Source organism: Schistocerca americana, chromosome 2 (genome assembly GCF_021461395.2).
Source record: "Schistocerca americana isolate TAMUIC-IGC-003095 chromosome 2, iqSchAmer2.1, whole genome shotgun sequence".
In the NCBI taxonomy this organism is placed as follows: Eukaryota; Metazoa; Arthropoda; class Insecta; order Orthoptera; family Acrididae; genus Schistocerca; species Schistocerca americana.
This window is the reverse complement of record NC_060120.1, coordinates 394,220,969-394,365,147: the sequence shown is the minus strand read 5'-3', so window position 1 is coordinate 394,365,147 and position 144,179 is coordinate 394,220,969.

Genomic DNA, 144,179 nt, shown 5'->3' with positions numbered 1-144,179 from the left:
GACTCGAGAACTGGCGAATGTCATGAATTGTGATAATTCCACCATCGTGCGACATTTCATGCAGCGGGGAAGGTTAAAAAATCCGGCGTATGGCTACCGCGTGCTCTAAGACAAAATCACAAAACTCAGCAGATGGCTATATGTGCAGTTCTGCTCGCTCGTCATCAATTGGCTTGTGAAAAACAAGGACTGTTCCTGTACTGTACTGTTACTTTGACGAGAAATGGTGTCTTTGTGCTAGTATAAGGAAAAGAAAGGAATAGTAGAGCCCAAATAAAGCAGCAGCTACCCGTACAAAATCTGCGCGCATCCACAGAAGGTAATGTGATGCACGCGGTGAAACAGTGTGCTGTATTACGTATTGCTTCCCCAAGGTGTAACCATCACTACCCACATCTGAGGAGTGGAAACAGAAAACGTTCTAAGAGCCATTTAACCACAAACTGAGTTTTCAGTGTTACTGTGTTCACGGTACATTGCTGCATGCCCCTAGACTCGACCCAGGTGGCAAACTATGGAGGAAGTCATCCAAACGTGCGTTAGTAGATGGGGCATGGTGTGCGTCCCTCTGGAGGTCCAAAACTTAAAATATGTAATACCCAGTTTTTGTTGACTACAGTTCCACAAATACAGAAAGTAATTCTGTATTTCTGTACTTCTGTTATCACAAATAAAACGTAGTACGTCTTCCTGCTCTTTTGTTGAAACCGTGTCTGTGTACAATATACGTAAAAGCTGATTATTCCATAGAACTAAACAGCATCCAGCCGCTGTTATGTATGTTATCATACAAATCCTGCCGTTACAGGTTTCGAACCGACAGGTTCATCTTCAGACGGATTTACACGTCTGTGTTACATTTCTTGTTGGATAAAAGAGCCAAGAGCTAATGCAAAAAATAACATATGTAATATGAAAGTGAACAGTTGTTTGAAGATGAGCCCGTCGATTCGAAACCGGTAACCGCACTACTTGTATAAATAAATGTCGTTACCAAGTGGCTGGTTGCTGGTTTCTGTCCTGCAAGAATGAACTTGTAAAAGCTTTCTTATTGTCTCTTATAAACAGATGCCTGATATGGCACTTAGAAAGTTCTTTGTGAAGTATTTATTTTTTAATTTTTTCAAATGGTTGAAATGCCTCTAAGCACTATCGGACTTAACATCTGACGTCATCAGTCGCCTAGACTTAGAACTACTTAAACCTAACAAACCTGAGAACATCACACACATCCATGCCCAAGGCAGGATTCGAACCTGCGACCGTAGGAGCGGCGCGGTTCCGGACTGAAGTACCTAGAACCACTCTGCCACAACGTCCGGCTTTCTAATTTGTCTCATCCTTTTTTCCACTGATGCGGTGAACAGCATAATTCTGCGGTATCAGAAAACCTTCTTAAATTTTTGGATACAAATAAATTGTAAACAAATAGATACATTGTTTTTTCATTATCCTGAAAATAGTAAAATTTGGCACTTGTAACATTTTCAGTTTCCACTCTTCATTTACTGTCAAGAACTGAGACGTCTTCGAGTCGCAGTCCAAGAACAGCGACAGAAAAGACTGCACGAAATGATGCTACTCCACAATAACGCACGCGCTATTCTGTTAGACGGACAAAAAACTCAATACAGGGGGTGGGTGGGAAGTCAGTCCGCGCCTACCATGTTCACTTGATCTTGCGCCCTCATATTTTCACTACTTCTGCTCTCTATTGAACAACGTTCAAGGAACTTCCTTTCCAGATGAAAATGCGCCCCGAACATGGCTCGACGAATTCTTCGCCTCAAAACCACGTGATTTCTACAGTCGCGGAATCGAGAACTTACCCAAATGTTGGCAAACTGTTGTTAATAGCGAAGGATAATTTATTATTGATAACTGAAGTCTCTGTTGTATGTATCTGTTGCATTCATTAAACTTATGCAGAAACGCTACGAACTTATTCATCAACCCAATGCAATGATACGTGTAGCGCGGGAGTAAGTTGTCCTTTAATTCTGTCTACACATAGTTCGACGCCAAATCAGTGCGACAGCAAACAACAGGTTAAAACTGTGACTGAGCCAAGGAATAGTTTATAGAATCGTCAGGCGACTGGGCAGCTTAACACTATCCAGAGGAGCTAAGCAAAAGTCTGGCATGCCGGAAGGAACTTTGGTGGAACCATAGATGTATGTGATATGCCGTAATAACTTAAAACAGTATTAGTTGTAACCATTAAATTTTCACCGATGATTCTGCTGCCTAAGAGGAAGTGTAAACTAATATCCACTCATATCTGAACAAGACATCAACCTAATGGCAAGATTCACAACTACATTAATTCCCAATACTGAGAAATGTAATGTTAAGCACTTTGCAAAAAGAAACTATATAGTAGTTTTCGACTACATGCTTAATACGTTAGAGCTGGAGTCAATAAATTAGTAGAATCATTGACCGTAGTAATACTTTGACTTCGAAATGAAAAAAAATTGGGCACAGTTTTTTAGGTAACATAATACTACATATTTAAGTATGTACCATATGAAATGGGACGACTACATGATGTAAGGATTAGGAAGGCGAATGGAAGGCTTGAACTGATAGAAGATTGCTGGGACGACGCAGTGCACCTGTAAACGAAACTGCGTACTTGTAACGCCCCAACGACCACCTTAAAGTCAATTAAGAAAGAACATGAAATAGGCAAAGTTATCTTGGCAGTTACGACATCTTTGCCGATGAGCTAACACGAAAGAGTTTTGTCAACAACTACATTGTACACCACTGAGCACATTTGTTGGCGAAAGAGAAAGAAGAAACATCGTATTTCAGCAATGGACAAATATCCATGTGACAAATGTGAAATTAATATCTCAAAAGTTAAGTCAAAAGTACTGTCATCAGAGATAACTTTTATGTGGAAGAGAGTTGTAAGCGCAACGAAGAAATTCAATGCCCCTACAATGCTCTTCCGCAGAAGAAGTCGTTTGCTAGAACTCATCCAGTGCAGTTCTGATCTGAATTATTGAGATTGCGATTCGTGACGAGATTGTTTTCGAGTTTAGAAGTGTTTGTTGCGTGACAGGATTCACGGCTTAAGAAACTGATTTTATGAACTGGGACAGGAACAGATAGACTCATGTAACCGTGCACTACGGGTTAATTGAAATCTAATAACGGAATTAGTGAACATTGGACTTGACTTTAAATTAGTTGGACCTTAAGGAGAAGTGAACATTCTATGAAAGAATACACGCAATTAGTCTTGAGTAGGACCCAAGTACACGACATCATGAAGATAAAACAATTACGCTAAATGTTGAGTTGTGGTAATTGCCAAGAAACTATAACTCAATCGGACTGACTTAACTAAACTATTCCGTGTCCGTGTGGTGCGGGACTTATAATCAACGATTACTCATGAAAGACTATTTCATTGAAGTGCAAATATTCACGTCATTAGTTGAGAAGTGGACTTTAAAATATTTTCGTATTACGACGCAATCTTACAAAGACTGAATCAAAGAGCATCTCTGGATCTCGCTGCATACCAGCACAACAATTTCATAGAACGAGACAACAGCGTAAGAAAAAACTGTTAACTAAAATATTTCCTCGCAATCAATGGTGTGTGCTATGCGAACGAGAGAAGAATTAATAACTACTGCAAATCCGGGCAATTAACAATACAATACTAATAACAAAAAGCATCAATTATACGAGTTCGCGTAAGTGGAAACGCTGCGGACTTGTACTTGAGATACAACGACTACGCGAAGAACGCCTTTTCGGAAGTTTTTCAAGTTTTTTTCTCTCGTTAATCTACGGGGACTGACGTTATGTCGCATCGTGTCTCTACTCAGCCGCGAGAGCTCTGGCAGTAGCAGCTCTTCCGCGTCGACTACATCAGCACGCGGTTGGAGTCCGGGGACACGCGCCACATACTGGACGCTAGTGCAACCACTTCTATAGTATTGTTCCAGCATTTCGGGTATTAAGCAAGTAAGCATGCCAGCAAATATGGGACGAGTCCAGAGACGCGCTGCTAGGTTTCTAACATGAGTGTACATCCCATATGAAAAATGTAACACAAATATTCAGTGAACGTACACCAGAATCCTTGAAAGAAAGAGGACGTAGTTCTCAGAAAACTCTGTTGGCTACATTTTTTCTTCATCTTCAGCCTCTAGGTGTCTACTCCTGGACGTAGGCTTCTTCCAGATATTCTTTGTTGGGTGGATTTACTTTCCTCCCGTATGTCGCTGGCTATAGTCTCTCCATCCCGGTAGTGGACGTGCACTTCTCGTTGACTCCCTCGGACGCCACTGAATCGGCGTTTTTGTCCATTTCAATTTGTTCCTGCCCAACGGCACTTCATTCTCGCTACCCGTTCTACAACGTCATAGACTCCTGTTTTTCTCTTAATCTCTTCATTCCCGATTCTGTCAAACTCGCTCCAAACACTGCTCTCTCTATTCCCCTTTGACAGACCCGGACCCGATTTGCGCTACTTCTTGTGTCAGTGTTTCGAGCCCATATGTTGCAAGTGGCAGGATGCATGTGTCACGAACTTTCCTTTTTAAATTTAAAGGGATGGGCGGTTTACGAAATTGCTGGGTGATCTCTGCTGTCTGATTATTTTATGCCCCAGATATTTATATTTATTACCCCACCAGGTTAGCCGAGAGCGCTAATGCCCTGCTTCCTGGACTCGGGTAGGCGTGCCGGCCCTGGATCGAATCCGCCTGGCGGATTAAATACGAGGACCTGTTTGCCAGCCAACCTGGATGTGGTTTTTCGGCAGTTTTCCACATCCTACTAGGTGAATACCGGGCTGGTCCCCACGTCCAGCCTCACTTACACGACGAGCAGACGTCTGAACCCGGTCACACTATTCCATGGATTATACTAGACACAGACAGCTGGTGTACACTATTTTCGTCCCGGGGGGGGGGGGGGGGGGGGGGGGGGTACGGAGTGCAGCAGGAATGGCATCTGGCCACCCCTTAACTACCAAATCCGATCCTAACCATACCGACCCTGCGTAACTGCAGGATAAGGCTCAAGCCAAAGCAAGAAAGATAAATGTATTTATTACATCCAGAATACGGTTTTCGATAGAGATTGTGATATTGACAGGGCTCATGACTTCAGTCTTTCGAAGGTTAATTTTGCTTCAGAAGCATCTTTTAGTTCTCAGATCATTGTTGACAGTTCGTTTGCGACGCTCGCTGCCGAAGGAAATGATATCATCTGGAAAGCGAAGATGGTTGAGACGTTTTACACCTTTGTTGATATCTTTATGTCCCCAGGATAGACACATGAACACATCCTCAAGAATGAAGGTCAGTAATTTAGGGGTGACTGCGTCTCCTTGTCTGGCGCTTCTTCTGACGGGAACCTTTCCAATGATACAGTCTTCCTTTATTTTCACATTTCAGTGACATTCTTGTAAATGTAGCGGATTCAGTTGTTATATCTGTAGTCAATTCGGCCTGTGCCCATCGCTTTCAATACTACCCAGATTTTAATCGTGTGTATACTGCTTGAAATACGATAAGTTGTACTGAAACCTTTTATTAATCTCGCTTCTTCGACTGGCTTGCAGATTTAGAGGACCTTTATATGAAGGAGACTGTGAGACATTTCTGCTGGCGCCATTGTATTTCTCGTGTCGAGATCTAAGGAATAAGATGTGAGTTCAGAACAAGTTCGGAGGCGCATAATCATTGTTCGCTCTCTCAGCTTAACTCTGTACTTACAAGCCACCTTTTGGCATAAGGTACTTCCTGGTACCACCGTGTCCTGCCCCCCTTTCCTGTTGCTTTCACGAGTGACACGCCCGAAATATGCCTGTCGTTAAAGCTGCATATGACATCTAGTTTAACTCATTTTTTCGACATAATCATTTCGTGAGGGCTATGTGAGAGGAAGTAATATGTTGCGCCACCATCCTTGGCACATAAGTTCTCAAACGCACAACGCCTCTTTTGTAGCGTCTTCCGCTGGAGGTTGTTGAGCATCTTCGTAACGCTATCGCGCCGAGTAAACGATCCCGTGACAACACGCGCCGTTCTTCGTTGGATCTTCTCTATCTCTTGTATAAGCAATGTTCAAATGAAAAGGCACGAAATGCCGTAACAACAAAAACGGTTGAAATTTCCATATGCGTTTGCATACTTGGCGCAGTCAAGTAGCTGCAAAAGTTTGAAAGTTGTGTCTTCAGCAGGCAAGGCGATGCTCACAGTATTTTTTGACGTGCGAGGTCCCATAGTCACAGAATTCCTCGAGCAGGGAAAACGTATTAATAGTGAAGTGCACTGTGAGACACTCCGTAGCCTAAGGAAGTCCATCAAGAGCAAACAGCCTGGGCTGCTCACGGAGGGATGATTCTGCTCCACGATGACAAGCGTCCACAAGTGTAACGGCCAAGTTCAAACGGGAGTAGCTTGAGAATCCGCCCTACAACCTGGACACGTCGCTCTGCGACTTCCGTGTGTTTGGTCTGGTCCGCACAGGAATTCTGCGAACAGGGAATCCTTTGGATCGTGAAACAGTGGGATAGTTGTGCCCAGACCTCTGGGGTCACTTCTCAAAACGACCTAATTAAACCCACGGTATTGTTTCTTGCCTTTGCTTTCGAGCATCCTTCACATTAATCCTACTTGGTAAGGGTCCCGGACTGACGAACAGTACTCAAGAATCGGTCGAACGATTGTTTCGTACACTATGTCCTTCGTGAATGGATTATATTTCCTGAAGATACTCTCCATGAGAATCTGGCATCTGAGTCTCCTACTCTTTGTTTCATGTGGTCATTCCACTTTAGGTAGCTCCGGATGGTTATTCTTGAGTATTTCACGATAGTTATTGTTTCCAGCGATTTATCACTCATAACGTTATGGAACAGTAGTTCAAAAAATGGCTCTGAGCACTATGGGACTTAACAGCTGAGGTCATCAGTCCCCTAGAACTTAGAACTACTTACACCTAACTAACCTAAGGACATCACATACATCCATGCCCGAGGCAGGATTCGAACCTGTGACCGTAGCGGTCGCGCGGTTCCAGACTGAAGCACCTAGAATCCCTCGGCCACTCCGGCCGACGGAACAGTAGTGTATCTCTTCACTTATTTAAGCGCAAAACGTTATACTTGTGCGTCGATCCTCTACAGGTCTTCCTGCGTTTCAGTGCAGTTGTAAGACGTGTATATTTCTATTGTCTATTGTCAAACCACAATTTATGAAAGCTGTTTACATTTTATTAATAAGATTGAGAAGGAATAATTAATATTTGTCATGTTGGAAATAATTATGGTAGCAGGGAATGTCTGCGCCAAGTATTGTTGGCAGGAGAGACCGCACATTGATATAATTTTAAAAAGGGCGGGAGAGACCGCGTATGGATACCTTTTAAGAAAAGAACCAGAAAGACTGCGCATTGATACATTTTGTAATGGTAGTAGGGATTGTCTGCACCAGAAAGCATTGTTGGCGGGAGAGACCGCACTTTGGCGTTCGTTGGAAGTCAGTAGTAAGCGAGAAGTGAAGCGAGTCGGTAGCAGATCTGAAGCGAGAGGTTGAGAGGAGCGGTGTGCCTGCCAGCCACCAGCTACGATTGATAAGAGATTATAAACGGATGTACAGAGACATCAGCTAACTATTATCATTGAATTATTTTCTTGAGAAACTCAAGACTACTGAAGGTATGTTTGCGCAATGCTATTTGTAAGATTATTGTAAAAAGTAAGTCCCATTTGAACGTTTGTAAAATCATTTCATTCAGAATATAATTAATTTTTGCCAGCAATATTGCATTACTCCCCCCGCCCCCATGAACCATGGACCTTGCCGTTGGTGGGGAGGCTTGCGTGCCTCAGCGATACAGATAGCCGTACCGTAGGTGCAACCACAACGGAGGGGTATCTGTTGAGAGGCCAGACAAACGTGTGGTTCCTGAAGAGGGGCAGCAGCCTTCTCAGTAGTTGCAAGGGCAACAGTCTGGATGATTGACTGATCTGGCCTTGTAACAATAACCATAACGGCCTTGCTGTGCTGGTACTGCGAACGGCTGAAAGCAAGGGGAAACTACAGCCGTAATTTTTCCCGAGGGCATGCAGCTTTACTGTATGATTACATGATGATGGCGTCCTCTTGGGTAAAATATTCCGGAGGTAAAATAGTCCCCCATTCGGATCTCCGGGCGGGGACTACTCAAGAGGATGTCCTTATCAGGAGAAAGAAAACTGGCGTTCTACGGATCGGAGCGTGGAATGTCAGATCCCTTAATCGGGCAGGTAGGTTAGAAAATTTAAAAAGGGAATTGGATAGGTTGAAGTTAGATATAGTGGGAATTAGTGAAGTTCGGTGGCAGGAGGAACAAGACTTCTGGTCAGGTGACTACAGGATTATAAACACAAAATCAAATAGGGGTAATGCAGGAGTAGGTTTAATAATGAATAGGAAAATAGGAATGCGGGTAAACTACTACAAACAGCATAGTGAACGCATTATTGTGGCCAAGATAGATACGAAGCCCACACCTACTACAGTAGTACAAGTTTATATGCCAACTAGCTCTGCAGATAACGAAGAAATTGAAGAAATGTATGATGAAATAAAAGAAATTATTCAGATTGTGAAGGGAGACGAAAATTTAATAGTCATGGTTGACTGGAATTCGAGTGTAGGAAAAGGGAGAGAAGGAAACATAGTACGTGAATATGGATTGGGGGACAGAAATGAAAGAGGAAGCCGCCTGGTAGAATTTTGCACAGAGCACAACATAATCATAACTAACACTTGGTTTAAGAATCATGAAAGAAGGTTGTATACATGGAAGAACCCTGGAGATACTAAAAGGTATCAGATAGATTATATAATGGTAAGACAGAGATTTAGGAACCAGGTTTTAAATTGTAAGACATTTCCAGGGGCAGTTGTGGACTCTGACCACAGTCTATTGGTTATGACCTGTAGATTAAAACTGAAGAAACTGCAAAAAGGTGGGAATTTAAGGAGATGGGACCTGGATAAACTAAAAGAACCAGAGGTTGTACAGAGATTCAGGGAGAGCATAAGGGAGCAATTGACAGGAATGGGGGAAATAAATACAGTAGAAGAAGAATGGGTAGCTTTGAGGGATGAAGTAGTGAAGGCAGCAGAGGATCAAGTAGGTAAAAAGACGAGGGCTAGTAGAAATCCTTGGGTAACAGAAGAAATATTGAATTTAATTGATGAAAGGAGAAAATATAAAAATGCAGTAAGTGAAGCAGGCAAAAAGGAATACAAACGTCTCAAAAATGAGATCGACAGGAAGTACAAAATGGCTAAGCAGGGATGGCTAGAGGTCAAATGTAAGGATGTAGAGGCCTATCTCACTAGGGGTAAGATAGATACCGCCTACAGGAAAATTAAAGAGACCTGTGGAGAGAAGAGAACGACTTGTATGAATATCAAGAGCTCAGATGGAAACCCAGTTCTAAGCAAAGAAGGGAAAGCAGAAAGGTGGAAGGAGTATATAGAGGGTCTATACAAGGGCGATGTACTTGAGGACAATATTATGGAAATGGAAGAGGATGTAGATGAAGATGAAATGGGAGATATGATACTGCGTGAAGAGTTTGACAGAGCACTGAAAGACCTGAGTCGAAACAAGGCCCCCGGAGTAGACAATATTCCATTGGAACTACTGACGGCCGTGGGAGAGCCAGTCGTGACAAAACTCTACCATCTGGTAAGCAAGATGTATGACACAGGCGAAATACCATCAGACTTCAAGAAGAATATAATAATTCCAATCCCAAAGAAAGCAGGTGTTGACAGATGTGAAAATTACCGAACTATCAGTTTAATAAGTCACAGCTGCAAAATACTAACACGAATTCTTTACAGACGAATGGAAAAACTAGTAGAAGCCAACCTCGGGGAAGATCAGTTTGGATTCCGTAGAAACCCTGGAACACGTGAGGCAATACTGACCTTACGACTTATCTTAGAAGAAAGATTAAGGAAAGGTAAACCTACGTTTCTAGCATTTGTAGACTTAGAGAAAGCTTTTGACAATGTTGACTGGAATACTCTCTTTCAAATTCTAAAGGTGGCAGGGGTAAAATACAGGGAGCGAAAGGCTATTTACAATTTGTACAGAAACCAGATGGCAGTTATAAGAGTCGAGGGACATGAAAGGGAAGCAGTGGTTGGGAAGGGAGTAAGACAGGGTTGTAGCCTCTCCCCGATGTTGTTCAATCTGTATATTGAGCAAGCAGTAAAGGAAACAAAAGAAAAATTCGGAGTAGGTATTAAAATTCATGGAGAAGAAATAAAAACTTTGAGGTTCGCCGATGACATTGTAGTTCTGTCAGAGACAGCAAAGGACTTGGAAGAGCAGTTGAATGGAATGGACAGTGTCTTGAAAGGAGGATATAAGATGAACATCAACAAAAGCAAAACAAGGATTATGGAATGTAGTCTAATTAAGTCGGGTGATGCTGAGGGAATTAGATTAGGAAATGAGGCACTTAAAGTAGTAAAGGAGTTTTGCTATTTGGAGAGCAAAATAACTGATGATGGTCGAAGTAGAGAGGATATAAAATGTAGGCTGGCAATGGCAAGGAAAGCGTTTCTGAAGAAGAGAAATTTGTTAACATCCAGTATTGATCTAAGTGTCAGGAAGTCATTTCTGGAAGTATTCGTATGGAGTGTAGCCATGTTTGGAAGTGAAACATGGACGATAAATAGTTTGGACAAGAAGAGAATAGAAGCTTTCGAAATGTGGTGCTACAGAAGAATGCTGAAGATTAGATGGGTAGATCACATAACTAATGAGGAAGTATTGAATAGGATTGGGGAGAAGAGAAGTTTGTGGCACAACTTGACCAGAAGAAGGGATCGGTTGGTAGAACATGTTCTGAGGCATCAAGGGATCACCAATTTAGTATTGGAGGGCAGCGTGGAGGGTAAAAATCGTAGAGGGAGACCAAGAGATGAATACACTAAGCAGATTCAGAAGGATGTAGGTTGCAGTAGGTACTGGGAGATGAAAAAGCTTGCACAGGATAGAGTAGCATGGAGAGCTGCATCAAACCAGTCTCAGGACTGAAGACCACAACAACAACATTGCATTACAGATTATAATCCATCCCAAAAATCATCAACGTAAAACTTTGCAAAATTTTATTGTTGTCAAGAAAAAGTTAAACTATGAACTACGTAACTTCAGTCAAATTAATTAAAGAATGACGTCAGCTTTGCTATTAAAGAATAACGTCAACTTTGGTAGTAAATACAGCCACTTATTATGGCAGCTAATAGAGTATAGTAAAACAGAGTAAGTAGTTCGATGTAGCAGTCAGATGGCGATCCAGTAACAGTAAAAAAGGTAAGGAACAGTTTTGGGTTATTGCAGGTAACGACTGAGGGCCACGACGACGACACATTTTATATTTCGTCGAAATAATCAGAAAATCACTTTTAATAAGCAGCATTTAAATTTGTATGCGAAGATTGAGAAATGGAATCAATTTCAAAGGGAAGATTTCATTTGTTATTATTAAGCAAGAGATACAAATCCTAAAACTAAGCTCTCCCAGAAAATAAAAGCAAGAACTGCGGACAATAAATCTCTGTAACAAACAACCATCTGAAGCAACTGTGAAGGACACAAAATCAGCAATATACAGCGCCACTTTCATACAAAATTTCCATCTTATTAAAAAATAGGAATGTCAAAATCAGTTTTCACACCAATAATAAACTGCAACAGAGAACTGTACACACACTTCCACACATTAATACCGCTTAAAAAAACTTTTGAAACAAGGTTTCAGGAACATTGATTGAATGAAGCAAATCGGCCTTTGGCACCTGTCTTGCAGAAAATAATCACGCAGTAGACAAAACAGAAAAAAACCTGCAGACCTTTTACCTTACCGTTAACCGTGGCAAAATGAAACTTCTAGAGCAGACTGAGATTCTTACACATAAGAACACTTTTCCTAATCTCATTCTGGATGAACGAACAGTCATTAAACGCCTCCTTCCTAAATTATTTCCATGAGGTCTTCTCATCGTTTAAACGAAGTAATATTCCCTAAGTTCAAGTAAGTCGAAGTATTTTAAAAGTTGTTTCATAAAAATATTTTATACCCATCTTACATGAATGCAGTATAAACGACTAATACATTTGTTGTAGAACATCACTATTTACAATGTAAAATGCAGCTGTAGATTCAGTGTTTAAACGTAGTTTTATCACTATAACAGGTAACACAACTTCTTGTAGTTACGTACTGTACACTGCGTTTGGTTTTGTTTGCAGATAATCTTTATATGGGTGATCCTAACCATTCAGCGTATTAGAAATAACTGTAAATAAGTCTACGTTTCTTTCCGATTTTTAAATTAATTCCGTTGCATTAGCAAAGACATATTTTACTAGCTCATACACTCCCACAACATCGGTAAGCTAACGTGTTTACCTTTCTAAAATCTTTGAAAATATTATTTAAGTTGATGATGTGAAGCTGGGCCACGTTATGTAAATGTTTATCTAGAGTGTCGCAATTAAACATAAAACTGAGTCGAGTCAGGAGTTTTCCAATGAACTGAACAGCTCTCACATAGTGCACGTCCACAAATGTGTTGAATTTAAGTCATATCAAAAATGCAGGGTGATTTCGTTACTCAGAATCATACAATACGAAAATTTTCACCACATTTCACGTTTTTATAACTTTAAAACTGTTTCATAATTGTTTTGGTACACGTCAAAAGATCTAAATCTCTAGTAAATTTTACCAAACAGTGATCAAAAATTTTCTTCCACCCTAGTGCAACAAACCAATAAGGAATACATAAAGAGGCCCAGCAAGGAAACAACGAACCTCGTAACAATCAACTGAAGATGGATTTGTAAGAAATAGTTACAGTATTACAGCTACGGTTCTCAAAACTTAGATTTCGACAAAACAGTGTTACATTTAACGCGTTACATTTGTAGATTTTGTTCCGTTACGAACGACCGGTCTAGTTCTAATCCGATACTCGCTAAGCCTGTATTTTGTTCGCTAAACGACAGTAAGGAAGTGTATCGAACGCCCTCTGGGTAAGTTCCAAGAAGCGTTGTACATCGAAGTCGCGGCCTGCCTCCGACCAATATATCGAAGGCACGTCTCTCGAGGGGGCAAATATGTATATTGTTTTCTGTGTAGACAACGGAATGTCGTATAACATTGTTTATAGTAATGACTGAATTTGGCGTAGTATCGACTTCGAATAGTCTCACGTGGCGGAAGTAAATTCAGTGTGGTGTAGACAGATGTTTACAGTTTTGTTGGAAATATGGGTAGTTGCCGGACAACGACCTGAGGAACTGGTCATTGGGATACGTGCGTGACACTCTCTAGAAAAGCCTCCGATGTAGACGTTACTGTTCAGCTATACTGCACGAAACGCAAGAAAACGACTTTCACCAGGAAAAACGCATGGTTTGATAGCTCCATATCGAACATCGACGATGTAGCCGCGCGGTCTATGGCGCCTTGCCACAGTTCGCGCGGCTCCCCCCCTCGGAGTTTCGAGTCCTCCCTCGGGCAAGGGTGTGTGTGTTGTCCTTAGCGTAAGTTAATTTAAGTTAGATTAAGTAGTGTGTAAGTCTAGGGACCGATTACCTCAGCAGTTTGGTCCCATAGGAACTTACAGTCGCTTCGAACATCGAGAAGAGTATCATTATATCATTTAGAGTGGGGAAAAGAATACGCGTTACAAGCCACAGTGTCGTAAACTGAAGTGTCAGTGAATACTGTTTGCGACTACTACAGTTTTTGTCGTGGGGTGTGCTACGTTATTGTCTCGAATGAAGGTGTCCCTATCGGTGCTGTGAACAAGGTTGTAGAAGTTGATGAGTCACATACCGCCACTCGGAAGTACGGGAGAGGACGTCTTCTAATAATAAAAAAAAATAAAATAAAAAAAAAAACCAGAACATATTTGGGTTTTCGGAGGTATTGAAATGGATTCTGGGAAGCGCTTTATACTTCGAGCGCACTCTAGGGGTAAGGCACCGAAGTTTTAAGTGGCGGCTGGAAGTCTCATGAAACTTTGAAAAAAGAAGGAATAGATAACGAATTTGTGAACCATCTCGCTGAATTTGTGTCTTTCGACAATCCGTCGGTCCACACCCAGACACGTCTGAGAGACATATTAAGAGTGTATCCTGGCTATGGAAAAAAAAAAAGCATTGCTTCCAGTTGCCTGCACCACCCGCAGTATTGTCCACGCTGAAGATGAGGCTGACGAATACGGTAAGTGAAACTACTTCACTGAAGCGACAAAGACACTGGTATAGGCATACGTATTCAAATACAGAGATACGTAAACAGGCAGAATACGGCGTTGCGGTCAGGAACGACTATATAAGACAACAAGCGCTTGGTGCATTTGTTAGATCGGTTACCTGTGCTATAATGGCAGGTATTCAAGATTTTTTTGAACATGGTGTTATGGTCGTGCACGAGCAATGTGATAGAGCATCTCCGAGTTAGCGATGAAATGGGGAATTTCCCGTACGATCATTCCACGAGTGTACTGTACTGTGAATTACAGGAATCCGGTAAAACGTCAAAGCTCTGACATCGCTGAGGCTGGGAAAAGGTCCTGCAAGAATTGGTCCAACGACGACACAAGAGAATCGTTCAACGTGACAGAAGTGCAACCCTTCGGCAAATTACTGTAGATTTTAATGCTGGGCCATTAACAAGTGTCAGCATGTGAACCATTCAACGAAACATCATTGATATTTACTTTCGGAGCCGAAGGCCCACTCGTATACCATTGATGACTGCGCGACACAAACCTTTATGTCTCGCCTGGGGGCCGGCCTGAGAGGCCGAGCAGTTCTAGGCGCTTCAGTCTGAAACCGCGCGACCGCTACGGTCGTAGGTTCGAATCCTGCCTCGGGCATGGATGTTTGTGATGTCCTTAGATTAGTTAGGTTTAAGTAGTTCTAAGTTCTAGGGGACTGATGACCTCATATATTAAGTCCCATAGTGCTCAGAGCCATTTGAAAAACTTTCTCTCACCTGGGCCCGTCAACACCGACATGAGACTGTTGATGACTGGAAACATGTTGAGAGGTCGGAGGAGTCTCGTTTCAAATTATATCGAGCAGAGGGACGTGTACGCGTGTGGAGACAACCTCATGAATCCATGGACCCTGCATGTCAGCAGAGGACTATTCAAGCTGGTGGAGGCTCTATAATTGTCTGGGGCGTGTGCAGATGGAATGGTATGGGACCCCTGAAACGTCTAGATACGACTCTGACAGGTGACACGTACGTAAGCAGATCACCTGCATCCATTCATGTCCTTTGTGCATTGCGACGGACTTGGCCAATTCCGTCAGGTCAAGTGAACTGTATCCATATTTGCCGCCTCAACAGTCGCGTGTTCGATGTATATCTCTCGGAGGCATGCCGCGACTTTGATATGCAACGCTTCTTGGAAATTACCGCCTTCTGCAGGCAAGGAAGACGCCATCAGCCCGGGCGCCGTTGTCTACGGCACTCTGGATCTCAGTACGGGAGTTGAACGAATCGTTCAAACGACTCTAAACACTATGGGACATAACATCAGAGGTCATCAGTCCCCTAGACTTAGAACGACTTAAACCTAACTAACCTAAGGACATCACACACATCCATGGCCGAGGCTGGATTAGAACCTGAGACTGTAGCAGCAGCGCAATTCCGGACTGAAGGACCTAGAACCGCTCAGCCACAGCGGCCGGCCGCGAATGGAACGGATTAGAATATTGCTAACAGTGGTACGAACTACTCTTTGGCATGCAATGTGTAATGACTTGTAGAGTATATACTAGTTGCATATCTAATACGTAGCCAGTTATGTGGTAGCTTCCAGTAGGAAATATACTCATTTCGGTAGTATGTGATGTTAAACCGCTCATAATCGATGTTTCCGCACAATAGTCTCAGTGTATTATTTAATAAAGTGTGTCGCAACTCTTCTAATAATCAAACAGTGAGCAGCATCGCAGGAAGGCCATCGAAGATGGTACTAAAAAATTCCCTACATTATTAACACTACATGAACTGTCCATCGAAATACTTTGGTGCGTACGTAAGTGGATCATAATTCTCAAAGAAGCTGCCTCATTTATTATTTTCTGTGGAAGATAGGGCACTGTCGCTGCCGTGAAAACAAGATAACCGCATAATAGCCTCACTGACCAGCATAAAATTTACGACGACTGTAATTTATACAGTCCTCTGTTGACCTATAGAAACTAATCTGCCGCTACGGATAACACATTTTCTTTGTGTTATCACACCATATGACTGATATCTCAACGGAACGATCTCTATAATCGATCATAATTTTGAAGGAGTCATTAAATTTGGCTTTGCATGGAAAAGAGTGATGTATGATGATGCAAAAGAAAAAGAATTATCACTTTTTCGAGTTACATAAAGTAACTTAATTTTCAAATCAAACGAAAAGGTTTCTACTTGCCGACTACTTCATTACCATAATGGATTTTTTATATGTATTTGCGCATTAGTAAATACAAACTTTGAAAAGTAGCATACTACGGTTATTAGTGATTTTAGGTATATAGATGAAGCGACGAGTGAAAATTTTACCAGGCCGGGAATCGAACACTGGCCTCCTGCTTGCTAAGCAGGCGCATTAGTTTACAGTAACCAGAAAATACATGGTATTTAGTAGTTTTTAGCAGATATTTACGATAAACGGCTTTCAAAGTGGCTAGCTCTTCTTCATTAAGAAACGTCATGTATATTATCCAAGGAATACGTATTCAGTGAGTGAGCTTTGACATATTCGACTCGTAGGTCTAAGAACCACTCTCAAGCAATCTACAGCTTATCGTCGAGAGATAAAAGCGTACACAGCTCTGTTTGCTAGCTATTAAGGAAGTCCATACCACGACTTCCTTGCGCCTTAGCAGCCAGTGACTGCGCTCATGTGTGTATGTCGTATCTCCGACGAAGGCCTTGTTGCCCGAAGGCTCATTTTCTGACAGACTTTTTGTTGTGCCTAGGTGTAATTTAGCATCTCCGCTATCCTTTTCATAATAGTTTTACATTTCATCCTGTATTCTCCACTGATGGATTTAAGCTGTAATTGTGACGCTTGCTTGTATAACGACCCAAGACAGCAGACGACTGTGAGAAGTTCAAATGGTTCAAATCGTTCTAAGCACTATGGGACTTAACATTTGAGATCATCTTCAGCCCCCTAGACTTAGAACTACTTAAACCTAACTAACCTAAGGACAGCACACATATCGATGCCCGAGGCAGGATTCGAACCCGCAACCGTAGCAGCAGCGCGGTTCCATACTGAATCGCCTAGAACAGCTCGGCCACAGCGGCCGGCCTGTGAGAAGTAATTCCGCATGACATTCAATATACAGTGCACTTTCGATTATCCACGGTAATTGAGGACTTGAAAACCGCGGATAATCGAATTCAGCAGATAACCCGCAATTAAAGTACACGGCAATGTATTAGATCTGCTCAAAAACAAAAATTAATTGCAGGTCATAATTATAATGTTTACAAAGAGTTCTACTTTATTCATAGTATTATGTGTGAGAATACTGTACGTACAAAGAATAGAGAGCAAGCCAGTTTCATATTACACTAAACTGCTTTGAAACAAAATAGTCTTGAATTGATTTCGGTCTCAGGTGAGATAGCTTGTGTTTTACATATCGCACTACGAATTTTATGCAACACCAACTTGTCAGAAAGGTGAGCACCTTCTTGCTGTTCCAGGTAGTCCAGGAAACCTTTGACCAATTGAAGTACTGATGCATGACTGATTACTGTTTCTGGAATTAGAGGAATGTTGTCATCTTCGTCATTGTCATCCACCTCCTTTTACTCGCTGAACAATAGCACTGTCTTTCAGCATCTCATGACCTGGCTCTGTGCGATCCACGACAAACCATTGAGAAATATTTTCTTTGTCAACAGTTTCACTCCCTGGAGTACTTTTCAAAACAGCAGCTAACGTTGCTAATGAGCAGTCTTCTTCGTCATCGGAGTCACTGAATTCATCTATTTTAGGATTAATGTTTTTCCATGGGTTGACTATGGTTGCTTGTTTTACCTTCCACCATTCCTTGGACACTCCATAACCTGCGTGTAAAACAGTTAATTGTTTCCAAAGTTTTTGAAGGTTGCTGCCTTCAACAGTAAGTTCAAAAAATGTGTGTGAATTCCTAAGGGACCAACCAAACTGCTTAGGTCATCCGTCCCTAGACTTACACACTACTTAAAATAACTTATGCTAAGAACAACACATAAACCCATGCCCGAGGGAGGACTCGAACCTCCGGCGGGAGGGGCCGCGCAGTCCGTGACATGACGCCTCAAACCTCGCGGCCACTCCTCGGCCATCAGTAAGTTTTTGTAGCAGATTCTCCCTGTAAATTTTCTTCGTGGCAGCAATGACACCCTGATCCATTGGCTGTCACATTAGAGGGTAAATATTTTACAAGTATCATGCCATCATCCGATTTCAGAACAATTTCATTCGGATGCGATGGTGCATTGTCCAGTAACAATACAGCCCTTGCAGGTAGACCCTTCGACGGTAAATGTTCACGCACCTCTGCAAGAAAGCAGTTACGGAACCATATTTGAAATATTGTGCGGTCCATCCAGGCCCCTTTCTGGTGAAAATAATGGACAGGTAAATTATGCATTTATTTTCCTTTGAAATAGGGCGCTTTTTTAGCTTTAGCTATCATACCAAGCTTAACTTTATGTTATCCCGTACCACTAGCACAGCGGAACATAAGTGTCCCTTCCTTACTTGGTTAAATACCAGACGCACTACGTTCTGTTTCTAAAGTTAAAGTATTTGTTGCTAGACACTTCCAAAACAGTCTGGTTCCGCCCGCGTTGTGTATTTCCTCCAGCTCTAAATTTCCTCGTGCAATAAACTCCTGGAAATCATTACAAAATTCAGAAGCATCCTTATTTTCTGTACTTAACTTTTCTCCTTGGACTGATATCTCCGGGATGCTACGACGCTGCTTAAATCTTGGTATCCAGCCGGAAGGTACATTAAAATCCCCTTCAGTCAACAAGATTTGAAGAAAAACTGAGTCTGTTTCTTCTTATTGGGCCAGATCTTGTGTGGCATCTGCTATTTTCGGCTGAAAGCATTCCAGTATGGCTTTATCCATTTCTACGGTTCAAATGGCTCTGAGCACTATGGGACTTAACATCTGAGGTTATCAGTCCCCTAGAACTTAGAACTACTTAAACCTAACTAACCTAAGGACATCACACACATCCATGCCCGAGGCAGGATTCGAACCTGCGACCGTAGCGGTAGCGCAGTTCCAGACTGAAACGCTTAGAACCGCTCGGCCACACCGCTCGGATCCATTTCTATGTATGAAGATATTTTCATAGCCTTATGCTTTAACAAACCTTTTGATGAGTCAGAACTTTTAGCAAAGTGACCTACTTTGTCTTTGTTTTTCCGAATACACCGAACTGTAGTTTCGCCCACATGATAATCAGTGCCAGATTTCGCGTGTGGGAACTGCCTTCTTCGAGTTTGTGTATTATTTCCAGTTTCTGCTGTATCGTAACATAACACTTTTTCGCTTTCCAGACTTTGTTCGGCACTAACAGAAACCAAATGAATACAGTATCCACCGCAACAATGCAGTCCAGCTCGCGGATAATCGAGAGTTTATTTTATGACATTTCAAAGGTTTGTCGTATGCTGTTGCCAACTGACAGTCAAATAATAAATACTGAGACTGATTATTTACATTGCGTAACGTTCTACAGAAGATGAGTCATTTTTAATTATAAATTAGTTCGTTCTCGTAAGTGATAATTATTTTACTCTTTGACTAGCTTAAATTCTGATTCTACTTTAATAACTCTGAAGTTAATTCCCATAAACATCGTACTCAGTAGCTGCACCACAGTTACGTGAAAGATGAGAGCGGTCTCAGAGAAGACAGACCTCGGGACGACGCAGCCTCGCTGACGCTACAAATAAAGACCGCGACCGTCGCCACACTAAGACAAAATGGACTTCCTTGGTGATGGCTGTCTCCAATGCTTAATGTCCGTAAGCAGCAGATTGAAATTCAAACAGAAGCGCTGCAAGTCCACCGTTCGGCAGGTTGCGACATGCTGACATTCTCGAAAATCACGGACGGATGCTAGGAACTAAATCTGATGTCCAGTTAGTGTACAGACGGTTAACACAGATTCCAAGGTTATTTTATTCCATATACACACCACATAAAATGCGTGAATGGGGCATAAAATCGATCCACTTCCGGAACTACTCATAGTCTAAGTTGAAATATGTAAAAAATTTAATTTGATTCCGAGACATTCTGGTAGCGGTACCAGAATGTCTCGCAATCAGATTAAAATTTTTACATATCACGTCCACAACATTCGCGTGCACGTCCTGCTACCGACACTGCAAATCGCATTCACTTGTTTCAATAACAAAATCTCCTAAGTCTTGATAACACAAATAATATATATATAGAAAGTGATCAAAATTATCTGGACACCCACAAAAACATATGTTTTTCATATTAGGTGCGCCGGCCGCTGTGGCCGATCGTTTCTAGGCGCTTCAGTCCGGAACCGCGCTGCTGCTACGGTCGCAGGTTCGGATCCTGCCTCGGGCGTGCATGTGTGTGATGTCCTTAGGTTAGTTAGGTTTAAGTAGTTCTAAGTCTAGCAGACTGATGACCTCAGATGTTAATTCCCATAGTGTTTAGAGCCATTTGAACCATATTAGGTGCATTGTGCTGCCCCCTGCTACCAGGTACTCCATATCAGCGACCTCAGTAGTCATTAGACATCGTGAGATTGCATAATGTGGCGCTCCGCAGAACTCACGGACTTCGAACCTGGTCAGATGATTGGGTTTCACTTGTGTCATACGTCTGTACGCGAGATTTCCCCGCTACTAAACATCACTAGATCCATTGTTTCCGATGTGATAGTGAAGTGGAAACGTGAAGGGACACGTACAGCACGAAAGTGTACAGACCGACCTCGTCTGTTGACTGACAGAGACCGTCGACAGTTGAAGATGTTCAGATATTCAAATGTGTGTAAATTCCTAAGGGACCAAACTGCTGACGTCATCGGTCCCTAGACTTACACACTACTTAAACTAACTTATCCTAAGAACAACACACACACCCAGGACTCGACCTCCGGCGGGAAGGGCCGCGCAGTCCGTGGCATGACGCCTCAAACCGCGCGGTCACTCCGCGCGGCGCAGTTGAAGAGGGTCCTAATGTGTAATAGGCAGACATCTATCCAGACCATCATACAGGAATTTCAAACTGCATCAAGATCTATTGCAAGTACTATGACAGTTAGCCGGGAGGTGAGAAAACTTGGATTACGTGTCGAGCGGCTGCTCATAAGCCTCACATCATGCCGGTAAATGCCAAACGACTCCTCGCTTGTAAGAAGAGTAAACATGGACAGTTTAACAGGGGAAAAACGTTGTGTGGAGTGACGAATCACGGTACACAATGTGGCGATCCGATGGCAGGGCGTGGGTATGGCGAATGCCCGGTGAACCTCATCTGCCAGTGAGTGTAGTGCCAACAGTAAAATTCGGAGGCGTTGGTGTTATGTTATGGTCGTATTTCTCATGGAGGGGCTTGCACCCCTTGTTGTTTTGCGTGACACTATCACAGCATAGGCCTATGTTGATGTTTTAAGCACCACTGTTGAAGAGCAATTCGAGGGTGGCAATTGCATCTTTCAACACAAGCGAGCACCTGTTCATAATGCACGGCCTGTAGCGGAGTGGTTACACGACAATAACATCTCTGTAATGGACTGGCCTGCACAGAGCCTTGACCTAAATCCCATAGAACACCCTTGAGATATTTTGGAACACCGACTTCGTGCCAGGCCTCACTTACCGACATCGATACCTCTCCTCAGTGTAGCACTCCGTGAAAAATGGGCTGCCATTCCCCAAGAAACCTTTCAGCACCTGGGTGAACGTATGCTTGTGAGAGTGGAAGCTGTCATCAAGGTTAAGGGTGGGCCAGTACCATATTGAATTCCAGCATTACCGATGGAGGGCGCCACGAACTTGTAAGCCATTTTCAGCCAGGTTTCCAGATACTTTTGATCACATAGTGTGTATCTACTTGAGCCATCGCATTACCTTACACACATATTAATGTTTCCAGATGATATTACAACTCCAACCTAACAACATTTACACATATGAAAAACAAAATGTATTTCTGCAGTTTATCATGAGACAAACATTAACAACATAAGCCATATTTTACACAATAAAAGAGATTGAACAAACGGATTGTACACACAGATCGAAGCCTATATGTTAATAAATAAAAAATATCAATTTCATGGTATTCATAGCTACGTCTTGTTATTCTGATTTAGGTTTTAGTGTTATCCCTAAATTCACTTTAGGCAAATATCGGGATGGCTCCTCTAAAAGGACACAGCCATTTCAGCTTACGTCCCGTCTCTAAAGACTTCGTCTTCAACAGGGCGTTAAAACCTAATTTTCCTCCCCGTATCCAGTTTAGACTACAAACGTTATCTGGAAAACTGTTGAGAAATGCGATCTCCGCTGACTCGACGCTTGGTGCAAGTACTCCCAGCTAACTTTCAACATAAAAGATTGGCCAGGTGCGAACAGCACTCGCTCACTGAGCGCTCTGTACAAATATAATTAAGTATATAGGACAGTCCATTCATTCCGGAAACCGAGAGTCTCAACGATTTTGGCTGTTATCAACGTAGATAGTGGCAAGATATCGGTCCCAGGGATTCGAAGACTTCCCGAGAATTTTTAATGTTTAGTTTAACGTCGGATAACAAGCGACAAAATAATTATTTTTTCGTGTAGTATAATTATAATAATTTTCGGATTTTTTTTTTCCTTTTGTTCCACTGTGAAACTTTGCTTCTAGCCAAATTTCATGGTTCTACGTCAACGGGAAGTGACCTATAGGTTTTTTTTACGAGTGAGTCTTCGAGTATCAAAATATGTGATTGCGTTGCCTTAAAAACTTCCATTTTTTACACTGCATAAGGACCGCAGGCCTTAGTATGTGACATCAGTTTCAAGATCCGAACAATGCTCGGAACGAAGTCTATCCAAATATTACTTCTTCCCAACATAAATCGTGAAATGCCAGTAGCGGTAAAATATAATAAATTCGAGCTTACGAAAATTCTATGGTGGTGCCCGAGGTTCATTACATCAGTATCTCAAGATGATTCGCAGAGTTCACAGGGTGATTCTTATTAACGCTTAAAAAACGCCGTAGCGATTTAGACGTTGGTGAGACAAATGATTTAATATGAGACACATGCGGCCGTAAAAGTCTGGAAATACCCCAAAAATGGATGACAAATATTGATCACGTGACATCACATCCAAAATATGGAGTGTATGTGCGAGCGTGTGCGTAAAGTGATAACTGAGCGATCCAATACTTGCATCCGAGAAAACGCTGCAAACTTCGAACACCTTTTGTAAATGTGAAGTTAGAAAACTGTTGTCCTTGCTGCAACCAAGTGAAAGCTATTCCTATTTTGTGTATCTTCCCTTTTCCTCCTTCTTTATTGTTTACAGACGTTATTTAGTAAAGAAAACGTGGGTCATTTACTGGTAACGACGCAATTCGGAAGCTTATACTCATCTACTGGAGACGCAATACGGTAGGTGATTGCTGTAATGTACTTTGCAGTAAACCAGTGGAGACCGATAGACCGGTAAATAAATTAATAAATTAGTACCTCAGTGTTAGCATATAATTGTCTCAAGCAATGAATATGCAGGGGACATGGATCGAAACCTGAGCCCCAGAGCGAAAGTGGCGCTTCCAGGTTCGGAGCAACATCGACGTAAATACTTGACGTGGGTTAGGATATTAAATAAATTAGAAGCATTAGGAATAAGAGGGGTAGCTAATGACTGGTTTCGATCTACCTAACAGATAGGTTACAAAGAGTAGAGATAACACATCCTTCAAATAGATCCAAGCATTTAGTAAAACACTTATCAGAACCAAAATACATTAATACAGGGGTTCCACAAGGTAGCACATTATAACCAATACTGTTCCTGATATACATCAATTACTTTCCCAGTAGTGTTATTCATGGTGATAAAATCCTCTTCGCTGATGACAGCAATATTATAGTCACTGAGAAAACAAGAGAACTCCTTGTCGAGAATGCAAATGAAACTCTCAAGGAAGTTTATGATTGGTCAATAAGTAATAAAGTGTCATTGAACATAAAGAAAACTAATGCCATGAATTTCAGTTTGAAGAGGAAAAATGGCAATGTTAAATTAAATGTACATGGCACCTCTATAGACTTTGTAACAAATACAAAATTTCTAGGAATGAATATTGATTCTCAGTTGAAGTGGTGTGAACACAGAAAGGTACTTGCAAACAGAGTGTCATCAGTATGTTATGGCCTTAGAATCCTATCATCAGTGTGTAACATGCAGTGTCTTTTAGTTACATATTATTCATATGTACACTCAGTTCTTAGCTATGGCATTCTTTTTTGGGGAACAAATGCACAAAATATGAACACAATTTTCAAACTCCAGAAAAGAGCCATAAGAATAATAACCAAAAATACTAGCCGAGCTCATTGTAAAGATCTATTCAGAACACTGGGGATTTTAACTGCTCCATGTGAATACATTTACCAGTCAATTGTGTACATCAAAAATAACATTGGTAATTACTGCACAAACAGCTCTGTCCGTGACCATGCAACAAGAGATAGACTTAACTTACATTTATCAAGAAAAAATAAACATAAAACTCAAAACAGCATTTTCTATAAAGTATTAAAACTGTACAATAAATTACCAAGAGAGATTAAAGAAATTGCAAAAAATACACTTATTTAAAAAGGCAGCTAAAAAGTACCTGTTATGCAATACATTTTATACATTGAAGGATCACTTAGCCAAAACAGAGTAGGGGTTTGATAAAAAATGTTATACAAATAAATAATAATAATAATAATGATTAAAAAATATCCAACATTCCACATAACACCTTCACTTTATGTTTTTTTCCCTTTTTTTCCTTTCTAGAAATACTTACCCGCAAGTTATGCATAGCACTCTTCCTCTTTCTGAGCCTAACATGTCACTCATTATGGAGGGATGCCTACTCAGCTTTTCAGGATAGCAAATGGGAAGTTGCGGTTCAGAAAATGGCCCAGAGATCACCAGTGTGCTTGTGTGTGTGTGTGTGTGTGTGTGTGTATGTGTGTGCGTGTGTGTGTGTGTGTGTGTGTGTGTGTGTGTGTGTGTGTGTAGTGTTATGAAACAATGTGTGTGTAGTGTGTGCAGTGACTGATAATGAGATATGAGTGAACAATGTGGCGTTACACTATTTAATAAGTTATTTGTACAAAAAGTATTGTATACAAGGAGTAAATCTAATGATTGTCTCTAACTAGAAGTCTGTAAATATATGTGTATACGAATTAGCTTATTTTAAATTGATCTAAATTTACAAATACTTTGACATATCCTATATCCTTGTAAATAGAGATCTACGGATGAATAAAGCTGCTACTACTACTACTACGGTTAAAGGCGCTGCAGTCTGGAACCGCAAGACCGCTACGGTCGCAGGTTCGAATCCTGCCTCGGGCATGGATGTTTGTGATGTCCTTAGGTTAGTTAGGTTTAACTAGTTCTAAGTTCTAGGGGACTAATGACCTCAGCAGTTGAGTCCCATAGTGCTCAGAGCCATTTGAACCAACTACTACTACTACATGATCAGGTGCGACAGACCGATAGGCTCAACCGCTGCACGTGCGCCGAGGAACGTCATCTGGTGACGTCACATGTCCAACATTTCTCATTCACTTTTGGCATATTTCCCGACATTTGCGGCCCCACGCGTCTTACATTAAATTAATTGTCTCAGCGTCATCTATGTCGCTTCGAGGGTTTTTAAACCTTAATAAGAATCGTTCTATATATACTCATGTAGATGGACACAGTGTTTATCTCGTTTCTGGTCATTTACGTACATGAGTACCAAAAACACCCTGAACACTTCAGTCGTACCGGGTAGCTGCTCCTGCCAACAGCGCAGAGTACGGGTCAAACCTGTACCGTACCTCTCACCATTCATCAGTAATCTGCTGGAAGAACGATGTTTCCTTATTTGGGAAGTTGTCGGTGACAAAAGCTAGAGCATGAGACGAGCGCAGATGATTATTGTGCACCGTACTTATCCGCAGTTTGTAGCGACCTGTCTTTAAGGCGTTATAAGAGTGAAGGCACCTAATTGTCTTTGAGCCCACAAATGGCAAGGCGGATGAGCATGACGTGGATGTGTTGTGACAAACTTGTAAGGTACCGACAAATGCGAGGCAAAAGCAGGTGAGTGTTACATCGTTGAGAACTGGTTTCTGGGAAGCTCGCCAAGTAAGGCAGCGCCAGGGGCACGAGACGTCATCCGCTAACGGTCAATAGGGAGACCGGCGTAACGACCAACGACGATCAGGTGTAACGTGTTCTGCACCAGCATCTGAATTTATAGTCTGCAGATCTACGAACAGTGCATGGGGGAATATTTTACTCGCTATTTCACATACTGCTTCTCTACGCTTCTGCTACAATGCTTCGTAGAAATAATGTTGTCTTCTTTCGAAATGTTTCCACATAGATCCCAAAGAATATCCTAGCAACAGGACTCTAATCTGATCTGATGAGGTTTCCAAACCCTCAAATAATAGTAAAGAATAAATTGCACGGGTATCTTGCTGTGAAAATGCACTACACTTTCCCAGTACTCTCGATAAATTGTCGTCCCCTATTCGCTCACCCTACAGTTGATTTAATATAATTACCTCACTTAATACAGCTTCTCAAGGCTGCACTTAGGCATTTACCTGGAGCGAAATACCAATAACTCTATGCTCAAAACCTGTGTATTAAAAATGGCTCTGAGCACTATGGGAATTAACAGCGGAGGTCATCAGTCCTCTAGAACTTAGAACTACTTAAACCTAATTAACCTAAGGACATCACACACATCCATGTCCGAGGTAGGATTCGAACCTGCGACCGTAGCGGTCGCGCGGTTCAAGATTGAAGCGCCTAGAACCGCTCGGTCACACCGGCCAGCACCTGTGTATTACCTTGCGTTATTCACATAGGCTATAATGCATCGAATCAAGTGGGTACTTTGCCAAAGTTGTTCTTGGTTTTCATACTGCAACTCACCGAGGACACCTGTGTGGAACAGTGTCATCAGAGAACAATCTGAACTTAATTGCGCCTACTGACAGCTCATCTGCACACGTTGTCCCAGGAGGAATGGCCAATATCCGGGGATATGACAGGAACCATTATTCGAAGCAAGAAGTCACAGAGCAATGAGCACTCCTTCACCTTCGATATTGTGAAACAACTCTTCTACTGCAACCTCTTTGCTTTCCGTATTTTAGGAGAAGCAAGTGCGGCCTAAAACAAGCAAAAAATGTCCGGTAAACATAGGCTCCAAAATGCATATCTCAAGAGTTATAAGTACTTGTTCATTTTCGTTGCTATGGAACTCATCTCTTCTACTGAACAAAGGCAAATAGCGCTTAAGGTACACGTTTTAGAGTCCCTGTTAGACAATGTTTTCTTGTTTTGGTCCATAGCACCACCTTTCAGAATATGGAAAACAATGGGCTTACAATATCGAAGACGAAGAAGTGCTCGTAAGTGCTCATACCTCTTCAGGTATGCATTTTGGAGCCCCCGTTTGCTAGATCTTTTTGCTTCGAATAATCGTTCCTATCTAATACCTGAGTATAGACTATTCTTTTTGGGACACCCCGTACACAATGAGAACAAGAGCGGTGCGATCACATGAACTTATGGTGTTTCCGAAGTTTATGACGAACTTGCCATTCAAGACAAGACACTGAGTTTATCCGACAAAAATTATGAAAGTAATCACATAAAAAAGTCTCTTGTTATCGGTCGACAACATGTCTTGCTGTAGGACGCTTTCAGCAACAGAGGAATGAAGTGCTAGTTCACCAGTGCCTCCGGTTTTTATGAAAAGTTGAGCTGTATTTCGTATGAATCGTACTTCATAAGCCAGAGCTGATTTTCTCTCTAATAACGTTACTATATTGGATATCAGAATTTGTTCTAGGTTTTTGAATCAAACAGTCTTTACCGACATTGGTCTTTAATTCTTCGAATTATTTTACCTTTCTCATACAAGGAAATGGCTTGTGCTTCCATCCAGCCACTCATTGTGCGAATTGCTCGCAGTAGGAATGAAATCAGATGACAATTCCGCAGCGATGTGAAACCTAACAGAACTGCCGCCACGGCCTGGTGCGTGGCACGAATCCCACATAACTGCATCTTGCTCTTCGTTTTGCACATAACTAACGAGGCTGACGACGTTTGCGTGCTGTAAAGTAATCGTTATCGAGATGGCCGTGGCATTGGGCGCTCCTGGCAATGATACGAGTATCCACTTAAGATGAGAAATGTCCCTCGGCGTAGGGCCAGGAAATCATTAATGCTATTCTTCCTTATCTGACAGATAATCTAGCAACACTTGATCAGAGTAATTGCAGGTTTCGGGCTCCGCTCTTACGTTTTAAGCCAGTTTTCTCGCGCCAGATACCATTTAGAATTTATCTTCTAGCCTGACAGAGCTGCGTTCGTGTTTACGTAAGTGAACGTTGTCGTTCATGTTTCCGATTGTGTTTTTATAACTTTTGTTTAATTTCAAAGCGAGATAATCCGTTAATTTTTTACTACACGGCCGTAAATGGTATGTAATCTTAAAGTGCGTGCCATTCGGTATACGTTAGTTAAATAGACTGAAACGCCAAAGAAACTGGTATAGTCATCTGTATTCAAATACGGAGATATGTGTACAGGCAGAACAGCACTGAGGTCGGCAACGCCTATATAAGACAAGTGTCTGGCGCAGTTGTTAGCTCGGTTATTGCTGCTACAAAGGCAGGTTATGAAGATTTAAGTAAGTCTGAACGTGGTATTATAGTCAGTGCATGAGCTATGAGGCACAGCATCTCCGAGGTAGCAGTGAAGTGGAGATTTTCCCGTACGACTGTAACACGAGTGTACTGTGAATATCAGGAATCCGGTAAAACATCAAATCTCCGACATCGCTGCGGCCGGAAATAGATCCTGCAAGCGCGGGACGTACGACGACTCAAGAGAATTGTTCAACGCGACAGAAGTGCAACACTTACGCGAATTGCTGCATATTTCATTGCTGGGCCATCAACAAGTGTCAACGTGCAAACCATTCAACGAAACATCGTCGATATGGATTTCGGAGCCGAAGTCCCAATCGTGTACCCTTGATGACCGCGTGACACAAAGCTTTACGCCTTGGCTGGGCCCGTCATCACCTACGTAGGGCTGTTGATGACTGGAAACAAGTTGTCTGGTCGGACGAGTCTCTTTTCAAATTGTATCGAGCGGATGGACGTGTACAGGTATGGAGACCACCTCATGAATCCATGGACCCTGCATGTCAGCAGGGAAATGTTCAAGTTGGTGGGGGCTCTGTAATGGTGTGGGGCGCGTGTAGATGGAGTGATTTGGGGCCCCTGATACGTCTAGATACGATTCTGACAGGTGAAACTTAGGTAAGCATCCTGTCTGATCACCTACATCCATTCATGTCCATTGTGCATTCCGACGGACTTAGGTAATTCCAGCAGGACAATGCGACACCCGACAAGTCCAGAATTGCTACAGAGTAGCTCCAGGAACACTCTTCTGAGTTTAAACACTTCCACTGGCCACAAAAATCCCCTGACATGAACATTATTGAGCGTGCTGTTCGGAAGAGATCATCAACCTCTCGTATTCTTACCGATTTATGGATAGCCTTGAAGGAATCATAGTATCAGTTCCCTCCGGCACTACTTGAGACATTAGTCGAGCCCATGCCACGTCGTGTTGTGACACTTCTGCGTGGTCGCGTGGGCCCTACACGATATTAGGCGGGTGTACCAGTTTCTTTGGCTCTTCAGTGTACTACGTTTAAACCCGTCAGTTATTGCGCTCCGTAAAAGCTGTTAACCTGTACTGTGCTCTTGGAGCGGAACGGGACGAGGCAAAAGGAGAGATTACGTTCTGCCCAGTCATTTTACGATTTCAAACCATATCTTTCTTTATGCCCCTAGCTTTTTAAGATGGTGTTAACTTACGTTAGAAAGACTCATAGGTAGCAAAGGGAAATTAAATCAACAGAAACGTCATTTTCAACTGTCTTCTGAAATTGGTGCTTTAAAAATATCCAAGGAGCTTAACATACCCAAATAAACGTTGGTAAGATGTGTTCGTAAAACTAAGAATATCCCAACTACAGAGTTGACAAATCAGATGGGAATCTAAAAAATGAGTTTACTGCAGAACAAGAAAGGGAGCTGGTGGTAGCATACCAAAGTCAATGTAGAACAGACTCTTTGGTCTAACGGTGAAACATCTCACTGTCAGGTCATCAGCTTATCAACTAGCAGAAAGATATGGCTTTTCACACAGATTTGACAAAGAAACTTGTTGTCTAGCTGAGTAGGACTGGGTTATAGTATTTATTACTTTGCATCCTACTTTGTCTGTTCGTAAGCTAGAAAATACATCTGGTGCACGAGCGATAGGTTTCAGCAAAGTGACAGTAACAGTAACTTGGTAGTAAGCATTACAGGTAATAGTACATTTTTCAAAATGACGCTGAAGTATCTTCTTATTGTTAATGATTTTTTCAAGATTTGACATTCCTTAACCTAAACTGTTCAATAACGACTTCATATGTTAGTTTTAAGACGATATTCCTGATAATTTGAGCCTTTATGCATTAATTTCGCAAAAATTGCCTTAGTCCGTTCTACCTCGTGGATGGGGCAGAATGGGAAATATGCAAGCATTTCTTGTAAAAATAGGAAAAAAATACGTAACATACAGTTTTAAGTGATTTTGAAGTAAGGTACGTTAGATTATACTACAAAGTGATTTTTCTGTACCTTTAACAATTTTTTTTTTGTTTCTTTATCCCGTTCCACCCCGAGTTCACCTAAAAGATATTTCTGAGTTCGTCTTATAAACTACAAGGATGTGTGGCGCTGGACAGATGATGGTTTCAAGAGTGACCGACGTGATCTACATCCACATCGTTACTCTGCAATTCAGAATTAAGTGCCTGACAGAGGGTTCATCGAACATCTTCAAACTACTTCCACCCACGAACAGCACACGGGGAAAACGAACACTTAAATCTTTCTCTGCGTGCTCTGACTTCTCTTATTTTATTATGAGGATCATTTCTCTTTATATAGGCGGCGCCAACAAAATATTTTCACACTCTGAGGAGAAAATTCGTGATAGAAATTTCGTGAGAAGGTCCTGCTGCACTGAAAAACGCCTTTATTTTAATGACTGCCACCCTCGTTAGTGTATGATACCCGTGACGCCCTCTCCCCTGTTTCGCTATAATACGAAACGAGCTGCCCTTCCTTCAACTTTTTTGATGTTCCCTGTCAACCCTATCTCATGCGGATCCCACACCGCACAGCTGTCCTCCAGAAGAGGGTGGACAAGTGTAGTGTACGCAGTCTCTTTAGTAAACCTGTTTCATTCTCTATGTGTTCTGCCAATAAATCGCAGTCTTTGGTTTGCTTTCCCACAACCTTATCTATGTAATAGCTCCAATTTAAATTATTCATAATTATAAGCCCTAAGTATTTAGTTGAGTTTACAGCCTTTAGGTTTGGATGATTTACCGAGTAACTGAAATTTAGCGGGATCTATAGAGGCGCAGTCTCCTTTCTGCAGTAATAAACAGCAAGTTCCCAACACTTGCTTGTCGACAGAACGGTAGAAATTTACTACCACTCGGGTAACTACGACCGAGTCATACAGTTGTAATTATCATCGCGAAAAAAATAAAGTAGTGAAATTATTTTTGTTTTGTTTGTGCGTTTTTACAAGTAGATGTCTGCTGCCTTGGCTCCCACTAAAATCCAATCCCCTACAGTTCTGCATTTCGCCGCTAAAGCAGGCAAAACAAAATCGCGCGGCCCATATATAAAGTCGAGATGGGCTGTGCTGTTGTACTTTGTCAGCTCTAGCGGCGAATTACGTCACTGTGGGGCATGGATTTCAGTGTGTGACAAGGCTGCAGATGAAGTGATAACTAAAACTCAGTGAGTACCCCTCGCGCGTAGTTCACCAGTGAATTAACGTAATAATCCCCAGTGCTAGTCCCTGCCGTAGGGTTGGGATGCGGACCGTCAGTGGCAGAAGAAAGGCACCGACTGTGTAATGTGCTGCGCGGATTTTTCACATTTCATGCGCAAGTTACCTCAGCACTGGCCGTTCGTGCTGCATTAATTAGTTGTTAAAATGTAATAGTAATTACGAGTCACAGTAAATATCATAAGGTGAATAAAATCTTTCACAATCGCTGTTAATATACTTTTTAAAAATGTCACTGCCGGGTTTTCATCAAAAGAGATGCATCTCCAGGTGATCTATACAAGAAATAACAAAATTTTAGTATTGCAGTGGCTTGAAAATAGATGTTGAGCTGGTGCGTTGCTGGCGCCAGTTTCCATCGATTGTCTTTTCATCGTTGAGACGACTTCGATGCTTATTTGTCTTCTTCACGTCTTTGGCGGCGGGGGATTTTAACTGCAGTGCGCGCCTCTGGAGGTGGCTGGTGTGCGGGTATCCGCGGTGTGAGGTGGAGTGACGTGGGACTGTGTGTGTATGCAGCACGGCGAGAGGCCGAGACGGCACGACGAAGGAGCGTGGCCAGCCGCTGATACGAGTTCACCGTTACTACAAAATCTTCTGCCCATAGTGATTGGGATTTCCTCGAGGTTGGAAGGACAAGTTCCGTCGCGTTGGTTACAAGTTACACAGCCGAATGAATTGGAGTCGTCAAGCTGCTTCGGTGGGTGGTGTTCATGTTAACTAAATATGCTAGTGCACTAAAGACCATTTGGAATTGTTCCAGTTGCTTATCGCCGAATTTGGTGTCGTCACTTGATACCTTGACGGCAGTTAAGGAAGTGTAACGACGCCCACGAAACAGACACGAAGCATGGCTGAACACGTAGCTAGAAGTGTAACTAAAAAGGGAACCTCCCCATCGCAGCCCCCTCAGATTTAGTCATAAGTTGGCACGGTGGACAGGCCTTGAAAAACTAAACACAGATCAATCGAGAAAACAGGAAGAAGTTGTGTGGAACTATGAAAAAAAAGCAAAATATACAAACTGAGTAGTCCATGCTCAGGACAGGCAACATCAAGGTGAATGTGGGTTCAGGGGCGCCGTGGTCTCGTGGTTAGCGTGAGCAACTCCGGAACGAGAGGTCCTTGGTTCAAGTCTTCCCTCTGGTGAAAAGTTTAATTTTTTATTTTCAGACAATTATTATCTGTCCGTTCGATGCGATCACTTTTTTTGGGAATGATTATCACATCCACAAGAAAACCTAAATCAGGCAAGGTAGAAGAATCTTTTTACCCATTCGCCAAGTGTACAAGTTAGGTGGGTCGACAACATATTCCTGTCATGTGACGCACATGCCGTCACCAGTGTCGAATAGAATACATCACACGTGTTTTCCTGTGGAGGAATCGGTTGACCTATGACCTTGCGATCAAATGTTTTCGGTTCCGATTGGAGAGGCACGTCCTTTCGTCTACTAATCGCACGGTTTTGCGGTGCGGTCGCAAAACACAGACACTAGACTTATTACAGTGAACAGAGACGTCAATGAACGAACGGACAGATCATAACTTTGCGAAAATAAAAAAAGGAAAATTTTCAGTCGAGGGAAGACTTGAACCAAGGACTCGCATTCCACAGCTGCTCACGCTAACCACGGGACTATGGCGCTCCTGAGCTCGGACTTGACTTGATGTTGCATATCTTGCACATGGGCTACTCAGTTTATATATTTTGCTTATTTTTTTCACTGTTCCACACAACTTCTTCCTGTTTTCTCGATTGATCTGTGTTCAGTTTTTCAAGATCTATCCACTGTGCCAACTTATAACTAAATCTGAGGGGGGAGCGATGGGGACGTTCCCTTGTAAGTAGTGCGTAAGTCTGTGTTTGGCGTTCCAAGTTACGCTGAAACATTTATCCCATTCTACCTCTTATGTCATTAATTTAATTTGGCCTTTAAATGTGCGCTGAGATTATTCTTGCTATTCTAACTTTCATGCCATTATTTTAGTGATCGTTTTAAGGGATTGGCTAACCAAACTTTAAGAGCCGTGACCGCCCAAGTGAGTCATGGAGGTTAATTTTGCTGGTTTCATTTGTGGAGTATATCATTCAAAGATATTGATAACTAGTTGTGCAGTTAGGATTGTGTATTTCATGCCTCAGGATATTGTCTGCCGCTGATGTGTTTTACGTTGCAGATAATTGGCACTGGTTGACGCGAGCAAACTGGGATCGGACTATCACGGTGTCAGAGGGAAATTTAAGGCCCTGCCCCCCCGCCCCCCCTCCACGTCTCGGGTTATGTTATTGTTGTCGTTGTTGTTGTTGTGGTGGTGGTCTTCAGTCCTGAGACTAGTTTGATGCAGTTCTCCATGCTACCCTATCCTGTGCAAGCTTCTTCATCTCCCAGTACTCACTGCAACCTACATCCTTCTGAATCTGCTTCGTGTATTCATTTCTTGGTCTCCATCTACGATTTTTACCCTCCACGCTGCCCTCCAGTGCTAAATTTGTGATCGCTTGATGCCTCAGAACATGTCCTACCAACCGGTCCCTTCTTCTTGTCAAGTTGTGCCACAAACTCCTCTTCTCCCCAATTCTATTCAATACCTCCTCATTAGTAATGTGATCTACCCATCTAATCTTCAGCATTCTTCTGTAGCACCACATTTCGAAAGTTTCTATTCTCTTCTTGTCCAAACACTCCATACAAATACTTTCAGAAACAACTTTCTGACACTTCTACATCTACATCTACATCTATACTCCGCGAGCCACCTTACGGTGTGTGGCGGAGGGTACTTATTGTACCACTATCTGATCCCCCCTTCCCTGTTCCATTCACGAATTGTGCGTGGGAAGAACGACTGCTTGTAAGTCTCCGTATTTGCTCTAATTTCTCGGATCTTTTCGTTGTGATCATTACGCGAGATATATGTGGGCGGTAGTAATATGTTGCCCATCTCTTCCCGGAATGTGCTCTCTCGTAATTTCGATAATAAACCTCTCCGTATTGCGTAACGCCTTTCTTGAAGTGTCCGCCACTGGAGCTTGTTCAGCATCTCCGTAACGCTCTCGCGCTGACTAAATGTCCCCATGACGAATCGCGCTGCTTTTCGCTGGATCATGTCTATCTCTTCTATTAATCCAACCTGGTAAGGGTCCCATACTGATGAGCAATACTCAAGAATCGGACGAACAAGCGTTTTGTAAGCTACTTCTTTCGTCGATGAGTCACATTTTCTTAGAATTCTTCCTATGAATCTCAACCTGGCGCCTGCTTTTCCCACTATTTGTTTTATGTGATCATTCCACTTCAGATCGCTCCGGATAGTAACTCCTAAGTATTTTACGGTCGTTACCGCTTCCAATGATTTACCACCTATGGCATAATCGTACTGGAATGGATTTCTGCCCCTATGTATGCGCATTATATTACATTTATCTACGTTTAGGGAAAGCTGCCAGCTGTCGCACCATGCATTAATTCTCTGCAGGTCCTCCTGGAGTACGTACGAGTCTTCTGATGTTGCTACTTTCTTGTAGACAACCGTGTCATCTGCAAATAGCCTCACGGAGCTACCGATGTTGTCAACTAAGTCATTTATTTATATTGTAAACAATAAAGGTCCTATCACGCTTCCCTGCGGTACTCCCGAAATTACCTCTACATCTGCAGATTTTGAACCGTTAAGAATGACATGTTGTGTTCTTTCTTCTAGGAAATCCTGAATCCAATCACAAACCTGGTCCGATATTCCGTAAGCTCGTATTTTTTTCACTAAACGTAAGTGCGGAACCGTATCAAATGCCTTCCTGAAGTCCAGGAATACGGCATCAATCTGCTCGCCAGTGTCTACGGCACTGTGAATTTCTTGGGCAAATAGGGCGAGCTGAGTTTCACATGATCTCTGTTTGCGGAATCCATGTTGGTTATGATGAAGGAGATTTGTATTATCTAAGAACGTCATAATACGAGAACACAAAACATGTTCCATTATTCTACAACAGATTGACGTAAGCGAAATAGGCCTATAATTATTCGCATCTGATTTATGACCCTTCTTGAAAATGGGAACGACCTGCGCTTTCTTCCAGTCGCTAGGTACTTTACGTTCTTCCAGCGATCTACGATAAATTGCTGATAGAAAGGGGGCAAGTTCTTTAGCATAATCACTGTTTTCTTAAGGGTATCTCGTCTGGTCCGGATGCTTTTCCGCTACTAAGTGATAGCAGTTGTTTTTCAATTCCGATATCGTTTATTTCAATATTTTCCATTTTGGCGTCCGTGCGACGGCTGAAGTCAGGGACCGTGTTACGATTTTCCGCAGTGAAACAGTTTCGGAACACTGAATTCAGTATTTCTGCCTTTCTTCGGTCGTCCTCTGTTTCGGTGCCATCGTGGTCAACGAGTGACTGAATAGGGGATTTAGATCCGCTTACCGATTTTACATATGACCAAAACTTTTTAGGGTTCTTGTTTAGATTGTTTGCCAATGTTTTATGTTCGAATTCGTTGAATGCTTCTCTCATTGCTCTATTTACGCTCTTTTTCGCTTCGTTCAGCTTTTCCTTATCAGCTATGATTCGACTACTCTTAAACCTATGATGAAGCTTTCTTTGTTTCCGTAGTACCTTTCGTACATGATTGTTATACCGCGGTGGATCTTTCCCCTCGCTTTGGACCTTAGTCGGTACGAACTTATCTAAGGCGTACTGGACGATGTTTCTCAATTTTTTCCATTTTTGTTCCACATCCTCTTCCTCAGAAATGAACGTTTGGTGGTGGTCACTCAGATATTCTGCGATTTGTGCCCTATCGCTCTTGTTAAGCAAATATATTTTCCTTCCTTTCTTGGCATTTCTTATTACACTTGTAGTCATTGATGCAACCACTGACTTATGATCACTGATACCCTCTTCTACATTCACGGAGTCGAAAAGTTCCGGTCTATTTGTTGCTTAAATCTATACTCGATGTTAACAAATTTCTCTTCTTCAGAAACGCTTTCCTTGCCATTGACAGTCTACATTTTATATCTTCTCTACTTCGACCATCATCAGTTATTTTGCTCCCCAAATAGCAAAACTCCTTTACTACTTTAAGTGTCTCATTTCCTAATCTAATTCCCTCAGCATCACCCGATTTAATTCGATTACATTCCATTATCCTCGTTTTACTTTTGTTGATGTTCATATTATACCCTCATTTCAAGACACTGTCCATTCCGTTCAGCTGCTCTTCCAAGTCCTTTGCTGTCTTTGACAGAATTACAATGTCATCGGCAAACCTCAAAGTTTTTATTTCTTCTCCATGGATTTTAATACCTACTCCGAACTTTTCTTTGTTTCCTTTACCGCTTGCTCAATATACAGATTGAATAGCATAGGGGAGAGGCTACAACCCTGTCTCACTCCCTTCCCAACCACTGCTTCCCTTTCATGCCGCTCGACTCTTATAACTGCCATCTGATTTCTGTACAAATTGTAAATAGCCTTTCGCTCCCTGTATTTTACCTCTGCCACCTTTATAATTTGAAAGAGAGTATTCCAGTCAACATTGTCAAAAGCCTTCTCTAAGTCTACAAATGCTAGAAACGTAGGTTTCCCTTTGCTTAATCTTTCTTCTAAGATAAGTCGTAAGTTCAGTATTGCCTCACGTGTTCCAATATTTCTACGGAATCCAAACTGATCTTTCCCGAGGTTGGCTTTTACCAGTTTTTCCATTCGTCTGTAAAGAATTTTGCAGCTGTGACTTATTAAACTGATAGTTCGGTAATTTTCACATCTGTCAACACCTGCTTCCTTTGGGATTGGAATTATTATATTCCTCTTGAAGTCTGAGGGTATTTCGCCTGTCTCATACATCTTGCTCACCAGATGGCAGAGTTTTGTCAGGACTGGCTCTCCCAAGGCCGTCAGTAGTTCCAATGGAATGTTGTCTACTCCTGGGGCCTTCTTTCGACTCAGGTCTTTCAGTGCTCTGTAAAACTCTTCACGCAGTATCGTATATCCCATTTCATCTTCATCTACATCCTCTTCCATTTCCATAATATTGTCCTCAAGTACATCGCCCTTGTATAGACCCTCTATATACTCCTGACACCTTTCTGCTTTCCCTTCTTTGCTTAGAACTGGGTTTCCATCTGAGCTCTTGATATTCATACAAATGGCTCTCTCTTCTCCAAAGGTCTCTTTAATTTTCCTGTAGGCAGTATCTATCTTACCCCTAATGAGATAAGCTTCTACATCCTTACATTTGTCCTCTAGCCATGCCTGCTTAGCCATTTTGCACTTCCTGTCGATCTCATTTTTGAGACGTTTGTATTCCTTTTTGCCTGCTTCATTTACTGCGTTTTTATATTTTCTCCTTTCCTCAATTAAATTCAATATTTCTTCTGTTACCCAAGGATTTCTACTAGCCCTTGTCTTTTTACCTACTTGACCCTCTGCTGCCTTCACAATTTCATCCCTCAGAGCTACCCATTCTTCTTCTACTGTATTTCTCCCCCCCCCCCCCCCCCCCGTTCATGTCAATTGTTCCCTTATGCTCTCCCTGAAACTCTGTACACCCTCTGATTTAGTCAGTTTATCCAGGTCCCATCTCCTTAAATTCCCACCTTTTGGCAGTTTCTTCAGTTTTAATCTACAGTTCATAACCAATAGATTGTGGTCAGAGTCCACACCTACCCCTGGAAATTCCTTACAATTTAAAACCTGGTTCCTAAATCTCTGTCTTACCATTATATAATCTATCTGATACCTTCTAGTATCTCCAGGATTCTTCCATGTATACAACCTTCTTTTATAATTCTTGAACTAAGTGTTAGCTATGATTAAGTTATGCTCTGTGCAAAATTCTACCAGACGGCTTCCTCTTTCATTTCTTACCCCCAATCCATATTCACCTACTACGTTTCCTTCTCTGCATTTTTTTACTCTCGAATTCCAGTGACCCATGACTATTAAATTTTCGTCTCCGGTCACTACTTGAATAATTTCTTTTATCTCACCATACGTTTCAGCAATTTCTTCATCATCTGTAGAACTAGTTGGCATATAAACTTGTATTACTGCAGTAGGCGTGGGCTTCGTGTCTACCGTGGCCACAATAATGCGTTCACTATGCTGTTTGTAGTAGCTTACCCGCACTCCTATTTTTTTTATTCATTATTAAACCTACTCCTGCATTACCCCTATTTGATTTTGTATTTATAACCCTGTATTCACCTGACCAAAAGTCTTGTTCCTCCTGCCACCGAACTTCACTAATTCCCATTATATCTAACTTTAACCTATCCATTTCCCTTTTTAAATTTTCTAACCTACCTGCCCGATTAAGGGATCTGACATTCCATGCTCCGATCCGTAGAACACCAGATTTCTTTCTCCTGATAACGACGTCCTCCTGAGTAGTCCCCGCCCGGAGATCCTAATGGGGGACTATTTTACCTCCGGAACATTTTACCCAAGAGGACGCCATCATCATTTAACCATACAGTAAAGCTGCATGCCCTCGGGAAAAATTACGGCTGTAGTTTCCTCTTGCTTTCAGCCGTTCGCAGTACCAGCACAGCAAGACCGTTTTGGTTAGTGTTGCAAGGCCAGATCAGTCAATCATCCAGACTGTTACCCCTGCAACTACTGAAAAGGCTGCTGCCCCTCTTCAGGAACCACACGTTTGTCTGGCCTCTCAAAAGATACCCCTCCGTTGTGGTTGCACCTACGGTATGGCCATCTGTTTCGCTGAGGCACGCAAGCCTCCCCACCAACGGCAAAGTCCTTGGTTCATGGGGGGAGGGTTATGTTGTTACTGTTGTTGTAATTCCATCCTTTCGGTGGAGAGTTATGGTTTCTGAAGCTCAATCGCAGTGCAAAGTTGAGTACCTTTTTACTTCATTTCCTGTCCAGTGGATTTCTTGTATTGGTTAACATCTTTTGGTGTGCTTGCGTCCATCACTAATTCTTCTGTAGAGTGGAATCGGCCTGTGTTAAGTTTTTATTGGGAAGATCTTCTCGTTATAGTCAGGTAATGAAACCATACAAAGCTGGTATATGCAAGTAGTATTGTTCTAATTAATCAGAAGTTGGCCGAGTAAACTTTAAAAATTTTGTGGCTTGCTGAACTCAGAACTTTAATGTGATTAAGTCATGTTAGTCCTATTTTATGAATCAGGATTTTATGAATATTGCATTAGTTAATGAAAACTTGGCCGAGCAAACCTTAATATTTTGGTGTTTGTTGAACTCAGAACTTTGACCTGAACTAGTTAAGTGAATCATATTTTACGAAGGATGCTTTTATGAATATTGTCTTTAAATTATGAAATATTGGCTAGAGAAGTCTTAAAGCATTACTGTCTGTTGAACTCCAAACTTGGATGTGATAAAAAGGTAGGTAAAAGGATTTCCATGTAAGTGATAAAGTAGGTGTGATTTGTCAGTCATATTGAACTAATTATGGGTCCATGGACGTGGTTTAAATTAATGTAAGTGGTTGGAAGAAAACGATATGTGGAAGATATCTTAAAAGATTTTTGTGTTCTATAAGACAAGCTTTGTTGTAATTATGGTTACTGTGAATGTATTATGAGCAATGTGTTTGTAGTAATGAAGAGTGTGGTAACTACAACTGATTTCGAATGAGATTTCGGTGTGTCCTTAGGGAGCACACCCCAGATGTGTACTACAATCAAGCGCCATATATCAACGACAGCTGTGTATTCGCAGGCTTTTTAAACCGTCATAACGGGGCAAAGTGATTCCTTAGAGCCATCGTTCATCGTCAATAGAGAAACAGATAGCACACTAGAAGCGGAAGTCCAAGATTAAACAGACTGGGACCGCGGAGCATCTGGAAGTTACAGGAAGCCGAATAAACCAATTTACATTTGTGACCACCATATAATTATGCAAACCAACTGAAAACGCCAGTTATATGAATGCATGGCGTCCGTTTCTTTTGGACATGTCCGGAAGAACAGACACTACGAATTCGTGTAACTGATTCGCCTCGATCGGAAATGAATCCGCCACCTTTAGCGCAGATGCACAATTACGTTCGATCTCCTGTGGGAATCTCAGAGTAGCGAGCATAGAAGACATGAATGTGGACTGCGGGTGGGGATGTGGAGCGGCCGTGCGCCGTGCCGAGATGCTCCCCGCAGTTGCAGCAATCACTGTGTCCGGCTGGCGCAGTGGCTAACGCAACTGCCTGCGCCGGCACAGTAGCTCAGCGTGTTCGGCCAGAGAGCCGGTTGGCCTCTGTAATAAAAAACTGAGTGGAAGGATCAACCACCGAACTTGAACAGAATGTCTTGCGACGTCCGCAACGACCGAACACAACGATAAACAATGAACAAAATGCAAAAAAAAAAGAAAGCAAGAAATCCCGGGTTCGAAACCCGGTCAGGCACACATTTTCACTCGTCGCCGTTGATTCTGCAAAAAGTCTTGATACAGCTGACATCAACAGTACCTTCCCTTTCCTTTCTCCTAGACACCATCTTCAATTTACAAAATAAAAATACTGCAGTACCATTTCTTAATTTCGTCATATAGATACCATAGGACTTGAATGTCTTACCATGCCGTAGAGAGCATAGGAGTGTGTAAGGCGCCAGCGCAAACTGTATTGTTAAGTCGTTATTACGAGCCACATGTGCGCGGTGGCGATGGAAAGTTTCGCGAAATTACTCTTAATGCGCAGACCGTCATGTGCCACAGAAGTCTGCTATCCAATTTGGTTGTCTACATAGGTTATGTTTAGCCTACCCATACACCTAACACCTAACTGCTACATCCCTACAGTACTCTGTCATTCTTTGTTGTGGCCGTTATTTTCATAAGACTGGATTTTATTTAGTTTTATTCTCAGTCGATGTAATTGAGCATTAAAAAAAAGTACTTCTCTACGTCCCCTGCAATACAGTGGGTACGCTATACGCTTGCTGGTTCTAAAACAGAGCAAGAAAACATTTTAAAAAAGTCATACTATTAGCCAGGATTTTCGCCGTTATATTATCTTGTATTTTGAAGATTTTAATCGTTTTTAACTACGGATGTCTTTAAATATGAAAGTTGCTAATGACCACATAACACGTAATGGTACGGAAAGTCACCGAGAGAGGTGGCGCAGTGGCTAGGCACTGGACTTGCATTCGGGAAACCAACGGTTCAAACCAGCGTCCGGGCATCCAGATTTACGTCATCATATACTAATTGCTTAAGGTAAATGACGGGATGGTTCCTTCGACAGGGCACGGCCGCTTTTCTTCTCCATCCTTCCCTAATCCGAGTCTGACCTCCGTCTCTAACGACCTCGATGTCGGTGCGACGTTAAAAACCAACCTCCTCCTCACCTTTCTTATCACTGGTAGTGTCAGCTCGGTCCAACACCCGCGCTAGCGCCAGCTCGCAAATGTGGCTCGTAATACCGTTGGCTCCGTACACAATTCCATGCTGTCTAAGCATGGTAATACATTCAAGCCCTATTATACCTATCTGTTAGACTTAAGACATGTTAATGTGGTGTTTTTAGTTAGTTCATATACGGTAGACAGAAATGTAAAGATGTTTGTCCGGCTTCCTATCACTTTTAGTTCTCCGTGGTCCTAGGCAGTTTAGTGATGGACTACCGCTTTTAGCATGCTATCTGTTTCTGTATTAATGATGAACGATGGAACATGGTCTGAGCAATCACTTTGCCCCGCCGTGACAGTTTAAAAAACTTGTGATTAAAGAGCGGTCGCTGATATATGGCACTTTATGGTAGCATACATCTACTTTCAAATAATTGTAATTCTGTAATGGTTTAGTATCTTGTACAGATCAACTGAAGAGACAACTCTGTTGATGCCAAACCAGCAGCGAGATTTTAAGAAAAGTGTTTTAACAGGCAGCGCGGATAATTTTATTCACCCCGTGGAATTTTGGCTGCGGTTATCCGATCTTTAAAATAAAACAGTAAATATCGCTTACACTCAATAACAGTGGAAGAGAGTAACAGTTTTACATGCTTCTTACCTCTATCACCGAACTGTTCGTCTCTGTGGGTTCTCATTCAAATGATTACCCAGCATACGTCCTAGGAGTCTGTTAGAGGAATTTTGAAATATCCTCTGTGTGACAACACTCTGTTATCTCTTTTTTGATTTCTCCTTCAGGCAGTTTCAAGTAACGCGAGACAGCTATCGTTCATAGGAAATCGTGAACTGTCATGTTCTTCCTGAATCGCATAATTCGTGTTTCTACTGACATCTTCTGAAGCAAGAGTCGGTGTGTGGTACGTTAAGCTGTGTCTGACATACCCTTCCATGTACAATAGTCAAAATAAAAGTTGCATATTGCATTATTGTCAGTACCGGTCATAACAGGAAAAAAAAATTGCTTTTATTCTGTCAGATTAAGTCACAAGAAAACGAAAATAAGATACACATTTCCACTTGATAAACACAAACAAAAAACAAAAACAACACCTTACTAGAGATTCCACTTCTCACTGTCACCTTGCATAACACGTTGTTTGTGAGCCGACTGGTCTTCCTCGTAGCTGGAGACACTTTTGAGTGCGGTTAGACATAATCTTTACCAAATTGTCCAGATAAACCTGTGGAATATTGCTCCATTCCTCCACGGCGGCCTCTATGTGGTCTCTGGTGGGACAGTACGATTACAAATCGCTTGTTACCATGGCCCATTCATTTTTAAAGCATTTGGGGGCCATTCCTTCAGACTGTCTGTATGCTCCACTAGGAAGGTGTTCACAAGATTGTGACTATGGGGGCGTGCATTGTCGTCCATCAGTGTGAATCCCGATCCAACATGTTCAACAAATGGAGCCACAATGCATACAAGGATGTCGTCCCGATACTTCATACTGGTCATTGTCCCATATATAGGCCCAAGTGGTGTCCTGTGGCCATAATGATACCACCCCAAAACATGACCGATCCGCCTTGGTGAGGGTGGCGGTCTACTATGCAGTAGGCGTGTGAACGTTGTCCTCGTTGACTCTACACACGAATATCAGTATTTTCGTGTGGGAGACTGACACGGGTCTTATCAGAAATCAACGACGCGTCCCACTGCTGCCTCGGGTTCACAAAGAGTGGTTTCGTGCTCATGCAGCACGAACCCCTCTCCGAACCCAATGTAGACGAGCCTTGAGACGTCTTCTGGCACGTAATCCCTGCTCATGCAGCCTATTTCGTGTCATTTGTGTAGATATCTGCATTCTATGGCTGTTTGCAACTGTCGCCGTAGACGTGTCGCATTGTGATGAGGGTGTCTACTTGCTGTCATACGCAGATATCGATCCTGCACAGCTGTAGTTTTTCTTCTGTGGCCACCACTGTGACGATCCTCTACCAATCCTGTCTCTAGAAACTCGTTCCACATTCTGGAGACATTATTTTGACTCACAGTGACATTCACCGATTGTCTCATTCGCTGCCCTCGTTGGAGTGACTATACGGAGCCTCTTATCGCACGTTATTGTTATCCAAACAATGATGAAGCAATCTTGTGATGATACGCAGCACAAGTACTGAAATGTTGACAGGAGACACGGTCGCCATAGACTGCATTTATTTAGACCTCTGTATTTGCGTACACTTAGATTAAAGTACTGATCTTTCAACGAAAACAAGTATTTTGGGCGTTGTTAGTTGGAACAAGAGCGTGGAGGATTGCCAGTATGTTTGATGATCCTACACCGACGGTGTCCATGGTGACCAGGACATACACGTAGATACACGCAAATCGTGGCAATGTATCATTACTTAACAGGAGTAGTGGTCGGAAATCTACCCTCCTAATAAACAGGACGTGACTCAAGTGACGTTAGAACACAATCAGTAGCTGGAGCAGTTAGTTTCTGTAATCATAATGTGACAAAGACTGCCTAAAGTGAACCTCCATAGGAGGACAGTAAATTCTGATCTTCTGATTACAAACGATGTGTCAGCGTGGTTCAGATGGCACCGAAACCTGCTGTTATGTTGTTGGCTTCGGATCGTAGACTGGTTTGCTGTAGCTCTCCACGGTAGTTTATGCCGTGCAAGGCTCTTGAATTCAGATCATCTTTGGTGGTAGTCAGACTACGTCTGAAACTGTCTACCAAGTGGCGAAGTAATGCTGAAAGGATGTTTCTCTTTGACAAGGATTAATCGGAAGACGTACAAGTGTCATTAAAATAAAACTACAGAATACCTCACACATCAGATGATCCTAACAACGTGAAAGCAGCATGGTTGGCGTTACGAAATGCAGTATCAGTGAGTGCAAAAGATGAGCTTGGATGCCGTCCGAAACGCAGAAGAAAACCTTCGTTCGATGAAGCCCGAGGCAAGGCTTCACACAGATCAACGCACAAGGAAGAAGAAACTGGAAAACCATAAAAGTCTGTTCATAGCAATCGAGGAATCAGTCATCACACTCCTTTTTCCAGGCCCGCCAGAGGTGTCTACCGGCAACACTGAGTGCAAGTCTCTCAACCATCAGAGGAGGATTCAGTATAACGTTAAAGGCCCTCAAGAACAACAAGGCTCCGGGAGGGGGGGGGGGGGGGTAGTGGCATCACAGCGGAGATGCTCCACTTGCGAAGTGAAACATTAATGGATGCTTTGAAGCTTTTAGTATCTACCATCTGAACAGCAGAAATAATTCCTGCTGGGAAGGGAGGAATTAAATGTCCCATATTCAAGAAGGGTGATGCTATACATGTATCCAACTATCGATGGATTTTATTACTTGAAACCGGCTATTACGTCCTTACAACGCTGGTACTAAACGACATGAAACCACTGGCTGAAGGAACTGTAGGCACCTACCGATGTGGCTTCGTCCATGGACGAGGGACTCTTGACCAAATATTTACCTTGAGCCAACTAACAGGAAAGTCTGACGTGTTTGATAGGGAATTACACCGCATCTTCATTGATTTTCGACAAGCTTATGAAAGCACTGACCGCTCCATATTATGGAATACGTTAGAGGAATTTGAAATCCCATCGACATACATCAGGGTAATTGCAGATTGCGACTTTCAATCAGCTTGTCAAGTACAGTTCGGCAATCATCTATTGCCACCATTTAGTATTCGAAATTGTTTGAGACAAGAGGATCCATGGCGCCAGTGCTATTCAACTTAGCCTTGAAAGAAGTGAGCCGTGACACTGGTCCAATCACAGAAATGGAGGTGGTGGGAGCAGGTACCATCTTGGCATTTGCTGATGATGTGTTTCTTGGTGACACCCTGGACCATGTATGCACTGACGCTTCCCGGCTTCTCCACAATACGAAGAAAATTTGGCTGGTGGTGAATAATGATAAAACAAAATGTCTCCTTGTATCACGCCGTCAAGCTCTCCTTCCTTCCATTGTTGTTGACGGGCATAGCTTTGAACGAGTTCACGAATTGAGTATCTGGGACCCGCACTGATTAATAAAGGTGAACTGACGAAACAAGTAAATCAACGAATAATAAGTGATAAACGCATGTTCTCTGGTCTGAACAATTTATTCAAGTCACGGTTGTTATCACAGGAGTATAAGACCCAGCTGTACGTGACACTACTATGGCTAGTACTATTATAAGGTTGTGAAATCTGCGCGATATCAGCATCAAATGAAGACGCAATTTTTTGCCTTCGAGGGGAAGGCATCTCGAAAGACTTATGGAATCGTCTACATATCATTGAAGGTAAATGGGAACAAAGAACAAAAGAAGACCTGTACCAGCGGTTGGAAAAGTCACATACTGGCCGAATATTAGGGCAGAAGAGGCTACAGTGGTTTGATCGCATCCTTCGAGCTAATAGATCCCTCTCATACCGGACCGTCAATTCTCGATTTGCTGGAAGGTGCTCAAGGAGACGTCCAAGAACGCGATGGAAGGGCCGAGTATAAAAATCCTCAAACAAGAGGAGCCGACAGCAGCGGAAGATAAAGCTAGAGAACTGTAGCGATGGACTACTGTCTGCAATACATATCTGCTCTGTTGTGACTAGCTGACTCTGCTTGCTGTGCTCAAACCTTTATCTCCCTCTACAATGTTTACCCCTTACACGTTTACTTGATGCCTCAGGATATGGCATTTCTACCATAAATTTCTTTTCTGCCCATATCAATTCAGTACCTCCTCATTATTTATGCTATCTACCCATACAATGTTCATTAGTCTTCTGCAGTACCTCACATGAAAAGTTTTTATTCAGTTCTTGCCTGGGCTGGTGATCGTCCACGTTTCACTTTCATCCAAGGTTACGCTCCAGGTAAATACGTACGAAAAAGCCATTTCAACACGCATTTGGTGTTAACAAATTTTCATTTTCGGAGATGGTTTTCTTGCAACTTATATCCTCTCTATTTCGCCATCGTTCATATGCAAAATTCATCAACTTAGAGTCTCTCTTTCTCATATAATTCTCCCAGCATCAGATGATTGTATTCAACTACGTTCCATTAGCCTTGTTTTGCTTTTGTTGACATTCAATTTATAACCTTTTTTCAAGATTCTGTCCATTCCATTCAACTGCTTTTTCAAGTTCTTAGCCGTCTTTGACAGATGTTACTGTCATCGGCAAACCTAAAAATTTTAATTCCTTTGAAGTATTTATTGCAATGTCTCAGCTGCAAACAGTCACAATTGATAGCTAGCATCGATCATATGTAATGATATCTTCAGATCTGACTAAACGCAAAATGTGAAAAGTCGAAATTCTTGAAAAATGAATGTAGTCAAAGCTGTAAATTAAGGTAACACCGGATAGTACGCTTATGACAATATTCCGTGGACTCTAGAATTCACATCTTGTGATTAATCGGCTCTGAAGATGATCGTTATATCTGTTCGGATCCAGTTTACCAAGTGTGACTATTTGCAACCGAGACTGTTACAATAAATATTTTACAAATTTGAACAGTTGCGCAGTCTCTCGTGATAATACGTCATCCATTTTCTTGTCCCTGAATTTTAATTTTCTTTCCAAATTTCTCCTTGATCTCGTTCACAGTTTGCTCATTGCACAAATTGAATAAAACAGTGGATAGGCTACAACCGTGCTTCATTACGTTCTCAACTACAGCTCCACTGTCATGTCCTTCTACTCTTATACCTGCTGTCTGATTTTGTGTCAACAATGATTGTAGAAGAGTAGAGTAATAAAATGATTAAATGCATTGTTTCTAAGAATATGTAGCATTTCTGGGTGGCAGGCGCCAATAGAGGCCTACGCTCCAGACTGCCAACAACTGTGCAGCAGCGTTTCCTTCCTTCCTCGGCTCAACAGTCGACTCTCAGAACAAGTCGGAAGACTTTTTAAAGGACATCATCTTTACGCCAGTGCTGATATTATGGCACTTGATAATGGCCTAAGGCCGAAATTGCAATAGTGTAATAAAAAACCTATAACAGTCACTGGCGTATAGATGATGTCCTTCAAAAGTTTTGTACGACTGTGAATTCCAGCTACAACAAGTACATAAGTCAGAAGACGTTGACTCGGTAGCGTTCCTCCTCTGTTTGCTAATAAATTTCTAGTCCAACGAAACTGGTAGTACGACATAAACCATGGTGAATAATGTATTGCGTTTCGTTGTTGTACGAGGGTCCACATGAAGTTTTAACTACCACCCTAAAAAATAAAGTTACACTAATTAATTTGTTGTTATTAGCAGGTAAACATATTCAATTCTAGTAAACACTGAAATCCCTGCACCACAGTACCGTAGCACGCCACTACAGAGTACAGAACAAAACGGTGAATCTACTGATAATGGAGATGGGAAGCGCCATTTTGTTTTGAATCCTCTAGTAGCTTGCTACGGTACTGTGGCGTGTTGATTTCAATGTGTACCAGAACTACATATGTTTGTCCGGAAACCAACAAAAAAATTTTTTTAACTTTATTTTTTCTGGGTGTTAGTAATAACATTATGACTATTTGAGTGGCCCTTAGCTTTATGTAATTCTCTGAAAGTTAGAATTTTGCTTCTAAAATTCCCTCCCCCTCCCTCCCCCCAATTTTGTTCCAAGTGCCAAAAAGATAGTGTGTGAAAAATTCCGTCTCAATCCAACGAATTGTAGGCGGCCTTCAATAGCCTTGAAGATGGAACATAGCATCCACAACACGTATTTTCGTTAGAACTCATTGTATTCTTCCTTATCTCCACGGTATACCTGTCTTTCGTAGAGTAATGTATGTGCCACATTCAAGGAACCCCAGCAATTGTGTAAAATAATTTTGATTCATCTTACTGAGAAATTCACTCGAGGAATTAAAAAAAGACACAAAAAATTTAAGAAATATCAAATTTATTTTCAATAATCTACACATTTTCAGTTTGAGAAATTTTTTTATTTGTAATAATCATTTTGCAAAATTCGCTTCTTCGAATCAGAAGATAATTTAATTGAATGAATATTGAAAATTATTTATTCCTGAAAGAATATTTAGTAGCAGCTGGGTAGTCCAGCGATGATTTGTAAAATAATTTGTTTCTCAGTTTCGTCCTTTGTGAGAATGTTATTGTAGTCTTGAATGAGTTTGACACCTCTATCTGCAACATCGGTCACAACAACCATCTAAAGTTCATGAATTGCACTTTTGTAATGGGAATCGTCTTTCCATGTTCATGTGGTCTTTGTGAAGAAAATTGGAACTAATTAAAAATCTCGTGAAGAAAATTCAGTATTCATAAAACAAGAAGGATCATTTTCGTTTATAATGTACTTTTGCACTCATTTTTTTCTCCTTCCTTCTCGTCACCTTTTTGTAATCTCAAAATAACTTACGGTATATTTGCCTTGACCTTTGTTGGGACATTGTCAACAAACAAAGCTAAAGCCACAGTATCTGCAACTAAATGCTAGAGATGATTTGAAAAGGTTTTTGCAGCAATCTTACTGATTACTGGATCAATGTACTGATAATTTAACAGCTGACTCACGAATAGGAAATCGTTGTGTTGTGCCTTAACTGCTTCTGTTGACAGAAACCAAAGTCGGAAATATAGACGTGCAGGAAAACTACATATTCTTCTTAATGAGTTCTTCTCCATTACACATAGGTGAAACTGATCTTGAAACATGTACAACTTGAATGTGTAAATGGCCTATGCTATCCGCCTAGAATGAACTGCAGCTCCTGGGATCAGAAACCACATTCCATTCTTTAGAATGCCGCCAAGAAAGATCATAGTTAACTGCAGCAGTTCTCGGTAGTCATCTCGCGATTGTTCGTGCGTAGAAAGTTGGTTATGTAAGTGTTCTCGTCGAGTTTCAACCAAGTTATTCTAAAATTCTTGAAAAGTTCCTGTCCGGGCCAGAAGTTTCCTACATCAGTGAGTCGAAACAGTTCCTCTACACCAGTTCAAATATGTGAAGACGGCATGGGGTGTATAACATATCGTGACTGAACAATTTTTCTAGAGTTGTACAGCTGCCATTTACTCGACCTCTTTTGCTTGCTGACATATGACAGCAAAATTCCTAAATTTTGCCAGTTATACCTCACTTCTCTACTACATGGTAAACAACCATGGCCGGCCGCTGTGGCCGAGCGGTTCTAGGCGCTTTAGTCCGGAACCACGCTGCTGCTATGGTCGCAGTTTCGAATCCTGCCTCAGGCATGGATGTGTGTGATGTCCTTAGGTTAGTTAGGTTTAAGTAGTCCTAAATCTAGGGGACTGATGACCTCAGATGTTAAGTCCCATAGTGCTCAGAGCCATTTGAAGCAACCATGGCTTGATCTCGAGAAGATATTGAGATTTCGGTTACTCACAACAATTGTTCCTTGCCTTGAAAAGTTACTAATACTGCCAGCCTATTTACTTTTTCCACACCTTGTGTGCTGAGAGCAACTTTCCATCCTACTGCAACATTAAATTGCTGCCAATACCACAGCAATATCTTTGCTGTAAAAGTTTGCTGCTAGACTACAGCAATGGAAGGAAGAGGCCACTTTTACTCCCTTAGGGCTATTGCAGCCGTCTGTACCTACACTGTTAATGTCTAACTAGTGATAATATTATAATAGTCTCTGTACTTTAAAGTATTAAAATAGGGTTGTTAAAAATAAGTGTATCTAATGATAAGAGTTTATTTAATAGTAACAATAATAATGAGAAACTGCGTACAAAATTAACACAGCAAAAATTCGATACTTCATGGTCAGTGAGGGTCGTCTTGTAGTTGTCTGACTGAGCTAAAATTTTCCGTAGATCGTTTTCTTTATTGATTGGAAATCAAGGAGGTGGGAGTTACACTTTTAGAAGGTTGAAACATAAGAGCCACCCTAATGCCGACACTTTGAATTTCTGTGCGGCAGTTTCAATGCCGGCCCCATAAACATTTATGTGTTCGTTACCTTTGCATGTCACATTTATCTTCGTAGATACTCGGTTCGAAGCACAAGACACATCGCATAAACCGCATATATCTTGTGGCTGCGCTGTGTTACAGAGGCATTCCTCTGGAACTCTACTTCTGTAAAAGACCGTTGATATGCAATTTTTCTATGTGAAGCCATTGCCTGTAGTCTGAGCGTACTGGAGCCCTCCATTGCGATCTGGTGACCGTTGGACGTCACAGATTGCATTTGCTGTTCTGGGAATTGCTTACGTAAACAGGTGGGCGAGACCGCATTGCTGCCTTACGGTCACCTTCATTGGCAACTGCCCGACACTTCTTCCACCTTGGAAGACTTCCGTTGCATTAATTGTAAAAAGAACATGCAGATATGGAAAGTCTACGTTTTATGGGTCTCATGCTGCGCATAATTGCAATTGTTACTAGCAAAATAGTATTGGCCGTAAATTACTAAATCCCCGTAAAATTTACGATTGCAGTTGGTATCTCTTCGCAGTTCCCTCCAATATCGACACATGAGCGATACGTACTTCTGAGTGCCATTGTGGCAAACATTGTTGTTAACAATGGCTGATTCCAGTGTTTTGCTGACGCTGGCTCTCCTCTAAATGTAATGAATCTTTAGTAATGACATGGTTGTTTTCTAATAGTCGGCATATTTGTTTTATTACTTACAGTTTATCTTAGTGTGGTATCTTAGGTGAAATACCAAGCAATCACAGTTCGAAGAGTGTTAGTTTCTATCAAATTGGCCCTCTTCAGTGCAAATCTCGTCTTTTGCTGTTGAAACTGGCACAGTATAGATGGTGCTGAGTCTCATTTTGATACTAACAGACTGAGTGATATGCTTGGGGAACTTCACCTGGGCAGCAGCAGCAGAATCTACAACCACCTCAAGGAAGTAAAGTATTCTCATTTTGTCCTTCGAGCAAACGAAGAATGACGACATTTTGTAACAATTGATCAAGAGCAATTTATGCAGAATACTGAGCTACGTCTTGCTTGGATTTCGCGAGTAGTGTCTATTGCAGAAGAATCTACTCATCTTGTTAAAATCATCCATCCTCTTGGTGCTACGATTATTATAACTTGCACCTAGAGCGTAACATAAATCATGACTTCAAATTATGACGTCTTTTCCAATAACATTTTGAGCAGTAAAATTGTCGTTATATGGCTCAAATGGCTCTAAGCACTATGGGACTTAACATCTGAGGTCATCAAACCCCTAGACTTAAAACTACTTAAACCTAACTAACCTAAGGACATACCACACTCATCCATGCCCAAGGAAGAAGTCGAACCTGAGACCGTAGCAGCAGCGCGGTTAGGGGCTGAAGCGCCTAGAACCGCTCGGTCACATCGGCCGGCTGTCGTTATATGGTATAAAACAAGATAGTTTGTATGTAACATACCACTGTAGGTCTAATAATAATAATTAACTAGTGCAGTAAATAATGACTTCCTTTGAATAAAATCTAGACTAGTAAAATTTACAGTGGTTTAGTAGCAATACATCATTTTCTCCTCTTTAGTGCTCTAGGATGAAATGCATACCTGGGATTTAATCTGTAATGACTAATATCGCATGATACCTAACATAAATAATTTCTTGGCAATGAACGGTTAAATCAGACACAGAAATTGCTTACACACCAGCTGCCGACAGAATACAGGCGAAAGTTTGGAGTAGATTTCTGAACCACATTAAAAGCACTTTCGAGAGCAATTTTTCGAAATAAGATCGCCTACAAAATACATGATATAATTATGAAGAATGTGTGTTTGTTTAGTGAATTAGGAGCGCTCAACGATGACATTATCAGCGGCCATGTCCGCAACTCGTGGTCTAGTGGCTAGCGTTGCTGCCTCTGGGTCACAGGGTCCCGGGTTCGATTTCCGGCCGGGTTGGGGATTTTTCTCTGCCCGGGGACTGCATGTTTGTGTTTTCCTCATCATTTCACCATCCTCATCATCATTTTTACAGTGGCTAGATTGGACTGCAAAAGAACTGGACAGTGTAAAAATTGGGACTCTGTACGGGTGCTGATGACCGCGCGGTTGAGCGCTCCACAAACCAAACATCATCATCATCAGCGCCCACACGAAGATTAGTAGACGCGAAGCCGGGCAAAACGTAGAAAATGCGATAAAAAGAATAAAAAGGAATCTGATATAAAATCGCACACGCTCTCTCCTAATGCCACTCATGATCACCCACACTTTCAGACCAGCTCACCTCATGTAACAGACCATTAAAAAGGCCATATGTTCTAAAACTGCCAATTAAAACTCAAGTAAGACAAGAGGAAAACTAAAATAGATTCTCAGCGATATGGGGCAGGCTGACCACTTACAAAAACACGGATGAGCCAGCCACCTTGCTAATGCATTAAATTTATTGCCCTAAACTTATAGCGAACAGGTCGGACATTGCATAAAACTTTAAAAAAATGCACATTCGTGTCATTATCGTTTAAAGTAGAGGATAAATCAGTTGACAAATGAGCTGCTGCTCTCTTATCTGAATACAAAAAACGGTCTACTAAAATGTGGCGCACTGTGATCATCCACATGCCACAAGTAACACATGTGAGAGTCGTTTTGCTGGAGCAAGAAGGCATGCAACATAGGGCTGGCGGCTTTCCATGCTCGCGTTTTCTCTGCTATCACAGAAACGAAGACGAAGTGTAGACATTTTCTCGTTATTCAAAGCAGAAGTGAAGCGACTAAAAGGACATTTATTGTATGCATTCGACAATTTTCTTATCATTAGGTCTCACAGACATGTAGAATTGTCTAAATGACAACGCTTTCGCCATTTGACTATCATCCTATTTCCTTCTGGATACACTATTGCAATTTCGTCTTTGTAGCCATTGTGGAGTGATTCATTATATTTCTTTCAAAATTATTTACTCTGAATATCGTAGTGTATGTCTTTGTGTAGAACTGTTGACAACATAAATGACACTTTCATTTCGTACTTTAACCTAGCATAAAACTGGAGTCGACACGATGTTCCCTGTATGGTTAAATAATGAAAATGATGTTCTTGATATATACTATGACATGCAACGCAAATAATTTCGAAAGGACTTTAACGAATCAGTCTACAAAGACGAAACTGTGGTATTGTTTACAGAAGGAAATTAATAAACAGTCAAATGCTATTTTTGTTGTGGTCAGTTGGTTGCAGCTGTTTATGTTAGTCTATACAGTGTGTTCAGAAATTCTCGTTACAGATTTCCAGGACTTTTGGAGGGAAATGAGTGCATTAAATTTTCTATAGGAACCTATCTTCGGAAACGTACCGTTGCAACCGTTTGAAAATATGTTTGCTAGGTAGGTATGCAACAGCGTAGTAATGGTGGGGTATGGTTTCGTCGGATCGGGTGATGTCATTTGACGTCTGTCCTACCTCTCTGACCTGGCTCGAACATAATTCATGTGTCTCTGAGTGTTCGATCAACATGGTTGAGTATACGTTTGCAGAGTACACTGACATGAACCTTCTGAATGGCGAAGCTCACGGTAACGGAAGATTGCTCTACATCATTATCTAGATCGTTTTCCACAATGTCCGGCTCCATCACATATCCTTTTCGCCACAATTACGCAAGAGCTTCGAAAAGGGTACCTTTACCATCAGCATTCGTGACTGTGGTGCTCCAAGGAAACTCCTTATACCCGAATTGGAAGAGGCCGTACTGCATCACGCTGTAGAGAACCCATCATCAATACACGAGCAATTTCTTTGGCTATTGATGAGTGGAATTTGAAAAAAGTGTTATAGTGAATCACTTGTAAAAGTGGTCGTGTTACTAACATGTTTTCAAACGGCTGTAGCACGGAAACGGTACATTTACGGACACAGGTTCCAATTCAAAATACACTGATAAGCCGAAACATTATGACTACTGCTGCCCCCCCCCCTCCCATCTCCCCCCCCCCCTCCCCCCGCGACGATGGATCCCGCCTGGTGGCGGTAACGAAAGTATGTAAGTGGAGCAGACACGGACGGGGGATATTACCCTAACGAAGATATGGGTTGCAAGTGGAGAAATTCATTGATATAAGCGACTTTCACAAAGGGCAGATTATTATGAAGTAGAACCTGCGAACGAGTATCTCGAAAATGGTGAAGCTGGTTGAATGTTCACGTGCTACTGTTGTGAGCATCTACGGAAAGAGGTAGGAGGTCAGTGAAACTACCAGTAGGTGCTAAATGGTTGACTCTTCACAGAACGTGGGGTTCGGAGGCTTGTTATCTCTCGCTAAAGAGTACAATACTGATCCGCACACAAGTATTTCGGGGCTCACCGTTCATCGTACATTGATGAACGTGGAGCTGCGCAACAGAACACCCCCACGTGTTCACATGTTGACCCAACGACATCGTCAATTACGAATGCTGTGGGCACGCAGTCATCGGGATTCGACCGTCGAGCAATGGAAACGAGTCGGCTCTTCGGGTAAATCACATTTTTGCTGCACTAGGTGGCTGGTCGCCTCCACAAACGTCGTCATTGAGGTCAACAGCGACTCTAAAACTGCAGCGCGTCACGGACTCAGGCTGGTGGGAGCAGTATTATGCTATGAGAGACATTCTCCTGCTCTTGCATGCGACCTGTGGTACTAATCGAAGACAAGCTTACAGCTGCGAACCATCTGCATCCCTTCATGTTTGATGTCTTCCGCGACGGCGTTGTCATCTTTCAGCACTATGATTGCCTGTGTCTCGGAGCCAGAACCTTACTTCATTGATGTCTCAGCTACCAAATTCGCCTGATGTAACTCCTATGGAACGCTACTGGGCGGCATCACCGAGCCCGCAGATAAGCGGCCCGTTATTTACACGATTATATGACCTGCTTGTAGACATCTAATGCCACTGTACAGGATGGCAGCCAGTCAAGGAATATTTTAGGGAATTAGTTTAAAAAAATATTTTTTTTCAAAGGCTCAGTGGAATCTTTACAAATTTTCTCCCTGAGTAGTTCACGCCGTTTTTACGTGACACAAGTCGCTTGCCTTTCAATACCGAAGCAGTTCTGTTCAGTTAAAGCTGCTGACAGGAGACGCCCTGAGCCCTCTGCTGAAACTGCTAGCGAATTCACGCCATTGGTTTCAGCCAATAGCGTGCACGGGATACCGATCACGTGTGCGGACGCCGGAGCGTCCTGCGGTGCAGAACACACTTGCTTCTCTCTCATGTAATCCAGACCTCGAGCAGAACAGACGCCTTTTTGGAAGGCAGAGCCTCTGGCTCTGCTTTCACGACCGGCCACCAACGTAAGTCAACATGAACCGCTTCCCCTTCCGTTGCCCATTCCATTTAATTGTTCGACCTCATACACTGGCCAAACCTGCTAACTTTCGACCCTAGGCGTGCCTTTTGTACTCCGTATATCGAAATACATCCTCTTTATTGTACTTAATTTCCTGTTTTGTCATTTACCGGCAGCCGTGAACGCCCACTATCAAATCCTGACCGCTTGACCTCCTGCACAATACCGCCACGAAGCATATTTAACAACCTTCTTCCCCCTTCCCTGCCATTTTATACATTAACATTGGTGTCAGAAGTTTCTCTCCCCATCCCCAAACCACGTACTCTTTTATAATTGGTGTCAGAAGTGGAATGTAACAATTAATATCCCCCCCCTTCCCGGCACATACTCTTTTACGCCACATATCTACACAAACCTACCAACAAACTGTCGGATCCCTGATACGAAAAATCAGTGATGTATTTCGCTCCAAACACGGACGAACACCTATTAAGCAGGTGGTCATAATGTTTCGATTCATCAGTGTATTACCAACTCACATCCCTCTTCAAGTCCTAAAGTCTGTAACACGAAATTCCGAACATCTTGAATTTTATCCCTGCTACTTCCAGAGTTTGAAAGACCGTTTTATAGTCAATAGCCGCTCGGGGTAGCCACGCCGTCCGGGGTGCCTTGCCACGGTTCGCGCGTCTGCCCCTGTCTGAGGTTCGAGTCCTCCCTCGGGCATGGATGCGTGTGTTGTCCTTAGCGTAAGTTAGTTTAAGTTAGATTAAGTAGTGCGTTAGCCTAGGGACCGATGACAGCAGTTTGGTCCCATAGGAACTTACCACACATTTCCTGGCAATATAAAGAAAGCTTTCTATAAATCTCCAAATGAATTTTTTTCGTCTTAGCCTCTGCAAAAGTGGAGCAACTTTTTCTAGCTGCAGAACAAGCGAACGGAAGCGAGGAGCAAGACGATCGTGACTGAACACTGTTAATACTGCATCCTGTAACTAGTTAGTAATATTTGGTGCATGTGACAATATTTCAGGTGATTACATCACGTGAGCCTCTCTATATGCGAATAACTACTGCACCCACATCCATTTCAACCTGCTTACTGTATTCATTTCTTGGTGTCCCTCTACAGTGTTTACACCCCACACTTCTCTCCATTAAAAACTGACATTCCTTGATGCCTTAAGATGTGTCCTATCAACCTATCCCTTCTTTTAGTCACTTTGCACTTTTTTCCCAATTCGATTCGGTACTTCTTCATTAGTTACTTGATTTAGCCATCTAAACTTAAGCGTTCTTTTATAGCAGGACTTTAAAAACGCTTGTATGCACTTGTTGCCTGAGCTGTTGATCGTCCATATTTCACTTCCGTCCAAGGCTACAATCCTTTCCCCTGTCTTGACAGAATTACGATGTAATCGGGAATCCTCAAAGTTTTAATTAAAGAACTTTCAGCATTGCAGCGCGTCAGCAATTGTAAGTATCGAAATAATTATGAAAAATCCGCCTCGATTGCACAAACTACCTGGTGTTTACCTAGGTTTCAGCGTGGGTAACCTCGCCTTCTTCAGAACAAATATAAAACAGCTTACCTAAATAGGCATAGTCAAAGGCTAAAATCAACACCTACAGCGGCAAGACCCCATAAATTGATTTTAGCCTTTGACTATGCCTATTTAGGCAAGCTGTTTTATATTTGTTCTGAATAAGGCGAAGTTACCCATGCTGAAACCTAGGTAAACACCAGGTAGTTTGTGCAATCGAGGCGGATTTTTCATAATTAAAGTTTTATTTTCTTCTCACTGGATTTTAACTGCCTTTCCGAATTTGTCGTTCGTTTGCTTCACAACTTGCTCAAAATAGCGGCTGATTAACATCGGGGTAGGCTACAACCTACGTAGTTTCTCTCCCTTGTGAGCTACAAGCTACAGTCTTTCTGTCAAGTCCTTCAATTGTTTATGACTGCAGTCTGTTTTCTGTACAAGTTGTTGATAACGTTTCGCTCCCTGTATTATGTCTGTGCTACTTTCAGAGTTTCAAAAAGAAAACTTTCTCTGAATCTACAAATGAAACTGTTTGCGTCTTCGTTTAAACTCCTCAAAAGTCTAGTATCTTCTACTGACTGAAGCAGCAAATGGAAGAGAGGGACAAGGCGATTGTGGTTAAGCGTATTCATTCTGCACCTTGCAGCCAGTAGCCAGTAGGCACCAATTATCGCCTCATATGGTAATGTATATATTTGAGGTGATGACGTCACAGTGCGCCGCGCGGCCAAATACATCCGCGCCCGCGTTATGTAGGTCGTGCGCGCGTGCACCAGCGGCTTCTAGAAGGTCGGCGAGGTATCGACGCGTGACGTCACTGGTGACGCGACCTTGTGGCGGCAGCATCAGCTGGCGGAAGGCGGCGGCGCGGCGGCGGCGCTCAGGTCACGTGACTGCCGCGGCGGGAATCGGTGGGGCCCTCCGCTCGCTCGAGGGCTGCCAAACACGGCGCGGAGAAGCCATGTGCGACGTTGCGCCGCGCCGCGACCCACGCGAGGCCGCCGCAGCTGATCGATACCTGCCGGCCCAGCTGCGCAGCAGGCCTTCCTCCGTCCCTTCCTCGGCTCCTCTTTACCTCCTCCGCATTGTTTTCTTAGCTGGTCAAAGTAAAGCACGAGGGGAGTTCAACAAGTAATGCTACACACTGGAGACAACACGCTGTCGAGTAGAGACTCCTGAGGAGATTTGGAAACTTGCGGTAAGGTCTTAAGGAACCAAACTACTGACGTAATTGGTCCCTAAGCTTACACACTACTTAAACTAACTTACGCTAAGGACGACACACACACGCCCATGCCCGAGGGAGGACTCGAATCTCCGACGAGGGGAGCCGCACGGACCGTGACAAGACGCGGCGTCTCCTGAGGAAGCTAGTCCACGTGTACTTGTAACAAGGACCCCACAATAAAGGCAAGGAATTCTAATACTCTTTTGACAGTGGTGAGGCCTGAGGATGGCGGTAATGTGCCGCCGAAACTAGTCGTGTGAGAGAATGAAGGCATTCTCAAGATACAGCAATCGTGTTACTTTTTCTCGTATATATCATCAGCTGAAGTCCCTCGTCCGTGCAATAGGATGGAAATCCATAAATTATGCTACACATTTTTTTCTGAAAGCGGTTTCGTTTTAGTCAGGGTTCGAATACACTGTACTATTCCCCACTCTTTTGTCTACAAAACCCCATTTTTCAACACAGTCTCCGATCAATGCGCCGGCCTTACACCACCTTACTGGGAAGGCCTGTATGCCGGCGTGATATCATTCTACTGATTGTCGCCGGAACTAACGTCTTGCTGCGTCAATTATCTCCCCGTCATCCGCGCGCTACTTGTCGCACAGTGCATCTTTCATTGCGCCAGACAGGAAGTCGAAATGTGCGAGGTCCGGGTTCTGGGGTGGATAAGGCAGTGCAGTCAAATGAAGATTTGGAAGCTCCTCTCGGGTGCGCAGACTTGTGGCCCTGCGTTGTTTGTCGTGGAGAAGAAGTTCGTTTGTGTTCTGTGCAGACAAACACACCGAAACCGCTTCCTCAATTTCCTGAGATGATCGTTGAACCAAGAGGGAGGACATTAAACAGAATAATCCCTTCCGAGTCCCAGAACGCGATCGCCAGTGCTCTACCGCCTGAGGGTGTGGCTTTGAACTTTTTCTTTCGAGAAGAAGTAGAGTACTGCCATCCCATGGATTGCCGTTTTGTTTCTGGTTCGATGTGACGAACCCACTTTTCATCGCTTGTGACAATGTGCGACAAAAAGCGGTCACGATCACCCTCCTAACGTGCAAGCAATTCCGCACAAGAGGTCCTCTGTTGTTCTTTATGGTCTTCTGTAAGGAGGCGAGGAATCCAGCGGGCGCCGCTTAGAGTACCCCAACTGGTGGAGGAATGTGTCAGCACTACCAACAGATAACGTCCAGTTGTGCAGCGAGGTGTCTGACTGTGATCCATCGATCACCTCGAATGAAGCTGTCAGCAGTTACAACACTGCAGGAGTCACAGCTGTATTGCGACCGGCCGGTGCTCGGAGACTGAACAGGTTCGTGCGACCTCGCCCTACGACTCATCGTGCTTTTACTCACAATCAGGTCACCTTTGACATACTGCAGTGCCTCTGAATAACACCAATGCTACGATTTTCCGCCAAAAGAAACTCGACGACAGTTCTCTGCTTGGAACTCACCTCCGTTAATGACGCCATTTTGAAGGCCACGTATAGCGCTGCCACCTATCGGAACTTCATGAAACTATAGGAGCTGAAACGGGAATCTTCCGCATTTTTCAATCGAGATTGCCCGAGAACAAAATGTGTTGCATTACTTATTGAACGCCCCTCGTTTATAAGCGGAGAAAAGAGTGGGTAATTATCTCGATAACGGAGGAGCTGGACAGTTGCCGTATGCATCTATGAAAAGTGAAGGACGGTGAAACCAGGAGACGGCGACAAGGTATTGAACGTCCACATCTGAAAAAGGAAGAGTTCGGTCGCTCTGGATAGTTACAAGTATTTTACGGTAGTTACTGCTTCCAGCTACTGAAATCTCTCTGCATATTTCTGCGCAGTACATTACCTTTTTAAGTTCAGGGTCAGCAGCTGCACCAAAATTCAATCCTTGACAGGTCTTCCTGCGTTGCGCTGCAGTCTTCTTGCGTTGCAACCTCCAGCATCATCTGCTATTAGCCTACGGAATCTTCAACGTTGTTCACTGGATTATTAATACAATTTAAAAATATGCCCTATGACACTCCTTTGGGGTACCTATGAAATTGTCTGTGTCTGTGTCTATGTGTTCAAAAATGATATCCTGTCACAACAGGGCTTGTTGAGCAGTCATAAATACGACGGTGGTTTGATAAGTCTGGTAAATTTCCATGAAAGAATGGAAAATTTTTGTTGCGCCTTTATGGTTGGTAAGCTTGATAATTCGAACGACCGTGTAAAGAATTTGAACAATGTAAAGCGTACAGTTCATTGTCGAGAGGCATCCGAATTCGTTAGTGCGTGGACTGTGATTGAAACTGGAGAAAACCGACTTTCGTGCTCTTATTTAACATTTTCATTTGAAAGGTTGGACTCCTGCAAAAATCAACACAGAACTTGAAGTTATCACGGACTCTGGACCATCACTGAAGACCATTTACTTTCGTATTAATGAATTTAAACATGGTCGGACAACTATCGTAGTTGAAGCACGCTATCTTGTCCAGTTGAGGTCACTATAGAGGAAACCGTTGACAAAATCCATGATATGGTAATACAAGACCACCGAATAAAAGTTAGTGAGATTGCTGACACTGAAGGCGTCTCAACTGAACAAGTGAATAGTATCCTGCATGGAGAATCGCCTATGAAGAAGCTGCGTGCGAGATGGGTGCTTGCAGTAGACCAAAAGCGAATCCGGCACAATATTTTAACACAATGTCTGGCCATGTTTAATCGCAATCAACAAGACTTTTTGCGCCGATTTGTGACTGTTGAGAAAACCAGGATCCATCATTACACACCAGAATCAAAACGGCTGTCAAAACAATGGACAAAGACTGATGAAAGTGCACCGAAGAAGGCAAAGACCATTTTATCAGCTGGTAAGGTATTGGCCTCTGTTTTCTGGGATTCCCAAAGAATAGTCCTGATAGATTACTTGGAAAAAGGCAGAACCACAATTGAACCCTATTATACTTCATTGAAACTCGCGTTGGATGAAAAAAGACCGGAGTTGGACGCCAAAAGTGCTCTTTCACTGGGATAAACACCACCGCAGCTGGTAAAACGGTGGGAGTGCATGAATCTGGCTCTAAATCGGTTTCTCATTCAGCCTATTCACCAGACTTAAGCCCAAAATAACTTCTTTCTGTTCCCTGACTTGAAACTCTAGCTTTCTGGGAAGAAATTTTCATCAAAGGAAGAAGTGATAGTTGCAGTCGACGAATGTTGCGGAGAGTTTGACAGAACCTGTTATTCCGATGGGATGAAAAAACTGGAGAATCGCCGGACCAAGTGTATGTCCCTCAAAGTAGACTGTTGTTGCTTCTCTAGCAGTGCGCCGTACAATACGCTTCAGTTACGCAATATCTGTCATTGTGCTCAGCCAGCACTGAGAAGTACTCCCGGCCAGTTGTCCACTTGATGCGAGTCATCCTGCGTAGCTCCTACTACACGTCGCCTCAAAAATGGGTCTGAGCACTATGCGACCTAACTTCTGAGGTCATCAGTCGCCTAGAACTTAGAACTAATTAAACCTAACTAACCTAAGGACATCACACACATCCATGCCCGAGGCAGGATTCCAACTTGCGACCGTGGCGGTCGCTCGGTTCCAGACTGTAGCGCCTAGAACCGCTCGACCACTCCGGCCGGCACGCCGCCTTCACTAGTAGCTGCGGGCCTACGGGCTGCGCCTAATGCTGATGCTGGCAGGGGCTGAACTGGTGCTTCCCAGACAGGGACCACCTTCTGGCTGACTTTTCAACCGACTTTAGGGCGCCTACCCGGCTGTCCATCGTTCGCATCCGGTGCTGAGGCGGTCACCCATACACCACTTGTTGCCGAGTCGCTGCCTGCCCTTCGCGTACGCATTTGCTATCGCCTGCTTCCGTCCGCGGGCCACTGACGCTGCCTCCTACAGCGGGGGTCGTAGGTTCGCACCCGTTCTCGGGTGTCTCCTGCACCGAGCCCACCAAAGGCGGTTACCTGGTCGCACTTACGGCACCAAAAGGCGCGACCGGCTCCAAGATGCTACTCCAGGCGGGTGTAAAATGAATGTACACAACGGAAAATAATAAACGCTAAAATGAAGAATTGGCCGTCTGACTACACCCTGAAGCAGATCTTAGGATCTCTTAATTCTATAAATTACAACATATATGAATGATGAAGGCAGCTAATCCTACTAAATGATACACATTGTTCCTGTTTATATATTTACTGTAGATTTAAAAAAAACCTTTATATTGTTCAAATGTGTGTGAAATCTTATGGGACTTAACTGCTAAGGTTATCAGTCCCTAAGCTTACACACTACATAACCTAAATTATCCTAAGGACAAACACACACACCCATGCCCGAGGGAGGACTCGAACCTCCGCCGGGATCAGCCGCACAGTCCGTGACTGCAGCGCCTTAGACCGCCCGGCTAATCCCGCGCGGCAAACCTTTATATTACAAAGTTTATATTTCCTAAGTAAAATTACTAATCAATTGCCTAACTCTGCCCCTTATTATGACTACGCAGTCTAATGTCAATAACGCGAAATGACTGACATCATCTACGTACCAAACACTAGAAGACCCTACTTTCAAAGATGATCTACTGTGGTGTTTCCGAAGTATAATCCTTCCAGTCCGCCTACAGAATTGGCCGGTCGCGACTCTATTGTGCCCTAGCGCTCAGGTGTCCCAACGACCGTCTCGCTACTTCCTGTGTTTAAGCAGGACCAACACACCTGTGTTGGCCTTCCACCCAGGGTTTGAGTTCCGCCTGCCGTTTCATTTCCACCGTCGTTCCAACCTCTACTAGTATGATAATAAAGGCAGTCCGTCACCTTTCATGCAAAAAGCGTGAACAGTTACTTACAAGGCGTACGTGACAATGTCAGTCTCCTTTATATATTCATATATACGATGTACAACCTATCACATGATACCTAATTGTGTTTGTAGATCACGGAAAAGTATGTGGATGGGTGCTTGTAAGGTGTGAAATTATAGCCACCTTACATGGCTTACCAGTGAGTTCGCTGCCGCGTCGTGGCTGTCACGTTTCCGGCCTGAAACAGCTCTTTGTGCCCACCAATGATCTGATTTGGCTTCTACACGGCAGGCCTTCCCGGCCTAAGGATTCTATACACCGTCCGCCTCTTGGTGCCATTTGCTGAGCTGAGCAAGCTGTTCACGGCCACACTGCGCGTCCTCTACATCTGCAGCTACATTATACTCCGCTATCCACCTAACAGCGTGTGGCGGAGGATACTTCTGGCACTACTAACTGATTCCCCCCGCCCTTCCTGTTCCGCTCGCGTATGGCACGTCGAAAGAATAACTGGCGGAAAGCCTCTGTACTAGCTCTTTCTCTAATTTTCTTCTCATGATCATCTCGCGAGGTGCATTTGGTAGGAAGTAATATGTTGTCCAGCTCTTTCCAGAAAGTGCTTTCTCGAAATTTCAATAGTAAACCTCTCAATGATGCACAAGGCCTTTCTTGTAAAGTCTGCCACTGGCGTTTGTTGAGAATCTCTGTAACGCTCTCGCGCCCACTAAACGATCCCGTGACAAAACGCGCCGTTCTTCGGTGGATCTCCTCCATCAGTTCTACCTGGTAATGATCCGAGATAGATGAACAATACTCAACAAACGGTCGAATAAGTGCCTTGTAAGCCAATCCCTTCCTGGATCAGTTACGTTTCCTTGAATCTCGTCGGCCGTTGTGGCCAAGCGGTTCTAGGCGCTTCATTCCGGAACCACGCGGCTGCTACGGTCGCAGGTTCGAATCCTCCCTCGGGCATGGATATGTGTGATGTCCGTAGGTAGGTTTAAGTAGTTCTAAGTCTAGGGGACTGATGACCTCAGATGTTAAGTCCCATAGAGCTTAGAGCCCTTTGAACCATGTGCTTCTTGAATCTCAGTCTGGAATCTACTTTTCCTACTGTATGTTTTATGTACTCCTTCCACTTAAGGTCATTCCGGAAAGTTACTCCTAGATATTTTACTGTAGATACTGTTTCCAGCAGTTTCTCATCAATAGTGATAGTGATCAGTGGTGGATTTCAGTGGTGGTGGTGGTGGTGGTGGTGGTAAGTTCTTATGTGATCAAACTGTTGAGGTTATCGGTCCCTAGGCTTACACACTACTTAATCTACCTTTAACTTACGCTAAGGACAACACACACACCCATGTCCGAGCGAGCAATCGAACCTCCGACGGGGAGAGACACGCGAACCGTGGCAAGGCGCTCCTAGACCGCTCGGCAGTGGTAGATTTCGTTTCCTACGTTTGCGCATGTATTACGTTTATCTACGTTCAGGGTCAACTGCCAGAGCCTGTACCAGTCACCAAACCTCCGCAAGTCATTCTGCAAATCGATACTGTCTTCTGGCGTTGCCACTTTCTTATAGGCTATCACATCATCCGCGAACCGTCTTAAAGAGCTTCCGACGCTTTCTGCTAGATCATTTAAATACAGTAATAGTCCTACCACATTCCCCTGGGGTACTCCGAAAATTACATTCCCATCTGTCGATTTTGTTACGTAATAAGCGATGTGTTGCGTTCTATGTGCAAGGAAGTCTTGAATCCAGTCGCAAATCTAGGCCTAAATACGGTTAGATTACCACAACTAGGCAACGCCTTCGACTGCTGTAGCCCGCATCTCGTGGTCGTGCGGTAGCGTTCTTGCTTCCCACGCCCGGGTTCCCGGGTTCGATTCCCGGCGGGGTCAGGGATTTTCTCTGCCTCGTGATGGCTGGGTGTTGTGTGTTGTCCTTAGGTTAGTTAGGTTTAAGTAGTTCTAAGTTCTAGGGGACTAATGACCATAGCTGTTAAGTCCCATAGTGCTCAGAGCCATTTGAACCATTTTCGACTGCTGTACGAATTATGATCAATAAACTTGTCGTTATTTCTCACGGCATGTGTGATAGCGCAATGGCAGACCACCTGAGTCTACGTGCCTGCTATCCTGGCAACCATCCTCGTGACCTGCGACTAGTTCAATAAACACTCAAGCCGTATTGACCCCGCTATAGCGACCAGCGCTTTTTACCGACCGACCCACCCAAACACGACGCGTCGCTCCTTGTCACTGCTTCACTTCTGCCAGTATTTCTCTGAGTTCGTGGCCCGATTCGGTAGATACCAGTGATCTGTCGTCAAGTTTCAAGATAACTCATTCTGCTTCAGCCATTAGGATATGTTTTCCACTACAAATGAGGTCCACATCTAAATGCGTTGGTAGCAAAACAGAGCTTACAATGGCTACGCTCTGTCAATATTTGTACAAAAACGAACATTCTGCTTCTGTACAATAAGAAAGTATTACTACATCAAATGCCATTCCTGTTACGAAAACGCTGTCTCAGTGTTTCCTTTCGTTTCATTTGAAGATGCATTTGGAGATATTTACTGCTGATATATATACTCCTTGATACGGCTGTAGTGTAATAAGTGTTTACACACTGATTGCTCATTAGGCACTGATTCTTTTGTGGAATACCTACGATTCTTCGAAGGCATTGCTCTCGTTACTTCATCTTCAAAATGTTTGCCAAATCAGCTCCAGTGTCTCTCTAGAATGAATCAAGATATCTCTTCCGTAATAGATAATATATCTTGGCTAAAGACATGCTTCCAGAGATTGAAATTTGTTCTCGCTTGGAAGCTGGCAGATTACTCACTGATAGTCTGATGTGGACTCGACTGATTTCACATAGTATACCTATTTACTTCATTTAGTTACCGTTCAGTCACCGAAGCCTATCACTCACCCACTGATGTTGAAACTAATGATCTCATCATCAGTTTCTCTTGCAAGGAATGTGATTTCTCGTGCAGTTGTTCATTAGTTATGTCTAGGCTGCATCAGAACGCCTTTACTGAAAACTGGCTTCAGATTTGTAACTTTTTACAGAAGAGGGTATTCTGCAATGGACTTTCACGACAAGTTTATACTGTACGGCGGACCGGGAAAGGAACCCTGAGGTCAGCCATTCAAGAGTAGTTTTTAAAGTGACTCACCTGAAGATGTTCCTGTGACTGGTTCAGAGCTTCAAATGGCACTTCCTGTAAAACAGCTGGTATCTGGCATATATCGTTTCGAATGCCAGTCTAAGATACAGTCTTACTTTGCCCAAATTATTTAACACAACGAATACTTCAGAGCAAAGCAAGACATTTCATCTAATTACTATCTACGGACTCTCGAGAAATCGAACACTCCGTTGTTTTCATTTTCCCGTGTTTTCTAGTCCCATATGATGACTGGAGAGCAGCTATGAAGTTTGTAATAAGAGTAAAGGAGCTAACGGCAATATGAAACATTGTCACATTTCGGAAACACGTTGGACCCACTCTAAGCCAACACACACTTATGATTCTAATTGGTGTATAAAATGCAGCAAGATTTTATCTCACAAGTGTTTGCTTCTTCCTACATTCCGTGCCTGGATCTTCTTTTGGCAAACTGCCTTTCTTCGTCGGAACGCGTTGCGAATAGCAGTCGACCTTACTTTCTCCCGCAGAGAGATTTCACGATAATTGTCCCCCCCCCCCCCCAACCCTCTTCCTGCCCTCCCCCCCCCCCCTCCCCCAACCCGCCAGGGGTTTTCATCGCCGCTTAACTGGGTGGCAGCTCAAACGCTTTCTCCTGGGAGCAGCCGACAGTCGTTCAGACCGCGCCTGTTATGGCTCCAGACGTCAAAGTTTTCTATGGAACAGGCGGACAACACGCTTACTGCCTCCGACACGTAATACTTCGTTCCATTCTTACAGCTAATTTTGGTATGGAATGCTTAAACCTTCCAGGGCAATATTTAGCTGTGTTTCGTTAGGCACGTTTACTTTTTTTACAAAAAGGGGCGAATGAACGATGCTGAAATATTTCCTCGCGGGTCTCATCATTTATTTCCTTGATAAAATGAAAAAGGTCCCTTTTTCTGTCTACGAAAGTTCTCCGGGATTTCACAGTTCACTACCACTAACCTCTTTGATATTATATATCTTACATGGTATCCGATTCGATAATACAATTAGGTTTACACATATTCATTGGCCTATTACAAGTAGACACAGAAAACCATTAACGTCTCCGTTAATAATTAAACAAAGTAGTTGACAGCCTGTAGGAGCAAACGCAAAATCAAGGAAAGATTAAACAGCAACACAAAAATCGATTTCACAGTAAAGAAAGAAATCTTAATACAAGCAATTCAAGAAAACATTGCAAATTAATATTACGGAAATATTTTTCCCTTCGTTTGTGTCCAATTTAAAAAATAATAAACTATGATGTAAAACTTAAGTCATGTTCCCATATATCCACATGTATTTTAAATAATTTCCCAGAGAAAAATAAAAAACGTGAATCAATTTAATTGTTCGTCGCTTTCACATGGCAAAATCTGATTAATTTTACGTAACTGTTTATCCTTCAGGTTCTTTGCACTCACTTTCTTTAGGCAGCCTATCACACTACGCGGCATTTGTCAGCCGGTCTCGCCGTGCTTTATGTTCAGTACAGTGCGTGCAGCAGATGTGATGGAGAAAGAGCTGATCATCAAGACAGTCTGTGCATATGTGAGGCAGGTATATGGACTCCTCAAAGCTCCTGCTGCTCCGCCAGCACACCCCCAGCAGATGTTGACACATGAGGGCTTAAATACCTGTTACAGATTTCGTCAGATATTCTTATCCATACAGTACAAAGTGTTCAGACACTGAAAGTTCGATACAGAGATCCAAATAAAAATGTACTAGTTGTATGTGGAAACAGTTGTCAGATACAAAACAGATGGTCGCGAGTGAAGTCTCTCTTCCTCTAAAAATGTCAACAGTTTTCCTAAAGAGTCGGGCCCACTCTGTGACGAGCACAGAAATCCATTAATACGTATTCTCGAATGCTGCCGTATCTCAAGTCCACTTCTTCTGGTCTGACCTGCCTATGCCTATCTTGTTCCCAAGACCTCCATCGCCACAATGTCTCCTATCTAATACTTTCCTCTATTCGCTATAAAAGGTATTTCAAAAATTCTTTCTCCTCTCCCCTAGCGTTTATTCCGTCCAGTACGGGGTCCGCTTTTGCAAGGTTTGGCAGGCAATTGGAATCCGTACTGATTCGTTCACTGTGATGTCCACTTCCTTCGCTTGTACATACGCGCTTCACACTGGAACAGCCCACTCGACCGCAGACACACTCTGTGCCGTTACTAGAAGTCTGCGCTGGTGCGCAGTAATAGCGATTTTGCGGATAAAAGCGTGCGCCGAAACGGGTCTTCGCGGTTGATCTTTGGACATTCGCAGTAATAATTCCTTTATGGTTAAAAGTTAAACGACAATGGCAATATTACGTCTCTTATTTTGAATCACAAAAAATCGGTAATAATTATCATTAAGATACAAAGAAATTATTATTATTCTTTAAGTTATTACTACTCATTCGGGATGGAAAACGCAGTATCCTCGAAACGGTAGAAGCATTATTGATATCTGCAAGGACTAAAGATGGCGACATGGGAATTTTCCGAATTTTCCCAATGTTTACTCTGACATCTTGCTTTCGTCGTACCAGCAGCCGCCTTGTGCCTTAGCCATTTTATTTACGTTTATATTAACAGAGACTACTTACATAATTACCGAAAGCTGCTACAAACGGACACAAACGCTATTCAAGTTTAATTCAGTCATTGGAGTCTGCGCTTCATGGTACTGTTTGTGTATAAAATCAGAGATGATATGTCTAAAAAATATTAACATGTACGCAACGCAACGCTTACTATACGCTAAGTGTAGCACGCTAACGTGATTCACCATATTGACGAATTAATATGTATTTGATAGACTATTATATGGCTAATATTTAACAGTACGCAAGATGCTACGACAACTTGTAGTACGACTTCATTTGGCTAGCCAGTTTTGAGGAAACAATCTGTGGAAAGTTTCACAAAATAAGCCTTAATAGTTACAATCAAGAATGTAACAGACAATGTATTAAAACGTGCTCATGATCGACCTCTACGTTCTCAAACCAAGCAATGTGGATTACGAGATCCAAATTCTGTAGACGAAAATTCAGACTAAGTGCAAACACACCGTCAGACCTCTAGCATACTCCACCGGGTTAAAGGGATTTTAATGTTTTAGTGTCCATGGATGAGGATAAACGGCTTACTGACGCAGTTGCGGATAAAGGACTTGGAATGTGGCAGCTTATTTCTTATCCGCTGAGACCACTAGCCAAAACTGACGTCTGTAATAGTCATGGATCTGCGCCCAAGACCTGATCATCAGTTACCTGATAATTTGTTCCTGGCACACACATTGGCGGGTGTTAGTGCAACGCTGTTTGAACGTCAGAGTGCGATCCAAGAAGAGGCATAAATATAAGTGGACTGTGAGCAGTGCTGGATTCTTTCACCTGGCCACAAAATCAATTATTGCCGTGCATGTCTGTTATTGAGATATAAAGCGCAGACTTGTGTCTTGGTGGGGTTTGACTTCAGGTGATTAGTATCGTAATACACTGACGGAAAAAACGCAGAACGCACCGAGGCAGAACCACAACTCATCAGAATACACAGCGGACCTCCATCCTGCTCTTTAGTGACCACTCGATTGACATCACTGAAGTCGCAAATACGCCGAACACTATTGTCTTCTCATAGCGTGTAGGCTTTCACGGCCGGCGTCTTCAGTAATTAAAACTTCCGGGCTAAGAGGCCGTGGTCCAATAGTAGAAATACTTCTCCCTGACGTCTCGTTGCCAGCTGCGGGCAACATCATCTGAGGTGAGTTTACGACTGGCTGCTAGCCCGTGGAGGTATAGAGCGCGTAGAGGGCGCCACCACTCGTCACGTGTTGTCAACAGTAAAACTATCTCTGGCTGGCGTCATTACTCTCGATCGAAGGTAATCGATTGTCACATCTTTGGTACAGAGTCGATCGCCATATCTTATCTAGCTTCAAGCCTTCTTCTTTCCTGTTAAAATTATTGTGGTGTTTAAAAATCTCTACAGCCTCTCTATACATACGTCCATAATAATGCGATGTCTTAGCTAGCACGCTCGTCTCACTAAATTTTATTTCATGGTCACCCGTTTCAAAAACATGTTCCGCTACAGCCGATTTGTCCGTGTGTCCCTTTCGACAGTTCCTTTCATGTTCAGTTAGGCGAGTATTCATACTTCTTTTTGTGGTTCCAATGTAAACCTTCCGACAACTACACGGCGTACACTGTTCAAAGTGCGGTCAGTGAGAACAAGAGGTGACCGAGACGTGTAAATCAATGGCACCCCATACCATCACGCCGGGTGATACGCCAGTATGGCGATGACGTATACACGCTTCCAATGTGCGTTCACCGCGATGTCGCCAAACACGGATGCGACAATCATGATGCTGTAAACAGAACCTGGATTCATCCGAAAAAAGGACGTTTTGCCCTTCGTGTACCCAGGTTCGTCGTCGAGTACACGATCTCAGCCGCTCCTGTTTGTGATGCAGCGTCAAGGGTAACCGCAGCCATAGTCTCCGAGCTGATAGTCCATGCTGCTGCAAACATCGTCGAACTGTTCGTGCAGATGTTTGTTGTCTTGCAAACGTCCCCATCTGTTGACTCACGGATCGAGACGTGGCTGCACGATCCGTTACAGCCATGTGGATAAGATGCCTGTCATCTCGACTGCTAGTGATACGAGGCCGTTGGGATCCAGCACGGCGCTCCGTATTACCCTCCTGAACCCACCGATTCCATATTCTGCTAACAGTCATTGGATCTCGACCAACGTGAGCAGCAATGTCGCGATACGATAAACCGCAATCGCGATAGGCTGCAATCCGACCTTTATCAAAGTCGGAAACATGATGGTACGCTTTTCTCCTCCTTACTCGAGGCACCACAACAACGTTTCACCAGGCAACGCCGGTCAACTGCTGTTTGTGTATGAGAAATCGGTTGGAAACTTTCCTCATGTCAGCACGTTGTTGGTGTCGCAAGCGGCGCCAACCTTGCGTGAATGCTCTGAAAAGCTAATCATTTGCATATCACAGCATCTTCTTCCTGTCTGTTAAATTTCGCGTCAGTAGCACGTCATTTCGTGATGTAACAATTTTAATGGCCAGTAGTGTATATTTACTGATAAGAGTTGTGTGTAAGTTTGTATATGTTCGATGTGCTGAATTAACCTATGGGTGTTTCTTGTGTTCTGAGTTTTTCTGTATTTTGTTTTTTGTTCTGTATCGTATCTGAAGTCCCAGTTTCTTTTAAATATTGGCTATTCTGTGAACTATTTTATTACTGTACGTGAGTATGTGACAGTTTATTTTATGTGTAGGTTTTTGGTCTGTTGCGTCTAGTATGTGGTCATTCGGTGTATGTTGGATTCTTTTTTCTTATTGTGCTGTCTTAAGTGCATTTGGCCTGTTCATTCCCTGTGTGTTTACATATTTTTTCGTTCAGTTTTTCTACCACTTGGGCTTCATAACTATTCTCCATTGCTGACTATTTTGTTGTATGTAACTTCTGTGTTTAGTTCTGTTTGTTTATGGTTCTTCTGTTTAATCTGTGGAGTACAAATCTGTAGTTTGCTTGTTAGTGTGTCAGTGGTTGGTTTGTTTGATTGTGGTTGGTTGTGCTTATGATTCTGGGTTTCCTGTGTACTGTGACATCAAGTGTGGTGTTTATTGTTTGTACGGTGAAATCCAGAATTTTTAGTGGGTTGTCTGTTTCTGTTTGTAATGTGAAGTGAATTTTTGGTTGTAAATTGTTTATTTCATCGTGTGGTTGATTTATTTGTGTGTGGTTCATAAATCAGGCATATTATATTATTGACATAATACTGCAAGTATATAACTCTGTATTTTTTGTTTTCATTTAGTGTCCAAGGATTTCGTTCTGTAGAATATCTTGACTAAGAGGCCAATAATCGGAGATACCATTGGCTGTCCTTTGTGTTGGGAATACAGTTCCTTGTTGTCTACAAAATAATTTTGAGCTATTAGTCCTCAGTATAGTTGCATTACATATTTGTGTGTCTATGATGAGTTCCATTGTTGACTTAGTCCTTGTATAACAATATTATTTATTTCGTCTCTTGGACTGAAAATGTACATTGCTGTGACGTGAAATGACATTAGGCTTGCTACGTCACTCTGTTTATCTGGCGTTTGTGAACGTTTTTTTATAAATTTATTTCAGTGTTTGGTGAATGTTTCTCTGTTTCCGTGCAGTTCGAGCACTAATAATTTTGGTGATATAGTTGTCCTTCAGAAAATCTAATTTTTTGTCTATGATCACCATTATGCTACCTTTGTTGGTATGGCATTGGATCATTTTAATTTTTGCCATACTTTCTTGGATGTAATTTCTCCATGTGTCCTGCTACTGTGTGTTGTGTTGGATTTCTGTTTTCATTATTTGCATTACTGCTGTAGCTACGAATTCTCTTGTCAAGTTTGCTTAATAATTTAGTGCGCTAAGTCTTTCATGTTTCTTTACACCGTGTTTAGATTCTATTACCAGGTCTTCTGTTGTATTGTGTGTTATGTATATGGTAATATTTTATTTTGGTCCTTTATCAAGTAGCCAATTTTTTTGTTTGGTAATATTTATGTCAGTTAAGTTGATGACACTATCATGGAAATTGTTAATTTGACACTGACAGCTTTTTTCATTGAGTGTTTTTGCGCCGTTTATGATACTATTGAATTTTTTCTTTGTTTCTGGTGTTTCCTAGGATTACCTCTTGTATGTTGCCTTTAGTTTCAGTTTCACCTCCTAATTTATTAGGAATTGACCGAAGAATTGCATAAGAAAATAGGAAATATCATTCTGGTTGAATGTGAGCTGGTGTTACTTGTGAATTGGCAAATAGAAAATTATCTGGGTCTCCTAGAAGATAATGATTAATTAGACATAATATAGCTAATAATGATGTTATTAATAAAAATGTGATGGAAGCCTTGAAAGTAAAATATGAGTGGAATGGATTTTTTTCAATATCTCCATTTAATCCTCATTCTCCATTGCCGCAATGGGGAATGAAACTGAAGACCTATACATATAACTTCATCCAAAAAGATTACATTATGACGTTGTCATTCGCAGATGACCAAGTGTTAATTTCGAATAATGAAGACGGACTGTAGAGAGCTGCCTACGAACTATATCAAACATACCAGATATACAATATGTCAATATCAATACGAGAAACAGGAGCCATGGCTTTCTGTGGGAGAAAATCCAATAAGACCAAAAATAATTATAAACAACAAGATTACAGAGCAAGTAGATAGATTCAAATTTCTAGGAACCATGCTGTCGTTCAGGGGAGACCTAGATCAAAAAGACAAAATTGAGAAATTTAACTACTTAAATGGCACTATCAGAAGAGCCCTCCAACGTAAAGTAAGAACAGAAACATATATAAAATTTTATAAAGTTATGTCAGTACCAACATTACTATATGGAAGTGAATCTTGGGTAATGAAAAAGAAAGAAAAGAAAGATAAAATAAGATTACAAACCAATGAAATTAAATTCTACAGGTACATAGCAGGATACACCAATTTAGACTACAAAATATATACAGATATCAGGAAGGAATTAAATATTTTCGATATAAACAGTAAGGTTGACGAATATCGACAAAAATGGATATCCATCTGTTACGAATGGACAAATCAAGATTACCACTACATTTTTGGCGATATACTTCACAAGATAAAAGATGCATTGGAAGACCGGCAAAACGATGGAAGGATCAGGTGTAGCTGCAACAGGCTGAGGGAAAGCTTACTGCATGACGGAAGAAAAGAAGAAGAAGATGTTTGCCTTTACTCTCTGTGTTATGACATCAAGTTAGCTGATATTTAGAAACAGAAGATGACAACACACAACATTTTCTGGATCTCACCATACAACAAATAAACATGATTTCACAACATACAAGAAATACACAACTACAAGCACCGCCATTCACAATTACTCAAGCTTCCCACTGACACGCAAGCACAGATCAGCCAGCCATAAACAAGCAGAACTGCACAGAGTTAACAATGGAGAGCGGTTATGATAGCCCACAACTATCACCCAGTTAAAAAAGGAACATATTTCATCATCAGCATCATCATCTTCATCGACCTAGCGATCTTACACCATTGGCGTAACGGAGTAACTTGGATCGTGGGATCCTCCAAGAGCTCATTCGTTGTAGATGTTTTCCCCAGTTGCAGATGTTTTTTCCAGTAGCTTGGTAGTCTTGAATGTAATGTGCAGTGGGTTCCATTTTAAGTTCCTTCAGCACATCTTTATATCTTTTGTGATCCTATTTGGTATAACCAGCTGTTCGTCTCAAGAATTTCCTTCCACAGGCTGTTAATCTTTTCGCATCATTTGCCTTTATTGTCCAGGCTTCGCTGCCATAGTGTATAACGTTAATAGTGAAGCCAACTGTCTTTGAATTTCGTGTTTCTCCGCGAGAGATCAGCCTCACGTTTTTATCAGTGTCAGTTCGGTAGCCATTGACATTCTACTTCTATTCGCAACGTGTTTCTACTCGTAGCTTGTACCTTAATTTATGATACGAATCTTGTAGTTCGTCTTTATTAAGCTGCTGGGCAGGGCACCCTCTTGCGCTGGAAATGAGAAATCATTTCCAAAGGCGGAAGAACCAGCTGATGGTCAACGGCATAGGATGTAACAGGCTTCGGGAAACCACCACATTAAAGAACTACTGTTATCCCAAGCACCAGCAGTAAACCAAGTCAGTATCTTCTGTAAGATTCTCTGGAGATAAAGTAGTCCCCCAGTCGAATCTCTGGATCGGTACTGCAAAAGATACAGACAAGGTGACGGAAAAGAATCCCAATTTCAACAAATCAGCTCGGAATGTGAGAACACTGCTTCAGTGTAGCAAACTAGAAAACCTAAAACTTGAAATGGAACGACTGGAAATCGATATCCTAGGCATATCCAAGACGAGAAGGCCCCAACCAAGTGATTTCTGGTCTGAAGAATACAGAGTCATTCACATCGAAACTGACCAAGACAGACCAGGAATGGGAGGAGTTGGAATAATTTTGAGGAAAGACTATTGTTCATGAGTCAAGGGATATGTGAAATATAGCTCACGAATAGTACTAGTCAAACTTGAAACTAAAACAAAGGACACTGTGATAATACAAGTATACATGCCAACATCCAAAGAAGAAGATGCTGTCGTTGAGGAAATACACGAAGAAATAAGCAATGCGATGAGAAATGTTAAGGGAGATGAAAACCTGATTGCCGTGGGGGACTGGAACGCGATTGTGGGTGAAGAACCGGAGGAAGGAATTGTTGGCAAATATGGACATGGAAGAGGAAATGAAAGAGGAGATCGACTAATCGAGTTCTGCTCGAGGCACTAATTAGTTGTTGCAAACACACTTTTCCAACATCACAAACGAACAAGATACACATGGAAGGCTCCTGGAGACTTGTGGAGACTCCAGATTGATTATATTCTAGTGAAAGCACGTTTTAGGAACCAGGTAAAAGATTGCAGGAGCTATCCATCTGCAGACATAGGCAGTGACCATAACCTGGTCCTGTTGAAAAGTTCAATCAGATTCAAATGTTTGAAGAAGAAGACAGTAAAACTTAAATGGGAACTAGACGAACTGAAAACCGTGGGACTGGCAAAGCGCTATGCTCACAGACAACCTAGCTAAAAATTTTCAACATGGTGGAGTAAATGAAAACTGGAATCAAATTAAATCTGGTACAGACAAAGCAGCAGAAAAGATAATTGGAAAAACTAAAACCAAAAACAAGAGGAAATGGATTACAGCACATGTTATTGAGTTTATAGAAAACAGGAGATTACACAAAAACGCAACTGATGAACGAGGAGAAGCTGAATACAGAAGACTAAGGAATTTAGTCAATAGAGAAGATAGGAAAGTAAAAGAAAATTTTCTTGAGGAAATGTGCAGGGAAGTGAAAGAAAATATGCTAAACGGATGAACTGATTTAGTCTGGAGAACAGAAAATAAATTTTTTAACAAACGTAAAGCAGCACTCTCAGGCAAAAAGGGTAAATGCTGTTTGGTGAAGACGTAGTGAATAGCTGGAAAGAATACATCGAGGAGTTGTATGCCAGAACATCTCTTTCGGAGGAAGTAATAGGAAGAGAAGAGCAAGTAGACGAAGATGACAAGGGAGATGACATTCTGCAAGAAGAATTTGACAAAGCCCTAAAAGAACTACGGGACAACAATGCAACGTGTATTGATGACATCCCTGCATAACTAATAAAGAATCTGGTGACGGCATGTAAACAATTCTGCTTATACTTATTAGGTCCATCTATAACTCAGGAGAAATGCCGACAGGCTTCCAGAAATGCATCATTGTTGGAAACCAAAGAAGGCAGCAGCTACAAAATGTGAACAGTACCGAATATCACATGCATCAAAAATGCTCATAAAAATAATTTTGAAGAGAACTGCAGGTGGAGGATATGCTGAGTGAAGATCGTTTGGTTTCAGAATGGGATTGGGAACAAGAGAAGCGGTCTCCAATGCCATCGAGAGTTACTTATGCTGCACTTCCTGAAAGATTTAATAATAATGTCTTCTCTCAGTCTAGACCGTGACTTTTTTATCCACTAAGACATTTCTTTGATTGTAGTTCGTTTTAAAGCTCCCTTCGGCGTGCATTCACGTTGGGTTTTAGTCATCACCCATTTGTTCCATTTTTGTCTCATATACACTTTAAATGTTTATTTATCGAGGCGTCAAGAGGTTGCAGTTGTGAAGTAGGTCCCTGTCTCAATTTCTCTTCCATAGACTTTTTCAAATGACTACTAAACTGATATAGCAAAAGAAGAGAACTCTTCTTTTACAAAACGTCTTTCCTTCTTTCCTAGCTCTGTTAATAATAACTTCATATCATAAGTCACAGCTGCAAAATACTAACGCGAATTCTTTACAGACGAATGGAAAAACTGGTAGAAGCGGACCTCGGAGAAGATCAGTTTGGATTACGTAGAAATGTTGGAACACGTGAGGCAATACTAACCTTACGACTTATCTTAGAAGAAAGATTAAGAAAAGGCAAACCTACGTTTCTAGCATTTGTAGACTTAGAGAAAGCTTTTGACAACGTTAACTGGAATACTCTCTTTCAAATTCTGAAGTTGACAGGGGTAAAATACAGGGAGCGAAAGGCTATTTACAATTTGTACAGAAACCAGATGGCAGTTATAAGAGCCGAGGGGCATGAAAGGGAAGCAGTGGTTGGGAAAGGAGTGAGACAGGGTTGTAGTCTCTCCCCGATGTTATTCAATCTGTATATTGAGCAAGCAGTAAAGGAAACAAAAGGAAAATTCGGAGTAGGTATTAAAATTCATGGAGAAGAAGTAAAAACTTTGAGGTTCGCCGATGACATTGTAATTCTGTCAGAGACAGCAAAGGACTTGGAAGAGCAGTTGAACGGAATGGACAGTGTCTTGAAAGGAGGATATAAGATGAACATCAACAAAAGCAAAACGAGGATAATGGAATGTAGTCAATTAAATCGGGTGATGCTGAGGTGATTAGATTAGGAAATGAGACACTTAAAGTAGTAAAGGAGTTTTGCTATTTAGGGAGTAAAATAACTGATGATGGTCGAAGTAGAGAGGATATAAAATGTAGACTGGCAATGGCAAGGAAATCGTTTCTGAAGAAGAGAAATTTGTTAACATCGAGTATAGATTTAAGTGTCAGGAAGTCGTTTCTGAAAGTATTTGTATGGAGTGTAGCCATGTACGGAAGTGAAACATGGATGATAACCAGTTTGGACAAGAAGAGAATAGAAGCTTTCGAAATGTGGTGCTACAGAAGAATGCTGAAGATAAGGTGGGTAGATCACGTAACTAATGTGGAGGTATTGAATAGGATTGGGGAGAAGAGAAGTTTGTGGCACAACTTGACTAGAAGAAGGGATCGGTTGGTAGGACATGTTTTGAGGCATCAAGGGATCACAAATTTAGCATTAGAGGGCAGCGTGGAGGGTAAAAATCGTAGAGGGAGACCAAGAGATGAATACACTAAGCAGATTCAGAAGGATGTAGGTTGCAGTAGGTACTGGGAGATGAAGAAGCTTGCACAGGATAGAGTAGCATGGAGAGCTGCATCAAACCAGTCTCAGAACTGAAGACCACAACAACAACAACATCAGCCTCGTCCATCCAACCTTTTTCGTGTACGCGAAGAACATCAGGCGGTATTTCAGAAGGTTTTGGCATTGTTTTGCGCTTAAAAATGATCATTGGTTTAAGTTTAGTACCGCCAGCACAGCATGAAAGGACAACAGTGTAGTGCGTTTTTTCATGTAAACTTGTATTTATAGTTACAGTTTTAGCACCTTTCATGGAAACAGATATGTTAGTAGGCACATTAAATGTCGGAGGAGTTTCGTCCATATTCGCTATTTGGCTTAGTTACGCACAGGTTTTCTTTCTATGTTGAATAATAAAGCGAAGGAAAGATAAAATTTTTTCTTCATACTTCTGTGGCATTTTCTGAGATATTTTGGTTTTCGTTGGCGTGCAAAGTCCATGACGCTTCATAAACCTGTAGCACCAACCAACTCCACCCATAAAGTCTGTTAAGTTCCACTGTAGCTCTAGTTTACGAGCGTGTACCGTATTTCAATCATTTCTGTGTTAATTCCAATGCCATTTTGACTGTGTCCATGAATCCATTTAGATACACTATGTGATCAAAAGTATCCGGACACCCCCCAGAACATACGTTTTCATATTAGGTGTATTGTGCTGCCACCTACTGCCAGGTAGCCTACTCCATATCAGCGACCTCAGTAGTCATTAGGCGTTATGAGAGAGCAGAATGGGGCGCTCCGCGGAACTCACGAACTTCGAACGTGGTCAGATGATTGGGTGTCACTTGTGTCATACGTTTGTACGCGAGATTTCCACACTCCTAAACATCCCTAGGTCCAATGCTGCTCATAAGCCTCACATCACGACGGTAAATGCCAAACGACGCCTCGCTTGATGTAAGCAGCGTAAACGTTGGACGATTGAGTAGTGGAAAAACATTGTGTGGAGTGACGAATGACGGTACACAATGTGGCCATGCGATGGCAGGGTCGTCAAAATACGCCAGTCATTACTCTTGATGAACTGTGGTATAGTGTTGAAGCTACATGGGCAGCTGTACCTGTACATGCCATCCAGGCTCTATTTGACTCAATGCCCGGCGTATCAAGGCCCTTATTATGGCCAGAGGTGGTTGTTCTGGGTACTGATTTCTCAGGATCTATGCATTCAAATTACGTGAAAATGTAATCTTGTGTCAGTTCTAGTATAGTACATTTGTCCAATGAATACCCGTTTATCATCTGCATGTCTTCTTGGTGTAGCAATTTTAATGGACAGTAGTGTATATAGGGCAAATATGCAGTAACTTTAAAACAAGGTATTCAGAGCACCTCAGAGCTCTAAGAAGTAACAACTCTTACTTCATATTTTCTGCTAAATTAATAACATAGTACCATCATCCATCTAAAACAGCAACAAATTTAAAAATACTGAAGTCCAACCACAGGCTTTATTACAGACTTACAGTAGCAGAAAACTTCCAGATTTGTAAGGTATTAGTAGGAAGAAAACCATATTATAAACGACTTCACTAGGCCACGCAGTGGCACGCTATTCAACACGCTAAAGCAGCTTTATAGAAAATACGATACAAACAGGTAAACACACACATACACGCGCACGTGCATAGATGGAGACAGAAACTAAACAAAGTGCAGATTTGGCGCCAGACCGATTCGAGAACAGTGGAACATCAACAGGGAATGGACACAGTAGCAAAAGAAACATTGTATTTTGTAAGGTGAAAAAGTGTTACTTGCGAGCGAGATGCCGCAAAAACATGTCTTGTGTTTATATGAGCACTTCAACAACAAATAAGAACGGATAGTTCGAAACTAGTTGTAAGTAAGCGCCAAATATAGTCGCGAAACATTTCACACAACAAAATTACGTTTACAGATAAAGCGACTTGTTTACTCGCCAAGCAAGCTCACAGTGATATAATTCAGTTGCAGATGACAAACTGTATGTACACAGTAACGTACAGAGGCTCCTACATAACCGAGCAATACAGAAAAATTAAGATGATGACAATAACAGACAAATTTCGTCAGAATAATTATTATTTAAAACATGGTTATATTTCACTGAACTGAAAAAAGTGTACTCGTTGACGATAGCCCAATGCGTTGAAATATGTTTGGTATTGTATTCGTATAAAAAAATAGTTGTTTGTATAACAGGCGACTTGAAATCCACTAACAAGTGTATCCTTTTAATACATAATCTCACTTGTGCGCTAGCGACAACGGCACTGTGGAGCTTAGAGTGTTAAAACGAGATGTCGTTTCAGCATTGTTCTCAAAGTGCCAATCAGAGGCCAGAGACGAGCCAGCCAAGCGGACAGAGGCGGCCTGCAGTGCAATCCCGAAATAGACAGCGCCACCGAGGCGGAGCGGACAGGCGTTCGCAGAATCCAGATGAGCAACCGTATCTGAGAACGGATCTTTCCGAGATGCAGGCGACGTGTCGAATATATCTGGAGTTGATGACAGGCGGGGACGGTCGCCGGAAGCCGAGGCACGTTCCGTGCGGCTCGCTGCAGTGTGTGTCGCTACGCTGCCCTGTGCTCCTACAGGCTCGCTAACGGCTTTAGACAGTGTGCTGGCTCACGGCCCAGTCCCTCACTGACAGCCACGACGCCACGACGTACCACTCTTCGGAGAGCTGGGAGGCCAGACCTGCCCCGTGCATTCGATAGTTGAGCGTTGACTGTGGCGTGTTTACGGTGTCATAGCGTGGGAAATGCACGTTGGGGAGTCTTTCCGAACGTGCAAAGTAATATGCGGCACATCAGATATCCCGAACGTGCGTTTGAACGTAGAGCAGTGAGATGGAACTACGTCACCTAGGTCACATGGCCGCCATCCGTGGCTAACAACAAATACCGACCTCACAACGAACTAGACACCCTATACTCCGTTCCCATAAGAATAAACCTGATATAAAAAACACAAAAGCGATGATTAGTCAGAAGCCGTAGCACACGTACACCGGTGTTGTTATGTTCTTGGAAGTAAGTTCTACTTACGTATGAGATATATTATTACTAAGTTACGTTAAATGAAACTTTAAGATGAAACTTCCTGGCAGATTAAAACTGTGTGCCGGACCGAGAGCCGAACTCGGGACCTTTGTCTTTCACGGGCAAAGCACTTGCCCGCGAAAGGCAAAGGTCTCGAGTTCGAGTCTCGGACCGGCACACAGTTTTAATCTGCCAGGAAGTTTCATATCAGCGCACACTCCGCTGCAGAGTGAAAATCTCATTCTGGAAACATCCCCGTGGCTGTGGCTAAGCCATGTTTCCGCAATATCCTTTCTTTCAGAAGTGCTGGTTCTGCAAGGTTCGCAGGAGAGCTTCTGTAAAGTCTGGAAGGTAGGAGACGAGGTACTGGCAGAAGTAAAGCTGTGAGGACGGGGCGTGGGTCGTGCTTGGGTAGCTCAGTTGGTAGAGCACTTGCCCGCGAAAGGCAAAGGTCCCGAGTTCGAGTCTCGGTCCGACACAGTTTTAATCTGCCAGGAAGTTTCATGTAGCGCACACTCTGCTGCAGAGTGAAAATCTCATTCTGGAAACTTTAAGATATTCTAATGTATTATCAGCCATCAGCGTCTTTCTTAATCACGCTTTAGCTTCGTAGCTTTTATTTAAAAAATCGTGTACAGTCACATTCTCTGTACTTTCGTGCTCTGACTGTCGCGCTGTTAATACACAGTACGAAAATGGCTGAGGCTGCTTCCTGCTCCGTAGTGAAACACGCGCGTGGAACACGGTTGGTAAAAAGTGCCGAGAAAGAGGCTGTTCTTAATGTTTTCCGTAAATTTGCAGAGATAATCGGCTTTGAATTTTTTCGAGGGACTGCATTAGATACGTTTGTGACGCCAGCTCACATCGAGTGTATAGCGGTATCAGTAGCGAAGAAGATCGATAGTATACTGCAGTTCACGTTCGCTGGTGCAAGTCACGCTTGAGTCATTTTTTTCTCGTTCAATTTGAAGTACCAACATATAAATAATGGACGTCTTCTTATTTCTAATTACTGCACGCGAAATTCCTGTTTTCATTTCAACTAAGAATTTTTAACTATCGAAATTTTATGAAAGACTGTAAATAAAGGTTCGTTAAATCAACAAAACCTAACAATTTAATTATTAAGACAAAAATGGAAATGACCTAAGGCAGCGCCATATAGCGGGCCGACCATAGCGCCATCTGGTTTCCCCTCTTCAAGCTAGACGAGTTTCGTTCTTTGTAGTTTTTTCGTTTGATGCTTATTTCGTGAGATATTTGGCCCAGTCACTATCAATGGACCACCCCGTATATGAAGAAAAATTCACGTACTCGGACTGTTCCCAGCGCGATTTCTCACATACTAACAATACAAAAATGTCTGTCACAAAATTTCGTACTGCGCATATTTTGGGCACTAAATGGACATTGGAGACGCAATCTGGCAACACTGTAATTACGTGCACGTAACTACCTGTCAGGAGATAGTAACGGTGTTGTGCAGTTGGGGCAGCGGATAGTGTTTTTTCGGTTATCATGCAGGAGGTCGACGGGTCCATCCTGGGTCGTCGATTATTGGTTTTTATTAGCTAAATGTAGCCTACGTGGTACGGTATCTGGCGTCTTAATCGTCACTCTGCGATTACAGTTGATCTTCTACACAACATTTGCAGTTACTTTTTACGAACACCGAAACGGAAGTACAATCGTTTTCATTGGTCAGCTTTTAAAAGTGTTTTGCACGTCGTAGACGCGAATTGTTTCACACCGCTGCAGCCGCAGTGGGGTTAGCCGAGCGGTCTTAGGCGCTGCAGTCATGGACTATGCGGCTAGTCCCGGCGGAGGTTCGAGTCCTCTTTCGGGCATGGGTGTGTGTGTTTGTCCTTAGGATAATTTAGGTTAAGTAGTGTGTAAGCTTAGGAACTGATGACCTTAGCAGTTAAGTCCCATAAGATTTCACACATTTTGTACACCACTGCACCTACTAGATTCCAGACTTGTTTTCTGTGTACCCACCCCCAAAGGTCCCATCGAAATTATTTGCATAGCACTTTGCTAGCACTAGTGACTTTAATGGTATGCAATTTACCTGAACATGGCAAGAGTAATAGCTGCTATTAATATATATATATATATATATATATATATATATATATATATATATATATATATATATATATACTCTTTGATAGTATTAATGGAACAAACTGACATACAATTACAGTTCTTGCTCGGGAGGAATGTTATTTTATACGTTCAAAGTGACCCCACTAGGCCAGCCGCTGTGGCCGAGCGGTTGTAGGCGCTTCAGTCCGGAACCGCGCTGCTGCTACTGTCGCAGATTCGAATCCTGCCTCGGCCATGGACGTGTGTGATGTCCTTAGGTTAGTTAGGTTTAAGTGCTAAGTCTAGGGGACTGATGACCTCAGATGTTAAGTCCCATAGTGCTCAGAGCCATTTGAACCATTTTAACCCCCATTAGCAGCCAAACAACGTATGTGCCGATGAACTGTTGACCGAACTACGGCTGCCAACGTTGCCGGTGTGATAGACGCACAGAACGCGTCGAAGGTTTCTTGTAACTGGTTTCCGTTGATAAATTTCATTTTTCAAGGTCCCCCATAGGTAGAAGTCAAGAGATTAAGATGTGGAGGCCTTGGTGGATACTCAGCAGATCCTCTTCCACCTATTCATTGTCCAGGTAGATCATCCAAGCACGCTCTGACATCTCTGTGGCTGTGAGGTGGAACGTCATCTTGTTGTAGGTAAAACCTTTCATTTCCAAACACGGATGGCAGGTAAAATCGATTTTTACAGCAGATGAAGGTACACCTCACCCGTTACGGTACCTTCAAAGAAGAGTGGGCCAATCAAACTGACCATACCACACGTTACCACCCGGTACATTAAAATATTTGTCCACGTGAAAGTGCGGATTTTGAGGAGCCCAGTACATGCTGTTGTGGCAGTTTACAGTTCAGTTTGAATTGCGGCACGTCTTTCGTGACTCGGAAGGTCATGCGTTGGTGGGAGGCTCAGTGGCTGGACGTGAGGGATAATAAATTGCGAGCGGTGAAGGATTCTGTCCGACCGTGGCTTACCTCCTTCCGACAACGACGAGCTGAGGAAGTAGCCCTTACACGGCTTAGAATAGGACATTGTCCATTGACACATGGTTTTCTGTTACGTCGTGAGGAGCCACCAACGTGTCAGACATGTGGGACACAGCTGTCGACACGACATATTTTAACTGAGTGTGTTTTATATGCGGGTTTGAGGGAAGATTTAAGTTTCCCACCAGACCTGCCCTCTATTTTAACTAATAATGAGGCGAGTGTGGCTAGAGTTTTACGTTTTTGTGTGATGTCTGGACTTCTTCCCAAAATATTGGGATTGAGATCTTAATGTGCTGTCCAGTGGTTTGGTCACCCATTATTTTTAAGTGGTCACTCAGCCACCGTTACTTCCTTTTCCCTGTTTGTTCTGCTCTTTTATTTTTAGTTTTATCTCCCTGTTTTGATGTGCTGTGTCCAATCTTGCAATTTGAACAATACCACTTCTCTCACGATTCGGCTCTGAATTGAACTTTTGGGAACGGGCGCTGATAACCTCGCTGTTGTGCGCCCTAAAACACTAATCATCATCATCATCATCATCATCGTCAGAGCAGATAACCATCCCTGCAAACCGTTCATCCTCGCGAACCATGCCTTCAGACCACCATAGTACTCCATCCTTCGATCCGGGTCGTCCTCGTTCATAGCGTGCAGCGATCTTGGAATATACACTTTCCACTTTGCGGCCTTCAGAATACGTCGTGCGCTGGATCAGTTACCCCGCTTTCACGTGCATCCAGCTTCGCAGATATCTGAGGTGACCTAGTAAAATGTCACAACAGAGCAGCGCTGGAAACTGAACTTGCTGATGTTTTTCGTCAGCCACACCTTTCCTCATGCACATCCTGAACAGTATCATCGGATTCAGATTCATTCCGAATATGATAAATTGTTGTACGTGTTGGTGGGTGAGTTCCGTACACATTACGCCTTTTGCTGTTGTACCTCCATCATGTTTTCGTATTCCCAGTACCACTCCAATAAGGCCTTGAGTTGCTCAAAAGACAATCTTACTTCATTCATTGCTGCACTGTGTAATGGGACACCTTTTCTAACATAAGCTTTTGTTTTATAGAAGTAGCCGATACCAGGATTAATCCAGAAACCGGTATAGGCGAACATTCTCTGCTGTTCCCCAGAAAAAAATTCATTTGATTTTGTACACAATGTATTAAATTTCAGGCTACAAAGTATAAAAAGAAATTAATTTCTTACACTCTGTAAGTGCGGTTAAAATTATTCTTTCCTTAGATATATTTGAGACTACGAAATGTCTGGCATAATTAAAATTCATATTATTAATTGCACAATCTAAGGCTAACTATTAAATTTATTTCTGGATTCATTTATAAAATAATGTTATATCTTGGTGATGATTCTTCTTTTGTCAAGAAAGTTTGTGAACTCTTTTGCTTTGTAAACTCTTAGGAATATTGTGAGTACTCCAGAATGTAAGTAGTAGTGGGTATGCCTCTGATGGAGACAGATGTATTTTTTTATGATGGACACTAACAATATAATTTGGAATATTAAGTGGAAATTGTAAAGACGATGTGATATTGAAAAATGTGACAAAAAATAAAATTCAAGAAAGATACAGGAAAATCTTCATCAGTTATTTAATCATCAGGAACCCGCAACGTTAAATCAAAATTTCAGCCGCAAGAAAGTACCCCTAGACGCAATAACTGCAGCCAGCAACACGAAGAGAAAATGAAGATAAGTAAAAAGTTTTTCTTTTCTGTAACTTACGCCTCACGAAGCTTTCAAAACTTGTGCAGAGACAGAGAATAACAGCGATGTGTGGGTAAGATTGCAACTGTCACCTGCTGGAAAACGCGCGTCAGAATCTGTTGAGAAAACAATGGACTACGCTACCACTCAATATTGCAACGATATGTCATATTGTTCAACATATTAACTATTAAAGAGTATCTAAATTTTTCTGTATCCGCTTCTAAGCACCAGGGAATTGAGGACCTCTCGAAAAAAAAACCGTCGTTAATTGTATGATGTGTTAAAATAAAGTGACGAGAAACGTCATATTCGTGGTTAAAGGATTATTGTAACTAGCATATTACAAAAGTATGTCGTTTTAAGGCAAGCCGTGGTGAGTGGCCGTGCGGTTTGAGGCGCCATGTCACGGATGGCGCGGCCCCTTCCGCCGGACGTTCGAGTCCTCCCTCCGGCACTGATGTATGTGTTGTTCTTAGCATAAGTTAGTGTAAGTAGTGTGTAAGTCTAGGGACCGATGACCTCAGCAGATTGGTCCCTTAAGAACTCACACACATTTGGACAATTTAAGGCAACGGAAACACTGAGGATCCATCAAAAACGCGTTGTTCTTGGTACAATTCGTTATAACCAAATGTCAGTTAATAACGTGCCTTCGGCTAAAGCTTTCGGAGATGGTAAGATGTAACGTACGCACATAAATCACTCATGGTCGGAGTAGCACAGTTATTGGAGTCGGAGAATTATAGGGTATCAGATGGCGTGTTGCTGGTTTGCGCCTCATTGGATCCAAAACTAGCCTTCGCATCATTTCCTAATATGGTCTGACATTTTCTCATTAGTTTAATAAAAGTTTATTTTGTAATGACGCAAGCCTCCCCACCAGCGGCAAAGTCCATTGTTCATGGGGGCAGGTAGTGCGTGGATTTTTTGTCTTAGTGCGTGCATCTGCATGAAAAGTGGAAATCGAAAGTGTTCTGAATGCCACATTTGACATTTATCAGGAGACTGAAAAAACAATATATCTCTGGTTGTGCGTAATTGATTTGTATCCAAAAAAACGAGAAGATATTCTGATAACATAAAATGCTGCTGCTAACCGCATCATCGCAAAAATATTGAGACAAATTAGAAAATAAATACTTTATTGGGAACTTTCTACGTGCTGTACCACAAAGTCTCGGGCGGGGACTACTCAGGAGGACGTCGTTATCAGGAGAAAGAAAAATGGCGTTCTACGGATCGGAGCGTGGAATGCCAGATCCCTTAATCGAGCAGGTAGGTTAGAAAATTTAAAAGGGAAATGGATAGGTTAACGTTAGATATAGCGGGAATTAGTGAAGTTCGAATGCGGGAGGAACAACACTTTTGGTCGAGTGAACACAGGGTTATAAATACAACATCAAATAGGAGTAATGCAGGAGTAGGTTTAATAATGAATGGGAAAATAGGAATGCGGGTAAGCTACTACAAACAGCATAGTGAACGCATTATTGTGGCCAAGATAGATACGAAGCCTACGCTTACGACAGTAGTACAAGTTTATATGCCAACTAGCTCCGCAGATGACGAAGAGATTGATGAAATGTATGATGAGATAAAAGAAATTATTCAGATACTGAAGGGAGATGAAAATTAAATAGTCATGGGTGACTGGAATTCGAGAGTAGGAAAAGGGAGAGAAGGACACATAGTAGGTGAATATGGATTGGGGGTAAGAAATGAAACAGGAAGCCGTCTGGTAGAATTTTGCACAGAGCATAACTTAATCATAGCTAACACTTGGTTCAAGAATCATAAAAGGAGGTTGTATACATGGAAGAATCCTGGAGATACTAGAAGGTTTCCGATAGATTATACAATGATAATACAGAGATTCAGGAACCAGGTTTTAAACTGTAAGACATTTCCAGGGGCAGATGTGGACTCTGACCACAATCTATTGGTTCTGAACTGTAGATTAAAAGTGAAGAAACTGCAAAAAGGTGTAAATTTGAGGAGATGGGACCTGGATAAGCTGACTAAACCAGAGGTTGTACAGAGTTTCAGGGAGAGCGTTAGGAAACGATTGACATGAATGGGGGAAAGAAATACAGCTGAAGAACACTGGGTAGCTTTGAGAGATGAAGTAGTGAAGGGAGCAGAGGATCACGTAGGTAAAAAGGCGAGGGCTAATAGAAATCCTTGGGTAACAGAAGAGATATAAAATTTAATTTATGAAAGGAGAAAATATAAAAATTAAGTAAATAAAGTAGGCAAAAAGGAATACAAACGTCTCAAAAATGAGATCGACAGGAAGTGCAAAATGGTTAAGCAGGGGTGGCTGGAGGACAAATGTAAGATTTGAGAGGCGTATATCACTAGGGGTAAGATAGATACTGCCTACACGAAAATTAAAGAGACCTTTGGAGAAAAGAGAACCACTTGTATGAATGTCAGTAGGTCAGATGGAAACCCAGTTCTAAGCAAAGAAGGGAAAGCAGAAAGGTGGAAGGAGTATATAGACGGTATATACAAGGGCGATGTTCTTGAGGACAATGTTATGGAAATGGAAGAGGATGTAGATGAAGATGAAATGGAAGATACGATACTGCGTGAAGAGTTTGACAGAGCACTGAAAGACCTAAGTCGAAACAAGGCCCCGGGAGTAGACAACATTCCATTAAAAATACTGACAGCCTTGGGAAAGCCAGGCCTAACAAAACTCTACCATCTAGTGAGCACGATGTATGAGGCAGCCGAAATACCTTCAGACTTCAAGAAGAATATAATAAGTTCAATCCCAAAGAAAGCAGATCTTGACAAATGTGAAAATTACCGAACTATCAGTTTAATAAGCCACGGCTGCAAAATACTAACATGAATTCTTTACAGACTAATGGAAAAACTGGTAGAAGTCGACCTTGGGGAAGATTAGTTTGGATTCCGTAGAAATGCTACGTTTCTAGCATTTGTAGACCTTCAGAAAGCTTTTGACAATGTTGACTGGAATACTCTCTTTCAAATTCTGAAGGTCGCAGGAGAAATACAGGGAGCGAAAGACTATTTACAATTTGTACAGAAACCAGAAGGCAGTTATAAGAGTCCAGGGGCGTGAAAGGGAAGCAGTGGTTGGGAATGGAGTGAGACAGGGTTGTAGGCTATCCCCGATGTTATTCAATCTGTATATTGAGCAAGCAGTAAACGAAACAAAAGAAAAATTCGGAGTAGGAATTAAAATCCATGGAGAAGAAATAAAAACTTTGAGGTTCGCCGAAAACATTGTAATTCTGTCAGAGACAGCAAAGGACCTGGAAGTGCAGTTGAACGGAATGGACAGTGTCTTGAATGGAGGATATAAGATTAACATCAACAAAAGCAAAACGAGGATAATGGAATGTAGTCGAAATAAATCGGGTGATGCTGAGGGAGTTAGATTAGGAAATGAGACACTTAAAGTAGTAAAGGAGTTTTGCTATTTGGGGTGCAAAGTAACTGATGATGGTCCATGTAGAGAGGATATAAAATGTAGACTGGCAATGACAAGGAAAGCGTTTCTGAAGAAGAGAAATTTGTTAACATCGAGTATAGATTTAAGTCTCAGGAAGCCGTTTGTGAAAGTATTTGTATGGAGTGTAGCCATGTATGGAAGTGAAACGTGAACGATAAATATTTTAGACAAGAAGAGAGTAGTAGCTTTCGAAATGTGGTGTTACAGAAGAATGCTGAAGATTAGATGGGTAGATCACGTAACTAATGAGGAGGTATTGAACAGAATTGGAAAGCAGAGAAATTTGTGGCACAACTTGATTAGAAGAAGGGATCGGTTGGTAGGGCACATTCTGAGGCATCAAGGGATCACCGTGGAGGGTAAAAATCGTAGAGGGAGACCAAGAGATGAATACAGTAAACAGATTCAGAAGGATGTAGGTTGCAGTAGGTACTGCGAGATGAAGAAGCTTGCACAGGATAGAGTAGAATGGAGAGCTGCATCAAACCAGTCTCTGGACTGAAGACCACAACAACAACAACAACAACCAAGGAATTATGCGAATGGAAAGGAAATCCGTAAGTGTGATGCGTATGTACAGACAAACAAATGATCAGAATTTCAGAAATATTGGACTATTTATTCAAGAGACAGAGCTTCACAGATTGAACAAGTCAGTAACGCTTTGGTCCTCCGCCCTCCCTCATATAAACAGGTATTCGGCTTGGTACTGATTGATGGAATAGTTGTATGTCCTCCTAAGGGATATCGTGCCAAATTCTTTCCAATTGGCGCGTTACGTCGCAAAATACCGAGATGGTTGGAGGACCCTGCCCATAATGCTCCAAACGTTCTCAGTTTGGGAGAGATCCGGCGACCTTGTTGGTCAAGGTAGGGTTTGGAAAAAAAGGAGACAAGCAGTAAGGACTCTCACGGTGTGCGGGCGGGAATTACCTTGCTGAAATGTAAGCCCAGTCTGGCTTGCCATGAATGGCAACAAAACAGGGCGTAGAATATCGCTGACGTACCGTTGTGCTGTACGGGTGTCGTGAATGACAACCAAAAGGACCCAGATATGAAAAAAACGGCACCCTATTCCGTCACTGCTGGTTGTCAGGCCATACGGCAGGCGACAATCAGGTTGGTATCCCACTGCTGTCGGGGACGCCTCCAGACAAGTCCTCGGCCTGTAATATCTTTGGCTTGTATTCAGTGATGAGATCCACTTCGAACTGAGCCCCGATGACCAACGAAGGACGTGTATGGAGACCCCCCAATCAGCAATGGGATATTAGCCTGACTGTCGCCCATCATACGAACCGACAACCAGGATTGATGACCTGCGGTGCCATTTCTTTTCATAGTTGGATACTTTCGGTTGTCACCCTGCACCACCACAGCACAGCGGTAAGTCGAAATTATTCTACGCCTCGTTTTGATGCCTTCATGACAAGCTACCCTGGGATTACATTTCAGCAAGATAATTCCGTCTCGCAAACGGCGGTATTTTCTACTGCTTGTTTTCAAGCTTGTCAAACCCTAACTTGGCCAGCAAGATCGTCGATTCTCTCCTCAGTTGTAAACGTTTAGAGCATTATGGGCAGGGGCCTCCAACCATCTCGAGATTTTGACAATGGACAGAAATTGGCACGATATTCCTCAGGAAGGCATCCAATAACTCTGTCAGTCAATGCCAAGCTTAATAACTGCTAGCATAATGGCCAGCTGTGGACAAACGCGTTATTTACTTGTTTGTGAGGCTCTTTCTCTTGAATAAATCATCCAATTTTTCTGAAATTGTAGTTATTTGCTTGACTGTACATATACGTCACATCTGTCGATTTCCTTCCCATTCGCATAATGTATAATTCCTTTATGGTGCCCTGTTTCTTTTCTTTTTATTTTTCTAGATTGTGTATACAATATACTGTTTGACTGGAAAACAAAGTCTCATGCAGGTATCTGAATAGACAAAGAGACTATTATGAATTGTGTTTCCTAGCAAACGATGTCGTTATTTTACCAGATAATTTACATTCTAAGCAAAATAGGCAAACAGTCGAAAACAACAATAAGACTGTATAAACAAACAAAAGTAAAACAACGGCTTTTATAGAACGGCGTCCCATAAGAATAAAATTACTGGTGAACAAACAGTCGTAGAGAAAGTCAGTCATTTTAATTATCTGGGATGTGGTATCACATTCGAGTATGACAAAGATATACACTAGAAAGTAGCAACGCTTACAAAAAAAAAGTGGAACAAGGAGCAAAACATAATAAATGATCTTTTATAAAGCAATGACTGGCCTCATTTTACTCTACGGAAGTGAGTCGTGGATAAATTACAACCGACAAGAAAGCAAGATCCAGGCACTGAAAGAAGATTTCTTAGGGCTGTGAAAGGCTGTACCTGTGAAAGGCTGTACCACAGAAGGGAGCTTAGGAAATAGCGACATTAGGAGGAAATTAAACATTTTAATGTTAGAAATCAAATTAAAGACAAGGGAAGAAAATGAAGTGAACGTCCCTACAGAATGAGCAGTGTCTTGCTGCCTTATGAAATCAGAAAGGCAAAGGAAGAGATAGACACCGTAGCAATCAAAGGCCAAATACTTGAAGTGCAGATGATGAAGAACATAATGTTCCCTCAGCACTTACAGCTTAGTAGTTTTCAAGAGCTCATATCTACAATGCAGACTGCAACCACGATATTGGATTAAGAAAAAACTTAGGTCTGTTAGAGATTTAAATTCTTACATCAGACCGGCCTTAGCCAGATCGGTATATGAATATGATAGAATATGATAGGATGTGGACAACAACATCTTTGGAGAGAAATTAGCGGTTATTATTATTATTGCTGTTATCTTCTTAGAGATTTGGTCCATCTATGCAAGTAAATTTAATGCTTTTTATTTTTATGCCATAAGCGTTTTGCTACCTTTTATTTACTAAGCATCCTCAGTGGCCCGTAATGTTTGTTTTTTGTATATGATAAATGTGTTGTATAATGATTCTAGATTCGTTACTACACTACAGTTTTTTCATTAGTATTATTGTTACTGTTGATAAATAAGAAACAACTTTTTGAAACGCAAGTTCCGTAAGGTTAAATCACCCTTTGATTTCACGTATATTTTATGAGATCTTAGGGCAACGTTTTTCTCGCCCTGAAATTATACCTCCGAACACAGAGATATACGAGTTTCGGTTTTGTGAGCATACTTCATTTAGACGTTTTAGCTTTTTTTAACGTGTTTACTATTTATCTTCTTTACAAGTGTCGCCGAGCGTTTTTCTGTCTTCTTTTGTTAGCGTCGTGGTATCCATATGCAATTTGGTACTCGTTTTTTTGTTATGTAGGTGCGTGGTGCGCTATTGTGTGCGATTTTTTTGCGGCGGTGTTGCTCCGAGAAAGTCCAGGTCGGACTCTTATTTTAGTGGCTAATAAAATCAGTGAATTGTCATTTAAATTAATTTGGTCATTTATTACTTTCTTGTTCATTTCAAGGCAATGTATATGAAATCTGTCCTGTAATTTCAGAAGATCACCACATTCAACGAGAGAAAACAGTTTTCTGTAACACTTTCTGTCCTACGCTGCGTCATGAATCACCAATACTCTAATTACAAACGTAGGCATTGCCCTTATCCATTACAGCCGATGGAGTTAAAGTACATCTACATTTACATATATACTCCGCTAGCCACCAAGCGGTGTGTGGCGGAGGTCACAGTTCGCGCCAAAGTCATATTTCCCCCCTTCTGTTCCACTCGCGGATCGCGCGAGGGAGAAACGACTGTCTGAACGCCTTAGTACGAGTTCTAATTTCTCTTTTCTTTGAATGGCGATCATTGCGCGATTTGAAAGTTGGTGGTAATGACATATGCTCTACATCTTCGGCGAAGATCGGATTTCCGAATTTAGTGAGCAGCCCCTTCCGTTTAGCGTGTCGTCTATCTGCAAGTATGTCCCACTTCAAACTTTCTATGAGATTTGTAACGCTCTCGTGATGGCTAAATGTACCAGTCACGAATCTTTCCGCTCTTCTTTGGACCCTCTCAGTCTCTTGAATCAGACACAACTGATAAGTACTTACATGTTTCAATTTCGTACAATGACTTTTGTGATCGCCACGTCCACACCCTGGGCCGCTCTGATAGCGCACAGCTGCCAGTTTGGCCATCCTCAGCCTCATCCGGTCTTGATCGTCCGCCTTCGGCCTTAAGCGTCTTTAAGACTTTTAAATGCAGTATCGCTGCATGATTACAGAACATGGCAAGAACACCTCTTACTTAAATAGTCCTTTCCAGTTGTTTGCTGCAGTGGCAAACGTTCTCAGTAAGTATGTTTTAAAATAATTGCATTTTTGTTTCGATGCCTAAGATTCCATTTATTTTGGGCCTATACCAAGTAATTCTATGAACCGTAGGTGGCCACACATATGTGGTCACATACACAGGGTGAGAAAGGTCACCTTAAATATATACAGAAAGAGTGAATATACTGAATTGCGTTATTTTCCAAATCATAACGGACAATATGGCACATGTAGGCTAGCTATTAACATTTATGTTATTTATCTACCGCCAAAATTATTGCAAAATAACGTTTCACTTCAGATATTTCAATAATCTTTGTTCTCTGCCCAAAAATGCTTCTATGTTACATCGACTATACTTTTCGTAAGTATTTTAAGGGAGAGAAGTAACATTTTCAACAAATTTGGAAGTGTTTTGAACCACTGAGTAATGATAATAACCACCTACTTGCATTTGTTTACTACTTTGTATTTAAAATATTCGTCATTCAGAAATTAGCTCTTCACTGGCAATTTCTCATATATTTCTTAACCTCATACGTTGCACAATTCATGTAAAATTAAATTATCATTTTTTTACATATTGGAAACCGTTATACTAACTATTATTCGTAGAAATTTGGTTAATTTCATTATAGTCACGCAAAAATGTTGTCGACAGAGGTAATTTCAGCAAAATCAATCTAAAATTTCTTCTTTGTTAAAATTATCTAAATGTGAATACTTTAACCTATGATTACATTTATTATTTTCAAATCTAAACTTTTCAAATTTTCTATATCTGAAATCTTGAAGTGCAATCTCATGCCATGTGTAATTTTCAGAATTAATTGGTTCTTGGGCTCAGGACCAGAAGTATATATTTGTGCTGTATTTAAAATATTTCTGAATTTTGTACATTTTCCGAGGGAGGCAACAATGTTGAATTAACTTATACCATAATTGGAGAAGAGTATAGACTACAGAAAATGAAATTTTGAGTAAATCGACAGGAATGGAAACAGTAGTTTACCTAAGAAAGTTTCATATCTCTAAACAAGAAAAGAAGAACTCTCTGAGCAGAACATAACTACTTTCGGATATTATTTTATCATTGGAATGCATCATTTGCGTCCGCAGGCGACTTTCGATCATTGGTAGGGAAAGCCAGAGTCAAGTTCTGTTAGATGTACTTAGTAGCTGCATAAGAACAAATTCACTTCTCAAATTCATATTAAACGCAAAATTTGTACAGAGACAGGTAGCAAGAGGCTGGTTAGAACCATTTGTTTCAATTTCCCTCGCAGATAAGAGCCCCAAGGCGTTTGTGGTGTCATTGAGCAACTCCTTTTATGTTTCCTAAACTATCGATCCAACGATTTCGAAAAGCTCTCTTAAGATGATCTGTGATTATCTGTGCGGAACGGGATGGATATCTGACAGGTTAGTACCAGATGCAGTGCCTTATGTACAGTGGCATGTCTTCCAATAACTGCGACAACACAGTTGCCTGGAACAGTAGATAGTTACGGCTATTTAAAGTTCCATTAATCAAACAGAAACCAATAATGCAACCATTGAAAAGTCTGCAACACATGTTGATAGATTCCACACCTCTCTTCATTACCAAACCGACGATTCCTCAGAATGTTTTCTGTCAACCGATCCGTTCGTTTAGTCAATTCATACTACAAATTTCTTATCTCCCAGGCGGATTCAGTATCTTCTCAATAATTATTCGATCTAACCAGCTACTCTTCAACATTCTTCGGCAGCTCTGCACTTCAAAAGCACCTATTCTCTTCTTGTATAAATAGCCGTGTTTCAGTTCTATGTAAGGCCACACTCCAGACGAATGCCTATACAAAAGACTTCCTTGCACTTATATTCTCTTCTTCTCTTGTCATTTCCAGTCTGCGTTTCCTCTTCGGCCAGCGACAGTTATTTTGCTGCCCGAACAGCAAAACTCATGTACTACTTTCAATGTCAGATTTCCTAAATTGATTCGCTCAGCTTCGCCTAATTTAATTCGACTATATTCCTTTATCCTTGTTTTACTTTTGCAAACGTTCATCTTACACCCTCTGTTCAGAACTGATCTGCCAAGTCCTTTGCCCGCTCTGACAAATAACGCCATGTGTAATTTTCAGAATTAATTGGTTCTTGGGCTCAGAACCAGAAGTATATATTTGTGATGTATTTAAAATATTTCTGAATTTTGTACATTTTCCGAGGGAGGCAACAATGTTACTTCCCTATCCAAAAGTCTGCTTGGTATTCCAGTCAAAATTGCCGAAAGCTTTCTCTGAATGTACAAATGCCATAAACGTAGGCTTGTCTTTTTTTTAGTGTATCTTCTAAGCTGAGTCGTTGCGTCAGTATTGGCTCGCATGTTCTTCCATTTCTCCAGATCCCAAACTGATCTTGCTCTAGATCAATGTCTACCAATCTCTCCAGTTTTCTGTAAGTAATTCGTGGCAATATTTTCAACCATGACTTATTAAAGTCATGACCTGGTAGTATTCACACTTGTCAGCATTTGCCTTATTCTGGAATTGTGATTACTACATTCTTCTGTATGTCCGAGGGCAATTCGCCTACCTCACATATCTAGCATAGGAAGTGGCATAGTTTTGTCATTATATGTTCTCCCCAGGATCTAGTGTTTATTGATTCACGACTCTGAAAGAAGCAACGAAAAGTACAGATATGATTTAAAGCATTAACCGTGTCGAATACCAATAATGTGTCAAAAAAAGTAAGTAAAAAATTTCACGTAAGTAGATAGAGATGATGTCAACTGGAGCTAGACTGCAAACGAAATATACCACTCATTCCTGTTCACGAGGTAACTGTGTTCCTAGAAAGCTGAAGCACTAACGATGCCCTCTGAAGACCGCTAATTTAATAAGAAATTAAATGAATAGGCGCTTCACAAGGGCGCCTTTTTTGGTGAAAGGCGCTTAGGAGGATCTGCACCAGGGCCAGACTCCATATGGCTGTGATTAACACTTGCGATGTGACGCATCATCTCACACTGTTTAGCTTCTATTGGCACTGCTTAGGTGTTGTCAACAATGTCTTCGGCAAACTGAATAATGCATACTTGGAGACTGATGAAAGATGTACATATCTGACAAAAAAAGCTAAGCACACAGAACCCACGAGGATACGTCAATGTAATTTCTTACACGTAAACACCACCAGTGGATATGTAACTGATTACAGTTGGAATTCTCCGAGACAGACAGGACAGCCACCAGTGTTTTATAGTGTAGGCAGCAGGCCTGTTAGGGTATGTAAGGGGCGTGAAGAGCGTCAGATGTTGAGTGTTCGCTGTGACGAACACCGAGGTGACGCGCACTGGTGTGTGAAAGCGTTATCAGCCACTGACAGAGTTTGAAAGGGGAATCATTGTGGACCTTCATTTGGCCAGATAATCGAATCGTGCACTATTCAGGTTTATGGGGCATCAGGATGTGACAGTGGCGCAATGCTGCATTGCACGGGAACGCGAGGGTACACATAGTCGTCATCAAGGTTCCAATCGACCATGTCTCAACACAACAAGGGAGGATCGCCGTATCGAAGACCCAGCACATTGTAACCCCCTCACATCTGCGCCTATCTTCTGAGAACAAGCAATGGACTCTTGTAACATTTTACGTCGTCCCACCTTATGATGGAGACCAGCGGATTAAGGAATTAGCGTCCCATGGGTAGACTGCTGTTAACATCGCAACACAAGTGGCTGCATTTCGAGCGGTGCGGTGACCGGGAGGCACGGACTAGTGACGAATGGCGTCGTATTGTGTTCAGCAATGAACCGCACTCCAGCACTACCCCGGATAATCATCGTCGGCGAGTATGGCGGAGACAAGGGCGGAAGTTACAATGTTTTGCAGAGGCTCAGCGGAGTTATGGTTCAAATGGCTCTGAGCACTATGGGACTCAACTGCTGAGGTCATCAGTCCCCTAGAACTTAGAACTAGTTAAACCTAACTAACCTAAGGACATCACACACATCCATGCCCGAGGCAGGATTCGAACCTGCGACCGTAGCCGTCTCGCAGTTCCGGACTGCAGCGTCAGAACCGCGCGGCCACTTCGGCCTCAGCGGAGTTATCTCCTAGACTCATGGTGACGGGAGCCGTGAGTCAGGTTACCGCTAGTAGTGCACAACTGGTGCCTTACGGACATCCTGTGTCCTCGTGTGTTACCCCTCTCATGACAGTATCATGGTACCCTTTTTCAAAAAGCGCCACGCGTGGTAGCCGCGCGGCCTAGGGCGCCTTGTCACGGTCCGCGCGGCTCCCCCTATCGGAGGTTCGAGTCCTCCCTCGGGCATGGGTGTGTGTGTCGTGCTTAGTTTAAGGTAGGTTAAGTAGCGTGTAAGCTTAGGGACCGATAACCTCAGAAGTTTGGTCCCATAAGACCTTACCACAAATTCCCAAAAAAATTTTTTTTCAAAAGGACAATGCTCGTGTTTCTCCAATATTGAAGTCCTCTTGCGACCAAAAATATCATAGATCTGTTCCCATTATAACATGTATGGGACCAGCTCGTACATCAACTCTGTCCCGATGCTAGTATCCAGGATATCTACATCTGCATGATTACTCTCCAGTTCACAATTCAGTGCCTGACAGAGGGTTTATCAAATCACATTCGAGCTTTTTCTCTACCGTTACACTCTCGAACAGCCCACAGGAAAAACGAAATCTTTCCGTGTGAGCTCCTATTTCTCTTATCACGATCAAGTTGCTCTGTCTCTCCAGTACAAGCCGAAGTGCTCTTCTTCCAACTTTTTCTATTTCCTCCGTCGACTCCTACCTGTTGTGTATCCCACACCATGCGGAAGTACTCGAGAAGAGGTAGGATAAACGTAGTGCAAGCATTCTCTTTAAAGGGTGGACCCCCTCCACGCCCACACCGACGTGGTGACCATCACAGTAGATCTACTGTCACCTCCGTATTTGCTAGTTACCAATCGAGGACTTCACGGATTGTGGGGCTGTGGTGATATCCATACATCTGAGTAGGATTACACAATGATACGTTCGTATCGAGTAGATAGACAATGGACGAAAAGCGAACGAAGGGTAGCGGTTTCAAGGGCAGAGGGGGAAAAAGTGCCAAGGCAACCACCAAGGGAAAAAAACGGCTGCGGTATTCTGGACGGGTACTAAGAGCAGTAGCGTTTTTCTTGCTGCCTGCAACAGATTATGCAGGAGTAGGTTATTTTAGTAGCGGCTATCATGCATCGATACCGCTCAGAGCCACAGATCGTTATAATGAGAGCAGTCCAGTGCGGTAGCACAGTGCGCTACTGGGAGCCTTCTGCTGCGCCGTGTCAGTGGTGACTCGCAGTATCAGGCTTAAGTTGAACGGCGGCTGCTCGCTGTTGTGCGGCGTCTCGTGTCTACTGCAGGGTTGCCTGCTCGACGAACTACACTGCTGACTCTTCGGTGAGCTGCAGGCCGTTTTCGCGCACTTTGACTATGAATGCTACCTTCTGTTCTTCAGCATTGGCACTGGTCACGCCCGTGGCTTTCGCCGTCGTCGACATTGCCACTGGGGCGACGGATGTCATTGTGGCACCCTTCTCCTACGGCGCTGCTGGAGCGGTTACTGGGGCAGGCACCCCTACAATTATATCATTCCAATGATACCATTATAAAAAGGAAAATTTTACACCCACACCAAAACAGTTAGACCATTCAACACCGCTGACGCTGTACCGCAGCCACTCAGTGGTTTCACTCCTGCCGACGATGGCGGGGATAGACATCGAAAGCTCGAAAATTTCACTCGAACTGACGTGGCTCGAAAATCGAGAATATTTTATACAGACATGCCACCGTGAAAGTCTCCGGGGACACGTTCCATTTGGTTCTTGATATAGGTATCCCTCTCATACAATTATAGGTGGTTGTGACCTCAATCTACCCTCGAGACGTTGACCAAAAATACATGTTTCAAGTCGGTGGTGGGCATAAAACGTCGTCCGAAATCGTACCGTATTCCTTCTCAGAAAATTATTTTGTATAATTAGTTCAGGAACCCATTCGAACTGTGGATGGTGGCGAAAACGTACTTGACATCTTAGCAACAAATAACTCCGTGCAAATAGCGAGCACCGTAACGGTTACAGGGATTAGTGACTGTGAGGTTGCTGCAGTGAGACTGAATACCGTAACATCCAAACCCGCCAAAAATAAACACAAAATACCTATGCATCTATTTAAAAGCACAGATAACAATTCGTTTGACGCCTTTAGGGACAGTCTCCATGTTGGTGACGCTCATCTGCGAGGGTTCAGGAGCGTTCTCTGGGGTTTGCACCCCTGCTGCTGATAGCAGACCTCAGGCGCGGACTGCACGCAGTTGCCTCGAGGCTGCCTCCTTCTCCGCAGCCAGGGCAACCGCAAAGGCGGCCCTCTCTACCGCCATGGTGGCTTTGAAGGCCGCTGTCGCTCCCTCCTCGCTAAGTGAAGGTCGCCACCGTTGCTCTTCTCGGGGACGGGAGCTGCGTCCCGACCGTCCGCCAACGAGCGGTCGTCCCCACTGTTGGGGGGGAGAGCTGCCTCCGTGTTATCTCTCTGATGCGCCGGGCTGGTCTTAGCCCGCCGTCGTCGTCTTCTCCTCCGCTGCGTCGATGTGGCCGCAGCCGCCACACCGCCTTCGGCCCCGTTTTGGCTTGAAAAAGCAAGACATCCATGCCAGCTGGCGACGTGTGGCCCACCACACCGGACACAGATTGGCAGAACTTTTCTGCCGCGGTCGCAGGTGCGGCAGTCGTTCTCGCCTGAGGACTTAACAGACCGCGTTGCGTTGCGGCAGTGCTTCGCTACCATGGCACTCGCCCTCGCACTTACAGCACTGGGATTGAGGACCCATGCCAGACGAGAGAGCTTCTGCTCTCACACAGTAAGGACTCGAGGCCTTATTTTTATTGATTACGAGGGCTATTAGGAAAGTAAGGAACGATAGGTCGCGAAATGGAAACCACAGTGAAAATTAAAACTGTTTAACTTGCAACGGTTAGCTACAACTTCCAGGTACTTGTCTTCATAGTCGCCGATCCGACTTAAATGTTTGTCGTAGCGTTGTACCAACTTTCCAATACCCTCGTTATAGAAGGCAGCCGCCAGTGCTTTCCGCCGATTCTCGACGCTGGCCTACAGCTCGTTGTCTGTGCCAAAATGTTGTCTTCATATCCAGCAGTTCATATGAGCAGAGATGAAACTCAGAGGGAGACAATTACGGGCTGTATTGTGGGTAGTCAAACATTTCCAATTGAAAACGATGCAGGAGCATCTTCATTGCCCCTGCAGAATGCGGCTAAGAATTGTCTTGAAGACGAAACCACATGACAGTTATGTAATGTTGGCTGCATAGCTTCAGGCCGAATTTCTCAACAGGCCCTCGTACTTGGCGGAAGACACTATTGTTCTAGGTATCTTTATGAGCTCCCTGTATGTTCAGAACAAAAAATAACGACGTTACGCGATCGACAGGCGTACTAGAGACGCTGCCCAACACATCTGTGCAAAACTTCATCGGATTTTCACTGTGGTTTCCATTTCGCGACCGATCGTTCCTTACTTTCCGAATAACCCTCGTACAAATTGCTTCGCTACACCGACGATATCTGCTTCTAAGTTACTCACGCTGGCAGTTGTTCTCGATTCGAATTGTGGAAAATTTATTTCGTCTTCTTCTTTGAACGGGTTACAAAAAACCGTGTTTAGTAACGCTGCTTTAGTGGCGCAGTCATCAAGAACATCACCATTGTCATCGCGCAGTGAAGGTACTGATTGTGCATTGCCGCTGGTGTGCTTTACATACGGCCAGAATCTCTTTGGGTTTTTTGCCAGATTTAAAAACGCAACTTGCATGAACGTTCACACTAAATTTCGAGCTTCTATAAAACTTCGCCAGTCTTGAGGACTTTGCGCTATTTAAATATGGTATGGGATCAGTACCGCCTCTTATTAATTTATTTGGAATATATCTCTTATTTGCGTCGACATTATTTATCTGGATTCAAACCACATCTGGTCTACGCTCGCGTAGTCAGATTGTTACGAGTCCCTAAAGGCGTCAAGCGAATTTTTATCTGCTGTTTTAAATGGATGCATAAGTATTTTGAGCTTATTTTTGGCGGGCTTGGGTGTTACGGTGTCCAGTCGCACTGCAGAGACCTCGCAGTCACTAATTCCTGTAAGCGTCACGGTGCTCGCTATTTGCACGGAGTTATTTGTTGCTAAGATGTCAAGTACGTTTTCGCCACCATCCACAGTTCGAATGGGTTCCTGAACCAATTATACAAAATAATTTTCTGAGAAGGAATACGGTACGATTTCGGACGACCTTTTATGCCCACCACCGACTTTAAACATGTATTTTTGGCCAACATCTCGAGGGTAGATTGAGTTCACAACCACCTATAATTGTATGAGAGGGATACCTATATCAAGAACCAAATGGAACGTGTCCCCGGAGACTTTCACGGTGGCATGTCTGTATAAAGTCTTCTCGATTTTCGAGCCACGTCAGTTCGAGTGAAATTTTCGAGCTTTCGATGTCTAACCCCGCCATCGTCGGCAGGAGTGAAACCACTGAGTGGCTGCGGTACAGGATCAGCGGTGTTGAGTGGTCTAACTGTTTTGGTGTGGGTGTAAAGTTTTCCAATTTACAACGGTGTCATTGGAATGATATAACTGAATTGCACATTTAAGATGTGGGAGTTCAAGGTCGCCAGTAAGAAGTGAAACAACTACGTAGGTAGTTAATACACCAAGGATTTCACATAATGAATGGTCGTATCAAAACTGATACATTATTATTGGCAATACCAGGGCTATCGTTAGCCATGGTCCGCATCTGAGTCCTCAAGGATGGTGAGAGAAACACTGTGGGGGTGCCAGTGGCGGGGAGTCGTAGTGCCAATGTGTTGCAAGCCGCTGACCAAGTCGCACAGGATTCCACTTTGTCACAGAGTCACCTTGCCTTTTGTTGAATGGATGTCTTTAGAGAGGCCATGATCCCTCCTCGTGTAGGTTAACAGTCCTCGTGAGTGGAGGGGCATGCAGGTACCACTGATGCACCTTGTTTTGCAGGTGCTGGAAGGTCTGCATCTGGGAGGCATTAATTGTGGTCCACACAGTGGTGCCATAGGGAAGGAAGAGTGGACAACATATGGTACAGTTGTAGCTTGGTCTTTAAGTTCAATTCAATGCTGTTGAAGAAGGTACAATACTTTTTATCAGCTTCTACCCCTTTTTGGGTGACTTATTCGGCATGTCACTGGAAGAGGAGTTTGTTATTCATCCAGACTCCTAGATATTTGGTATCTGGGGACCATGGAATTTGGCGGCGTGCAAAAGTAATGTTGTGGCGGGGGATAGGGCGCCATTTGTTGAAGAAGACCGCCGTAGTTTTGGCGCCATTGAGGGCAATGTTGTTGCATCCATCTGCCCCTGGGGATCAATCGTGATGTGGTCGGCGTTGTAGCTGGTCGTGTAGAGCGCTGTATCGTCAGCATATTGCACTAGGTGCCACTGTGGGAGAACAGGCATATCATTAACATGAATATTAGTGACGATGGGAAACAACACAGAGCCTGGAGAGGTACCCATCGACATGCGATGTATGCTCGAGCATTTTCCTTGCCGAATAACCAAGAAGGTGCTATCACGGAGGATATCATCCACGATATTGATATAGATGTCCAGAATGGTCGTCTGCGTCAGCATTTTGTACACGAGATTGTCCTACCAAATCCCGTTGTAACCGTTTTGTAGGAATAGAAAAACCGCTAGCGTCCACATGGACGTGTTCTGTGATCCTAAGAATTCGTAGTTTGGACAACAGGTGGGAAGTGAAACCGAATATTCTGGATAGACTGTGACAGGAAAACGCTGTGGAGGATCAAAGATTGCAAGACCTTCACCATGGCATGGGTGTGTTGTTGGTAAGGATTGTACGATCCTTACTGGGCTCAGGGATGGCAATCAGTTAGGCCTGCTTCCACTGGCGGGGGTGGGGGTGGGGGGGGGGGAATGGCCAGTTGTGAGACAGCAGTTCAGAATGCTAGTGAATAAGACCAGTGGCCTGCGCAGAAGCCAACGGAATGGTTCATTTAAGATGCCTTCTAATCTGGGAGCTGACTGCCCACACTTCCACCAGAGGATCCGTTGGATTTCTCCCAGGAATGTAAGGTGAAGGACAATAAGTATTTCTGCAAGTGATAACAGCCACCAGAATGTCGTGTTCATCTTGGAGTTCATAAGGCATGAGGTCCTGGATGAGCAGTTGATTCTGGGCCTCATATTCATCAGCCAGAGCTTCCACCATAAGGAGGACATCATAAGTTAAGCCATATCCATGCAGGAGGGATGATTCGTCCTGACTACAGAGCACTTCAGGGCTTGGACAACCGCCCATTCTGACTTTCGTTGGACAAGAAAGATGGATATATTGTCCATTGTTCCGTTTTTCAATCACCATGGTGGTGGCAGAATTCATGTTGGAAATACCCCAGGTGATACTTATCCTGAGGGTAACGAAACTGCTTCCACCGCCAGTGGTAGTGGTTCTTGTGAATTCTCAGTTTGTGCTGTCTGGGTGACAAGTAATTCAGTCAGGTTAAAGCCCTGGCTACAATGGAAGTAGAGGCCTCCGTTGCCTTCTTGATTTTCGTAGTTAGGTAATCGACAGCACTAACCGGATTGGCAGGGGTTTTCAGGTTGGGACTTTGTTGGGTGGTGTTGCCGAGGGCCCTGGTAAATTTGTCCCAACCCGTGATGGTCAAGTTAGAACGGATGTCTAAGGACATCGGTAAGGTACAGAAGCACTGGATCGTGGTCAGATGACAGTTCTTGGAGCGTTTACAACGAAAACTGTACCACAATGTTCTTGAAAATAGCCACATCCAGAATGTCCAGCTGGGAGATGAAGCAGACTGACAAATGTATGAGGGGGGAGGGGGCATAGACTGACAGTGCCACAGTATATTCCATTTCAAGGAGGAGTCAGCACTTGTTATTAGCGATGCGAGAATCCCAAGCCGGATCAGCCCCAACAACGAGTCTGTCAAATGATGTGAACATATGGAGGTCTGCTTTGAGAAGTGGCAGGTTAGAACTCAAATACACCGTAACAAAAGTGATGGCTCCAAGGTGGGTAGAGACAGTGACCGCTGTGGTATCTGTATGTTCCAGTGGTTGGATAGCCCTATGAATGTGGACGAATGTCTGATGTAGGAACACTGCTGTGGCCCCATCTCAGCAATGGAGGCGGTTTGTGTGATAGCAAACCATGTTGCGTAGACGAAAATCGTCCGCCAGTTTGAGGTAGGTTTTTGTAATAAGTAAAATGTCCACATTGTGATCATAGAAAAAAAATGGCTCTGAGCACTATGGGACTTAACATCTTAGGTCATCAGTCCCCTAGAACTTAGAACTATTTAAACCTAACTAACCTAAGGACATCACACACATCCATGCCCGAGGCAGGATTCGAACCTGCGACTGTAGCAGTCCCGCGGTTCCGGACTGAAGCGCCTAGAACCGCACGGCCACCGCGGCCGGCTTGTGATCATAGAGGAAGGTGTTCAATTCAGTCTTCATCTGCTTAATGCCATTAGCTTTAAAAATACAGAAGGTCTTTTATTACGATTTTCGTTTTTCTATCGCCAGAAGCCCAATTTGTGTAGTAATTCGAGGCCCTCGACTTCACAAAGTTGAGGACTATGAGGTAGTAGTCTTTCATGTCAAGCAGGTGCTTAACATGGTCTTTCTGATAAACTGCCCACAGCTGGCCTGTAGTAAGGCGCTGCAGTTCATTATTCAGTTTAATGTAAACCTCGGTAGGAGGTATCTTATCCTGATGATGATGTTGGTGGTGGGTTCTGAGAAGTGGGGTCAGGAGAGAAACTCGTGTCCTGGTCCATGGCACCAACAGGTGAAGCTGCTGCAGGTAGGGCGGCATCCGAATCTGAATCAGCCATGAGGAGAGGGGGGGAGGGGGGGCGTGACGAGGGGGAGGAGGAGACCGACAGGGGTGGAGTCCCCAGATGCCCGCTGGGCCGACAAAACAATGGGTCAACCCCAATTGGCATGACAGTCAGAGGGTCAGAAATCTATCACCAGTTGGCCATAAGTGTCACTGGATGACGATGTGGAAGACCGGTCCCTTACACAGGGTTACAGACAAGGTTTTGTGAATTCGTAGCACTGTCAGTGGTGCAGTGGTGACCAGTGACTTGTGGCAGGAGGCACATTGCCCTCGGTCCTTAGCCTGTTGGGTGGTGTCAGTATCAGCGCCTCCGCCTCATGCCGGAATGGACGGTGATTGGCAGATGTCACACTGCCACATGGAGGGGAGACGGAAGATTCGCCTAGTCGCTGATTCCTTTCCTTGGCTCTATTTATGTTTACCTCAGCCCGACTGACGTAACCAGGGCCCCAGCCGACAAATACCCTACCTCCTGTCGTCTAAAAAACTCAGGTAGGCAAATGACAAATCAACGTCGACTTGGACACCACATCTAGCAACGCTGAGTACAACTCGTGACCGTTACAAACAATGCGCACGCGCTCGCGTGTAAACGTCAGGGCTCCAACCTGACTGAACAGTGCCGGTGTTGGTAAGGTTTCCCGCTTATATCTCTACGCTGCGGCCTCTGGCACTAATCAGAGAGAGCCGAAACGATGCGTGCGCTGAACACCTGAGCTGGGCGGCTCAGTAGTCCCGGCCAGCCACGGGACCGAGTGACGCCAGTTGGCGCGAGGGGCGGGCGTCACGTTTGAAACTGCTGCTCCCGTGTCCCTACAAGCGTCAAGCATCCGTCGTTGCTTCCTTCCGACATCCAAAGCCAGCCCCCACGCCCTACTAAGTGTGTACTCTGATCTCTGTTAAAATCATTGTTGCTATTCATTCTGATCTCGACCGCCTTTTTATAACGGAATTCCGGTGTGTTGACGCATGAGCCAAGACTCTAGCGTCTTCAAACTGTATTTTTTGTCCTTTTTCCAGGCAATGCTCAGCTATGGCTAACTTGTCAAGCTTCCATCGTTTAATATGTCACTTGTCCTCGGTACAACTCTATGCAACTTATCTAATTGTCTGACCTATATAGGTACTGTGCATTCGTAACGGACACCGTACACACGAAGAGCTGTGTCGTCTTTAACAGGGCGCAGCAAATCCCGCATCTTGGACGGGCCAGAACACTGATGTCAGTCCATGTCTCTGTAGCACATGTCCTAACTTTTCGTTCGTTGCCCCACAGTACAGCAGGAAAGCACCCGGCTTGGGCTCTTCTGCCGATTCAGATGGTTCAAATGGCTCTAAGCACTATTGGATTTAACGTCTGAGGTCATCAGTCCCCTAGACTTAGAACTACTTAAACCTAACTAACCTAAGGACACCACACACATCCATGCCCGAGGCAGGATTCGAACCTGCAACCGTATCAGCAGCACGGTTCAGGACTGAAGCGGCTAGAACCGCTCGGCCACAGCGGCCGGCCCTGCCGATTCACAAGGCGTCTTTCTTCGATGGCACCTGAAAGCGTCTGCAATGTCTCTGTTGCTATAAATATTCTCTCTCAACACGTCTCTCAAGTGCTGCAATTCAGACTGTAGGTGGTCGTCGTCAGAAAATTGGAAATTTGTGGTAAGGTCTTATGGGACAAAACTGCTGAGGTCATCGCTCCCTAAGCTTACACACTACTTAATCCAACAAACTAACTTATGCTAAGAACGACACAAACACACACACCCAAGCGCGAAGAAGGACTCGAACCTCCGACGGGGGAAGCCGCGCGGACCGTGGCAAGACGCCCGAGACCGCGCGGGGTATCCGTCGCCAGAAATAATTTTTTTTCTGTGTACCAACATGTTCAGGGCCGCTTGCTTGTGTTCAGGGTGGTGAAAATTATCGGCGTCGAAGCAACGATCAGTGTGGTTCAAATGGCTCTGAGCACTATGGGACTTAACTTCTGAGGTTATCGGTCCCCTAGAACTTAGAACTACTTAAACCTAACTAACCTAAGAACAGCACACACATCCATGCCCGAGGCAGGATTCGAACCTGCGACCGTATCGGTTGCGCCTTTCCAGACTGTAGCGCCTAGAACCACACGGCCACTCCGGCCGGCCGATCAGTATGCATTGGTTTCCTGTATACTGAATGACCAAGCCGGCCACCTGCCTTACGCTCAAATAAAACATCCAAGAACGGTAGCTTGCCATCCTTCTCCATCTCGATGGTAAATTTAATGGTGGGATTGACAACATTCATGTGATCGACGAACTGTTGCAGTGCATTTTCACCGTGAGGCCATGTCAGTACATGCATCCAGGCCAGAGAGGGTGCAATGTCTTAAAAGAGGATTCATATTGCCAAGATCTTTGCAAATATGATTCGAATTTGTAATCTCAGAAATAACATTACATACCGTCTCAACACATGTGTCTTACTTTTCGGATAACACGCTTCGTTATCAACAAATATAACAGTAGCTTCATGTAAGTTTTCGATAGTCAAGTGTAATCTTCCCTCTGTGTAGAAGCTACTTCATCTCGTTATTTTTTTCTGTGTCGTAAATAATTTTACTGTTTTGTGGTATTCCCCGTGTCCTTCTGATCTGTATATCATAACTGAACAACATTCCCAGTAATCTGCCTTATCTGCTCTGGACATTACTTGTTCTACAATTCGCGCACTCCACTGCCCCCTTCATTACGAAATTACTTGCTTGAGCTATTGTGTCCGTCGTCTTAATTTTGGTCGTTTAACCAGTGCATTGTGTTCAATAACTTTTGTTTACCTTCATCTGGGAGGGTAATATCATACATGAATCTTAATACAGATCTTAACGCTCTCAGATTTACGTCTTCACATGGACACGTAAACTGAACCATAAAGGCCATATACTTTATAAAGGTGTTATTCGTGCACCATTTTCAGCTATTATTTTCTATTATCAAAACACTTACAAAACGAGAGTCTTGCTTACTTGAACGTTGGAACCATTCCTTTCTACAAAAGTTTCTCAATGCTTGCGAATAGCATAAATACACACATCAAAAAAAGTTTTGCATCTCCCGGTTCCCAGAGTTCCGGAACCTGCACAGAAAATTAGAATAGAGATCAAGATAAACATCATTTCCGCCCTTTTTATTGGTTCAAATGGCTCTGAGCACTATGGGACTTAACTGCTGAAGTCATCAGTCCCCTAGAACTTAGAACTACTTAAACCTAACTAGCCTAAGGACATCACACACATCCATGCCCGAGGTAGGATTCGAACCTGCGACCGTAGCGGTCGCGCGGTTCCAGACTGTAGCTCCTAGAACCGCTTGGCCACTCCGGCCTGCCCGCATCTCGTGGTCGTGCGGTAGCGTTCTCGCTTCCCACGCCCGGGGTCCCGGGTTCGATTCCCGGCGGGGTCAGAGATTTTCTCTGCCTCGTGATGGCTGGGTGTTGTGTGATGTCCTTAGGTTAGTTAGGTTTAAGTAGTTCTAAGTTCTAGGGGACTGATGACCATAGATGTTAAGTCCCATAGTGCTCAGAGCCATTTGAACCACTCCGGCCGGCCCCTTTTTATTGCTCGTAAAAACCACACATTGCATGTTGTACCACCTTACAGCGACACCTTCAGAGGTGGTAGTCCAGATTGCTGTACACACCGGTACCTGTAATACCCAATAGCACGTCCTCTTGCATTGACCCATGCCTGTATTCGTCGTGGCATACTATCCACAAGTTCATCAAGGCACTGTTGGTCCAGATTGTCCCACGCTTCAACAGCGACTGGGCGTAGATCCCTCAGAGAGGTTGGTGGGTCACGTTGTCCATAAAGAGGCCTTTTCAATCTATCCCAGGCATGTTAGATAGGACCGTGTCTGGCAAACATGCTGGCCACTCTAGTCGAGCGATGTCGTTATCCTGAAGGAAGTCATTCACAAGATGTGCACGATGGGGGAGGGGGGTAGGGGGGGGGAGGGAATTGTCGACCATGAGGACGAATGCCTCCCCAATATGCTGCCGATACGGTTGCACTATCGGTTGGGGGATGGCATTTACGTATCGTACAGCCATTACGGCGCCTTCCATGACCACCAGCGGCCTACATCTGCCCCACATAATACCACCTCAAAATAGCAGGGAACCTCCACCTTGCTGCACTCGCTGGACGGTGTGTCCAAGGCGTTCAGTCTGATCGGGTTGCCTCCAAACACGTCTCCGGCGATTCTCTGGTTGAAGGCATATGCGACATTCATCGGTGAAGAGAACGTGATGCCAATCCTGAGAAGTGCATTTGGCATGTTATTGGGATCATCTGTGCCGCGCTGCATGGTGTCGTGGTTGCAAAGATGGACCTCGCCATGGACGTCGGCAGTGAAGTTGCGCATCATGCAGCCTATTGCACCCAGTTGTAGTCGTAACAAGACGTCCTGTGGCTGCACAAAAAGCATTATTCAACATGGTGGCGTTGCTGTCAGGGTTCCTCCGAGACATAATCCGTAAGTGGTGGTCATCCACTGCAATAGTAGTCCTTGGACGGCCTGAGCGAGGCATGTAATCGACAGTTCCTGTCCCTCTGTGTCTCCTAGATGTCCGAGCAACATTGCTGTGGTTCACTCCGAGACGCCTGACACTTCTCTTGTTGAGAGCCCTTCTTGGCGCGATCGAACCGCAGGATTGACCGTCTAGGCATGGTCGAACTACAGACAACACGAGCCTTGTACCTTCTTCCTGGTGGAATGACAGGAACTGATCGGCTGTCGGACCCCCTCCGCTAATAGGCGCTGCTCATGCATGGTTGTTTAGATCTTTGGGCGGGTTTAGTGACATCTCTGAACAGTTCAAATGGTTCAAATGGCTCTGAGCACTCTGCTACTTAATTTCTGAGGTCATCAGTCGCCTAGAACTTAGAACTAATTAAACCTATCACACACATCCATGCCCGAGGCAGGATTTGAACCTGCGACCGTAGCGGTTGCTCGGTTCCAGACTGTAGCGCCTAGAACCGCACGGCCACTCCGGCCGGCCTCTGGACAGTCAAAGGCACGGTGTCTGCGATACAATATCCACAGTCAATGTCTATCTTCAGGAGTTCTGGGAACCGGGGTGATGCAAAACTTGATGTGTGTATATCAAGGTTTATTTATTTTGGTTTATTAACTCTGGAATATTCTCAACTACACCTGGTGACATCTTTGAATTAAGTATTTTGAATCTCCATTTCTTCCTGGCAGCGCTTATGTATTTCATGATGCAACCTTTTTTTTTTCTAAGGCTTCCATTCCCAGTTTTGATAAGAGTGGTTGGGCCAATGAAACATATTTATCTTCTTGCTGCATTTTTTCGAACTGTCTGCTTACAGACCTTGTTGTTGCTGCTGTTCACTTCGAAGACCGGTTTGATGTATTTCTCGGCGACAGTCTCTTTTGTGCACGCCTCTTCATCTCTGTATAACAACTGCACCATTCAGTTATTTGAATCTAATTACAATAGTGAAAGCTTCGCCTCCAGCATCGTTTACGCAGCACTCTTCCCTCTGGGCCGGCCGCTGTGGTCGCGCGATTCTAGGCGCTTCAGTCCGGAACCGGGCTGCTGCTACGGTCGCAGGTTCGAATCCTGCCTCGGGCTTGGATGTGTGTGTTGTTCTTAGGTCAGTTAGGTTTAAGTAGTTCTAAGCCTAGGGGACTGATGATCTCAGATGTGATACTTTTGGTTTATTTTCTCATAGTGCTTAGAGCCATTTGAAACTTTCCCTCTGTTATCAACTTAACAATTCCTTGACGCCTCAGGATATGTCCAATCAGCTGACCCTTAGTTTTCTTAAAGTTGCGCCATAAAGCTCTTTTCTTCACTACTCGGTGGAGCATCTCTTCCTTATTTGTCCAATCAACCCATCTAATCCTCAACATTCCTCTGTAACACCATATTTCAAAAACCTACCTTTTCGTCTTGTTTAACGTCCATATTGCTTCTACTATAGATGTTAACATATTTTTTTTATCAAGGAAAGTTTTCAAACCCGTATTTTGTATCCTCTCTCATCCTGACAGCGTCTGTTATTGCGCTAATTAAACAGCAAAATTCATCTACTTATTTTAGTGTCTAAGTTCGTAATCTAGCATTTAATTCAACTACACTCTATTACCTTTGTTTTACTTTTCGATTTTCATCTTATAATCACTTTTTAAGACATTACCCATCCCAATCAACCGGACTTACAATCGTGTCTTTTGCTTTTTCCGACACTTTTATATCAGCGGCAAACCTCAAAGTTTCTATTTTTTTTCCACTGACGTTTAATTCATTTTCCAATTTTTCTTTAGTGTCCTTTACTGCTTGCTCAGTGCACAGACTGAATAACGCCGGCGATAGTCTATAACGGTGTCTCACTCTATTCTCAAAAACTGTCGCCCTTTCATGGGCTATGACTGATTTCTGTACATATTCTGACTCTGCGTTTCGCAGTGTTTTTTCACCTCAGGCTGTGAGTCTATTTGTCTGTAATTAAATAATATCTTCTGCATGTGTTAAATATTCAGTACCTGTCGTACTTCCTAAACAACTAATTAATATCTAATTTCTTATATTTCATTACTTCTGTGCTGAATTGTCGCGACTGTGCGCAATCCTGAAAATGATCGTTAGCCTCACAGTCCTGTGGTAAGAGGGGTATCCACTTACTTCTCTTTTATCTCTGTGCCTATTTTTACTTCTGCCAGTGAATTATATACAAGGCTGATTCACAAACGATTTTTATAACCTTTCTATGGCTTCTAACATGATTAACAATACGTTAATCTAGTTACTAATTTAATTCTTTTACTTTAGCTATAGATTTTTAATAAAAATGGAAATAAAGGGAAATAAATTTCATAAAGGAGTCCGCGGTCATTAAGAATTTTTGTGAATAAAGGCATGTTGATCGATTTTCTTATAACGACGTTTCGATTCTGCGATCATCAAAATTTACAACTTGCAAAACAACATTCTGTGTCAGATGCAGTAAAACAAAAGCCTCGCTTAGACGAAGGTTTTATTATAACTAACATATAATGTTGTTTTACAAGTTTTAAGTTTCGATCTGATGGTCGCAACATCCGAAACGTCTTTATAAATAAATCTGTCCAGACGGCGTTATTCGTAAATTACCACGTTTACACCCAGAAATAAAATGTAATCAGCGAACTTTCATACAATGGCGTCGTATCTCTTTCACCATCGCACGAATTTTATTGCGCTCTTTTACCCGTACATGACTAACACAGTTGTTGAATGACGCTTGAAACTGTGAAATAATGAAAAAAGGTAGTCGTTTAAACACCTTATTTCTCTTCCGGGTCTCATCTTGAAGCAAATTGTGTTGTAATCTCTCTGTGAAGATACAAAAGACGTAAACGTCTGCTGCCATTTTTTAATTCATCCATCGGATAACAAAACAGACATTCCTCTCGGAATCCTATGTAAAAGTCGTCCACTCGTCAGCTACAGAATTACCATCACTACCTATTTCTTGTATACTGCAATGGTAAGCCCGCATCTCGTGGTCGTGCGGTAGCGTTCTCGCTTCCCACGCCCGGGTTCCCGGGTTCGATTCCCGGCGGGGTCAGAGATTTTCTCTGCCTCGTGATGGCTGGGTGTTGTGTGCTGTCCTTAGGTTAGTTAGGTTTAAGTAGTTCTAAGTTCTAGGGGACTGATGACCATAGATGTTAAGTCCCATAGTGCTCAGAGCCATTTGAACCATTTTGCAATGGTAAACAAACGAAAGGCTTAAGGACTTAACTGATTCCTCGAAAGTTACCAGGAGTCCGAATCATGCTGCATTGGGCCCCATTGATTCACGTAACGTAGGGATCGAGGCCAAACAAGAGAGAGTACTAATTTATTTTGTACAAAAGACGGCGCATATACGTCCCTTAGAGTTCCTCGGTAAAACTAAATCGCACTATTGACGCAAAGTATTCATGGTGCGTATCAGCTTAATACTGTAAAAAAGTATTTTCGAACAAACGAGATGTAGGATAAAGACACTGTCTCGGCAACTTACTTCAGTATTCTGTTGTTTGTGCCCAACGATTTTACCTCCAGATGTTTGGCTAGCATGTGTGCAGCACAGTGGTAGCTACTTGCATGATATGACAGCAAAGCTACACTTGTGATCCTGAATTGTCTGATGTACGAGTCAATCCCTAACAAGTGAAGATGCTGTTAAATGTCGCCTGCCCACTATTTACACGCAATAGTCCTGTCTTTCAATTTCAGGTACACGCTGACGGGAAGGGAACAAGGGCGTGTGCGTGTGACAGCTGCCGTAAGAGGGGGGAGCCGCGGCCGTGTGCTATTCCAGCGGCTGACTTCAGTGGCCCGCGGGCTCTTGAGGCACTTCACAACTGGTTTGGCATCCGTGAGCCATGACTCACTCCCAGAAAGGTGATAACCACCGGCGGCTCTTACCTAACTCGCGCTCGCTCGCGCTGAACGCGTCTGCGACATTTCCTTCCGAGAATTTACCGAGGCAGTGCACGCATTATCACTGGCCACCTAGTGATCGAGTAAACGTTAAAACGAACTGAAGAGCTCCACAGATTGTTCATCGTAATGAAACTGTCTACCCGACACTATTAGATTTCTTCTTTTGCTGTCAGAAGACGCGTATCGCTTTCTTGTGTCAAAGCGTTGTCAGTGGTGATACGCTATTTATCTATACATTTACAAAAATCATTTTACGCACGTATATGTGCGTATATATGTAGTGACGGGGAGGTGGGGAGGGCAAGTTCCACATCTCGTTCTACACCACTGGATCTACTTCAACCAGACTTGTTACACAGAGCAGGTACTATCTGGAAAGAAACTGAAGTGGACCAATCGCCAGCCCTACGGTCCTTATGTCGTCGTTCCATTTCATATTGCTTGACAACGTTACGCCCTTATATTTAATCGACGTGACTGTGTTAAGCAGCACGCCATTAATACTTTAACACTACGGATTGATTTTTCTACTCATCTGCATTAACTTTCATTTTTCTACATTTAGAGTAAGCTGTAATTCAGCACCGGCCGGGGTGGCCGAGCGGTTCTAGGTGCTACAGTCTGGAACCGCGCTGCTGCTACGGTCGCAGGTTCGAATCCTGCCTCGGGCATGGTTGTGTGTGATGTCCTTAGGTTAGTTAGGTTTAAGGAGTTCTAAGTCCTAGGGGACTGATGATCTCAGAAGTTAAGTCCCATAGTGCTCAGAGCCATTTTTGTAATTAAGCACACCACACAGAAATTCCTTCCAAGTTATCCTGTATCCTCTCACAATCAATCAAAGAGTACACTTTCCCGTACACTACAGCATCATCAGCAGTCGCAAAATGCTGTCCGTCAAATCGTTTATGTAAATAAAGAATAAGAATCGCCCAGTTACTCTTCTCTGGGGCACTCCTGACAGTAGCCTTGTCTTTGATAAACAGTCTCTGTCGAAGACAATGTACCGGGTTTCATTACGTAAAACATCTTCGAGCCACTCACACACGTGACAACCCCCCGTAATATTCGCCCGTCAAAAACTCAGACAGATCAAGCACGAAAGCAGGAAGAAGATATACTGAACAATGAAAAAAGAAGCAAAATATAAACAGTGAATAGCCCAAGCTCAAGATGTGCAGCATCGAGCATGATTGTGCATGTAGGGCGTCGTGGTTATGCGGTCGCGGTGTTGGACTTCTCGCTCGTACCCCAATTTTTTTTCCACAGAATTATGAACTTTCCGTCGGCTCGTTGACGTGTCTTTTCACCGTCTGTATTCTTGGCAACTGTCAGGCTGCGTCCTCGCCTTAGCGGTACACAACCCCACAACAGGCTACAGTAGTCCACTCACCCAACCGCCGTCCCACACCGAACCCAGTGTTATGGTGCGGTTTGTCCCCCCCCCCCCCCCCCGCCCCCTCTGGTAGAGTAATTATGGTGTACTCGTGCGTGGAGAAAGTGTTTGAGGAGCCATCGCCGACATAGTCTAACTGAGGGGGAATAAGGGGAACCGGCCCACATTCGCGGAGGTAAATGGAAAACCGCCTTAAAAACCATCCACAGACTGGCCGGTACACCGGACCACGACACTAATCCACCATCCTGATTTAGGTTCTCCGTGATTTCCCTAAATCGTTCCAGGCAAATGCCGGGATTGTTCCTTTGAAAGGGCACGGCCGACTTCGGTCCTCGCCCTTTCCTAATCCGATGAGACGGATGACCTCGCTGTCTGGTCTCCTCCATCAAACAACCCAACACCCAACTGATCCGCCGGGCGGTTTCGTGCCTGGGACTGGCACGCCTTCCCGCCCGGAAAGCAGTGCGTTAGGCCGCACGGCTAACCCGGCGGGCTAAGAATATATTACTGTCGCAATTAAATGTGATGTATAGTGAGAGCAGGAGAGATGCCACATCGACCTTTCACAGAAATGAAAACAACGAATAAACGGTACCTACATAGGTCTGGAGGTCCCTTTCTTACACCTCTCTGTTACAAACGGACGTTACACCATGACACAGGGGACTGATGACCTCAGATGTTAAGTCTCATAGTGCTCAGAGCCATTTGAACCATGACACAGACACAAATCTGAATACAGCGAACAGACACGTCAATAAACGGACGGACAGCTCATAAAAAAGCACTCCGTCATCAGGCCACATGTGGCTCACCGGGACCATCTGACCGCCGTGTCATCCTCATTGAGGATGCGGATAGGAGGAGCGTGTGGTCAACACACCGCTCTCCCGGTCGTTACGATGGTTTTCTTTGACTGGAGCCGCTACTATTCGGTCGAGTAGCTCCTCAATTGGTATCAGGAGGCACGGACAGCTCATAACCTTGTAAAAAAAAAAAAAACTAATTTGGGGAAGGAGAGAGATTTGAACTTGGTTCTCCCCCTTCCCAGACCAGAACCGTAACGACATAACCACGATGCCGTCGCTACGGAAGCATCCTCGATGCTGCACATCTTGAGCTTGGACCAGTCACTGTTTCTACTTTTCTTCTTTTTTCACGTTTCAGTACGCCTTCTTCCTGTTCTCATGCTTGATCTGTGTTCAGTTTCTGACGGGCTATCCACCGGGCCATCTTACGATTAAAACCGAGGGGGTGCATTGGAGAGTGTCCCTTGTGAGAACCTATTCCGTACGCTCGGATCAAGGGCTCAGAATCCTGTAAGTGCTATACTGCGAACCGCGGAAAATTTGAAAGGCGCCTCGGCGGCCATTGTGATGGTAAAATTACGAGCATTTACTTATTACACCTCTTCCTTTGAGCAATGTCACAAACATAATGTTTCATTTAGTATGTAGCTAAAGGAAAGCAATTCAGTTTATGAACAATAGACAGTCACTGTTTTGTCGTTTATTTTATGTACTACAAGAAGTTTCCTATAACTGTTTGTTCGGATTATAATTGCAGTATGTCGTTGTTTAGTGATCCAAATTTTTGAAGTGAAATGTATCAAATGATTTTTGCGCTATCTGGAACACTACATTATTACTGTTTCGTGCCATACGCATTACGCAGGTGAATCCTAACACCTGATTGTGTGGTATTCTCGCCAGTATCTGAGCTATTTTACAGCACGACAACATGAAACGTTTTGAGCCTCATGTCCACCAGCAAAGTCAAAAATAGCAACCACTGTCAAAAATAGAATGTTAATTCAGTGATAAATCCCTTCTGAAAATGTAAGTACTGTGACTGAAATACTCTAAATAAAACATCTAAAATATACATGTACATGCAAAAAGTAATATTGGTTCCTCTCCCAAACTTGTTCGTGCAATTAAACGCTGCAAACTCTTCATCATTTTTATTCACCTTCACCGGAATGTGTAGACAGTAGAGTCACGTCTAACAAATCTTGAGTGTAGGCACAAATAAATATATAATGTTCGGTTTGTGTCCTTACAAGCAACAGTACATTGAGGTGACAAAAGTCATTGGATAGCAAAATAAACAAATACAGATGGCAGTAGTATCGCGTACTCAAAGTATAAAGGACAGTGCATTGACGGAGGTGTCCATCGTACTCAGGTGATTCATGTGAAAAGGTTTCCGACGTGATTATAGCCGCAAGACGGGAATTAACACACTTTGAACGCGGAATGGTAACTGGAGCTAGACGGGTGGGACATTCAATTTTTGAAATTGTTAGGAAATTCAATATTCCAGGATCTACAGTGTCAAGAGTGCGCCTAGAATACTAAATTTTAGGCATTACAAGTCAGCACGGACAACACAGTCGCCGGTGGTCTACATTTAACGACCGAGAGCAGCGGCGTTTGTGTGCAGTTGTCGATGCTAACAGACAAGCAGCACTTATGTGAAATAGCAGCAGACATTAATGTGGGACGTGCGAGGAACGTACCCATTAGGACAGTGTGGCAAAATCTGACGTTAGTGAGCTATGGCGGCAGACGAACGACGTGCGTGCCTTTGCTAACACCACACTATCACCTACAGCGCTTCTCTCGGGCTCGTGACCATCAGATAGTTCCGACAGCAGATACTAAGAGCTGATGGTGGGGTTCCAGTGTGGGACAGACCCCACGAAGCCATAAACCCAAGCTGTCGACAAGACACTGTGGAAGCTGGTGGTGGCTCCTTAATGGTGTTGTCTGTGTTTACATGGAATGTACTGGGTCCTCTGGTTCAACTGAACCGACCATTGACTGGAAATGGATATGTTCGGCTACTTGGAGACAATCTGCAGCCATTCATGTAATTCCCGTTCTCAAATAACGACGGAATTTTTATGGAGGACAATGTGCCATGTTATTGGGCCACAATTGTTCGCGTTTGGTTTGAAGAACATCCTGGATAGTTCTAACGACTGATTTGACCGCCCAGATCGCCCGGCATGAATTCAATCAAACATTTATAGAACATAATCGAGAGGTCAGTTCGTGCAGAAAATCCTACACCGGCAATTATGGACGACTGCAGAGGCAGTATGACTCAACATTTCTGCCGTGGCTTGCAGCGACTTGTTGTGTTGCTGCGCTATGCCTGGCAAATGGAGGTCCCACTCGATATTACGAGGTATCCCATGAGTTTTTTCACCTCAGCGTAAGTTCAGCTTGTCACAATGGCGTCCACCCGAAGGTTCAAAATATCCCACCTGCAGGGCCCTCCGTTCTTCACACGGACGTTCAGTAGTCTGCATTGTGGTACTGTGTCAAACTCTTTCCATAAATGTGGGAATACGTCATCTGCTTGTTCATCCATGATTCGCAGGACGCCGTGCAAGAATGGAGTAAGCTGAGTTTCGCACGAACGATGCTTTGTAAAACTGCGCACTAAAGTGAAGATTTCTTTCAGATTCTGATCAACGAGGCGAGGGACGCCACCTAACAGACGAAGTTCTGTTTCGGCCAGCTGGCGGTCGGCGCGTAGCGGGGAATGTTGGCAGTACAGGCGGTGTGCGCCCCCGGTCCTCGCTGCTGGAAGGTCAGGGCGCCTGGCCGCGCCGCTGCGAGGAAATGTCAGCAGCCGAAGCGTGACTGCCTCAGGCTCCAGCTCATCCGTCTGCTCGCCGGCAGCGCAACATTCCATCTGCCCCTCTGCTGCCCTCCGCGCTCAGCACTGAAATCACAGGCAGCGCGCAGGTTAACGAAAACAACTGATCGAATACACTCGTAGAGAACAGAACAAAAGACAGCGGCCAGTAGTTGGAAGAAAGCACTGGTCACACCTGTCTGTAAGAACGATAGCAGAAATGATCCATTAAACTACCGTTCAATGTCTTTGACATCCATCTCTTCTAGAACCTTAGAACATATTCTGAGCTCAAACATAATAAAGAGTCTCGTACAAAATGAGCTCCTCCGAGCCAACCAGCGTACATTCCGAAAACAATGGTCATGCGAAACCCACCTCACGTTTTCTTCACATTATATTTTGAATACCATGAACCGAAACAGTTGGTAGGTGCAGTATTTCTGGACTTCCGAAAAAGCATTCGATCCAGTACGAAAATGGCCCTGAGCACTATGGGACTTAGCTTATGAGGTCATCAGTCCCCTAGAACTTAGAACTACTTAAACCTAACTAACCTAAGGACATCACACACATCCATGCCCGAGGCAGGATTCGAACCTGCGACCGTACCGGTCGCGCGGTTCCAGACTGTAGCACCTAGAACCGCTCGGCCACACCGGCCGGCGATCCAGTACGATACCAAAGCTTATGAACGATAGTTCCATTATGTGGGGGTACAGATCGCGCTGAATAACGTGGCACCAGCACGAAACGCTTTCTCGTCGTAAGCACTCGGCGGCTATTCTGACGTGGTGGGAGCCTCAGTTAACGGTCACCTGCCGGCTTGACGCGTCGAGAGTTCACGTTTACTAAGTAGCGTGACTGTAGTCTCTGTACGCCATAGGTGCAGGAAAGTTCTTTATTATCAGGCACGGTCATTGTATGCAGTGCCCTTAAATATTCGTCGGAAGAGGCAAACGAGAAAGCGAAAATACCATTAAAAACTATGCTCGAAAGGCTTGCAGGAACCGCTAGCGATTTCAGTCATCCAGTAAAGATGATAGAGATAAAGGAAGGGAAACATAGGTACAAATAATTTCTCAGAATCACTACTTTGCAGCCATGTGTGAGAAGGAAAAGAAAATTTTATTTTCAACTACGAGTAATATTGCCGAACAGATTATCTTTGGACTGACACGTTATTTTCACATGACACGTGTTCTTCAGTTTACATTGCCGCCATACGTTTACGTTGTCTCCCACAATACTTTTTACATCTTTTTTGTGTTACGAGATTTCTTATCCTTAGTTTAACAATTTATTTTCCAGTAAAATAGGATTTCTGGTCAGGTCAGTACAGGATTATAAACACAAAATCAAACGGGGGTAATCCAGAAGCAGGATTAATAATGAATAAGAAAATAGGAATGTGGATATGCTACTATAAACGGCATAGTGAAACCATTATCATAAAAAGATGCACACGAAGCCAACACCCACCACAGTAGTATTAGTTTTTATGCTAGTTGGCTCCACAGATGATAATGAGACTGAAAGAATGTATGATGAGCTAAGAGAAATTATTCAGATAGGTTGTTTTCTTTCGTTAACGAGCTTGGGAACTTGAACTGGGTAGTAGGAAAAGGAAGAGAAGAAAAAATAGTGAGAGAACATGGACTGTGTTATAGTAACGACAGAGGAAAGAGCCTGGTAGAATTTTGCAAAGAGCTAACACACTAGGTTTAAGTATCATCAAAGAAGATCGTATGCTTGGATGTGACATGCTAACAATGGAAGATTTCGGACTGATTTTATGAGGGCCAGTCAAATGAAAACGAGACAGATGGAAAAAAGTAAGTAAACTGTTTATTATTTAGAAAGCAATCGACATAACTTTTAGTACGTTAACCCCACTGTGAGACAGGATGGTCAACGCCTTCATGGAAAAATACGATTGCCTACGGAATCATGATTGTGCTGAGCCGTGCACCTTTTCGCCTGAAGCAAATCGACGGTCGCGAATGTCTTTCTTCCGGGCTCCGAAACACGGATATCGCATGGGGAGAGATCGTGACTGTATGGGGGATCTGTATGGGCTTCCTAGCAAAACTTCTGCGGCGTATTCGAAATGACCCTCGCAACACATTGCTGTCGATTTGCTTCGTACGAAGAGGTGCACTCCTCGGTACAATCATGGTTCCATAGGCAACCAAATTTTTCCACGAAGGCGTTGGCCATTTCGTCTCACAGTGCGAAAAATGTATTAACAGTTATGGCGATTACTTTCCAAATAGTAAATAGTTTACTTACGTTTTTCCATCTGTCTCTTTTTCATTTGGCAGCTCTCTGCTTGGAACGTACCTCCGTTACAGACGCCATTGTGAAGGTTACGTACAGCGCCACCACCTATCATAACTTCATGAAACTATAGGAGCTGAAGCATGAACAAATTTCGCATTTTTCAACCAAAATTTGCCTATAAAAAAGATATTTTGCACTATTTATTGCACGTCCCTCGTAGCAAGCGGGTTTAAAGGGATGTAGATTGCATAGTTATGCAGACATGAAGAGGCTTGCACAGACTGGACTAGCATGGGGAGCTGCCTCAAACAAGCCTTTGGACGAAAGGCCACAACAACTTGTAAAGTTCAAGAACGAGTTTTATGTGAGGAGTGTAGGAAAATACTAAATCTCCTACGTAACGCTCGCTGAGGGACCGCGAAGACAAGTTACTATTAATTGTAAAGCCCACAGAAGCATCTGACACTCGCGAATGGAACGGGGACAAACCTTAATGCGTGGTACAATTGAAAGCGGCCGTTGCCATTCACTTCACAGTTGTTTGCATAGTGTAACCTATATGTAAACATACAGCATAATGCAATCTTTAGCTTATAGTACAACTAAAATTAATCACGTAACAGACGTATTCAATTTTTTAAATTGTCTTTGTGCGAAAATTCAGTTTCTGGTGAGGTTGCCAACAAGTAATACAATTTCCAGGTTGAGAGGTTCTGATCGAAGCAAGAACATTCACTACAGTTTCATACTCTTCTGCAGTCGACATCTTCAGATATGAAACACTGGCGACCGCGTAGAAAGTTCAAAGGATGCAGAAAGCATAGTGGTATTATGAGCTGTATAGAGGGCACCACAATTCATAACGTGTCTTTGGCAGGTAATGCAATTTTCATTAACAAATAATTGGTTCCTCATTTGTGAGGCCATATTGTCCGTAGCTGCTTTACAATTCCTGAGGGGATTTTCGTTGACAAGAAAATGCGCGTTTTTCTCACCAGATGCGGTTCGCTTTATTGAGTTAAAGTATCATCGGTAGTCTGTAACTAAAGATATTTACAATTTAATTTGTTTTTAAGATCAGACTGCTTTCCATTTCAGAAATAATTAAATTGTGAATATCTTTAATTACAGACCACTGATGATGCTTTATCGCAACAAAGAGAAACGCATCTGCCGAGAAAAACACGCATTTTATTGTAGTTGTAACGATGGAACGAAAATACCCTTCGGAAGTAATCAATAGTTCTGATTCCTCTTTTTGTGTAAATTCGTGATCCATATTTTATTTTCCTCTCTCTTCCTCTCTGTTAAAATTATTACGGTTTTTACAAACTTCTACTGCCTCTCTATCGTCCAAAGCGACGATTAGTTTTGTGCTCACTTAAACGTGGTCTCTACTGATTTTCCTGGTTACTTGGCCACATCTGCACAGAATTTTATAGGTACCAACTGTCACCAATGGATAGTGTACATTTTCTACACGTCTAAAGAATACAGCATTTTCCTGGTGGACTGAAAAGTCGTTCCAAGCTAATGCTTCGCCAAAACTTTTCAATTGCGATAAGTAATCTTGGTTGTAAACTGGACGAAAACTTTCCCCACTGGTGCGTGGTGCTGGCTCGACCTCTTTATTAGAGTAACTAATGTAAAGTTAGTGACTAGTTTTATGCATCGACCATGGCCTCTCAGCCTGGAATCATTAACAGATGTTACCAACAAACTTAAAACTCTCAGGTCATTCTTTCAAGAACCTCTTTATTTCGTACTCTTCCCGTTCTGCAGCTCCAACAGTAGTTTTCCTCAGTTTTAGTTCTCTAATTTTCAAAATGCTGTACTCCAGACGTACAGTTCTAGAAACTTCAGTCTATACGACGGAAATACAGGGTGTGTTAAAAAGAATTATTCGATTTTTAAAAAATCGTATATATTATGTTATTTGAGATACGTCCGTGAACAACGTACTTTTGAAAAGAGCAAACTCTCTAGTTTCACATGGTTTCCGCTAGGTAGCAGCAGTGTGCGCCTACTTCAATTCTAGTAAGAGTGGTGTCGGAACAACAGAAAGCGTTTTGTGTTCTACGTTTTGCGCAGTGCCGGTCAGTGACTTTCATATCATGAATGGTGTGGCTCCTTCTACAGCACAGATCATTAGACGATGGCACGAAAAATTCCGAGAAACACGTTGTTTGCGTAAAGGCAACTCGCTGGGCCTTCCCCGAGTGTTCTGACACAGACGTCGAACGCATCCGCCATAGTTTCACAAGGAGTCCGCAGAAATCGGTCAGACAGCTCGACATGCGCCCCCGCCCCCCCCCCCCCCCTCCTCCGATGTCCGGCTGTACAACATGAGAGGGACTCTCCAAAATTTAATGGGGTTTGTGCAGTTTCACGGGAAAAGGTGTATGGCTCATTTTTCTTTGCCGAGAACACTATTACGGGAAGCACATATCTCGATATGCTTGAGAACTTCCTTCTCCCACAGTTGGAGACTGATTCGAACGACTTCATTTACCAACAGGATGGGGCACCGCCACACTGGCATCTGGAAGAGTGGGAATTTTTAAGTCAAGGGATTAATGAACGATGGATCGGTCGCACTGGACCAAATGATCCATCCTTGCATTACTGACCTCCAAGGTCACCGGACCTGACTGTATGTGATTGTTTCTTCTGGGGGTTTTAAAAGACTCTGTTTATGTGCCTCCGTTACCAACAACAACAGTGAATGAACGGAGACATCACGTAATAGCAGCTGTGGAAGTTGTAACTCAAGACATCCTCGCTGCATTGTGGGAACAATATGAATGCCGAATTGACATATTATACCGTGCAGCTCAAGAGGAGAATATTGAACACCTATGAAAGGGTATAAATGAAACACTTTTGAGTTTCCCGTTCATCAAAAAACAAAATTCATTGTATATGTTTATTAATTTCAGAAATATAAGACGTGCCAAATCGGATGATTCTTTTTGATACACCCTGAATATTTTTTGCTGAGAATTTCTCTCGTTGCTAGTATACCGAAAGTGGCAATTCCAACTTGCACTAGTGCAACATCTTTTAGTTTATATTTTGCTAAATAAAAATAAAGATACCATTTAAAGCTCCAATTCAACATAATTCATTCGTTTTCACAAGTCTCATTTCCGCTGCTGTCACTGTAAATTGAAAATAGACTAATTACCCGTATAGGCATTTGCATATTATTGTTGTGGCAATAACTGCAGACTAGACTTGGCAAGCTGTAGAGGAGCGTGCAGGCGAGCCGCCTGCAACAGCCTGCTGCAGGGTGCGAGAATACTGCTGACACGGCATGCTGCGATAACACAGTCTAGGTTGCGCAACAGTATTCTTCCGCCACGTGACGTGACACAACAGTACTCTTCCGTGTTCCTTGACTTCAGGAAGACATTTGACAACGTCCTGTCCTGCCGTTCAGTGAAAAAATACGAACTTATCAAGCATCGGAGTAGATTTGCGACTGGATTCAAGACTTCCTTGCAGATAGAACTCAGCAGGTCCCTCTTAACGGAACAAAATCTACAGACGTAAAGATAATTTTCGGAGGACCCCAAGGAAGTGTGATAGGACCACAAATGATCTAGTAGAAAGCGTCGTATGCTCTTTAAGGCTGTTCGCAGATGATGAGGTTGTCTATAACAAAGTAGCAACGCCAGAAGATAGTAACGATTTGCAGAATGACCTCCAGAGAATTGATGAATGGTGCAGGTTGGTTGGGGGGACCAAACAGCGATGTCCCATCGAATTAGGGTTCAAATGGTTCAAATGGCTCTGAGCACTATGGGACTTAACAGCTGAGGTCATCAGTCCCCTAAAACTTAGAACTACTTAAACCAAATCAACCTAAGGACATCACACACATCCATGCCCGAGGCAGGATTCGAACCTGCGACCGGAGCGGTCGCGCGGTTCCAGACTGAAGCGCCAAAACCGCTCGGCCACACCGGCCGGCTCGAATTAGGGAACGAATTCGGCCGTGCTATTGAAGTTTCGAGAGAGCACTCTCCGGGAAGAGTTGGACAACGTATTACTCCTCCCACATACGTCTCGCGTAATGACCACGAGGAGAAAATTCGAGAAATTAAGAGCCAATACAGAGGCTTACCAACAATCATTATTTCCACGCGCTTTTCGCAAATGGAACAGGGTTAGATGGCTCAATTAGTGGTTCGAAAACTACTCTCCACCACACACCATTAGGTGGCTTGCAGAGTATTATGTAGCTGTAGATATTCACCTGCGTGAGCACAGGGGAGTACCTGTTGCAACATAGCTGGTTAGAGTAACTGTAAAGAGTTACTGCTAAGTCCTTAGCAGCACCTGTATTGGTGCTACGTTTGGTTCCCGTACTTTCGACTGCAGCTGACCCCAAGACACTCTCTATGGCAGCCGTCGGCTCATGTGTGGCAAAGCAGCTTCCGCTTCACCTGGCGGCGCATCAGCTGCCCTCTGGTCCACAAGCCGCCGCTACCCTCGATGGTTCTGAATCTCGAGCCACTGGCACCGTGTAAAGACCCTCTCTGCGGTCACATTTTCGACTTATGTAGTTCTGCCATCTTCAGCTACGTAAAATATTACGGTATATTGATAATTTTTATTTTAGGACCCTCTAATTACAACATAATATTTTTGCCATACGCGTTTCGCCTTATTCTTTGCAAGGCATCTTCAGTGGCCTGGAATATGAACATATATTTGTTTATACTATTTAGTTTCCATTTACGATGTTGTGTATACAGGTTGGATCACCTAAAACTTATACCGGAAACACTGCGAAAATGGATAGTGGTATTGACGTGCGGTTTTCACAGAAACTATTGGTAGTCAGGGGCTTGTATTGTTGGCCAGTCAACAGATTTTAGTAATACTTAGGAAGTCTATTTTTGTTCAAACATACACTTTTTAAATGCATTCTATTGACCTAAATAAACTAAAAGCAGGATAAAATAGATTGTCATTGGTGTTCGTTGCAGCCTTATAGTGCGAGTCGTGTACGAGATATCGTTCTTCGAAAAGTTTCCACACCGACATTTATACAGTACCTATGATAACATACACTAAAGAACAACGCAAGTGCATACACTAGTTATGTCGATTCTGACAAGTAATGAGACAATTGATTCTCCCAGGTTGTGTTCAAAATGACCACACTTCCAGTCTGGTATGGAGCGACTGCCGCACACGTGCTAAAATTTCAGCTGAGACGTCCGAGCAGGCTGCAGTAATACGTCGTTGCAAAAGAAGTCTAAAGGCGCCAAGACTGTGGAACGGGCCGGCCAAAGTACAGGTCCTCTGCATCGAATCCAACGATTTGTAAAAAAAAATCGGGAAGACGTGCTGTAGTACTTTGTGTGCTACGGCCGGACAGCCATCATGTTGGTACCAGAGGTTCCTCCTAGTCTGCAGTCTTCTAACATCCGTTGAAGATGGTCTGTTAGGAGGCTGCGATCCTTGTGCGCTTTGAGTGTTCCGTCTATGAAAGAAGAGCCTAGGAGCTGGTGACTCACTATGCCACACCACACGCATACACTCAATCGACGCTGACGTTCCAGCTGTCGAAGCCAACGAGGATTGTCAACAGACCAATAGTGTGGTTTACCTGGCCATAACTAGTATATGTGGCTTTATCTCTGAACAAGACACATGATACATCTGGAGCCTACTGTCTTAATGGCCATGTACAGAAGTTATCACGATTCTCATAATCGTTTCCAAGCAGCTATTGATGGAGAGAGAAGTTATGGGGATGGAACCTATGTCGATGGAAAATGCGTAGGACACTTGCCTGACTCATGCCACTTCCTCGTGCGATTGCGCAGGAGCTAACTTGCGGATCAACTGCAAAAGCAGTAAGAACATTAATTTCCCCCTCTTCTGTCGTCACTTATTTCCTTATTTTTCACTGTCTAAGTGTTCCACTACAACTTTCGCGTAACTGGTTGAAGAAGCTGATGATTAATTTCCGAGATTGTTTACATCTATTGGGATATCTTGCCGCATACACCATGCAAGAACGAACTGCATTCTTCCTACATCCTCCATACGCCATGAGCGTGTCGGATTTTTCTGCTTTGGTAAATTCCGTCGTCCACTCACGATCTAATGCTTGGACGGCCACACACTAACTGACCAGAGAGTCGCAATGCACTTAAGGCACACAAGCATACAGTAAGCAAACATAACAACATCGTACGCAGCAACTATGCAGGTTGAATGGCAGAAACAAGTGTCGATGTGGAAAGTTTTCAAAATACGATGTTTCGTACAAACGACTCGCACTAGACTCCTGCAACAAACACCACTGAGATTGTGTTTCACCCTATTTTTAGTTTTTTAGTGTCAATAGGCATTGTTGCATTTAAAAAAATGTATGTTTACACAAAAAATACACCTTCTAGGTATTACTATAATCTGTCAATTGGTTAACAATACGAGCTCCTGACTACGAATCCATTCTGAGAAAACCGCACATCAACAGCACTTTCAATTTCCGCAATATTTGCGGTGCAAGTTTGAAGTGATTTACCATGTACAGTTTGTAAACAGTTCTGGCACTTTCTGATTTTCTGTTATGCAGTTATAACTTAAAGTTCTAGTTACAGATTTCGTATGGCACTCCAGGCGATTCCGAGGGTCCTCGACTTGGCTTAGATGAATCACTGCGCCTGGCCTCCTGTTCACGGCTAATGCCGTGTAAGCATGCTGGCTGCCGGGGACGCCTGCCCTGCGTCAGCACGTTCGCGTCACCGGCCACAGAACTTCCACTTCTGCTGAGGCAGCACCCGCTACTTAGCGTGCAGACACGCACACACACTGCTGCGGCGCGAAGCACAATGCTAGCAGTTATGCTGAGATAGCAACCCGCTGGCTAGATGTCCACACACACCATTGAGACGCCGAGAACAGACTCTGTATGGACGTCCTGCAGAATAAAGAATGTTACGGTAATACTAAATGAGCTCTCCACAATCCGCGCTCGCCGTGGTGCCGGTAGAATGCAGTTAACAGTTCTCGAACACGTCATTCTTGAGCAGAAGCGACCATCCCGGCTGATAGTGATGTCCACATTGCTGATGCTGTTTCATTATGCATTGCTATTATCACGTCAAGAAATGCTTTATTTCTCCATCCACAGCTACACTCCAAAAGCCACCTTCTATTATGCTGTCGGAGGGGGAGGGGAGGGGGGCCGGGTGGGGGGGTGGGGGGGGGGAACCTCCACCCACACCCTTTTTTTCAGTTAGATTGACGAATTGCGACCGGGCAGAATTACTAGCAGTACTCTGTCCGAAGTCTAATTTTTCTTATTTTCCGATCGTAGTCACTTCGTGATACCTTTGTGCAATGAGTACATATCTTTGCTAATATATAACCTCAGGTTGTTTACACAATTTCGCATCGGTTTCATTGCGTGTGCCATAGACATTTTCTTGAATCTAGGACAGGGTAACCAATCAGCAGTGATACTAACGACTATTTAAACTGTAAATCACCTTCAAGTAAAACAGACTGAAGAGACAAAGAAACTGGTTCACCTGCCTAATATCGTGTAGGGCGGAAGCGAACACACAGAAGTGCCGCAACACGACGTGTCGTGGACTCGATTAATGTCTGAAGGGAACTGACACCATGAATCCTGTGGAGCTGTCCATAAATCCGTAAGAGTACGAGGAGGTGGAGATTTCTTCTGAACAAGATGTTGCAGGGCATCCCAGATATGCTCCATAATGTTAGCGTCTGGGGAGTTTGGTGGACAGAGGAAGCGTTTAAACTCAGAACAGTGTTAATGGAGCCACTCTGTAACAATTCTGGACGTTTGTGATGTCGCATTGTCCTGCTGGAATTGCCCAAGTCCGTCGGAATGCACAATGGACATGAATGGATGCAGGTGATCGGACATGATGCTTACGTACGTCTCACCTGTCAGAGTCGTATCTAGACGTACCAGGGATCCCATATCACTTCAACTCCACATGCCCCACACCATTTCAGACCATCTACAAGCTTCAACAGTCCCCTGCTGACATGCAGGGTCTATGGATTCATGAGGTTGTCTCCATACCCGTACACGTTCATTCGCTCGATACAATTTGAAACGAGACTCGTCCGACCAGGCAACATGTTTCCAGTCATCAACAGTCCAATGTCGGTGCTGACGGGCCTAGGCTAGGCGTAAAGCTTTGTGTCGTTCAGTCATCAAGGGTACACGAGCGGGCTTTCGACTCCGAAAGCCCTTCGTTGAATGGTTCGCACGCTGACACTTGTTGATGGCCCAGCATTGAAATCTGCAGCAATTTTCGAAAGATTTGCATTTCTGTCACACTGAAGATTCTCTTCAGTCGTCATTGGTCCCGTTCTTGCACGATCTTTTTCCGGCCGCAGCGATGTCGGAGACTTGTTGTTTTAGCGGATTCCTGATATTCATGGTATACTCGTGAAATTGTCGTACGGGAAAATCCTCACTTCATCGCTGCTTCGGAGATACAGTGTCCCACCGCTCGTGCGCCGACTATAACACCACGTCCAAATTCACTTAAATCTTGATAACCTGCCATTGTAGCAGCAGTAACCGATCTAAGAACTGTGTCTGCGTAAATAGGCAGAATACGGCGCTGCGGTCAGCAACGTCTTATCCAGGCGTTTGCTACCCGCAGCGCCGTATTCTGCCTGTTTATGTATCTCTGTATTTGAATACGCATGCCTATACCAGTTTCTCTGGCGCTTTAGTGTATGTTGAAATATTATTTCGTTTGTTTCATTATACGCTGACGGAAAAAAACGCAGCACCAAGCAGGACTTGCGCGACATAAGCCAAGTCGATTGGCGTGTTTCTACTCCTGAAATATGATGTCTGTTAAAATTTCGAGGCAGTCAAGCGAGATTGGCGCTAGTAGCGCCACTATGAGGATGCAAGTCAGATTTGCTTTAAGTACGCGCTGTAACGGTCGCATGCGTTAGCTACCTTTGAGACTGGACGTGGTGAGTTGGTATTAGCCAAGAACGCCTTTAGGGCGACAAAGACAGCATTATCGACATCTTAGAACGAGGTCGTGTAATACGGCTATCAGAAGATGAATGTTCCTTCTGCGGTATTACCGAAAGACTTGGCAGAAATGTAGCCACTGTGCATGAATGCTGGCAGCGATGGTCATTTGAATATACGGTCGCAAGGAGACCGGGCTCTGGAAGGCAACATGGCATTACCGCGAGGAAAGAGTATCGTGAAACTTCCTGGCAGATTAAAACTGTGTACCGGACCGAGACTCAAACTCGGGACCTTTGCCTTCCGCGGGCAAGTGCTCTACCAATGAGCTACCCAAGCACGACACACGACCCGTGCTCACAGCTTCATTTGTGCCAGTACCTCGTCTCCTACCTTCCAAACATCACAGAAGCTCTTCTGCGAGTCTAGGTCCGGCACACAGTTTTAATCTGCCGGGAAGTTTCATATCAGCGCACACTCCGCAGCAAAGTGAAAATCTCATTCTGAAAGACCATCGTGTTTGGCGCATCATACTGCGTCTCCAGCAGCAATTTGAGCAGCAGTTAAAACCACAGTGTTGAAAATCGGTTGCTTGAAGGATAGCTCCGAGGCAGATGCCCTGCAGCGTGCATTCCACCGACCCCAAACCACCGCCATTTACGACTTCAGTGGTGTCACGCGAGAGCTCATTGGACGGCAGGGTGGAGGTCTGTTGTGTTTTCTAATGAGAGCTGGTTGTGCCTCGGCGCCAATGATGGCCGTGTGTTGATTAGAAGGAAGCCAGTTGAGGGCCTGCAACCAACATAGCACGGTTTCAGAAAATATCGTTCTTGTGAAACACAACTAGCTCTTTATACTCATGAAGTAATAAGTGCTATCGACAGGGGATGTCAAATTTATTCCATATTTTTAGATTTCCAGGAAGCTTTCGACACCGTTCCTCACAAGCGTCTTCTAACCAATCGTCTCAGTTGTGCGACTGGATTCATGATTTCCTGTCAGAAAGGTCACAGTTCGTAGTAATAGACGGAAAGTCATCGAGTAAGCCAGAAGCAATATCCGGCGTTCACCAAGGAAGTATTATGGGCTCTCTATTGTTCCTGATCTAGATTAACGCCATTAGGAGACAATCTGAGTAGCCCTCTTAGATTATTTGCAGATGATGCTGTCATTTACTGTCTTGTAAAGTCATCAGATGATAAAAACGACTTGCAAAATCATTTAGATAAGATATCTGTATGGTGCGAAAAGTGGCAATTGACCCTGAATAAACAAAAGTGTGAATTTATTCACATGAGTACTAAAAGAAATCAGCTACATTTCGATTACGCGATAAGTTACACAAATCTGAAGGCTGTAAATTCAACTAAATACTTGGGGATTACAATTACAAATAACCTAAATTGGAACGATCACATAGATAATATTGTGGGTGGAGCACACCAAAGACTGCGATTCATTGGTAGAACACTTAGAAGGTGCAACAGGTCAACTAAAGAGACTGCTTACACCACGCTTGTCCCCCCTATTCTGCAGTATTGCTGTGCGGTGTGGAATCCGTATCAGGTGAGACTGGCGGATGACATCGAAAAAGTACAAAGAAGGGCAACTCGTTTTGTATTATCGCGAAATAGGGGAGATAGTGTCACAGACATGATACGTGAATTGGAGTGGCAATCATTAAAACAAAGGCGTTTTTCGTTGCGACGGGATCTTCTCATGAAATTTCAATCACCAGTTTTCTCCTCCGATCGCGAAAACATTCTGTTGGCGCCCACCTACATAGGGAGAAATGATCATCACGATAAAATAAGAGAAATCAGGGCTCGCACAGAAAAATTTAAGTGCTCGTTTTTCCCACGTGCCGTTCGAGAGTGAAACGGTACAGAGACAGCTTAAAGGTGGTTCATTGAACCCTCTGCCAGGCACTTTATTGTGAATAGCAGAGTAATCACGTAGATGTAGATGTAGATGAACCTTTCTGTGTGCTAGACACACTGGACTTACACCTGCAGTTATGGTTTGGGGTTAGATATCATATGACAACTGGAGCACTCTCTTGGTTATCTCACCCTAACTGCAAATTCGTACGCCAGTCTGGTGATTCGATGAGTTGTGCTGCCATTCATGAACAGCAGTCCAGGAGGTGTTGTCCAACAGGATAACCCTCACCCACGGACCGCTGTTGTAACCCAATATGCTCTATAGAGTGTCGACATGTTGCCTTGCCGGTCACCAGACCTTTCTCTAGCCGAACACACATGGGTCATCATCGGACGACAACTCTAGTGTCATCCACAAACAGCATTAACCGTCACTGTATTAAGACGAGGTTCAACAGGCATGGAACTCCATCCAAGCTGACATCCGCCACCTGTATAGCACATTACATGCACGTTTGTCTGCATGCATACGTTGGTTACACCGGTTATTAATGTACCACCATTTTACATTTTCAATGGCTTACCTCGTGCTTACATTAACCTGTGATCATGCAGTGTTAATTACTGAAATATAAAATGTAAATGTCGTGTGACTAGGGCCTCCCGTCGGGTAGACCGTTCGCCGGGTGCAAGTCCTTCGATTTGACGCCACTTCGTCAACTTGCGCTTCGATGGGGATGATATGGTGATGATTAGGGCAACACAATACCCAGTCCCTGAGCGGAGAAAATCTCCTACCCAGCCGGGAATCGAACCCTTAGGATTGACATTCAGTCGCGCTGACCACTCAGCTACCGGGGGCGGTCATCACTGAAGTAAGTTACCTAGACAAATGTAGTCCAGAAATTTCATTACTGTACGTTCATTATTTTTTGGTGTTGCGATTTTTTTCCATCGGTGTATATTATGTCTTGAAATATTATTTCGTTTATTTCATTACGCAACTCAGATCTTGTGATATGAGACTGGCACGAATAGAAAGCCGTAGTGGGCTGCAGCCAGTCAGAAGACAGTAGAAAAAAAAAGACTTTTGATGTTAACTAGATCTCCTGGTTCAAATTTTGTGTGTCAGACATTCTAAACGTTACTTGAGCTTCTCTGTCACACGTCTTTCATTTAACGCTTCAAAAATATGCACATACGCCCGAGAGCCTTAGCAAATTTTTTATGCTGGGAAGGAAGCATAGAAATAGATTTGCTTGATGAAGAAAACTCTCTTCGGCAGTGCCAAACTGCTTTTTATTTCTTCCTAACGTTGTTCAGTTTTGTGCTGCTTGTTTTCTAGATTTTACATAATTTGGCATATTTTCTTTTTCGGAGGAAATCCGCATTCAAATGTTGACCAACATTTTTTGTTACCCAGATGTCAGAATTTTCTCATTTGCTTGACAAGATAAATTTCGATGTTAACTATGTTTGTTAATTTTGCATTTGTATCACTTATCCTTAAGCAGAAATTTTGAACCAAGTTCATTTAGAAAACCTAATTCTCTCGTATTTTCACTCAAACTGGAAATAAAAGTTCAAATAAAAATGATTTATCTGTGTCAGTCACTTCTTATTTTCTGCCACGACGCGTTTCGAGAATTTATACTCTTATCTTCCGGTGGAAAACAGAGATATCGTATTACATCTGAACCAGCTGGATGCAGCTAGTTGTCTGTTTTGGTTTCATTTTGGTACAAACAGTATAACAGGCTCTTGTTATCGTCATGTGGCACTAAGATTATAATTTGAAATGGTGATGAAGTTACTTACAATCTGTTTTAGTGTATAGAATACTGCAATTCGTCATAAATGAACATTTTTACTTAATTTTTCAGCCAGAAACACAAACCACTGATACAAATAAACCAAAGATTGTAGCGATGTAAATACATGATACTTTGCCTCAGAGATCATTCATAGCTAGTTTACATTGTGAATCAGAGATACATATAGCAATTATAAAATTATTTCTTTCATTACAACATCTCGTTAAAAGTATAACCTTACAAAATATATGACAGTAACATAAAATAAGGTAATAAACTATATGTATCTAACGTGCAGACTTAGTATGAACATACTTTTTCTCTACAGTGATTTTTTTAGTTTATTTATAACTACCTCAGGAATTGGAGGGCAGAAACAGTTACAATCCATGATCTAGTATGGAAATGTCATCTGAAAATCTCAACATCAGTACCTGTTCGCCAAATACTTGTTGTAGTGTCATTGACCACTTTGAACTGCAAGACGTTGACATTGACACGGACACTGACAGCCCCGGAGTTCTACCACGTCACATGCTCAGCCTTATCTTCATGTGGTTGTGTTACACGCGAATGAGGGGCGAAAATAGAATCAAAAAAGTAGTCAGTTCACACTGACACCTTCCGGACAAAGGCCAGTTTCGTGAGTGACAGGAATGGATGGCAAAATTTAAAATGAAGCAACATAGGCTTAGAAACTAGGAAGATTACGGTTAACGTCGCGTCAACAGCACGGTCGTTGGAGACGGAGCATGAGCTCAGATCTCGAGAGGATGGAGAAGGAAATACCGTCTTGACATATGCCCGGAGAGATTTAGGGGAATCACCAGAAACCGGATCAGGATGGCCAAGCGGTAATTAGAAACGCTGTCCTTCTGAATGCGAGTCCGACGTGCTAACTACTGCGTCGCCTCGCTCGGTGCTTGTCTTAGAAGGGCTAGGCACAGGCATACGGCTGAAACTGTCCGTCTTGTAGCAGGACCGAAACACCAGACTGGTCAGCACACTTAAAACAGGAGAGAGACAATTATTTAAAAGCTTCTCTGTATATGCAAATACGGGAAATAGTCCCATGAGTTCTCTGCCACTCTTCCACTCTGACTGGTTACTGAAAGAATGTTGAGCTATTCTGCATCTTCGAACTGACTCTGTACTGCCCTTTGACTTTGGACCATCGTTCCAGCTCTCATGTAGCAGTGCGTCTGCTATGCTACAACTACACTCCCTGAAAAAAAGGTGAAGCAGCCAGGCAGGGAGGAGGAAACGATATGAAATTTCATGCGTTGAGAGAATATGTGATGTTATTTCGGTGATTACAAAATAGTCAAATTTACAAAGACCTTGGCCGCATGAGACCTCTGATCAGTACGACTTCGCACCTTCTCTGCCCTCGATGCATGCACTTAATCGATTGGGAATCGTGTAATAAAGCAGTTGTATTCTTTCCTCAGGCACACAAGTGTTGTGGTGTCGTGTATACCGGGGATGGGATGGAGTTGACGCCCGAGCTGGTCCCACAGACACGTTCTATCGGGGCATATCTGGAGCTCTGGCTGGCCATGTAGACAGTTCAAAGACGCCGTGCAATCGTGGACGAGCACCGTCCTGTTCCAAAAATGGCACCACGATATTGTCACATGAGAGGCAACGCAAGAAGACACGGGAGGTCCGTGATGAACCATTGTGCCATTAGGGTTCTTTCAGTCACTACCTGCTGTGATCTTACGTCATACCCGTTGGCTGATCACACCAAGACACTAGGAGTAACACAGCTGAGCGTGTCCAAACATTGGAAGAATAGTACTTCTCCACACGCAGCTGCCACACTCGCCGACATTGATCATCTGGGATAGAGCAGGGCCGCGATTCATCGCTGAAGACAATGCCACACCATTCGTCCCAGTCCATGAAACTCCAAATGCAGCCGTTTGTGTTGTGACGTTAACGACTGCCTAAGCAGGGAACGGTAATTGCCAAGCCCGGCTGCTGCTAGTCTCCGAACAGTGGTGCAGTACAACACAGAATGTTTGCGGAAACTCCTTATTTTCGGATGGCAGACGTAGACGTGAAGGGCTCATTGCACAATATAGCGATCCTCAGTTGTGATGGTGAGACGTGTTAGACTGGAACCTTGAAGACGAAAATGCATGCCTTCACGTTCTATACAGTCCAACATCGGGCCATGTCACATCCGAATGTCCCACAAATACGCATACTGCGCGATTTGACCAACCATCCTAATAGATACCTAAGATAAGGCCACTTTCAAATTCTTTCACGTGCTGATAACGCCGTTTAACACAAGTTCACGGCATCTCCGAGTCATTCATAGTGATAACTCGACATCCGACTGTTCACGCCCCTTATATACCTTACCAGGATTGGTAACAACACTAAACACGAACAGCGCCAGTGCACTCTGGTGGCCGAAATACCTACCGCAGAGAATTGCAGCCCCAATCATTTACATACCTGCAGATGGTATACACGTGTACGAAGATAGATTGAGACACCGCCATGTCCTCTGGTGCGTTACTTTTTATGTCAGTCAGAGTAGGTTCTTTCTTTCTTTCTTTATCGTCGCCTTTCCCACGTCACGTAGGGGTCGGCGTTGCCCTTCTCCTCCATAGTTCTCTATCCATTGCCTCTTCCTTCTTCCATCCTTTCTCCCTTAGGTCCCCGGATATCTTATCCTTCCACCTCATCTTAGGTCTTCGTCTCCTTCTCGCTCCTTCAATCTTTATATCTCCAACTCTGTTTCCGATATACTCCTCCCCTTTTCTCTGTAAGTGTCCGTACCACCTTAGTCTGCACTCTTGTATCTTTTTCCCCATGGGTCCCACTTTCACCGCTCCTCTAACAAATTCATTTCTAATCCTGTCCTTTCTTGTTACCCCACACACCCACCTCAGCATCCTCATTTCCGCCACTTCCATCTTCCTTTCCTGGGCTACTGTGATTGGCCATGTCTCTGCCCCGTATATCATAGCTGGCCTTACCACCGACTTGTACATTTTCCCTTTCAACCCAATGGTATCCTTCTTGTCACACAACACTCCACTCATTTTCCTCTAGTTGTTCCAACCGCAATTTATCCGGTGTTGTATCTCGCTTTCCAGTCCTCCATCCCTCTGTATGTACGATCCCAGGTATGTAAATTTGCAAACCGATTTCAGCTCATCATCCTAGATCTTGCAAGACCTCATCTGCACATCCTTCAGTGCTAAATATTCTGACTTTGTCCTGCTAATTTTCATCCCTCTTTCTTCTAGTGCCTTCCTCCAATCCTTCAGATTTTCCTCAAGTCTGTCGAAGCTCTGCTCACAAAGAACCACATCATCCGCAAACATCATATTCCACGGTGCTTCCTTCTTCACGTCTTTCACCAGCACATCCATAATCAGGTCAAAGAGGTAGCGACTAAGCGCAGACCCTTGATGTAACCCTACTTTTACTGGAAACTCCTTTGTCATGCCCACACTACTTCTCACCTGAGTCATTGCTCTTCTGTACATTTCCATCACTAACGTCATATACTTCTCTGGCACGCACTGCTCTCTCATGCTTCTCCATATTTCGTCCCTTGGGACTCTGTCATATGCTTTCTCCAAATCAATGAAAGCCATATGTAGATCGGCTTGTAGCTCCCCGTGTCTCTCCACTATCCGCACGTATTGCATCAATCGTTCCTCTTCCAGGCATGAACCCAAACTGTTCTTCACACATGACAGTCTCCTTGCGTAATCTTGCTTCTATAACTCTTTCCCAAATTTTCATTGTGTGTGCCATCAGTTTAATACCTCTATAGTTACTGCAGTCCTGCACATCACCTTTCCCCTTAAATATTGGGATCAGTACACTAGTTCTCCACTCGTCTGGCATCTCCTCCTGTCACCAAATCTTCTTCATTAAATCCCAAAGGAGCTCAATTCCCTTTTTACCGAGACACTTCCATATCTCAACGGGGATCTGCCTTCTCGTTTTTCATCTTTTCAACTGCCCGTTCGACTTCATCTCTACTTATATCCATATTTAATCCTTCGTTTGCCCCTCCTTCCTCAGTTTTCACTCTTACATTTTCTTCATTCATTCTATTTCTCAAAATATTTCAACAACCTTTGGATTATTTTTCCATGGTCATGCTTAATTATTCCTGTTTCATTTTTCATTTGTTTTGTTGCTGTTAGATCCTTAGAAGCTTTATCTCTTGATTTGCCTATCCGTATCAATTGTCTCATATCCTGATTTTTCTGTAGTTGTTCGTATGCTTCCCTTACTGATTCAGCTTTAGCTTTAGCCACGGCTCGTTTTGCCTCCTTCTTTGCACTTTTGTATGCTTACCCATCCTCAGCACTTCCGGACATATCCCACTTCCTCTTAACGTCTTTCTTTTCCTTGACAACCTTCTGCACCTCTTCATTCCACCACCATGGCTCCTTATCTTTTGGCACCCCTCTCCCAGATGTTAACCCAAACACTTCCTCCCCGGTCTTCCTTATAACAGCACTATTTATTTTCCACCACTCCTGCACACTCTCTGCCTATTTTACCTTTCCCAGTACTTTTTCACTTAACTACTCTCTCAAATTTTTATCCTTAAATTTCCACCACATAATTTTCCTTTCACATTGATTTATGTGCCTCTGTCTTTTACATACTTTCATCTCACAATCCGCTACAATCAACTTACGTTGTATTGCTATTTCTTCACCATATATGACCTTAGTATTTCGCACCTCCACACTATTTTTCCTTCTACATAATATGTAATCAATTTGGCTTTTATTTTCGCCACTCCTGTATGTTATTAGTTTTTCTCTTTTTCTTTGGAAGTAGGTATTCGTAATCACTAGGTCAAAAGCCACTGCAAACTCCACTATATTTTTTCCTTCCTCATTTCTCTCGCCGTACCCCCATCCTCCATGCCACCTCTCTTTCCCACCTTTCCTACGGCCAACATAACCATTTAGATCCCCTCCGACTATCACTCTTTCAGTCTCTGGTATTCCGACCATTACTCCATCCAAATCTCTCCAAAATTTTTCCTTCTCATCCTCCGAACATCCCGCTTGGGGTGCATAGGCTGTCAGCACTGTTACCATTTCCCCGCCAAACATCATCTTAACATACATAATCCTATCATTTACTCTGCTGACTTCACATACCTCTTCTTGAAGCTCTCTGCGCAGAATAACTCCAACTCCATTTCTTGATTTCGGGCTTGCACTACTATAAAGTAGCTTATAGCCTTCAGCTAAGATCTTTGCCTTATTGCCCTTCCACCTTGTCTCTTGCACACACAAAGCCTTTATCTTTCTCCTCTGCATCATGTCTTATCTCTCTTCCCTTTCCCGTCATCGTTCCCACGTTTAGAGTTTCTACTCTTACCTTGAACACCTTTGGATCCTTCGCAAAACGCCTCCCCCGGAGATCCGAATGGGAGGCTAATACTCCGGAACATTTATCTTGAGAAGCATCCATCATTCCTCTTGTTTTGGCAATGTTTTTACAGCCGGATGCCCTTCCTGCCGCCAACCCTCTTCCCTTGTTAGAGGGGCAGAGGCTTGCTAGTTTTGGTCCACCCTGGGTATTTTATTTCCCCGGTACCCACCATATCTGGTGAGCGTTCCCCTATCCGCCACCCGGGGCGGCGCCCGTCAGTCAGAGTAGGTACAGAACCTAAAATCTTAACAAGAAACGTAAAAAACGATACTAAATTATTAACTTCTAGAGGTCCACGTTGAAACTGAAAACTTGTCTTACACAAGTGCAGTCCATTCCCAAGCAATCTCGCCATTAGCAAACGATGTCACACAATGGTTAAGACACTGGAAGCATATCCGTGACGAACAAGGATCAATATCGAGACCAGATATTTCCTAAATCTCTTAAGGTTAATGCTTGGAAGGCTCTTTGCAAAGGACTAGGCTGATTGTCTTCCACACTCTTGTCCTATCCGAGTGTTTGTTCTGTTTCTAATGAGCTCATCATCGATGGGATGTGGAACCCTACTCTTCCTCTCATATTCGCATTACATCGTTCCTATAGTGATTGCTGTTACTCTGGTATTATTTCCTCCTAGTTCTCTCCCGTCTTTAAATCAAATTTCAATTACTTCTCCTGTGTCTCAGTCGTGTCTTTAAATGTAAAGAAGGAGTTATTATTCGTCAATTACATATGAACTCACTGTCTTAACTAGCAATACTAAGAAACATCTGGGTTGTTTATAGCTTTATTAAACTTTAATGAAATATTGTTACCCGACACAAACTCTGTATATTCGCAGTCACTGTCTTAGCTAGCAATACTAAACAATGACTTGTTTGTTTTTGCTGCATTAAACGATATTGAAATATTATTGCGCAGTGCGGAACTCCGTCTGTCAGTTCTCGAAAGGTTGGAACACTGTAATTAGATTTCTTTCATAGTCTCTTCACAATACAAGTTCAACGGCAATGGATGCAAACTGATTTCTTCTCTTAACGTAAGTGTGTGGTTTTTAATTTTTCTATTTATAGTACTGTCACTAAGCTTTGAGGTTTCTTTACACAATTGATCCGCTGAACACATTATTTCTCTTGAGGAGTTAAAGCATTATTTTCAGTACCCAACGTGGCTCCATGTTTAAGGTCATGATTCGTCTCCGAGAACAGAAGCGTACAAATCTGGGCCTTCTTACCCCGCTGTAGGTTCGCCGCTGTTTCCATAAACCACTACTGAACATCTGAATGTTCCAACAAGACCAGAAGCTATTCCTTCCATCAACGGTGTCTAGTCGAGTTAGTTCTTCAACTCTTAATGACTTAATGACCTTGATTGCCTTATTGACCTTACTGACTGCAAAAACTCGTTAGACTACACCCTCATTCCCTTTTTGCTCCATCACACTTTGTGTACTTACTCTCTGGGTCCACAAAAACCATGATCTTATACTGATTCCATCATAAGGTGCAATGTCAGAAGTTATGCCCGGGCACATGAATGGACTGTTAGTCGTCCAGTTTGTTGATATTTGCTATGTTATTGACAAAGTGCACAGTGGGCACATTACTTTTAACTATAAAGTTTATATTAGTCGTTTAATGGGTATACCAGTTTCAACTGACAAGTCTTTATTAATAGCCCATAAACATTTCTTAGCCCAAGGCTCCATTAGAGCATGCTAGGAGTCAACATTTGCATACGCCTCCCACCAGTGGACTTTTCTGGTACATGCCTCATAACAATGTTGACTCGTAGCACATCTTGCATTCAAGGTGAGTTGCAGCCTTCATGAGGTTGATGAACGGCATTTTTATCTGTGTACAGAGTGAATCTTATCAACTTTAAAAAAAAACCGTAGCGACATTGACGAAGCTGAGACAATTAATTTAAAATACATGGGGTCGCAAATTTCGGGAAATATCCAAGAACTGAATGACAAATGTTGATCATGTGACGTCACATCCAAAATACGGAGGTTTTTTTTCCAGATAGCGCATTAGAGGATGATTGTGCTATGCAATAATTGCATTCAAGAGAACGGTCCAAATTTCGATCATCTAATGTAAATGTGACCCGCTGTAAATGTAGAAGCTGCAAAACTATTGTCCTTGATGTAACCTAAGAAAAGCTGTTCTTATTTTGTGTTTCTTTCCTTTTCTTCCCTCTTATTTTCTTTACAGACAGTGTTTGGTAAAGTAAACATAGTTCATTTACTGGTAATGATTCAGTTTGGAAGCTTAAAGGCAACTCAAATGACTGTGACGCAATACGGTAGGTTTTCGTTGCACTATACTTTGCACAAACCAGTGGAGACCGCGAGATCGGCCAATAAATTAATACCTCAATGTAAACACGTAACTATCTCGTACAATGAAAAAAAATACTTCCTGCTAGACTCATGACTCGACCCACGCGATGAAGTCGCGTGCGTAGAAGTGGAGCTGTCACCGAAGTGAATAATACTTGGTTTGAAACTTCCTGGCATATTAAAACTGTGTGCCCGACCGAGACTCGAACTCGGGACCTTTGCCTTTCGCGGGCAAGTGCTCTACCAACTGAGCTACCGAAGCACGACTCACGGCCGGTACCCACAGCTTTACTTCTGCCAGTATCTCGTCTCCTACCTTCCAAA